This window comes from Chiloscyllium plagiosum, unplaced genomic scaffold, assembly GCF_037043375.1.
Source record: "Chiloscyllium plagiosum isolate Xiang-an unplaced genomic scaffold, Cpla_swu_hap1 HiC_scaffold_26, whole genome shotgun sequence".
Taxonomy (NCBI): Eukaryota; Metazoa; Chordata; class Chondrichthyes; order Orectolobiformes; family Hemiscylliidae; genus Chiloscyllium; species Chiloscyllium plagiosum.
In genome coordinates, this window is record NW_028270164.1 from 15,888,173 (window position 1) to 16,004,366 (window position 116,194).

A 116,194-nucleotide genomic window follows, 5' to 3' on the forward strand; every position below is an offset into this window, starting at 1 on the left:
TGGGTCCCACACCCCCCACCTTACTAGTTTAAATCCTCCCAAACATTTCTAGCAAATTTCCCTGTCATTATATTAGTCCCCTTCCAAATTAGGTGCAATCTGTTCTTCTTGTACAGGTCACTTCTACCACAAAAGAGATTCCAAAGATCCAAAAATGTGAACCCTTCTCCCATACACCAGCTCCTCAGCCATGCATTCATCTGCTCTAACCTCCTATTCCTGCCCTCACTAGCTCGTAGCACTGAGAGTAATCCAGATATTACTACCCATGAGGACCTCCTTTTTAAATTCCTGCCTAACTCTCTATAATCTCCCTTCAGAATCTCAACCTTTTCCCTTCCTATGTCGTTGGTTCCAATGTGTACAATGACCTCTTGCTGGCCCTTCTCCCCCGTGAGAACATTCTGCATCCTCTCTGAGACATCCTTGATCCTGGCACCAGGGAAACAACACACCATTCTGCTTTTTCTCTGCTGGCCACAGAAACATCTGTCTGTACCTCTGACTACAGAATCCCCTAACACAATTGATCTCTTGGAACCCGATGTACCCCTCGTTGCATCACAGCCAGTCTCAATACCAGAAACCTGGCGTTTCGTGCTACGTTCCCCTGCGAATCCATCACCCCCTACATTTTCCAAAACAGCATACCTGTTTGAAATGGGTATATCCACAAAAGACTCCTGCACATGCTGCCTACCTCTCTTACCCTTCCTGGAGTTAACCCATCTATGTGACTGCATCTGAGACTTCCCCCCTTCCCCCATCACACACTGTTGCTGTTGCAAATTCCTCATCGCTTCTATCTGTCTCTCCAACCGATCCACTCGATCTGATAAGATTCGCATCCAACAGCATTTATGGCAGGTTTATTCCGCAGTAACCCTTAAACTCTCTTTAAACTCCCACATCTGACAAGAAGTACATATCACTGCAAAGGCCATTTTTGCTCCTTCACAATTTACAGACCCAGAAAATAACACCGTCTTATTCCTCTACAAACACTGCCCCAGGTTAAATTTAAAAATCACACAACACCAGGTTATAGTCCAACAGGTTTAATTGGAAGCACACTAGCTTTCGGAGTGACGCTCCTTCATCAGGTGATTGTGAAGGAGCGTCGCTCCGAAAGCTAGTGTGCTTCCAATTAAACCTATTGAACTATAACCTGGTGTTGTGTGATCTTTAACTTTGTACACCCCAGTCCAACACCGGCATCTCCGATCCAGGTTAAATTAAGAGCTATGGCTTATATCTTAAGTTTAATCAAGAGACTTATCTCCAAAAACATATCATCAAGAAAGAATCCACTATACACGCTATTGCAGCCTTTCTCTTGGACAGATTTAAAACAACAATTAACTTATCTGATTCTGTGCTGTGAACTTCGCCCAACAGTTCCTCCAAGATTAGTTGTGAATTTCACTGTTTGTTAATTTTCCCAGATGCACTCCGATGTCCAGCGATACACAAATTCAAACAGTCTTAACTGAACACATCACATCGCATGATTGTATTTGAATTTAGTATAAGCTGGTTCCTCAAGCAAGCTGCCCAGAATGAATCCTATAATATCTTCAGAATTTCTTTGGGCTTAACCCTGAGTAAACAAGGTTTTTGAGCGTGATAACAGAAATAAACTGACAAATACCAGCCTTCAAATTAGGAAAAAAAATGTTTAACTGAAATCCACACACACACCAGAGTCATAACTGAGCACCGTGGCCCTCTCAATTTTCATGGATAGGCCATATGGAGCCACTCAGTGATTATATTAAGCAGACAGACCTTCTACTACAGGAAATTCCCTGTTTGTATACAATATTGATTTCTTCCACTAACCTGAGAAGTGATTGGACTTCCCCTTCTCTCCATTGCCCTAGATAGCACTGGAAGCAATCCAGATACTTTCACCTTTGCACTCTTCACTTTTAAACTTGCCTTTTAAACTTGCATATCATACCTTGCTTTCCTGCTTTGCTTCTGAACTATTGTTCAGGCTTGACTAGTTAGATTGATGGATAATATTTCTCTGGTCCCAATAGGACTGCAACAAATGTTCCAGAGGACATTTGATTCTCTATGTCGAAGCCTCTGCTTTTGACTTTTAATCCCATTCTTAACACCATGTTCATCCAGCTTATTTTCAAATGTTAATCAACATAGCTTTGCATTGTGCCACATATCTATTACTCTACAGGGAGAAAAGGCTTCTAATCTTGCTTGAGACTTGCCAATTTTTGTGCCAGTGTTTTCCCTCATTTTGATCATGGTATAAGCTGGATTGCGTGCTTATATCTGCATTATTGATGCATATCAAATAAAGTTTTGGATGGGTGGTGGTCACACTGCACTGTTTTGCCTTGTGTATAAAGCTTCTTCCTGGTTTAGATGAAGTTTGGACACAGTAGTACAAAGTATGCAGAAACACGTAATGCAAGCTATGGAAAGCCTTATCTGGAATATGACTTGAAAACAAGGAAAGAGATTATGGGGAAAGGTTTAAAAGGGCACAATATTTATTTTTCATTAAGCATCAGGTTGCCTCTGATTCATGGCAAAATTTAGCAATCCTTGAACTTAGCAGTAATAAACAGATCTTGATAGAGAGGATGGGTAGTTACAAAGTTATTTTTCAATATTAGTTTGTACTCCGATCACAACAGCACACCTTCACACCTCAACTTCTGTGTAATGAAAAACAGCAAGCACATTTTCAGAAGGCAAGGTGAACAGCGAGCACAATGTAAAGTGGAATTAATGAAGAAGGTCAAAAAGGTGGTGAAAGAGGTATGCTTTCAAGATTCATTTGAGGGCGGACAGTAGGTTTTGAGAAAGGAATTCAGAAGAATTGGCACCTAAAGTGTATACCATCAATAAAGGAGCAGGTTTGGGATAGAACAGATGGACTGGAGCTGCCTGGGCGGAGGATGCTGTTGAGACTTGTTTAGCAATAATATTGCAGGCTAAGGGAAGAGAAAGGTAATGGAATTTTGGAGACAAATATCGGTTATGATTCCAATGCATGGAGAAAGCAAATAGACACAAAACGGTCTCTGGGTAAATTGGAACTTGAGTAGAGCATGACTTGGTCAAAAGTTTGCCAGAGATTTTGAATTTCAGGCCAGAAAGCCAAGGATGGAGCATTTTGCTCAAAGCTATGTGTGAAATAGGGAAATTAGGGAGTGGTAAGCAGAGGGCAGAGGAGGGGTGATCGGTTCGTGTACAAGATGTGTGATTTGAAGTCCAATCCTGGGTTCATGAGACAATGTAGATTGGTCAATTCAACTGAGTGGGAGCCAGTATGAACAGTGCAACCAAGACCTGGAGCCTCCTGAGAAGTACTGATCCGACTAACACCACATGGCTGACATTGAGCTGGTTCTTTCCGAACGAGGGGCTGGATTTTAGTTTTCCAACCCGCGAGCAACACGGGAACTTGGCAGCACATACGGAAGCCAGGCATTTCAGAAAACATTTGTTTGATCGTGGCGTCTTAACACAGTCAGTGCATTAGCAACTGATATCGTGGGTTTCTGACCAATTAGCGCAAGTGGGTGTGGTGATGACCTGTATCTGTCTATTGCAGCTCAAATATTTAAAAGGGCTTGTTAAGATGAGATTTGAAACATTGTACAGCTGTTTAAACAGAGCCAGAGCCTGGAGCTATGGATTCACAACATTATAACAAGGTAATACCAAGATAATACCACTGATGCCTCCCTGGAGATGATGTTGGCTCCAAGGGCCCACAAGGAGATTCAGTTCCCTGCCGATGGGAAGAAGAAACTTAATACAGAGTACAAGAAAGTGTGGTTAGAAGTTGCCGAGAGAAGTGAGCAGAGAAAGTGCGGTTCTACGCTCCTGGATATAGTCCTACAAGAAGTTAATGACCTTATCAGAGAAGGTAAGTAATGTGGCACAGTGAAGAATTTCCAAATGTGTGTCTTAGCCCAGCAGCCCATCAATCTGCCTTCCAAAGCTTTCTCCAGCAAATCACACTCAGACCATACCTTAGAAAGACACCCATCCCTCTCTGTTGAGATACTTCCTCATATTACAATCTGGTCACACACTACCTTAATGCAGTGTTATGCCATCACTTTCTATGATTTCCTAAAGCTTGCCTTTATGCCCATTCAATCCACTCCTTTTCTTACACTTAAAGTCTCTACTTTCCTTGCTTTCAGGAGGAGAGAGTTCAGAACACCATAGAGAGGCAGCTAACTGGACAGATAGAGTCATAGAGAGGTCTAGCACAGAAACAAGCCCTTCAGTCCGACTTGCTTATGCTGCCCAGTTGTCACAATTTAACCTAGTCCCATGTGCCAGCACTTGACCCAAATCCCTCTAAACCATTCCTATTCATATACCCATGCTGACGCCTTTTAAATGTTGTAATCATACCAGCCTTCACCACTTCCCCTGGCAGCTCATTCCATACACACATCACCCTCTGTGTATATAGGCCCCTCAGGTCCTTTTTATATCTTGCCCCTGTCACCATAAACCTATGCCTTCTAGTTTTGAACTCCTCTACCCTGGGAAAAAGACTTTGTCTATTCATCCTGTCCATGTCCCTCATGATTTTATAAACCTCTATCAGGTCATCCCTCAGCCTCTGACACTCCATGGAAAACAGCCCCAGCCTATTCATCCTCTCCCTATAGTTCAAACCCTCCAATCCTGGCAACATCCTTGTAAATCTTTTCTGCTCCAACTCAAGTTTAAAAACGTCTGGTCTAAATTAAGGTGACCAAAGTTGAATGCAGTATTCTAAAAGTGGCCTAACCAATGTCCTGAACAGCTGCAACATGACATCCCAACTCAATGCACTGACCAATAAAGTCATGCATGCCAAATGCTTTCATCACTACCTGCGACTCCATCTTTGGGGAGCTATGAAACTGCACCCCAAGGTCTTTTTGTTCAGCCACATTCCCCAGGACCTTACCATTAGTGAATAACTCCTGACCTGATTTGCTGTCCAAAATGCAACTCCTCATATCTATCTAAGTTAAACTCCATCTGCCATTTCTCGGCCCAGTGGCCCATCAGCCCATTGGCCTAACTGTTGTACTCCGAGATAACCTTCTCTGCTGTCCACTACACCTCCAACTTTGGTGTCATCTGAAAACTTACTAACTATACCTCTTATATTCACACCCAAATCCTTTATATAAGTGACAAAATGCAGTGGAATCTAGCACTGATATTTGTGGCACACTGCTGGTCACAGGGCTCCAGTCCAATAGCAATCCTCAACTACCACCCTCTGTCTCCTACCTTCCAGTCAGGTTTGTATCCAAATGGCTAGCTCTTTCCTTGTATTCCATGTGATCTAACTTTGCTAACCAGTCTACCATGTGGAAGCTTGTCAAATGCTTTGCTGAAGTCCATATGGTCAAAGTCCTCTGCTCTGCCTTCATCAATTTTCTTCATCATTGCTTCAAAAAAAATAAACCAAGTTAGTGAGACACATTTCTCACATGCCAAGCCATGTTGACTATCCCTAATCAGTCCTTGCCTTTCCAAACACATGTAAGTCCTGCCCATCAGAAACCCCTCCAACAACTTACCCACCACTGATGTCAGGCTCACTGGTCTATTGTTCCCTTGCTTTTCCTTACCACCTTTCTTAAATAATGGAACCACATTAGCCACCCTCCAGTCTTCTGGCACCTCATCAGTGGCTATCAGTGATATAAGTATCTCAGCAAGGGGTCCAGCACTCACTTCCCTAGCTTCACACAAACTTCTCGGGTACACCTGATCAGGTCACGGGGATGTATCTACTTTTATGCATTTTAAAATGTCCAGCAGCTCCTCCTCTGTCATGTGGCCACATTTCAAGATATCATTATTTATTTCTCCAAGTTCTCTAGCTTCCAAGTCCTTCTCCACAGTAAGTACTGACGTGAAATACTCGTTTAGTATTTCATCCATTTCCTGCTGATCCACGCATCAATGAACTCGTTGATTTTTAAGGGGCCCTATTCTCTCCCTAGTTACTCTTTTAACCTTAATGCATTTGTAGACTCTCTTTAGATTCTCCTTAACCTGCTTTGCCAAAGTTATTTCATGTTCCCCTTTTGTCCTCCTAATTTCCATGTTGAATATACTCCTTCTGCTGTTATACTCCTCAAGGGATTCACTCGATCCCAGCTGTCTATACCTACCATATATCTCCTTTGTTTCCTTGACCAGTGCCTCAATTTCTCTAGTCATCCAACATTCCCTACCCCCACCAGCCTTGGCCTTCACACCAACAGGAACATACTGTCTCTGGACTCTGGTCACCTCATTGCTGACGGCCTTCCACTTTCCAACCATCCCATTACCTGCAAATAACCTTTCCCAATCAACTTTTGAAAGTTCTTGTCCACTACTGTCAAACTTGGCTGACGGAATTGGAGTGGGAAAGCAGGGTTTCCACATGCCAGATTGTCAGAATAGGGGAGATAGAATCTTCCAGCTACCTTTAGACAGAATTAATTACCAATGAACACAGCCCACAAAGCATTCAGTAGCTTCCTGATGTAAGCAGGACTCAAAAATGATAATACGGGTACAAACCAGACTGGAAAGTCACAAAATGTAACCCCACTATTTAAAACAAAAGGAGAGAGAAATTGTAGAATGATGGGCTTGTTGATTTGTCATTAGTAGAAGGCAATGTTAAGATTGTTTTTATTCATTCACAGGTTGCTGGCTGGCCCAACATTTATTACTCATCCCCAGTTGTCCTTGAGAAGGTGTTGGTGAGCTGCCTTCAATTATGAATGAATGATGATATATTCTCAAGTCAGGATGGTGAGTGGCTTGGAGGGGAACTTGCAGGTTGCAGTATTCCCATGTATCTTCTGCCCTTGACCTGGACATGATCTGGGTTTGGAAGGTGCTTTCTCAAGAGCTATGGTGAATTTCCACAACCCGTGTTATAGATGATACATACTGCTACATCTAAGCATTGGTAGTGGAGTGTGCGAATGTTTGTGGTTATGGTGCCAATCAAGGGGGCTTTATGCTGGATGACACAATCCAGGACAAAACAAACCAATTAATTGCCAAAACATCCACAAAACATTCAATCCCCCTACTACTAATACTCAGTAGCAACAGTGTGTATCACCTGCAACCACTTGAGTATCACCTGTAACCACTTGAGTATTGTTGGAGCTGCCCTCATCCAGGCAAGAGGGGGTATTTGGTCATGCTCCTGACTTGTTCCTTGTTGATGATAATCATGTTGTGGAGAGTCAGGAGCTGTGTCCCCCACTGAAGGATTATGAGGCTTGAGCTGTACTGTGGGTTGTATGTTAACTTTCAACCTCCATGTCTGTGGATAGGCTAACTTGCATGACATATGTGTGGTGAATTTCAGCTGGATATTCCCAACCGTCTGTTAGAAGGGTGTTTTTGGAGCACTGCAGTTGGGGTAATCACTGCTTCAAGCAGTGCCATGTAGATATTGCCACAAGTGGACAGATACATTAAGACATATGGAGAGAATGACTAAACATTGCAGTCTATAATGCATGGTAACTACAGGCAAAGTTATGATAGATGGTCCAATGAGAGAAGTCCATCCCCAGATGCTCAGACAGCTGCTGTAATGACTTGGAGTTCCAACTTTTCAGATCAGCAGGATTACCCAAAAAGTGGGGGCTTTACTGATCTTCACGTCGTCCATCACAGTAAGCATTGAGCATGGGGAGGAATTGAAGCTCAATCTGAAGTTTCAACCTGATGGAATATGTCACTCCAATGTCTTTTCTCAGAAAATACCAGAAATTGATCAACTTCTGCCTGTGAGGTAGTGGATAGGATAAAACAGGTATAAGAGAACATATTTACTTAGAGAAAGCACCAGAGAAAAAAATGACTGGCAATGACACACATCACGTATAGAATTATTTAAAAATCTGTTAGCACTGATGAGAAGACTGAAATACTTTAGTCAAGAGATTGGTGGATGTAGTCGAGTGCAATGTGCAATTTTTAATATTTGGAAGTTACTGTGGTCGTAGTTATTGATTTACAATCCCTGCAGCTTTCCCCCAGCTGCTGTTCATGATGCTCATGTACGTGCCACCATAATGATGCTCCTTTTGCAGGACTAAGATGCCAAGATCACCACAGGCCTTGACCTCTTAGCTGGAATGCACAGTAGGACAACATTAGCATCCAAAACTGCTGAGTCAACATTCCAATGATGTGGTTCATGACCACTCTTGTGGAAGTCAACACCTGGGTGGTTAGAAATGACTAAATCCTATTGTCGATGCTGTGCTTTGTTTAGTGTGTGTTTGTTGGGTGGAGAGAATGTGCACATCACAATACGTGCTGCAGCTCTGCTAATTTAGGTGTGGCTTTTTGTAAACTTCTCTTCTTGTTCTTTTCATCCATGCTATGGAACAACTGAAATATTCTTGGTACTTTATTCCCAGCCTCTTCATATTTATTCCATGCGCATATTTGTTTAAAAGGGTCATGTGCTTAGCTCTACCACCAGCATCAAGGTGTGATTGTCAAACCTGCAAAATGTTCATGTTATCAAAATCTTTAACCTTCTTCACTTCCTTCACCGATCAACTGGAATCTATTCATAAGATCTTCAATTTTTATTCATTAGCCCTTTGTACAATCAGCCCCTATGAGATAATATTGGAGTGGCCTGTCTGTATACTCTGCCTTGCCAATTTATTAAGAACAAAATAACTCATTATATGTATGAAAGTACTGCACAAACCTGTGATATGGTAGGGTAGTATAGAATGCTGATGTCAAACAGGAATATTGAGGGCAACTTTATTCTAACCTGCTAAGGGCAATGGGAGACAAGCAATAAATGCTGCCTCAGCCAACAACAGACAAATACCATGAGTGAATTAAAAAGAAAAGCTGATTGGTTGTATCACTTGATTTACATCCCACCTATTCTCAACTGAAGTTAATAAGAGGTATATTGGGTGTGGTGTAAAACCAGCTGATCTTGTGTTTTCTCTGTCTGCCAGGAGTTGGATTAAAATATCCTTGGTAATGTGCTGCATTACGCAAATGTCAGAGCTACCAGTAATCAAGAAAATATCAACGCCAAGATTTGTGCAATTGTCAAAAGCCACAATACATTACTCTAAACTGGTCTGACTCGGTCTTTCTCTGGTTTAAATAGAAACATGTGGGCCTATTTAATCGATCTGCCAATTTTTTAAAAATGTTGACATCCATAATTGTTTTTTATGTTCAAGCACAATTGTGCTTACCAATGTCTGATTTGTGTTTCCCATCATCTACATCATGAACTCACATCAATCCAATCCTCTCTATAGCAACAGATTAACTCTGGACACCAAATGAATCTTGAAGCTACTAAATGTGTGGGTTGCTCCACTCGTGAGTATCTGTTCTGATAAATGTTGGTACGATAAAGGGTGTGTTGACCGTAAATCTATTTCAAGCTCAGCATGTTTAAAGGTTGGGGTCATCTTATAATGAAATACAGCCACAAGTTTTATCAATTTAGATAGGTAATCTTAACCGTTTTGGCAATTCAAAAGATCCAACTTAATTGCTGGAGTATGAGCTTGAAAAGTTGTTAATTGTTAAGGCTGTTTTCCATTTGTTTGCTTTCATGTGTAAGGCTCTCTGTATTCATTTGAAAACGGAATGCTGGGCGGTGCTGTTCTCTTCAATTCCACCTGTGTTGCCATGTATCTGATTCATTGGGAGTGAATGCATGCGGAAGAAACTGGACTTGCTCATCCACTTTCATTCCTCGTTCCTTCAGGGGAACTGTTCTGTATCATTTCTGTTCTCTTGGGAACGACTGCAATGGGAGTCAGGAACTTCTTTCTAAAGTGTCTGTGAACCTTTTACTAATCTGTTTGTCTACAGGGCTTGAAAATTTTAATTGGAAAAAAAAGTAATCAAAGCAGTTCATGAACGCTGGGAAACAACTTATTAAAAATGATAAAAATTTGATGCTTGTTTCAAAGCTTAGGGTTTCCATTTTCTTGTCTGTGACAACCTACTCTGAATGTTTTTGCGGTCTGGCAAGAAAATACTATCCTGATGTGAATCAAACTGGCACCAAATGTTTGAGAGTTAAATTATAATAAAACTATTGATGAACAAACACAAAAATAATACAATACTCGTCACTTTGAAATGACATTGATTGTGATACACTGACACTTGACGCTTTGTCAACTGTGGGAAATGTTCTATAAATGACCTCATAACAACTCAGTCAAATATATTGCATGCTTGTGAAATAACCCCACAGAGGCCAGTATCCAGTCACCAAGTCACACGTGCACAGTACCTGACACTGATCCAGCTAGCTCAGAGCCAACTCTCAGAGCGAATAGAGCCTCTGACACTCCTGTTTATATCTGTCAGCCAGAGATCCCTGATTGAACCAGATTAACAGCCCTAATCAGGGAACTCATATCCTATGAGAACTACCTGGCTGACCTCATTATAACCACTAGATCATGGTTGCCCACTTGCCAGTTGTCACTGCCTGACTTTTCCTTATTGTTCTATTATTATTCCATTGTTGTCGAATTGCCTGGCACCATTCCGTATGTCAGAGAAGCAGATCGCTTCCTCTTTGGGTCCAGGTTCCCACAGTTGTGGATATATTGACCATATTACTTAAATCGTTGCTTCTTCATTTTTTTTCTTGAATCATTTCCTTTGTACCCAAGTTGCTCTTTCTCCTATTGACCAGCTATCAAATACGGTGTTCATCTTCCACAGAGGTACAATCCAATCCAACAGAGTTTCTGTTCAGTTCTGAAGAGTAAACATCCCTTGATGGAGCACTGCAAGAGAAATCCAATCAAATGGTTAACCAAAACTTACAGAAATGCAATAGAAACTTACCAAAATCAAATTCAAATAACATTAGAAGTTTTGAAAAGATTTGTAGCTCAGATTGTGGATGAGGTTGTAGATTTGTTTGCCAGGCTTCTACAAGATACCCTGCAAGGACTTAAAAAAACACTATATAGGACAAACAAGATAAAAACGGAATTTACGAATGAATGACCATTAGTTCACCACTGCCAGACATGACCAGTACTCTCTCCTTTCCACCCACACAGACAATGAAGTAGACAAATTCGACTGGGACAATGTAACCAGCCGAGCACAGGCAAAACAGAGACACGCTAGAGAATTCTTTGAAACCTGGCACCCCAACCAGAATTCAGTCAATAAACATATTGAACTGGACCTGCTATGCAAATGATTCAGATACAGAACTGGAAGTACCAGAAAACAGACACATAAAAACCAGGCAGGACAGACCACCAACACTTCATCGGAGGCACACTGTCAATCACACCTAGCGTGGTGATGAAATGTCTGGGAGCCAAACACATTGATGGTGCACCCTAGCCCCTGAGGTGCTCAACAGAGCTTCTGTACTGACCCTGTACTTGGACTGGAGCAACTTACTGCTGAATATTTTACCTTGTCACTTACTTTTCATGAGATGTCAGAGATATGTTTGTAGCATTTCCTGACTGCTCCACAGCTACATGCTATAGAGTTCAGAGTTGTTCATGTTTAAAAATGCAGTCAGTACCGTACTTGCACTGTCTTCCTGTAACTTTGATTTAAGCTCAAACTGTGTTCCTTCTAAGAACAATGGTACAGATAGTTGCACACTGTCTGGCTTTCTTCTCCAGGCTTGATTTAGAACATAGAACAGTATAGCACAGTACAGGCCCTTCAGTCCTCAATGTTGTGCTAACCTTTTATCCTACTCTAAGATCAGATTAACCTACATGCTCTTCATTGTCCTATCTTCCATGTGTCTCTCCAAGAGTCGCTTAAATGTCTCTAATTGTCTCCGATTCTACTACCACTGGTGGCAGTGCATTCCACCCACCCACCACTCTCTGTTTAAAGAACCTGCCTCTGACATCTCCCCTAAACCTTCCTTCAAACACCTTAAAATTATGCCCCCTCACGATAGCCATTTCCGCCCGAGGAAAAAGTCTCTGGCTATCCACGCTATGCCTCTTATCATCTTTTACACCTCTATCAAGTCATGTCTCATCCTTCTTTGCTCCAATGAGAAAAACCCTAGCTCCCTCAGCTTTTCGTCATTAGATTTGCACTCCAGTCCAGGCAGCATCTTGGTAAATCTCCTCTGCACCCTCTCTAAAGCTTCCACATCCTTCCTATAATGAGGTGACCAGAACTGAACACAACATTCCAAGTGTGGTCTAACCAGGGTTTTATAAAGCTGCAGCAAAACCACGTGGCTCTTAAACTCAATCCCCCTGCTAATGAAAGCCAACACACCATATGCCTTCTTAACAAACTTATCAACGTGGGTAGCAACTTTGAGGGATCTATGGACATGGACCCCGAGATTCCTCTGTTCTTCCACACTGCCAAGAATCCTGCCTTTAATCCTGTAATCTGCATTCAATATCGACCTTCCAACATGAATCACATCACACTTTTCCAAGTTGGACTCCATCTGCCCAGCCCAGCTCTGTATCCAGATGGCCTATTCTTGTTCCTATTTATTACCTTCTTGTGACTGAGTCCACTGGATAATGGTATAGAATTTAGACCACTTAGCTTTGTGTTCTATATGACAGCATTTTGGCTTCATCCTCAGGCTGGTCTGAGGTGAAATGTTACAATTTATTGTTAGTTGTTTCTTTTGGTCAAACAGTAACACAAGGTGAGCTCAATAAATTGATTCATGATCGGCTTCACGTGAAGGCTAGAAATCTACCAATTTTCCAGGAGTGAGAATCCTGTCCATGTAACATCCAAGCAGGAAGATGTGTGAGCAACCATCAACACTGTCCCCACTTGGGAAGCTTATGTAGTCAAGTAACTACCATTAAAAACCACTTGAGGGCCTATTGCTGCTTTGGCAGGAACTTACTCAGCTACAGGTGAGAAAGATGAAAGACTTTCTAACTGCCAGATAAATCTACTTGCAGGCTGCATGTTTGTTTGATGGAGACATGAGGGAGGTGGGAGATTGGTGAAATCCCTTGATCTTAAATAATTGATCATGCCTTGTCATGGACTACTGGCAACATTCCTACTGCTCTTGTTTCCAACTCCATCTCCCTGTGATCCCCTCTCTGTGGGACAGTCCCTCGACAACACCTGTCTTTGTTTCTAATTCCTCCAACCTGGAATCTTAGGGATGGGGTGGGGATCTGTGGAGCAGCAGTCACTATCTCCTCAGTGGTGTTGAGTACCTGTAATACCTGTACTGTTTGCACTTGGCCTCTCAGGAGATTGACCATGCGCCAGTCCCCAGATTCGAAGGACATGGATCCCCCAGACTCTGATAAGTTCAGATATCTGACTGATTGCATTCACACTCCTGGGCTGGACTGTGGTGATACACTTTGACTGACTGTAATCTCCCTTTATCCCACTGAGGATTGCTTTCCATTGAATTTTACTCATGGCTATTTTCTTGCAGCACGTGCAGTGTGTTTGCCACATAAGCTGATGGCACATGCTGCAGTTTTGATGTTGATGTAGTATGGACATAGAGCAACATGTCAACCCCTTTGATCGTTCAGTGCTCCCCACCATCATATGATGCCTGCCTCTCTCTCTGTGCTATGCAGCAGCTGCTAATCTGTAATTAAGCACTTAAGACCCTGTGCACGTAGGAAGCAATGTGACCCACACAGAGGCTGGCAGTCTGTAAGTCAGTGCTGAAGTCAGTGAGTGTGCACGAACAAAACAATGAGAAATATACAGAGGCTAGAATCCTCCAATTAAATACAAACTGAGTGAGCTCTAAGAAAGCCAGTGAGATGCATGTGTTCTTGGGGCTAAAGGGTTCAAAATAATGGGTAGAAAGCAGCAACTGGATACTGAGCTGGATGATCAGCCAGGAGTATAATAAATGATGGAACAAGCTCGAGGGGATGAATAACCTCTTCCAATTCCTATTTTCTATATTTCTATGTGGCCGCAAAGTAACCTGCCAGAAGCAAGCGAGTTATAGATGTCCCTCAGCTCCAAAAAGAAGTATTGAAGGGCTGAAGTGGCACCTGAGTTGGTCTGAGAGTAGGCATGGTGATACGGCTGATGGTTTGCCAATATTGGCATGCATGGATGAAGGGTCAAGGAGAATGGTGATGACAGAACATGCGGGAATAGCAGAGAGAAGGTGGCACTTACTCCAGCAAAACAGAGAAGGTCATTGACCTTTTTGTGCCAACGCTGAGCATTTCTCTGGATGGTGGAGACCGTACTGACTAGAGTGGCAACCTCAGACCCAACTGGCAGGGTCTGGTGTGATGGTCTCCTCTGATCCTGGGGGAAGAGGACATTGTTGCTCTGCAGCATCCTGTCTCCTAGGACCTCTAAGTCCCTGTCTACAAAATGGGGTGCCAATTTTCTCTTATCTGCCTTGTCAAAAGCAAATGTCATGAATGGTGCAGAGCTGTCAGAACTTGACTGGGTGAATAACGGCTTTTTAGTTATGGCACTGGTGCCAGGAATCCCGATATGTTCCAGTAGTGATGAATACTTCGGCCTACAGCCAGTGGGAAAATCAGGCCAGCACCAAACAACCAGGATGTCATATTAATGAGGTAAGTTTGGAATGATAGAATGAGAAAACTCCCAATGCCTCATAGAGGGAAACCCTCCATTAAACATGATAAAAATGACACTGAGCTGATCCCTGGTTACAATCAACCCGTTGTCCATGAACTGTCAATGAGACACATTGAAAAAAATGATGAATAACTTGTGAATGTCCTAGCTGCTTGGATGAACGGGTCTATAAATTTACTTGAAGTGTCCTGTGTAGGAAAATGTTGGTCTGGTTTTACACCTCCTTCCCCTCATGTATGTTGCTCCTGTTCCTTACTCTGTGTTAGCATTCTGAACAGCAATTTCATCGAGAACAGAAGAAATTGCAAAACTAGGGAAAATAGGTTTGAGCCCACAAATAAGAGCTTCATTAGAGCAAATTGCAGAAGATCTCTTCATGTTATTTTGGACATAATGATAAGAGAGAAAACAATGGATCATGGTGGTCCATACAGTGCTAAGGGGTTGGTTAGTACAGTTGGCTAGATGACTACAGTGTGGTGCAAAATAAAGCCTACAGAGTGGACTGCCATTTCACCTGATCCCACATCTGTGGAATGGTTACTCTCAAGCTGTACATAACCAATTTTCTCTCTCCAATGAATCACAGAATTGTTATAGTGTAGAAAGAGGCAATTTGTCCCATCATCTGTTCAAATAAGCATCATTACCTTATGACAGTCTCTTGCCTTTTCCCCATACCCTTGCAAACTATTTCTAAACAAATATCACCCAATACCCTCTTGATACCTGACTCTGGATGGACTGCTCTTCAGAGGGCCAGAGTGGACTTGAAGTGCCTGAGGGACTTCCACTCTGTAGGCAGCCTATGATTCTAAATTGATGCTCAGTTGAAGTTCTGTCAGGGCCATACCAAACATCATCCCAGTCTTGACCCAAATATGGGTTACAATCCCAACTATGTTATTACTAATCAAGTTAGATCCCAGACTGTTTCGTTTTCACTTTAACAAAGTGTCATTTACTGAAACATAAATACATGACACTGTGTATTCAAGATAGCACTAACAATAAATGAAAGTTTATTAGACAAGATAAATAAAGTTAAATAGAAAAAACCCAAGCTATTTATGTATAAAACAAATTTTAAAGATTTTGAAATATGGCAAAATACAACTACATTAATGCCAACAATATACTTTTATAGTACTCACATTGGAGAAAATGTCCTTCTTTTTCACATCTACAGGGCTTAATTTAACTATGGTATCAATGCCTTGGCTTGAGACGTGGTTAGTATGTTACTGGAGCATTCATACAGTTGAGCTTAGCTTTTTCAGCTTCAGATAACCCCCTCAGAATTTTAACCAAACACTTTTGGTCTGGAACATTTAAATTAAACACTAACACCAAAAGTATTAAACAAAAATAAACCAAAGAACTATGCATGCTGAAAATCAGAAACAAAAACAGGAAATTCTGGAAAAAGACTCAGCAGGTTTAGCAGCATCTCTGGAGAGACAGCAGAGTTAACATTTTGTCTCCAGTGACCCTTCTTGAGTTCTGAATATCTGCTGCAAGCACAGGTCAGAGGCTGAGAATTCTGTGTAAGTAACTCACTTCCTGATTTCTCAATGTGTGTCCACTATCTACAAGGCATAAGTTTGTGAGTGTGATGGAATATTCTCCATTTGCCTGATTAGATTAGATTCCCTACAGTGTGGAAACGGGCCCTACAGTCCAACCAGTCCATACCGACCCTCCGAAGAGTAACCCACCCAGACCCATTTCCCTCTGCCTAATGCACCTAACACTACAGGCAATTGAGCATAGCCAATTCACCTGACCTGCACATCTTTGGTCTGTGGGAGGTAACCAGAGCACCCAAAGGAAACCCACGCAGACATGGGGAGAATGTGCAGCTGGTCAACCGAGGCTGCAATCGAATCTGGGACCCTGATGCTTTGAGGCAGCAATGCTAACCACTGAGCCACTGTGCCACTCTAATCATACACAAGAAGTTGAACACCTTCTGAGCAAAATAGCCTGCTGGACAGGCACCCTGTACTCCACCTTCAGACATTCACTCTCGTTCACTATCTACTTCAAACCTTCAACATTCACTCCTATTCCCTATCTACCACTAGAAGGACAAGGGCAGCAAACACATGGGTCACAATCACCTCAATGATTCCCTCTGAGCCACACACCATCTCAACATGGAACAACATTGCTGTCCCTTCACTTGCTTGGACAGAACGCTGGAAATCCATTTCCAATACCCTGGTGTTTACCTACACCGTGCAGGTGAGAAGGGAGAAAAGAGCTCAATTCCTCCTACTCAATTATTGATGGACATTAAAGACTGGGTTTGACACTGTTGTAAAGGTTTTTTAAAAATGCACTTACTGGGGAGTAGAAAATAAACTTGATGGACTTTAGTTTCTTTTGGTCCACAAATTCCAATATTTCTATGAGTTCATCCACTACTTTTGATAATTCGATTTTATTTACGAGATATCTCCACTTTAATTCAATTATATTTGCTACACATCTCCACCTTAAGCTAATTTCTGAGTAAGTTGCCTGGCCTCCATTACTGCCTTCTCCCATTCTGCAAGAGGAAGATGACGCATGGCAAAGATATAACAAAAAAAACCCATTAAAATCCCACTTTTAGAATCACCAGTTCTTATGTAAATAAAAATCTGTCAGAGGTTCATGTTTATAAGCTGGAACAATGGTTAGCATTGAGAATGTTTGAAATTGTCATAAATTTATTACTTAGAAGATCCCAAAGTCTCTCAGCTATTGAAAAGACATAAATGATTTTGACCTAAAGCTGGATAAAGGAAAATGTATTAAGACCACAGAGATATCAGTACTGTATGGTTAGCAATCAATATTTGTTGGTTATCTTGTATATTTTTTGTTGATTGAGATTAGTCCCAGACTTTGGGGATAATACTAATGTGACTAAATTAGAATGAATGAGGTGGTGATGACTTCAAAACCAGGTTGGCAGATATCCTGCGCCATTATTAGCATTTACAAAACCTCCACCACTTTCAGGCTGTTACTGTATAACCCATGCATCCGAAGACTATTATTTTAGGAGAAATGTGAACAAAGCCGTGATTTTCTGGTTTTTACCAAGAGGCTGGCCAAGGTTAAACAGTGAAAGCAATTTGCCATTTTTTCTTTTATTTCTGAAGAAGTATCATGTCAGACTTGAAACACTTATTTAATTTCTCTCTCCGCAGATGCTGCCAGATCTGCTGAATTTCGTCAATATGCTTTGTGTTTGCTTCAGAGTTCCAGCTTCCGCGATATTTTGCATTTATTGATTGGAACATCACTTTTCAGGTGCTCAACTTTTCAGTCACAATTCAGGTCACCAATGTATGTGGTCATGAGGGAGCCACAAAGAAGTGACCTAACATTGGGCCCTTGTATTTTCATCCTTACTCTGCAAGGGTTTATACCTTACAAATACAATGTTAGCAGCTTGAATCTGATCTGCTCCATTGGAATACCCTGCTTGGGGCAGGAATTTTGTTTATCTTCTTTAAATGGCATCCCACACTCACAACAGATGCAGCCTATCTATATTTTGGCAGAGGTGAGCATCTACCAGTATTCTACCAGTCAGCTGCTGGAAGATTAGAACACAGCTTCTCATCCCTGTAGTATATTTTGTGTCTCAATAGTGACAGCTGGCTCAATTTTTGCAGGTTTCCAATTTAGTCTTCACCTACATTCCAAAAATCACCCCAATGACCCTCTCTGACGTAACCATTTGTGCTTAGTCAGACCACTTACGTGACTGTGATCACATTTGTATTTTGTTGATCTGTGTGAATAGTTTTTTAAACACATAATGACTCATCTAGTAAAACAAAAACATTTTCCTAAGGTTGAATTGAAGTTGGGTTCTGTTCCATGAACAAGTGTGTGTTCCTGTTCGGGCAATTATTGTAGTGAGAGCTTCAAATCAGATTGTACTTTCGAAACAATGTTGGTAATGGAGCTCAAATCAGAACTGTAAATGTCTGCCAGATAAGGTGATGGAGAAGTACCGACTGAGATCCGGAACATCGTGCTTTCTGAAGGAAAATTAAGGAAAGGCTGGCTGTTGAGATCTTCAATTTCCTCTCAAGTTTTGATAATGACATCGGAGACCTACAAGCCTAAGGGCTTGGTCTGAGTTTCTTGAGGAAGTGCATAAAATTTAATGATCTTTATTATTTTACATGATTCCAGCTAAATATGGCCAAATTCTCTCAATAGGCATGAAATACCATGATCATGTCAGCCCAAACTTAACTTCTTTCAGATGTGAGTCATGCAACTTGCAAATATTTATTTCTATGCCGCCAACATTCTAACGTCAAATATTGTACCCTTGCTGTACAACAACAAAAGAAAAATCTCAGCAAGCGTCATGCGGTGGAAAGATTTTGAGCACTGATTTGGAGATACCTGTGATTATAAAAATGCTCCATGCCTTAGTCCTTTTGTGTTACTTCACCCATTCCCGTAAAACCTATGGGACACAGAACAGTTGAATGGAAAGTTGCCAAGGACATGGTTTCAAAGGATTATTAGTCAAGAGCAAAGGTTGGAATTTTAACCCTTCACCTTTTTGCTGACAAAACACTTCTAATTGCAGTAAACAACGGGATATCTGTCTACAAAACAGCAGATGAAAAGAAGTGACAAACATAAAGGAGGAAATGAATACTTAGGACTGTGCGGGCTTTTGCATAATTGGAATTTCTGCATAATTAGGAATGAAAGATTGGCAGAAATCTACGTGCTTCTTGCACTTGTTTCAATTTTCATCTTAATCTTCTCCCAAAGTGGAAAATAATAGGAAGATGATTTGAGATGGATCTTCCTGTATGTGAGATAAATCCAGCTATTGGTGGAATGCTAGGGGCAAAAATATTCATTGACAAGCTAGGTGATTGCTGAAATCAGTCAATAATACATTGCTATAGCCTGATATTTTATTTAAACTATGCAAAAAAGTGATATCAACAGGAGTATAATGGGACATATTGCAAGCAAATTTCACTATTTGGAGTTTCTACTTGTCCAGATTGTAATCAAACTGATCTGTGCAATTAAGAAAGGATCCTGAATTTCAGCTTTGGGAGTTTTGGGAAGGCATGACTTTCACCCAGCCCTTTATATCTATTACAGATCTGGCCTATTTTCCTGATGTTTACTACTGATATGTTGGGCTCTTCCATGATTGGCAATCATATAATCCCTACAATGTGGAAACAGGCCATTAGGCTCAGTAAGTCCACACTGACCCACTGAAGAGTAACCCTCCCAAACCCATTCCCCTACCCTATTCCTCTACATTTATCCCTAACTAACGAACCTAACCTACGCATCTCTGAACACTATGGGCAATTTAGCACGGCCAATTCACCTCACCTAACATTCTTTGGACTGTGGGGGGAATCCAGAGCACTCGGAGGAAATCCACACAGACATAGGGAGAACGTGCAAACTCCACACAGACAATTGCCCGAGGCTAGAATCAAACTTGGATCCCTGCCGCTGTGAGGTAGCAGTGCTAACCACTGAGCCTCTATGCCACCCAAATGAGTAATATGTGTAGCTTCCTCCTCCAGTGAGTTGTTTAATTGTCCACCGCCATTTTTGACTGGAAGTGGCAGGACTGAAGAGCAAGTCCAATGAATTTTTTTTAACTAATTGTGGCCATCACTAGCTTGTCTTGCATTTATTGCCCAGAGGACAGTCAAGGGTCACATCTGGGTCTGGAGTCACACATAGATGTAAGAACAACAGATTTCACTCCTCGAGGATATTAGTGAACCAAGTAGGTTTTTACAACAGCCAATGGTGGTTACATGGCCACCAGCTTTTTTTTACTGAATTCAAACTCATGAACCCAGAAACTTAGTCTGGAGGTCTGGAATGCTCATTCAGTGACATTATCAATATGCTCCCGTGTCCCCAAATTGTATTACAGAATACTGCCCCTGCCATTGTATACTACAGTGTATCCTTCATTTAAAGGTGTGCAGGGGAACTGGCAGTTCACAATGTATCTGTCAAAGTACTTCATTCTTTGGTGCTCCCTTCTCCACCAACACATCCTCCCTTTCATGCCCACAATCTCCACTTGTTAATACTCCACCCTTGGAGTTCATTTTACTAAGTTACCTCCCGTCCTGCTTGTTTGATTCTGTGTTGCAGAGCCTTTCACTTGTGCTGCTCAATTAACTAAAACACTTGAGGTTAAAAAAAAATGATGAATGGGCAGTAAATTAATCTTTGATGCTTTAAATTGCATCATGCCTTGAGATAGTTTTTATGTGCATAACAACAATAACATTTAAGTTCCCATTATTGCGATGCCTTTGCTCTTGTGATATCAGTAACAGAATAGATACTGTAAATATTTAATAAGAGATAGAGTGTTACAAAAGGTTAAACATAGCAATTCCTGTATCTGAGCACTCAACGATAATAAAGCCAAATCCTAAACGTTCACCGCTTGCCAATTGTGATTACTGTTTGCTATACTTTAGGAAATTGGATGGTGCCAGGGGTAAGATTGTTGGCCTTTTCTCTCTGTGAACAGCTTTAGCACAGACTCCTCTGCAAGAATCTTACAGGACTGGGGAGTCTCAGTCTTATTCCTAGAAGGCACTGGCTGGCAGTGCTAAATGATCCTTAATTTAGTGCAAATCAGACAAATTTGCTTTGAAAGGCTTCAGCATGACCATGAGTGAGAAAATGTCACACTGCTGCAGTAGCAGCACACATTAGATTAGATTCCCTACAGTGTGGAAACAGACCCTTCGGTCCAACAAGTCCATACCGGCCCTCTGAAGAGTAATTCAGCCAACCCGATTTTAATCTGACTAATGCACCTAACACAATGGACAATTTAGAATGGCCAATTCACCTGAGCTGCACATGTTTGGACTGTGGGAGGATATCAGAGCAAACCCACACAGACACAGGGAGCAAACTCCACGCAGACAGTCACCCAAGGCTGGAATTGAGCCTGAGTCCCTGGCACTGTGAGGCAGCGGAGCTAACCACTGAGCCACTGTGCCGCACACTTCTGAGTTTAGGACTGAAAAACATGATTAAGGAGCATAAAGAAAAGTAAAGGAGAACTTGCGTTTGTATAGCACCTTTCACAACCTCAGCATGTCTCAAAATGTATTACAGTCAATGAAGTACTCTTGAAATGTTGCCAGTTTTGCATTATAGGAAAGACAGCAGTCAATACTGTGTACTGCAAACTCTCACAAAATGGTAACATGATAATGACCAGTAAAGATGCTTTAGTAACATTGACTGAAGGATAAATATCAGGATAACTACCTTATTCCTCTTAAAAACAGAAGACCAGAAATCTTTTGCATCTATATTAGGATGCTGATGAGGCTTCAATTTAATGTCATATTTGAAAGTGTGATGATACCATGCTTTAAGATATGTATTTTGCCCTGTTTTCGTTTGAGGACAGTTTTAAGAAAGATGTACCAAGCGGTCTATCTGAATGCAATGAACAGCTTGTGATGCCTTGGGATTTCTTTAAAAGTTGGATTTTTCAAGCTCCCACAGAACCAGGATTTTTAAACAAAATTTCATTTTTCAGGAGCAGTTGCTGGTTTCGAAGCTGTCGTACATTGTGACAAACTTTCTCAGAGTTGTCTTTCTTTCTTCTGCTAGGGCCTTTCTTTCCTTTCCTGGAGACAGCACTTCAGCCAGTGCAGCACCCTCTCAGTCATGCAGCAGAGGAAAGATAATTTGCACTCCAACTGGGAGTGAGTTTCCCGAAGCTGACATTTCTCACTACAGTCACCTGGGTAAAAGCTGCGACAGGTAGATGCGTTGCCACCACCTTCCTTTTAGGGCAGTAAAGGACCTGACAACATCAGCGTGTTTTGAGAAAATTTGTAGCTCAGGTTGAGGTTCTGGATGTAGGTTTGCTCGCTGAACTGGAAAGTTCATTTTCAGTCACTTCATCACCGTATTAGGTAACATCATCAGTGAGCCTCTGGATGAAGTCATTTGGTGATTCTCCTCGGCTTTGCATAGTTCCTCTGTGCTGCCTTGTGTGGTGGCTCATTGAAATAATATTTTAATGCTGTTTTGGGTGTTGGGATGATTGCTTCTGTAGTTCAGTATTTGATCATTATGTGGTATTTTCCTGTCGACGCTGGTTTGAAGTTCCCCATGACTTCATCCGCAGGCTCACTGAGAATGTAACCCAGTGTGGTGACAAAACGTTGGAAAATGAACCTTCAAGCTCAGCGAGTAAACCTACATCTAGGATCTGACCACATGTGGGAGGGGAACACCACTCTGTAGTCTAACTGGAAGAGGCTGTTGTCTTAAATAAGGTGATGTTTATTTCCCAATCACAATCAAGTCCCTGTTACAACGGTAAGATAAATATTGTCACTACTGAGTAAGACTATGAGGGAGATCTTGAGGGTAGGTTTGGCTCCTTCATGATCCAGTGCTGTTCCCCATCAAACTCTACATGACGTCTTCATATTGGGTGGAGCGTTATCCACTCCTCAGTAACAAGCCTTTCAGAAACGAACACCTTATACAAACATTATACAGAAAGGGGCAGTGTTTCAATCACCAATTTATCACAGCTTGCAAAATATCAACCAAGAAAAAATGTATTAAAGCCTTAATATTTATGTCCTATAGATAAACGTGTTCAAAATTGTAATGAGTCTGGGCTAAAGTAGAAGAGAAAAAACTGCTTCTACTGACCAAAGGATCAAAAACCAAATGACATCGATTTAGGCAATTTCCAAAATAAACAATAACAATGAAGAAAAGCTTCTTTTTCACAATGTGTGGCTAAGATCTGATATGTGCTCATGTGTATGTTGGAAGCAGATTCAATCATGGTTTTCAAAAGAGAATTGAGCAATTATCTAAAAAGAAAAGATTTTCAAGGCCTGGAAACAAATCTGGGGTGTAGATGAGATGAATTTTTCTTGTAGGCAGCTTGCAGGAAAAGATGGAATAAACAGTTTCCCGCTGCAAAATCTCCTTTACTTCTCCTCTATTCTTTTGTGATTCTATTTTACAAAAGCACTGTAAAAGCTCTGTCACGTGATTCGCTTTGCAGAAGTTGTCAATGACAAACTTTGAAATCAAGATAAGTTGGTGCTGTCCCTTAAATTCAACTAAATGGCAGAGATGTCCAGGGTTCTTTCTGCACGTGGAGTTTCACTTGGTTTGAAGGGGGGCTTTCACCTCAGTCAGAGGCAAGTACTTGAGACTTATTTTAAAATATGCAATTAATTATTCTGCAATTATTGATTTAAAGAGGATTGGAAAGAATAGAAGCTTACATCTTCAAATACAATAACTAAGGATGCAGACAATTGTTTATTCTGCTGTGGTCTTTATTCTGGATCTGATCAACTAGACTTTCCTCAAAACTCCTTCCTCACATTGAAAATTGTAGAGTTCGATTCAATGCAGATGACAATTTTTAGGAAATGCATTCAACTCACAGCACATAATAGTTGGAAGTTTACTGTAATTGAGAAAGGAACAGTTCTTGCCTTGTAAATTTTCATGAATTTTAGCCTTGTGAGTTGCTCTAACAGAGGGGATTTGAAGTATTCTTGAATAGGATAAGTAACTGAGTGTCTCCTTAAACAATCAAAGTGGTGGAGTATGAAACGAACATTACAGCATTCCTGCTCCTCGGATGCTGCCTGACCTGCTGTGCTTTTCCATCACCACACTCACGACTCTAATCTCCAGCATCTGCAGTACTCACTTTCACCTAGTTGATTACAGCATCTGAGCCAGGAAGTGGAAGTTAGAATAAATAATTCAATATCAAGAATGTACCATAATATAAACAGAGGGGACAAAAAGATAAATTTCAAGTAGAAAATTAAAAAGACAAAAAGAAAACACTTTGAAATAATCTTTTTACAAAAGTATCCAACAATAATTAAGCTGAAGGAATGAACCGCCACAATATTATGTTGAGTTATTTTTTGACCTGATCAAGCAAGTGAGGAATTAAGTTATTGTCTGTTTTATTGGGGTTATTAGTAAAACACTTCACTGTAAAGAAGAATAGCCAAAGGACTCAAGTTAAAAGTAAAGGCATAGATTTATGGCTCTTTATGATGGCCCAAGGATAACAAATGTAAAATCTTTGAAGTAAAAATAACTTCTGCATTTTGGGACACGGCAATGTTTTAAAATGTTTTGTCTTATAACAGGTCTGGATGTGTACATTATTGGAATAAGTTCAGTAAAGAGGTTTGTACACTTATTTTGACCTAAGTGCAAAGGCACTTAGTAATCTCAGTTTTAACAGACTCCAGTAAGGGGATAAGATTTGGTTCTTGTTAATGTAGCTCTCATTTCTTATGCAGAACAAAATAAGCCAGTATGATCTTTTGAAAGTGACTTTAGTTTACTTGTTTCAGTCATCAACTGTTATTGTGGACGCACACGTGGCTCTTTAAACTGAAAGTCATTAATAACTATGGAATTTTCCATAATACTTAGATACATCAGTCATAACACTGGAAATGGTATTAATCACCAGAATGTACCCAACATAAAAACATATGAATTATGGTCATTTGGCTCCTTGATTCCACACTGCAATTCAGTAAGATCACAGCTGATTAGATTTCTTCATATTCCTGCCTATCCTGTTAAGCTTTAACCCTCTTGTTTGTCAAGAATCTAGGTCATAGAGTCATAGAGTCGGACAGCATGGAAACACACCTTTCGGTCCAACCAGTCCATGTCGACCAGAATCCCAAACTAAACTATTCCCAGCTGCCTGCACTTGGCCCATAACCCTCTAATCGTTTCTTATTCATGCACTTATCAAAATGTCTTTTAAATGTTGTAACTGTACTCACATTCACCACTTCCTCTGGAAATTCATTGTGCACACAAACCACTCTCCATGTTAAAAAAGTTGTCCTTCCATGTCTTTTTTAAATCTCTCTCCTCTCACATTAAAGATACTCCTCCTAGTCTTGAAATCCCCCACCCCAGGGAAAAGACACATGCCTACCACCTTATCTATATCCCTCATGATTTAAAAACCTCTATAAGGCCACCCCTCAACCTCCGAGGCTCCAGTGTCCCAGCGTATCCAACCTCTCCTTATAACTCAACTATTCCATTCCCCAGCAACATCGTGATAAATCATTTCTGAACCCTTCCTGCTTGATAATATCCTTCCTATGACAGGGCAACCAGTTACCTCTACTTTAAAAACATTCAAAACCTCTGCATCCACCACTTTTTGAGAGACACAGTTCCAAAGTTTCACAACTCCATGTGAGAGAAAACAGCTCCTCTCAATCAGGCATAAATTGCTCTCTTGATGTCCTATAATCTTAATAGAGATCTATAAAGGTAGTAAGCTAAGACAGACAGCTTCCAATGAAAGGGATGATCCCAAAAATAACTGACATCCCAGGAATGAAATGGAACAAAGAACTGAAGATGCTGAAGATCTGAAACAAAAAGGAAATTGCTGGAGAAACTCAGCAGCTTCTGTGGGAAGAAAGCAGAGTTAACGTTTCAAGTCCAGTGACTCTCAGGAAAAGAGTCAGGAGATAATAGGAAGTAATATCAGTAAGGTGACCATCACTTTTAGAGGAACCAATTAGAAATTTGATACATGCTACCTGGACAGTCTAAGATGAAAAAAATCCGAAAGAACTGCAGATGCTGGAAATCAGAAACAACAACAGAAATTGATGGAAAAGCTTAGTAGGTCTGGCAACATCTGTGGAGAGAAATCAGAGTTAACATCTTGAGTCACTGGACCTCAAATGTTAAATCTAAAATTAATCATGTATTCTTCATACAGTGCTTAGCCAACAACATTTCAGGATGCCTCTGGTTATGTCCAGGTGGCAGTGGTAGCAAAAGCTAATAAGCTGTAACTTTTAGCAGTCTGTCAAACAATGGGAAGGTTGAGGACAGAAGAGAAGATGTCAGTTAATGAAAGAGAACAAGACACTAGTGTCCAGCCAGCCAGAAACCACAAGCTGAAGTCCTGAAGGAGATTGACTGAAAATTATCACCTTTACAGATTTGTTACGAAAACTTAATAACTTCAATATATTCTGTAATGCATATGAAAACATACTTTCATCAGGAATGGTTATTTCATTAATCAAGACTAATAGACATTCTAGATAGGTTCTCACAAATTCAGTCTATAATTGTAAGTGAGCTAAGTCTTACAATTAAAGTGAACACCAAATCTGATACACTTGTAAAAAAACATGTTTTACAGCCATAGAGTTTGATCAGGGTAAGTTAAGACTTAGGACAAGGCCTACCATGTGTACCTACCATGCAAACACAGAAGCTTCCCATGTGTTTGAGTGGTGAGTCAATTGGGGATAACAACATCCAGATCTTTTGTGTTTCAATACACATCTGCCCTCACTTGAATCTATTGTAAAATTTATGCTTTGATAACTACCAACCATTTATTATTTTAGCAGGATAATCTGGGATATCAGTTTTGCTGAATACATGGTTTCATTCATTTAAAACTCCTCACGACTGTGAATCCATTTAACATATGCTAACGAGAAACATTGCTTTTGTTAAAATCTCAGACAAAACAATTTGATGTGAATGTGTTAACCTATTCATTACTAATCCGACCTCATCACCTCTGGTGTGAGATCAAGAACTTGTGTCTGTACAATGCCTTTAATTTAAATAAGTTCATAGAGAAATAAAGTAAAAGTCAGTTATAAAAGTAGGGAGGTTTAATTTGGTACACACTCATTGTCTAAACTTGAGCTGACTAGTTTGCTGAAATATGTTAAGAGAGTAATAATGTTAAATTAAGATGCAGAATAAATTTTATGTAAATGAATTAACCCGTGATAAAAACTGTAAGTGCAAGAAACAATCTTTAGGTTATGCAGCAAAAGTGAAGAGTGAAAAGCAGTTAACCTTCCTTTCCAGTTAGGTCCAATAGCAACAATCACAACATCTTCTCAGGAAGCTGTAGGTTCAAGTCCTACCCCAGAGATTTGAGTATGTCAATCTGTTCTGACAACATACTGCAGTACCTGGGGGAGTGCATGCAATTGAAGATACCATTTTAAATCAAAGCATGGTCTATTCTTTCCGGTGGGTATTAAAGGTCCTATGGCAGTACTTTGAAATGAGGCAAGAGAGTTATTTCATGGTACACAGCCCAATATTTATCCCTCAGTCAATGTCACAAAAGAAACAAGACTATCTGGTCATTATCACATTGCTGATTCTGGGTGTTTGCTGTGCACAAATTAGTTGATACATTTCATACATGTAGCTTGGACTACATTTTGAAAATACTTGATTGACTGCACAACTTTTAGGGATGACTAGGATTTGTGAACGTGCGCTACACAAATGCAAGTCTGTCTTTCTCATTAGATGCTGAAAGCTACCAACACTTCTTTAAATTTAAGATTTGCAGCATTTTGCTCTTGTGGCCAGAGCATAATCACAAGAAATGAAATATTTAAAGTCAAAGTAAAAAAGATCACCGAGAAAGGAAGTAATTTCTATACATTTTATTTGACAATAAAATAAACCTTAAGGCAATAACAATGTTGTATATTAAATTTGACATGTTTTGGAATTTTTTGTACATTCTTGCCTTGGCATAATTTAAATCAAGTGAATATTCAGTCAATGATTTATCGATATAGACAGCGATTTCCTTGTGTAACGAACATCATCCATTTTTGTACCAGACTAACCTGCCTGCACAGTCAACACAAAGATTGCCTATGTGGAGCATACCATACATGCATTCATTTTCTGGAGATCCGATATTTGGCTGAAATGACAGCCTTAGAAACAGTTACCAATATATGGTATTGTTTAGGCAGCAATCTAACTTGTTTGAGTCAACTTAGCTGATGCACCAGTCTCTTAAACTGTACTATTATCCAATTATTTGTGAAAAAATATTTATAGTCAATAAATACAAATGAATGTCACAGTCTCTCACTCACCTGTCTATACACTGCGATTGTGCAATACAGTTTTGACTAGCTTCCTGAACTGTACTAACAACCAGTTTCCTGGTTCTAATAACCCTGCTAACCTTGCAGATCATCCAGGTAAAAAAAAGGTTGGTATGATGCAACAAGCATAGACCATAGAAAAATACAGCGCAGTACAGGCCCTTTGGCCCTCGATGTTGCGCCGATCCAAGCCCACCTAACCTACACTAGCCCACTATCCTCCATATTCTGGATTAGTGGTGCTGGAAGAGCACAGCAATTCAGGCAGCATCCGAGGACAGGCAAAATCGACGTTTCGGGCAAAAGCCCTTCATCAGGAATAAAGGCAGAGAGCCTGAAGCATGGAGAGATAAGCTAGAGGAGGGTGGGGGTGGGGAGAGAGTAGCATAGAGTACAATAGGTCAGTGGGGAAGGAGATGAAGGTGATAGGTCAGGGAAGAGAGGGTGGAGTGGATAGGTGGAAAAGGAGCTGGGCAGGTCGGACAAGTCCGGACAAGTCGAGTTGCTGGAGGTTAGAAACTAGGATGAGGTGGGGGAAGGGGAAATGAGGAAACTGTTGAAATCCACATTGATGCCCTGGGGTTGAAGTGTTCCGAGGCGGAAGATAAGGCGTTCTTCCTCCAGGCGTCTGGTGGTGAGGGAGCGGCGGTGGAGAAGGCCCAGCACCTCCATATCCTCGGCAGAGTGGGAGGGGGAGTTGAAATGTTGAGCCACGGGGCGATTTGGTTGATTGATGCGGCTGTCTCTGAGATGTTCCCTAAAGTGCTCTGCTAGGAGGCGCCCAGTCTCCCCAATGTAGAGGAGACCGCATCGGGAGCAACGGATACAATAGATGATATTAGTGGATGTGCAGGTAAAACTTTGATGGATGTGGAAGGCTCCTTTAGGGCCTTGGATGGAGGTGAGGGTCACACTATAAGATGTATCTTTTTCATGGGTTTTAACAGTGAGACTGACAGTATAATACTGGAATTTCTCATCTATTCAGCCTTTTATAATCGATTGCTGGGGGCACCTCAACTGTGCAACTTCTGAAATATAGAATGACTGGCAGCTCCGTCTGGATTCCTGCTGTCAGCTGTGTATGTGCTGATTCAGTGTAATCGCTCCATATGCCTATCCAATGCCCGTTTAAATGCCCATAAAGAGGGAGAGTCCACCACTGCTACTGGCAGGGCATTCCATGAACTCACGACTCACTGAGTAAAGAATCTACCCCTAACATCTGTCCTATACCTACCACCCCTTAATTTAAAGCTATGCCCCCTCGTAATAGCTGACTCCATATGTGGAAAAAGGTTCTCATGGTCAACCCTATCGAAACCCCTAATCATCTTGTATACCTCTATCAAGTCACCCCTAAACCTTCTTTTCACCAATGAAAACAGCCCCAAGTGCCTCAGCCTTTCCTCATACGATCTTCCTACCATACCAGGAAACATCCTGGTAAACCTCCTCTGCACCCGTTCCAGTGCCTCCACATCCTTCCTATAGTATGGCGACCAAAACTGCACACAATACTCCAGATGCGTCCGCACCAGAGTCTTATACAACTGCAATATGACCTCAGGGCTCCGGAACTCAATTCCTCTACCAATAAAAACCAGTACGCCATATGCCTTCATTACCACACTATATACCTGGGTGGCAACTTTCAGAGATCTGTGTACATGGACACCAAGATCCCTCTGCTCATCCACACTATCAAGTATCCGACCATTAGCCCAGTACCCCACCTTTTTGTTACTCTTAAAGCAGAAGGAGCATTTACAGGTAATCAATTAATTTGAATTAAAATGTTAAAAGAATCAGTGGAAGAGATTTTTAGACAACAATCTGCCCACATAGAGAATAATACATCTCCTTTTACTTACTGAATTTCCTTTCCTCAAGTAATGGAGATGAAACCAATCTGCATGGTGGCTATTCAGGGCCAAGAGTGTGATGCTGGAAAAGCACAGCCAGTCTGGCAGCATCTGAGGAGCAGGAAAATCGTTTCAGGCAAAAGCCCTTCATCAGGAATGAGGCTGGGAGCCTCAGGGGTGGAGAGATAAATGGAAGAGGGGTGGGGCTTGGGGGGTAGGTAGTTTAGAGTGCAATAGGTGAATGGAGGTGGGAGTAATGGTGATAGGTCGGAGGGGAGGGTGGAGTGGATAGGTGGGAAGGACACAGCCTTAGAATTAGAGGGGGTAAATTCAGAACAGAAATGTGGAGACATTTCTTCAGCCAGAGAGTGGTGGGCCTGTGGAATTCATTGCTACAGAGTGCAGTGGAGGCTGGGACGCTAAATGTCTTCAAGGCAGAAATTGATAAATTCTTGATGTCACAAGGCTATGGGGAGAATGCGGGTAAGTGGAGTTGAAATGCCCATCAGCCATGATTGAATGGCGGAGTGGACTCAATGGGCCGAATGGCCTTACTTCCGCTCCTATGTCTTATGGTCTTATGGTCTAAGATGGACAGATGGGTCAGGTCATGAGGATGGTGCAGAGCTGGGAGGTTGGAATTGGGGTAAGGTGGGGGGGAGGGGAAATGAGAAAACTGGTGAAGTCCACATTGATGCTATGGGGTTGGAGGTCCCAAGGCGGAAGATGAGGCATCCTTCCTCCAAGCGCCTGGTGATAGAGGAAGCCCAGGACCTGAATGTCTTGGCGGAATGGGAGGGGGAGTTAAAGTGTTTGGTCATGGGGCGGTGAGATTGATTGGTGCCGGTGTCCCGGAGATGTTCTCTGAAGCGCTCTGCGAGTAGGCATCCTGTCTCTCCAATGTAGAGGAGACCACATTGGGAAGAACGAATACAATAAATGACATGTGTGGAAGTGTAGGTGAAACTTTGAGGGGTGTGGAAGGCTCCTTTGGGGCCTTGGATGGATGTGAGGTGGGAGGTGTGGGTGCAGGTTTTGCAATTCTTGTGGTGGCAGGGGAAGGTGTTGGGAGGGGTGGGTGGGTTGTCAGGGGGTGTGGACCTCACCAAGCAGTCAGAGACGGAACAGTCTTTACGGAAAGTGGATGGGGGTGGGGAAGGAAATATATCCCTGGTGGTGGGATCCATTTGTAGGTAGCGGAAATGGCGGAGGATGATGCGATGTATACAGAGATTGGTGGGGTGGAAGGTGAGGACCAGGGGGGGTTCTGTCCTAGTTATGGTTGGAGGGGTGGGGTTTGAGGGCGGAGGTGCGGGATGTGGATGAGATACGTTGGAGGGCATCATCAACCGTGTGGGAGGGGAAATTGCTGTCTTTAAAGAAAGGGGCCATCTGGTGTGTTCTGTGGTGGAACTAGCCCTCCTGAGAATGGATGCGGCAGAGGCGGAGGAATTGGGAATAAGGGATAATATTTTTACAGGAGGTAGGGTGGGAGGAGGTGTAATCCAGGTAGCTGTGAGAGTCGGTGGGTTTGTAGAAAATGTCAGTGTTGAGTTGGTCATTGTTGACGGAAATGGAGAGGTCCATATAGGGTAGAGAGGTGTCAGAGGTGGCCCAGGTGAATCTAAGGTCAGGGTGGAATGTGTTGGTGAAGTTGATGAAGTGCTCAACCTCCTTGTCGGAGCACGCAGGGGTGCCGATGCAGTCATCGATGTAGCGGAGGAAAAGGTGGGGAGTGGTGCCACGTAGCCAACAAAGAGACAGACATAACTGAGGCCCATGCAGGTGCCCATGGCTACCCCTCTCGTCTGGAGGAAGTGCTAACCACTAAGCTAACGTGCCTTAGAGTCATAGAGATGTACAGCACAGAAACAGACCCTTCAATCCAACTCGTCCATGCCAATCAGATATCCTAAACCTAATCTAGCCCCATTTGCCATACTTGGCCCATATCCCTCTAAACCCTTCTTATTCATATACCCAGCCAGATGCCTTTTAAATGCTGTAACTGTACCAGCCTCCACCACTTCTTCTGGCAGCTCATTCGACACATATACCACCCTCTGCGCGTAAAAGTTGCCCCTTAGGTCCCTTTTATATCTTTCTCCTCTCAACCTAAACCTGTGTCCTCTAGTTCTGGACACCCCATCCCAGGAAAAAGACCCTGTCTATTTATCTTATCCATGCCCCTCATGATTTTGTAAACCTCTATAAGATCACTCCTTAGCCTCTGATGCTCCAGGCAAAACAGCCCCAGCCTACTCCAACAATTATTCAAACTTTCATTTATAAATTTCATTTACATTTTCTCCTGGATCTGCTGGTAACTTTTATCTTCGATCAGTGACTATGCTACATTTATAGTGCTGTATTAAATAATAATTTCATGTTGTCCTGTTAGCTGTTTAGAGCTATGTGGATTGAAGGAGGGAGACACATCATCTACTTACCTCCCTATTGGGAAATTGAGAAGATTGGATCTGATGGTTGCTTGACACACTACTTGAATTTACTTTCCAATGACTTCAATCCTTTTGAAATTTGATTATATTTCTGGTAAAATTTAAATAAATTTAATTTGTTCACTTAAAATTGAGTTTATGCAGTTCAGTAATACCACATTTGCATCAGATGCTGGTAGTGCAAATATTTTCTTGAGTCATGGAATAGTTATTTATTACAGCTAAATGCATGAATGAACACATTGCACTTAAACATTTTTCATCTCATTGAGTTATATTGAAAACGAATTCAAAATGAATTGATCCGTATTTGTAAATGTATGCAGCCAAACACATACCTTTAACTCCTTTATTTGTCCCAGTACTAGCAGCATCCATTAACGTAGTGCAGGTAACTGCAATGGACAGTGTTGTATCAGCCTTTGTGCATTTCTTGTAAGGCTTTTAAATTGAAGACAAACTGAGACTGTAGTTCCCTTCACCAACAATTTTTTAAAATGCAAAAAAATTCTACAAGCCAAACTCCAGCCATGATTATTAGATTAGATTTCCAATAGCATGGAAACAGGCCCTTCGGCCAAACAAGTCCACACCAACCCTCCAAAGAGCAACCCACCCAGACCTATTCCCCCACATTTACCCCTGACTAACGTACCTAATACTACGGCAATTTAGCATGGCCAATTCATCTAACCTGCACATTTTTGGATTGTGGGAGGAAACCGGAGCACCTGGAGGAAACCCACGCAGACACGGGGAGAATGTGCAAACTCCATATAGACAGTCATCCGAGATGTGAATTGAACCCGGGTCCCTGGTGCTGTGAGGCAACAGTGCTAACTACTGTGCCACCATGTTCTTCAGAATCAATGTTTTAATTGTGTTTTGACTTCTGAATGGCATCCATAAATCCTAAAATTAGTGCATGTTTGAGTGCCATTATTTATTGTGCTTTTTCATAGTTGGCAATTGTGATTTATGGATAAAAGCGTAACTAAAGTTGTTCTTCTGGAATTCAAAGCAGCTGTTGTACAAACAGGGCAGAAATTCTGTGGTATAGCTGTGAGATTACTTTTGAGATATAAAGTCTGGTTCCTTAATGCAGGCTCTGTTGTGAAGATTCCAAATACTAACAACCCATATCTTTATTAAAAAGTTATATATGCATATTTAACTTTCACTTATGGCAACTCCTTTTCTCTGCAATCTGTGTTCCCTCAATAATAACCTATTCACCTATGATAGCACAGTGCGAAGTAGCGTAAAGTTCAGAAAACTGCATTACCAAGAACCTGAAAGGGATTTTACACTCCTGTTGTCCAGACAGGAAGATCTCGCGTTGGCACCATTTCAATTACAAGTTCCTGTCAATGGCCTGAGTGAGTTGAGAATTAAGTGTTGTCCAGTTTAAATGTACCCTGGCATGGGTCCAGTTTTAAGAGCTTGAATCTCAAGGTGCTGAATGGCTTCTGTATCTGCCAAGTTATCTCATGTGCTGTAAGGAAATGAATGCAAATCAACTTCTGAATTATGGAAAAGCCATTGAGCTATTATACTAGTTACGAAATTGAGTTGCAGACTTCACAGACTCTTAGAAAAATAAATCTTTGTGTGAAGCCACAGTTGAAGGCATAACCAACACAACAGGACATTACAAAAAATATAGTCCCCACACAAGGAATTTCCACTTTGATCCAGTCCCAGTGCTCAGCAGCACTTTTTGTTCGTCGATGTTCTGTTGCCTCCTAAGGAGATGGAGTTCGTCAAATAACAATCTTTCCATTCAGAATCCTTAGGAGGAGAAAAGGGAAAACAAGAAGGCATGATTTATAGATTCAATTGTAAAAGGCTTGCCAAAAAGCTCCATGTTAGTGGATCATGAAGGGTTACCACCAGCTGAATATATTACAACAAAAGGGGAAAAAAGAAATCAGATGAATTAATAAGAAAAGACTCCCTCAGCCAATCAAACCCAACTCTATTTCTTTTTCTCTCTAGACTAAGGGGATTCCAAATCTCCTGGTAATTCTTTTTTTCCTCTTTACCTCCACACTACCACCTAACTGCAGAAGTGCTTATATTTTCCCTAGCACCCATGTTGTGTGTGTGCAGGACACAGTGAAGAACAAGAGGTGTTTAAGTCTTTATTCATTTTCCACCACCAGGAAGAAAGGAAGCACCCGAGGGGCCAATGACAAGTAATGCCCTTTACATCAAAGGGCAATGCTGTGTGATCAAAAAGGTGAAGGGGAGGGAAGGGATTAAATCAAAATAGAGTTGGAGGGGAAAATAAAGCAGTCCACTCCCTGCTGTGCCCACCTCTCCCTGAACAGCTCAAGTGAGTTGGTAAACATCGCATGCTTTTTCTCCAGGGACACCCGGGCTCAGATGTAGCTGTGGAAGAGGGGCAGACATTCGGATCGAACCCAGTTCTATCCCAAAGGTTTAGGAATAACCTGCTGAATCACTGATTGCACTTAATAATGCTAACCTCTAGTCTTTTAAAGCGTGTCAGTTTAATAGGTTTGTTACAACATGTAGGAAGACATAGCTTTTCTGAGAAGTCTCAGGAAATTGGGAGAACAGCTGAAACCATGGGCTAGTTACAATATGTGCTATTATCTTGTGGTGGGAGGTTTGAATGGAAGTGTCTTTTCATGGACTCGCACTTTCCCTTTACGGGGAATTTCTGAAATTGTGTAATGATGGAACACTTTTGAATGAAAATATCACAATCCAGGAAAAGAAGGTTAAGTTAATAAATCTGCTATAGTTACAGTTTCTAAACATAAGTACTCCCACATTGTGCATCACTCCCTAACCGCTGATTAATTCTGTAGCTCAGAAAACATTTCAGTCAAATGCTCTGTCTCACTGATAATCACTGTTAACTTAATAGCTAATGGGCTGAGACCATTCCAAAGAGTGCAAGGAATTTTGCTTCCTCTTGGTGCTACATCGTTTGCTTCCCTTTCTAAAGGTTCTTGGTGCTCCCTGCCCTGCTCCAAATAGATAACTTGTTTGCTTCAGCAGCAGCTTACGGCTTGGTATTCCAGAGGCTCGGTGCGGCCATCTCACAGCAGTACTGCCTTTCCCAAACCCAGGAGCCATGAATTTAATGAAGATGGGCTTTGTCGTGATTTTTAAAATCTATGCCTTTTGTTATTAAAATAGGTGCTAAGGTATGGTGACTTAACCGCTTTTCACTGCATTGTCTCTGTAAAAAATAAAAGTGATGATAAATTACTACGTGAAAGTGAGGACTACAGATGCTGGAGATCAGAGTCGAGAGTGTGGTGCTGGAAAAGCACAGCAGGTCAGGCAGCTTCCAAGGAGCAGGGGAATCGGTGTTTCAGGCATAAGCCCTTCATCAGGAATATGAAATCCTTCTCAGCCTCTCATCTCTGATGAACGGCTTATGTCCAAAGCATCGATTCTCCTGCTCCTTGGATGCTGCCTGACCTGCTGTGCTTTTCCAGCACCACACTCTCAACAATAAATGACTACTCTATTCTAAAGACAACAAAGCTGTTTTACCAAGTGGTGTATGTTCTGTATCCAGTGGTATTTGTATCTGACATAGCAATGCTTCCGTTATCTCCTACAAATGAAAATCTAGACACAGACAACATGGCATTGAAGAATCCAACAGAATATGGAACTCAAAAATTAATATGGAAATTTAAAGCACGAAAACAGACCCTTCGGGTCAACCCGTCCATGCCGACCAGATAGCCTAATCTAATCTAGTCCCATTTTCCAGCACTTGGCCCATATCCCTCTAAACCTTTCCTCCTCATATATCCATTGAGTTGCTTTTTAAATTTTGTTATTGTACCAGCCTCCACCACTTCCCCTGGCAGTTTATCCCATACATACACCACCCTCTGCATGAAAAGGATGTCCCTTAGATCCCTTTTGAATCCCTTTCACCTGTCAGCTTAAACCGATGCCCTCTAGTTTTGGACTCCACCATCCTGGGGAGAAGCTACTCACCCTATCCATGCCCCTCATGATTGTATAAACTTCTATAAGGTCAACCCTAAGCCTCCAGGACTCCAAAGAAAATAGCCCCAGCCTATTCAGCCTCTCCATATAATTCAAATCCTCCAACACTGGCAACATATTTGTACATCTTCTCTACCCTCTTTCAGGTTTCACAACATCCTTCCTAATTTCACTCCTGAATGGAGTGCTCTAGCTTTCAGATCATGGCCTTGGCCCTAGACTCACACAGAAATATGAATTAGCACCAGGAGTAGGCTATTCATTGCTTTGAGCCAGCTCTACCACTAAAAAGACCATGGCTGATCTGGTTTTGGCCTCAATGCAACATGTTGCTGTCTGTCTACTCCTCCACTTCCAAACCCCCCCTTCCCCCACCCCACCCCCCACCATCCCCCAAGAACCTTTGATCCTCTTGTTCATCAAGAAACTAACTACCTAAATAACTTCCTAAATATTTCCTAGATTAGGGAATAAATTGAACAAATTGTTGTTCCTTCAGCTGCCTTCAGAGGCAAGCAGATGTAAACTGTAACTGCTTTCTTCCAAGCAGCAAGATGGCAAGTTTGATCCATAGTTTACGTTGAGTTTGTGTTCAATGGATGCTACAGTTGTTCTCAACAGCTTTGGCTCAAGGGAGTGAAAACATTTGGATTCCGGTTTCACCTGATGATTTCATTACATGCAATTGCATCCTACTCCCACCCCCCCCCAACATATATATATATATATATATATATATAATATATACACACACACACACAAATGTGCATTAACCTCTCAATTCTGAGACCTTTGACAGGTTTAATTGTTAAGAAACTGATGTAATTTTTACCTGCAACAGAGCTTTTCTGGCAATGTTCTCAAAGGCATGGACCACATTAATATCCTCTTTTGCACTCACTTCAAAGTAAGGAATGTTGTGAGATGCACACCAAGTTTCTGCCTCATCACTTGTAACCTGCAAAAGTGAAAGGAGAGGATGACCATAATGCGAACACAACTGGAGAATCATAGTCGGTAAGGTTAGTCATTAGTCTGCTCAAAAGAATCTTTCACTTGGAAACTCAGAAGCTGGATTTAGTGCTTTACCTCGCCTGATTCTGGAGTTGTTCTTACACGTCCCAATCTGCCAATCGTGAGTGAACATTAGATTTCTATGTCATGTCACTAAAATCAAACTTCCATGAATTTTTGAGCTGCAGATCCACAGTCTCACAAAATTGGCCAGGCAATATATTGCATTCATGTTGCTCTTGTTCAGGATATGTAAGGGGGCACAAATGTCTCTGACAGCTGTTCCATAAAATGTTCCATCAACCTATCATTGTGTTTATGTGTCAGAAATTGTGTGATTGTGACAAGGGTGCCACATTATTCATCTAACTGGTTAGTTTACCAACAAAGAAGGAATTTAAAATATGAATTTCTGAACAGCCTTTCTCAAATTCGGCCCATGTTAGTGTTTTCATTACTTCTGAAGTGTAGGCACAAGTGGCGAGATTATAACAACCGGTTTGTTAATAGTTTGATAATTATATTAAGAAACACCAGTGAAGAGTATCATTTAATTAAGTATTTGGAGTACTTCCTATCAAGCTGTTGTGGTGCAGTAGTAGCGTCCCTACCTCTAAGCCAGGAGGCTGGAGTTCAAGTTCCACCTGCTCCAGAGGTGTGTCATAACACATCAAAGAACGGGTGGATTAGAAAATATATTTTGAAGCCTTTCTATAAAGAGAATGCTGGGTGGTCATATATGATGTTGCATTCTGTAGGTAAACCATCTACAGTAAAACTGAGGTATGCCAATATTGCAAGTGATCTGCCCACAAATTTGAGTTAATTAGAGCTGTGAAATAGCCAAAGAAAAAGCCAATTGTAACTACATAACTCAATTGCCTCCAAATATAATCTATATCATAAAAAAATCTAAATAGAGTAAAGTGGGAAATAAATACTTTCAAATTTTCACACCTTACAATAGCCTGACCTTATCAAGTAAAAAGCATTGAAAAATGTTGGGAATTAGCTTTGAGAAAAGGCAGGAATCATAGCATGCTGTTCGTAGCTGAGTGTGATAGTATCCGCCAAATCTTCAAAGCAATCAAAAGTGGTCTCAATGACGTTGCGCCACAGTGTGAAATCCCAAAGCCTCTCTATGGTCTTCGTGGCTTCAGATAGGAATGTAGGCAGACAGCAGCTGAGGATTCATCAATTCAACCTCCTCAGATGAAGATTGGACCATATCTGTGATTGCCTCATCTGTCTGTTCTATTATAGCTTTGATCTCATCCAAAACCTCCTCATTCTTGACATCCTCGTTGTTTGTACATTTTTTCACAGGCAGATTTTATAAATTATGCTTACGTTCTAAAGGCTGCCAAGGTACAACAGGGAGAAGCCACAATGGATTGAGCAAGGTCATGAGTTTTCCATGGCTGCCTATTGTGAGCTGAAGTCCAACAGAAGCTTTTCTCAATTACTTGGGTCATTTAATCAGTGACTAACTGAGTCATGAAGAGCCTAACATTGCAGGTTCCATCTGTGATATATGCTGAATTAGCTGACCTCTCAGAACACTGTAACTGGCCTCCACAGAAAATCAACAAGGACAGCCATTCCTGACTCTATCCTGCGCTCGTGGGTAGTGGGAATGTATTAGGCTAATTGATCTTGGATTACAACCAAAGAAACTGACAAAACGCAATGCCAAGCTCATACATCACTAACAGTCACAGGGCTGAGATATTAGAGTCCACAGAATGCAAGTAATATAATCGCTACAGTGAGGAAAAAGGTCTTTCAGCCCATTGAGTCTGCATGACCATCCGAAGAGCAGCCTGCTCAGATGCAGCCCCCACACTACCCTAAAACCCCGTATTTACTACAGCTAACCCACCTAGGCTGCACATCCCTGGACACTATGGATCAAATTGCCATGGCCAATCTACTTAACCTGCACATCTGTGAACAGAGGGAGGAAACCAAAGCAGCCGGTAAAATTCAAGCCAACACGAGGATAACGAGGCAAAGTCCACACAGTCATCCAAGTCTAGAGTCAAACCCAAGTCCTTGACACTGGTAGGACTTGAATCCGGGCCTCCAAACCTAGGGGTAGGGACACTATTTCTGTGCCACAAGAGGGCCCTAACAAGTGTTTTAATTTTTGTTTCAGTTAACCTATTTTTCTAATCAACCTATTCAGAGAAATTGTTACATACTGCTAGGACACAGGGTTAACCCTCCTGCTTAATTTAAACCAGCAACACAGAAAAAATTTATCCCGTGTAGTAATCTGTGAAAAGCCAAAAGGCCAAGAACTATTTAAAGCAAAAATTAACAACTTTATTTCTTGAAGTATAACAGAGAATAATGAACTAATAACAATTTACAAGTCCTTCCTCTAACCTACCTTTTACTTTCCCTTCTATAATAGAGTTATAGAGTCATAGATATGTACAGCAAGGAAACAGACCCTTCGGTCCAACCCGTTCATGCCGACCAGATATCCCAACCCAATCCAGTCCCACCTGCCAACACCCAGCCCATATCCCTCCAAACCCTTCCTATTCATATACCCATCCAAATGCCTCTTAAATGTTGCAATTGTACCAGCCTCCACCACTTCCTCTGGCAGCTCATTCCATACACGTACCACCCTCTGTGTGAAAAAGCTTGATATTCCAGGTACACCATTTAATCAAATCATTAGCCATAATCTTCTGCAATTACATTTAAATTCCAGAGAGGAGGAACCCGAACCACAAATTGCTGAGCCTTAGTGTCGCATGGTCCACCAAATATAAAAACTACATAAACTAAAACCACTACATTTAACAAACATACAAAATTAAAAATAAAAAACAATAAAAACCAGAAAACAAACCAACATATCAAGCACCAATAGCGCTGAGTAGGGGAACTCACCCTCTGCCCGGAGGGGGCAACTACCCGTCCCGAACTGCCCATAAATAGGCATCTAACCATCTCAACCACTTCACCTATTGATGTATATTTTGTTCCACAAATCTAGACGACACAATTTTCTGCACAATGATAGATGCTTTATTATTGGACAGCTGACGAGAGATTCAAAATGTCCCCAGAGTAGCCGTGTGTCTACTTGTGGTGACATTTCTCCATGAATCTCTGCCCTACATATACAGAGACAGTATATTTTAGAGGAATTAAACAAAAGGTTGATCAGTCACATGGGCGATTGTCATAACATAATTTAAAATCGGCAATTATGAATTTACAAACCCCAATGAATGTCAATGTCCTATGATAACGTGTGAATGGATTACAGGAACTGATTATCGTATTGTCCATGATGATGTGTTGATGGGAAGAGATTAAGGCAGAAGGGTTTTGCCTGTTCTCAATGGGGGATTCACACACCTATGCTACTATGGAAGGGAAGTAAGACAAATGGGAGTGGGAGGCAGTATAACAGGGTTGTGGACAAAGCTATCAGTCTTGCCTGGAAGGGGCAAATAACCTCTGACTGGGGCTACAGGGGGAATACACATGTGTGGCTCCATTAAGACCATAAGACCATAAGACATAGGAGTGGAAGTGAGGCCATTCGGCCCATCGAGTCCACTCCGCCATTCAATCATGGCTGATGCGCATTTCAGCTCCACTTACCAGCATTCTCCCCGTAGCCCTTAATTCCTCTAGACAACAAGAATCTATCAATCTCGGCCTTGAAGACATTTAGCGTCCCGGCTTCCACTGCACTCCGTGGCAATGAATTCCACAGGCCCACCACTCTCTGGCTGAAGAAATGTCTCCGCATTTCTGTTCTGAAATGACCCCCTCTAATTCTAAGGCTGTGTCCACGGGTCCTAGTCTCCTCGTTTAACTGAAACAATTTCCTAGCATCCACCTTTTCCAAGCCATGTATTATTTTGTACGTCTCTATTAAGTCTCCCCTTAATCTTCTAAACTCCAACGAATACAATCCCAGTATCCTCAGCCGTTCCTCATATGTTAGACCTGTCATTCCAGGGATCATCCGTGTGAATCTCCGCTGGACACGTTCCAGTGCCAGTATGTCCTTCCTGAGGTGTGGGGACCAAAACTGGACACAGTACTCCAAATGGGGCCTAACCAGAGCTTTATAAAGTCTTAGTAGTACATCTCTGCTTTTATATTCCAACCCTCTTGAGATAAGAGACAACATTGCATTCGCTTTCTTAATCACGGACTCAACCTGCATGTTTACCTTTAGAGAATCCTCGACTAGCACTCCCAGATCCCTTTTTGCTTTGACTTTATTAATTTTCTCACCATTTAGAAAGTAGTCTATGCTTTTATTCTTTTTGCCAAAGTGCAAGACCTCGCACTTGCTCACGTTAAATTCCATCAGCCATTTCCTGGACCACTCTCCCAACCTGTCGAGATCCTTCTGTAGCCTCCCCACTTCCTCAGTACTACCTGCCTGTCCACCTAACTTCGTATCATCGGCAAACTTCGCTAGAATGCCCCCGGTTCCCTCATCCAAATCATTAATATATAATGCGAACAGCTGTGGCCCCAGCACCGAACCCTGCGGGACACCGCTCATCACCGGCTGCCATTCTGAAAAAGAACCTTTTATCCCAACTCTCTGCCTTCTGTTAGACAGCCAATCCTCAATCCATCCCAGCAGCTCACCTCGAACACCATGGGCCCTCACCTTGCTCAGCAGCCTCCCGTGTGGCACCTTATCAAAGGCCTTTTGAAAGTCTAGATAGACCACATCCACTGGGTTTCTCTGGTCTAACCTACTTGTTACCTCTTCAAAAAATTCCAACAGGTTTGTCAGGCATGACCTCCCTTTACTAAATCCATGTTGACTTGTTCTAATCAGACTCTGCTCTTCCAAGAATTTAGAAACCTCATCCTTAATGATGGATTCTAGAATTTTACCAACAACCGAGGTTAAGCTGATTGGCCTATAATTTTCCATCTTTTGCCTTGATCCTTTCTTGAACAAGGGGTTTACAACAGCCATCTTCCAATCATCCGGGACCTTTCCTGACTCCAGTGACTCTTGAAAGATCTCAACCAATGCCTCTGCTATTTCCTCAGCCACCTCTCTCAGAACTCTAGGGTGTATCCCATCGGGGCCAGGAGATTTATCAATTTTAAGACTTTTTAACTTTTCTAGCACTATCTCTTTCGTAATGGCAACCATAATCAACTCAGCCCCGTGACACCCTTTAATTTTTGGGATATTACTCATGTCTTCCACTGTGAAGACTGACGCAAAGTACTTGTTAAGTTCTCCTGCTATTTCCTTATCTCCCATCACTAGGCTTCCTGCATCAGTTTGAAGTGGCCCAATGTCTACTTTTGCCTGTCGTTTGTTTCTTACGTACTGAAAGAAACTTTTACTATTATTTCTAATATTACTGGCTAGCCTACCTTCATATTTGATCCTCTCCTTTCTTATTACACTCTTTGTTATCCTCTGTTTGCTTTTGTATCCTTCCCAATCTTCTGATTTCCCACTGTTCTTAGCCACTTTATAGGATCTCTCTTTTTCTTTAATACATTTCCTGACTTCCTTTGTCAGCCAAGGTTGTCTAATCCCTCCCCGGTTAATCTTTCTTTTCTTGGGAATGAACCTCTGTACAGTGTCCTCAATTATACCTACAAACTCCTGCCATTTTTGCTCTACTGTCTTCCCGGTTAGCCTCTGCTTCCAGTCTATTTTAGTCAGTTCCTCTCTCATGCCCTCATAATTACCTTTATTCAACTGTAACACCATTACATCCGATTTTGCCTTCTCCCTTTCAAACTCCAGACTGAACTCTATCATATTATGGTCGCTACTTCCTAAGGGTTTCCTTACTTTAAGATCTTTTATAGAGTTTGGTTCATTGCAAAGCACTAGGTTCAGAATAGCCTGGGATAAGTACTTTGCGTCAGTCTTCACAGTGGAAGACATGAGTAATATCCCATTAGGGTCCATTTCTGAGATACAGTCAGCTTCCCCGCTACAGAGATGTAAGAGTTGATACTGCAGCAAGTCCTTCGGTAGTGCAATGTTTAATCCTTGAGTCCCCAGTGTGTCCTGAAAGAGAAGCAAAGCATGGAACTGACCCCTCTATGGCATTTTAACTTCTTCAAGACCCTATTCGTATTCAGTCCAGCTTCAATTACCTCTGCTTCCTTCGGGCCTGACTATATTTCAGTCCCAGCTGTGACCATGGCTCAGATCTGGGATTACAGACCACTTGCTAACAGCCCTTTTGTGTTGGGACCTCTTTCCCACATAGAGGCAGCAGTCTTGCCACCAGCCAATTAACGTTGTGCCCAGTGTAAAATGGACACCCGGACCAACCAACCCAACCACCCCGTAGCCCAACACTTTAACTCCCCCTCCCACTCCACCAAGGACATGCAGGTCCTTGGACTCCTCCATAGCCAGACCATGGCAACACGACGGTTGGAGGAAGAGCGCCTCATCTTCTGCCTGGGAACCCTCCAACCACAAGGGATGAATTCAGATTTCTCCAGTTTCCTCATTTCCCCTCCCCCCCACCTTGTCTCAGTCAAATCCCTTGAACTCAGCACCGCCTTCCTAACCTGCAATCTTTTTCCTGACCTCTCCGCCCCCACCCCCACTCCGGCCTATCACCCTCACCTTGACCTCCTTCCACCTATCGCATTTCCAACGCCCCTCCCCCAAGTCCCTCCTCCCTAACTTTTATCTTAGCCTGCTGGACACACTTTCCTCATTCCTGAAGGAGGGCTTATGCCCAAAACGTCGATTCTCCTGCTCCTTGGATGCTGCCTGACCTGCTGCGCTTTTCCAGCAACACATTTTCAGCTCTGATCTCCAGCATCAGCAGTCCTCACTTTCTCCTCAAATGTTAGCAAATGCCAATTCACTCTGCCTGTCATTTGGAACATCACAGAGAATGTTCCATTAAAAGTATATTCATTAAAAGTATAAATGTTGCAAAAAAACACAAAAACAAAACTTAAATTACTGGCCACAATTATAGGTCAGTCACTAATATATCCAGTTAAATATTCAGTAGGAAGTTGTTTAATATAAATCCACAGAATGTTAAGAATGTAGAACACATTCCCACAAGGGAATAAATACTGGCCTAGCAAGTGATGCCCACGAACTGTGAACAGTTTTTAGAAGAAAACTACAAGGTGAATAACAAAAATATATTCAAGAAGAAAGTGGATAGGTCTATGAGATAGTAAGGTGTAGAGGGATAACATATGGATAAAGTTAAAAATCACACAACACCAGGTTATAGTCCAACAGGTTTAATTGGAAGCACACTAACTTTCGGAGCAACGCTCCTTCATCAGGTGGACAATCACCTGATGAAGGAGCGTTGCTCCGAAAGCTAGTGTGCTTCCAATTAAACCTGTTGGACTATAACCTGGTGTTGTGTGATTTTTAACTTTGTACACCCCAGTCCAACACCGGCATCTCCGAATCATAACATATGGATAGGTTTAGATGATGAGGAATGTCAGGTGGCTGATGGGAGCTTAAACACCATCATTGACAGTTGAGCCAAATGGCCTGTTTCTACGCTGTAGACTTGCTGAAATTCTATGAAAGTCAAAGATAGCTGAAAGACTGATTAATTCAGTAGTTTCTCACAATGGTAGTACATTTCTACCCTTGTTGTTTCATGATGAAAGGGAATGCGAGAGTTGGTGCGGGTTAAATCTCTGCTTGGATTCTCTGCTCAAAAAGCTCCTAGTAGTGTCTTCAAAGTTTTCTGCTGGCCTTAGAGCACCCTCTATTGGAGGAGAGAATGCGAGCATCAGAAGGTGGATCAAAGTCAGACCCTTCTCCACCACCACCTGCTGGCTGGCTGAAGAACAGCAGAGTTTTTACATTAGATTAAGTTCCCTACAGTATGGAAACAGTCTCTTCGGCCCAACAAGTCCACACTGGCTCTCCGAAGAGTAATCCATCCAGACCGTTTCCCCTACCCTATATTTACCCCTGACTAATGCACCTAACATTATGGGCAATTTAGCATGACCAATTCACCTAACCTGCACATTTTTGGATTGTGGGAGGAAACCCACACATACACGGGGAGAATGTGCAAACTCCACACAGACAGTGGCCCGAGGCTGGAATCGAAACTTGGTCCCTGGCACTGTGAGGCAGCAGTGCTAACCACTGAGTGATTGTGCCACCCTGATTTGAGTTTCTTCACTACAAAGCTGGTTGGTTTCAATGGAAATCCTGCACTTTGTTCCTTCGTTTGCTTCTTATACTGTCCCTTTCCTTCTCTTGCACGTGACTGCAATCAGTTACAGAGTATGGCCAAAGAAATTACTTTTGTTTTACACTCTGATGATTTCACCAACACCCACTGCAATGATCAAATAAACAGTGGACAGCAAAACGGCTATTTTTCTCTAAAGAGTGTGCATTGTAGTTATTAAATGTACTTTTTAAATAATTACAGGTGGCTCAATTGGTACTTGTCACATCTTTGAGTTAAAGGTTGTTGCTGTCTAGATTAGAGTGGTGCTGGAAAAGCACAGCAGGTCAGGCAGCATCCGAGGAACAGGAAAATCGACGTTTCGGACAAAAGACTTTTGCCCGAAACGTCGATTTTCCTGCTCCTTGGATGCTGCCTGACCTGATGTGCTTTTCCAGCACCACTCTAATCTAGACTCTGATCTCCAGCATCTGCAGTCCTCACTTTTGCCTTAAAGGTTGTTGCTTCATATCCTGTTCAAGGTCGTACGAGGAAAATTTTTAGGCTCATACCCAGTGCAGTACTGAGGGAGTGAGGAAGTGTTGTCATTTATGTGAGACATTGGACTGAGGAAGGCTCTCTGCCTGTATTCCTGATGAAGGGCTTTTGCCCAAAACATCGATTTTACTGCTCCTCGGATGCTGCTGGACTGCTGTGCTTTTCCAGCACCACTCTAATCTAGACTCTGGTTTCCAGCATCTGCAGTCCTTGTTTTTATCCTGAGGAAGGGTCCCATGGCAAACTTTTTAATAAAGGCAGGTGAGTTTATGCCGATATCTTGACCAATATTTATCCCTGAATTGACATTACAGAAAGAAATGGGCAGCCATTATCAAATTATTGTGCACAAATTCCCTGATGCATTTCTTTCATCACAACAGTGACAAGCCTTCAAATGTCCTTCATGGGCTGTGAGATACTTTTGACACAGGCTGACGTTGGGAAAGGTGCTTTATAAATACAAGTTTTTTTTGGATTTACTGTTCTATTGTTTTCACTACTGAATAACAATATATAATAACACGCAAACTGAGCATGAATGGTGGTAACTATAAGAGAGAGAGTTAAGGCTAATGCAAATAAACAAGGTTGTTTTGTTGGATTATAGTGTGATTTTCAGAATGAGAATCAAAAATTCCAAACTTCAATACGAAACTCACTGATAGCTTTTCTTTCTTTGCCAATTACCATGGCAGCAGCACTTACTGTTAATTAGGAACGCTGGCTTCTATGACATGTCAAAATTTATGAATTACTTCTATCCATCAGAATGTTAGCAGATTTCTCAGTTTGGTGCTAGGGACTTCAATTATGTGGCTAGATTACAGAATATGGGAGGTGTCCGGGAGAGTTGTTAGAAGTGTTCCAATGTTTGAGCGGCTTCAACAATGTAAGAACAGGAGGAGGCCATTTGGCCCCTTGACCCTGCTCAATCAGATCAAAGTTGTTTGCAGTCTCACTCCCTGGAGTTACTGTGGTGCCAGGGATACAAGGTAGGAGGCAACCCGTCCAGGGTACAAAAAAATAGGTTTGCAGCTATTCAATGGCCAATTTTCCATCCATTCACTGAAGACAGAATTTCCTCAGACACACGGAGCCTGCTGCTGACCAATTAGAGACGAGCAGTTCTCAATGTTCCAGTATGGCCCATTGGTGCAGTGGCCATTGTCGGGACTGCGATGAGGAGACCAGCAGCAATAAATCCAAACTCAGTCAGTGTTTGGAGTCAGTGAAATAGGCCTTTGAGTGGGGTGGGGCTGGTGTTTGAAAGTCCATAGGAGTGAGCGACTAGATCTTGGTGTGGTTGGACAGTGGGTGATGGGTTAAGGAGGGACATATCCAGCCTGTGCAAAGAGGCCTCCCAGGGATGGGCCTCCTTCGCCTGCCACCAGTTGATTCCTGGTGTTCCTGGGATGAGGTCCCAATATTGATTTTAGTTGCCCACTGAAGGATGTCACTTTGAATATTGGCAGGTGTCACCCTGCCCTCTAGCACTGGCAGTAACGCAGGAATAGGCAGTGGGCTAGTCAAATGCTGGATACAACCATATCTCTGTGGCAGTGTTTAATCCAGCCCAAATACCCACTGTTACCCCAGATCCCTCAATGCTTTTTGCAAACCATATATCTATCAATGTCATCATGGTTGATCTGTGGCTGTTTGTTGAAGAGAGAACCAAAGCTGACAAACTCAATGTGGACAAAGAAATAACAAAAGAAATACTTTCAACAGGCAGAAGGCACAGATAGAAAATAACTGACAAGAAGGTCAAGGGATAATGAGGTTTTTTTTAAATGCAGGGCATTGCTATGATCTGGAATTTTCTGCTTGAAAGGGCAGTTGGAATAACTTTCTAGAAATATGTACATGAAAATGGTAAAAATGTAGGGTTCTGAATATGTGTGGTACTCATTGGAAGCTCTGCCAAAGGACTGTGACAGAGGTGGTGGCTCAATGGCCACTTTCTGTGCTCTGCCATTGTAAGGTTTTGTAGTGACTTACCTGCCTCTCCATTACATCAACTTTATTGCCCAGAGTAATGAAAGGGTAGTCTTTATATTCCAAAGGAATTTGCAGCAAAATCTCTTCCCTCCAGTCTTCCAGAGCATATAGAGAGTCTCGATCAGTCACATCAAATACAAGGACACAACCATCTGATCCTTTAGAGAAGGACGGCACCAGTGATTTAAAACGTTCCTGACCTCCAGTGTCCCAGATCTGAATTAAAGAACGAAACACAAATCAGTCAATAATGGACCAAACTGTTGCCTCATTAGTGATCCCTAGTTATTTCTATGGGATATCGGTGTTGCCCATTCATTACCATCCAATTTGTCCTGGACAGCAGTAAATCATTGAAGTCAGACCAGTTCAGGACAACCAATTTACTTCCCAAAAGAGCATTAGTGAAACCAATGATTTTTTTTATAAACATCAATGATATTTCATAGATCCCTTTACTAGAGTAATAGGGGGAGGTGGTGGTGTAGTGGTAATGTTATTGGAATAGTCATCCAAAACCCCAGGGTAATGTTCTGGGGATGTGAGTATGAATCTCTCCATGGCAGATTGTGAAATTTAGAAAACTTCCAAGAGTTAAAAATGTTACCGTAAATACTTGCGTATTAGTCAAATTCTTTTTTACTACTTTTTAAGGCTGAATTTATGGGGTTGACTATTACACATGGATATTAGTTTTGTGGGGCTGAAGTTCATGCCTGTCAAAATTCATACTGTATCATTAGCAGAAGCCCAACTAATCTCTAAATGAATAAAGAAAATAAAATGAATTATGGTAATTCTGAAGACCTGGAGGGGATTCCAACAGCTAAAAGACTGGAAGATCGGGAGCGGAGCGGAACAACGGCAGACTAGAAAGCTGGGGGGGGATGTGACAGCCGGCACACCAACTCACGAACATTGATCTGTTATCTGTGAAGAACTAGGGTCAACTTTTACATGTGATAGATGGAAAATTCCAGGTTGTTTGGCCAAAAATAGGGGGTCAACGTTTACATGTGATCGACGATGACTCGAGTATACATGGCAGTCTGATAGTGACACTCTAAATACTGCTGTTTGTTGGTAAAAACCATTTGATTGCTTTATGGTAGGGAATCTATAGTCCTTACCTGGTCTGACCACACACTCACAGCAACACAGAATCTCTACAGTACCGAAAGAGATCATTTGGCCCATCGAATTTGCACCGACCTCCAAAGAGCATCCCATCCAGGCCCCTACCTTATTCCCTTATTTCCCATAGACAATCTATCCAGCCTGCATATCCCTGGACACTACGGACAATTTAGCATGGCCAATCCACTTAACCTGCACACCTTTGGACCGTGGGAGGAAACCGGAGAACCCAGAGGAAATCCCTGCAGACACTGGGAGAACTCCGTACAGACAGTCACCCAAGGTTGGAATTGAACCTGGGTCCCTGGCTCTGTGAGGCAGCAGTACTACTACAGAGCCACGGTGCTGCCCAACATGGTTAACTGTTAACTGCTTTTCTGGGCAATTAGGGATGGGCCATAAATTTTGGCTTTGGCCAGTGATGCCCACATCTCATGAATGATTACATCGAAAATTACCGGAATCATACACTGGTACATCTGCTGAACTAGAACAGTTAGGTCTTCAGTTTGGCTCAGATGGACAGAGGCCTGTGATGAAGCAAAACAAATATTCCTCACCTGTAGCTTCACTAATGTATTGTCCACTTTGATCTCTTTTGGAAGGATGCTTGCTCCCAGTGTGGTATGGTACTCCTGAATGAATCTGTTGTTGACATACCGGTTCAGAAGAGAGGTTTTACCAACCCTACAGCAAAGGATTCAGGAAAATACAGTCATAACTCAATCTCTGTTATAAGATGGCACTCCAACCCGCCCCAAATAAATTGATGCAAAATACAGATTTTTCAGGGAAGGAGTCACGTGACATATGCAAAGCAATTCTTTGAATTTGCTGCCCAGATCTACTCGAGACAGAGAGATTGGTAGGTGCCACTTGATGTCCCTGTGCTGTGATGTTGTTGATCAGTCAGTAATTTTAATACAGAGAATCACACAGGAGCAAAACAAAATAAGTTTCATTTTATTTTATATTATGTGTTAGTGTTTATGCTCCTCAAAATCATCTCACCCTGTCAGCATATAACGCTGTGCAATTCTCCCTCAGGCATTTAGCTGGCATCGCCTTAGTGCCATTCACCTCAGCTATGTCTTGTAGTAGTGCGCTTCTCATTCCCAACAATCTCCGGGTAAAGAACTCTCCCCTGAATTCTTTGCATCAGATTTGTTAGTGACCGCCATATATTTATAACCCTTTGTTTTGGAGTTCCCCACAGAAAGAGGTGCCACCTCTCCCTCTGCCCTGTCCAACACCTCCTTAATTTTAAAAATAACCTTTACTTGGTCAAGCCCACAATCTTCTGCTTTCCAGAGGAAAGACCATAGGCTGATAGTTATAATTTGTAATAATGTGTATCACTCCTGCAAGCAGGTTTTCACTTTCCTTCCACATTGTTTATTAAATACAGAGACCCAGAATAGTGCACACTGCTTCATTTGGTGAAGTACCAGGTGTGCGATATAAATTTAATAGAATTTCCTTGCTTTATGATTTTATTGACTCAATGTGACTCAAAGGTGGTGTACTTGCTGACTAGCTCCAAGTTACTGTGTGCTGAAGTATGTTGTTGTCTTCATGATATTGGGATGTAATGGTTCATTCACGGAATCCAAGTTCCTGTGGCAATGTATACTTTGTCCTACACACTTCAGTCGAGCCATATATTGTGATGGTAGAGACTCCAATGTTCTTTGCAATGTATGGCTGACCAGGAATCTGGTCTATTCCTGATGAAGGGCTTTTGCCCAAAACGTCGATTTTCCTGCTCCTCGGATGCTGCCTGACTTGCTGTGCTTTTCCAGCTCCACTCTAATCTAGATTCTGGATTCCAGCATCTGCAGTCCTTGTTTTTACCCTGTTTTGACCAGGAATCTTTCCCACTCTCAACTGTTGATGCGTGCAGATTGAGAATCAACTTCTGTGATGGTTTGTGAATGCACCTTCCTTGATTATCAAGTACTGATTGGGACTCAAGCCCAGAGCCTCTGACTCAGAGGTGGGAATGCTGCCCTTACTGTATTGACGTGAGGGCAGAAAAGTTCTCTGTTTACCTTGAGCCACCCAACAGGAAAGCTTTGCATTTGTGGAATCTCCTTTTCTAGTACAACATGTCCATGGTGACTTGAGGGGAACTTCACTCAAGTGAAGGGAGTCCACAGTGAGGACTATGTTCACTGGAATTTAAAATATAGGGGGAATCTCATTGGAACCAATAAAATTCTAAAAGGACTACATGTAAGAAGGATGTTCCCATTGAATAGGGAGTCCAGAACCAAGGGGCCACAATCTATGAGCACGGGGTAGGCTATTTAGAACTGAGATAAGGAAAACCTCCTTCACCTGGAGAGTGGGGACCCTGTGGAATTCTTTGCCATAGAAAGCAGTTGAGGCTAAACTGTTGAATGTTTACAAGAAGCAGTTAGATATAATTCTTAGGGCTAAAGAAATCAAACGGTTCAGAGAGATGCAGGAACTGGGTACTGAGTTGGATTGACATTCTGAATGATGGAGCAGGCTTGAAGGGTGAAATATTTCCTATGTTTCTATGTATTTTGAGTGGAGAATTTAGACTGGTGGACCCACACTGCAACAAGGGATAACCCTCTCCATTAGTTATTTTAAAATTCCACACTTTATTTGAGTCATTGTAGAGGAAGTTCTCATGGTGGCCTGTCAAACATTTATCTGATGCGTAAGGTTCGATAAAAATGGAAGTTTTCTCTATGTGTACTTGCAGGCATTGAGCCATCAGTGTAGATGTTTCAAAATGAATGTCAGGATGCACTTGCTTGATTTCTGACTATGTTTGTGAAAAGTGCAAGGATATGAAAATATTAAGAAGTAGTATCTGGACAATAGATTCATAGAGTCATAGAGATGTACAGTATGGAAACAGACCCTTTGGTCCAACCCGTATCAATCTAGTCCCACCTGCCAGTACCTGGCCCATATCCCTCCAAACCCTTCCTATTCATATACCCATCCAAATGCTTCTTAAATGTTGCAATTGTACCAGCCTCCACCACTTCCTCTGGCAGCCCATTCCATACATGTAACACCCTCTGTGTGAAAAAGTTGCCCCTTAGGTCTCTTTTATGTCTTTCCCCTCTCATCCAGGATTGAATCTAATATTTCTTTCAAATGATTTCTCCAGTTCTGTGCCTTTGCCAGTTTACACTGAGCCAATTTGCCTTTGAATATTTGACTGAAGGTGTTCCTCAGACTGCCCAAAGTTTGACAGAATTCCATATTTTATCCTTCATAGTCTAGTGGCTTTTGAGAGGCTGGAGAGACAGCTACCCATCAGTGAAGCATCGACATGCAAGGACGTTTGATTCTAATGTAGCATTCTAAGTCGGTAGCTCTTCTCTGGAGAGGATACATTGAGGGTGGACACACAGTAGTGAGAGGAAAGTTACTGGTGTAGAACTTGAACCCATGTCCCCAGATCACTAGCCTTGGATTCTGGTCTAGTGACATAGCCGCTTTAGTACCATTACCAAGGAAAGAAATGTTCCTGATTGATGTGCTCTCTGACCCCAATAGAAGCACAGCAATACATACTACCAAGTTATGAACAAACACACCTCACAGCAGTTTTAAAGAGACCAGACAGAGTAACAAACTGGCTATCCAGCAAAGACAGACCACAGAGCACATTGTTACCAAGATACAGAAATATTATCAGTCAACTACTTACTGTGCATTGATTTTACTTGATGATGCCTTAAAATAATTTTGTTTCATTCCTCTCTCCTCCCAAATTCTCCTGAATGAAATAAATGCTTGCAATACATATTTTTAAAAGCTCTACTTTTGGTAATACTTACCCAATGGAACCAAGGATAACTATTTTCAAGTCCACTCTCTTTTTGATGCTCATCTATGGTGCCTGGAAATAAAAATGTAGGGAGATACTTTGTTATCACTTGACTGAAAGAAACATGTCCTTGCTGGTTACAGACTGATCGACTTGAATGGTTATGGTTCTAATATGACCTATCTGGACTTGATAAAAACAAATGGAGTATTTTTTATCAGGGTGGTTCTATTCCAAGCTTCTTTTTCATTTTCTTGTGGGATGTGGGCGCATTTATTGCCCATCCCTAGTTGCCCTTGAGAAGGTGGTGGTGAGTTGCCTTCTTGAACCGCTGCAGTCCATCTGCTGTGTTGACCCATAATGCCATTAGGGCGGGAATTCCAGGATTTTGATCCAGCGACAGCGAGGAATGGTAATATATTTCCAAGTTAGGATGGTGAGTGACTAGTATTCTCATATATTTCTGCCCTTGTCCTTCTAGATGGGAGTGGTCTTGGGTTTGAAAGTTGCTGTCGGAGGAACTTCAACCTCTCTGTACACAAATGAGTGTCTCATTTTCTCTGAGTAAAGGCATTTCTCTTGAGTTCTTTATAGGATTTATCAGCAATTAATTAAAGAGAAAAAGTTTTAGCATTTCACATCAATAACCTTTTACTGAAACTTGACACAACAATTTACATTAACTTAATTGCAAAAGCTGTTGTGCTGCTCAATGATGTGTTGCCAAGGTAAATGTTATTTCAACATGGAAATTATATCAGTCAGATTTTACAGGGTCTCCATGATAATAAAAACATGTTAGAGGAATTTGAGGAGTTGCATCAAAGATTTACACGGCTGATATCAGAGCTAAGACATTATGAATATGAGGGAAAACTTGATTGAGTGACAGCATTTTCTCTAGAAAGAAGAATGTTGAGGGGTAATCAAATAGAGGCCATTAAAATGATAATGGGCATTTGGAGAAAACATTTCCAACTGTGGGAGCCTGAAATGAGGTGTTCTGTATTATATGTCAAATGAATAATTCTGGAGAAATGTCTTTGCTCAGACTATGATAAAAAAAACTGCTCTTATATGGTGTAGTTGAGGTGATAAGCATTAATAACTTTAAGGGGTGTCTAGGTGGATCCATGAAGGAGAAAGAAGTAGTGCACATGTAGGTGAGGTTAGATAAGTAGGTGCAGGAAGGAAAAAGCTTATGTGAAGCATAAATATTGACACATCAAGTTTGTCTGCTCTAAATTCTATACAGTCTACAACTGTCAACTGTAAAGATTCTAACAATCACATACACACATAAATATAACATACTTGAAGTCCTATATCGACACATTAATTTGTCCAGAGTTTAGCTTTGTATTTTCACAGTTTTGTTAGATTTTTTAATTGTTGTACATTCTACTTCTACTTTCCTCTTGACAATGCTATCTGCCTATGTAAAGGTGTCACACTGCAATTGCACCCTCTTTTCAACAAGGGAGTTGTAACATCTTCATTTCCCACCTTCTAGCTCCTAATCATGTCCTGCAGAGAAACACTAGTACAGTGATCAACAATACTTCTCTGCTTCCCAAATTGTGGTAAGTTTAGGAAGTTATTAAAATAAAATCAAACCAAAGTACCACAATGACATACATGCACAATAACTTTGAAACAGGACTGACTGACATCTGTGTACCCTGGATCTGTAACCCTGCACCCTCTGCTTTCCAATAGAGGATTGCATTTGATCTCAGTACAGCAATTCATTTTGTAAGTTAATAAATTATCCCTGTTTCTAGACACAAGATATAGAATTTTCTAGGAATCTACTGCAGGTGATTTCCCAACCAAATTGGGGAATGTACTGTCATCCATTCTTCCCATTTGAATAGCACAATACAAAACAAATGTTACAATTCCACCATCATTGTCTGTCAGTGTGCACTCTTTAGCACCAACTTACGAGTCCAATACCAAGTAAAACCCTTCAGTAAAATGTCACCAATAACCTGTTACTAATGCAGTCATCACTAATGCTTGAGACCCTTCGGTGTTTGTGGAGTTGTAACTTGGTTTGGGACAGTGCTTCTTGAAGTGGGACAGGGTAATAATAAGTCTGCAGCTCAGGGCCATTGGCAGGTGGCAGAGAAATGCAATCTAACTTCTCTCATTTAAAATCACAAATGTTGTGAAATAATCTTGTGACTTTAATCTAATCTCAGAAGTCAAAGATCAGCTATAAACCTCTTGAGTTTTACTTTCACACTTTATAACTTAAACCCAACTCTGTAATCCAATTACAGCCTTCTGAGCACGTGTTGGTCCCATAAACCTGCAGCATTTATAGCCTTATGGCACTGGATCAGTACTCCTGTTGTGTTGTGTGGGTGCATAGCTCGGTAGCAATCCAGCAATGTACCAAATTGTGTAACAAACACTAATAAGCAACATTCCCTTCTCAGATGTGTGTGATGATGCTGCACTTAAAGGGGCCACACACAGCAAGGAACAGTTCAAGGGAAAGTCTCTCCCTCCTCGCCCTGATTGCAAAGCTGCCTCTGTTCCCCTCTCCAGTCTTTCCTCCTTCTGACTACCCCTTCACAAAGGCCCATATCAAAGGACAGTGCAGTGTGTTGACTGAGCCCTGTAGAATCTGCTCAAACTATTTTCAGCTTCCTCTTGCGTTTCCATCAACAACTTCCCTCAAACTGTGAATTGCAAATGATTTCATTTACTGAACTCACATTGCATTGCACCAGATGGCACTTTAACTTACAAGCTAACTATTTAAATGTACAATGCATGTTATAATGTTGGTCATATTTACTTGGGCATGTTTCCCTCATTGGAATTTGTTTAAGGAAATTTATCAATTCCAATTTACTCAATTTTAAAATTCTCATCCTTGTTCTCAAACCCCTTCCTGGCCTCCTAATTCTATATTCTACGACCCTACAGGCTTCAAGATTCCTGGGCTTTTCCAAATTTTGGCCTTCTGTGGGTCCCCAATTCAAATTGTTTCATAATTGGCCACTATGCTTGGTCCCCAACTTCTGGAATGCCTTCCTGATATCTGTCTGTCCCTTGATTCACTAACTTCTTTGAGATACTCCCTATCTCTTTAAACATTTGTTCATCTGCCCTAATATTTCCTAGTATCATCTGCAAGCAGACTTTGTTGGCAATGCTCCTGTGAGGTAGCTTTGAATGTTTAACAAAATGAAAGGTGCTAGTTAAATACAAGATTTTATTGAATTTTCCAGGGTATGACAGGGTATGGGTGGCACGGTGGCACAGTGATTAGCACTGTTGCCTCACAGCACCAGAGACCCGGATTCAATTCCCACCTCAGGCGACTGACTGTGTGGAGTTTGCACATTCTCCCCGTGTCTGTGTGGGTTTCCTCAAGGTGTTCTGGTTTCCTCCCACAGTCCAAAAATGTGCAGGTTAGGTGAATTGGCTATGCTAAATTGCCCGTAGCGGTAGGTGAAGGGGTGAAATGTAGGGGAATGGGTCTGGGTGGGTTGCGGGTCAGTGTGGACTTGTTGAGCCGAAGGGCCTGTTTCCATACTGTAAGTAATCTAATCTACATAGATGCACAAGTGCTGAATTGATCAGTGTTATCAGCGTTTTATCTCTCTCTCTTCCCCTCTCTTATCGCTCTCTTGGACACCATCTTGAATGCTTACATTTGCCTCATGTGGTATTGGGCCATCCACTGATTGGCCTGTACACCCCCATCAGAAGGTCAGCTGAGGAGATGGTCCACAGGAAGGCCTGAATCTCAACCAAAGACGAGGTAGTGTGAAGAAGCACACTTGGATAAGTTCAAAGTGCAATTAGAAGAATAAACCAGCTCTGTTGGATATTTAGACCATTCTCGTTTACTGTCAGATGGCAAGGAGGACAGGTCGTCATGTACAGTGCGATCAAATTGTTCACACTGTCCATTGTGCACTAGGTGACAGGGGCTAGTATGACCCTTAGCAATGCCATACACCCTGCAGAGCTCCTGTAGGAGCTTGTTTTGAAGTTGTGCCCCAATCACTGAGAATCTGACATAAAACACTGAAACGGACAGACCAATCACACACACTAACACTCTGACTGTGGATGAAACCTTTAGGTCATGGATGGGAGTGGCCTGTGTGAACTCGGTGAAGACATTGTAAGTACAAGAACACACTCAGTCCCTTTACTACTGGGATAAAAGATCGCAACATCCGTTACAAGGACATCTAGACATCACTTGGTGACCAGGAATCTCATGTTGGGCTCAAGTCATTTCTCGGCTTCGGTCAAAGTAGACCCTTCACAATTCTGGCAGTAATCATCAATAGCAGCAGCCAATCTTAGGCCAGTAATACCAGCCTGTGACCAAAGCAAACATCTTTACTGTCGCTTGGTGTCTTGCTTGATGATCAATGGCTTGCTGAACACCTGAGGCTCTCAGGAAAGATGAGTTGCTCTCTCTCTCTCTCTCTCTCTCTCCCTCCCTCCCTCCCTCCCATTGTCATGAATCAGTTGATGGAGCACTCCAGCTTCCTCCCTGATCCTCTACTAGCACCTCAATAGTTTCCGTGCCAATTGGAGTTCCTCATCGAGAGTTGGTGGATGTTGAGCCACCCAGTAATGGTGCGTCCACCGATATCTGTGTGTCACACGGCTGAAGGTCTCTGAGGTGCTCTATCGAGCTAGGTAGCAAAGGTGAAGGCTTCCCCAACTGACCTTTCTCTGTCCTGGTTTGGATCTCAGTTATAAGTGCATTGGTGGCACTAGCTGAATCATAGCGGAATGCTGCCTTTGACCTGGGATTTGGCTCTGGCCATGGCATCAGCCATAAAGCCCTCCAGCTGGACAGGGTTAGGATCCATTCTGTGTATGGTTTGATTTGATGTGATTTACCACTGTCATGTGTACTAAGGTACAGTGAAAAATGTTGTCTTATGTGCTTTACAGGTATATCATGCCCCCAAGTGCATCAGGGTAACAGAACAGAGTGAGCGATACAATGTTAAAGCTGTCAAGAAGATGCACAGAGAGATCAACATTATCATTAAAGAGGTCCATTCAAAAGTCTGTTGATGGAGCGGAAGAATTTGTTCTTTAATCTGTTTGTACGTGTATACAAACTTTTACATCTTCTGCCCAATGGAAGAGAGTGGTCAGTCTTCCCACAGAGGCCATCAGAATTTGTCTTACAATTGCCTGAACTGTACTGGATTTGGAATCAAAACCTTGGCAGCTGTTTGAAAGTAACTAACAGGGTGGTTTTCAGTAAACACCTCAAACTCTATACTCATCAGAATGTTTCCGAATTTCAGCGACATAGTCTGGCTCAAAGCTAGCAATTCAACTTGCATTCTGGAGTAATTCTCCATATTCTTCTTGCTCAGCTTCAGATGCAGACAGGAATTAGGGATAATCACTTTTTTCCATTTTTGATCCTGTGACAGCTCCATGTGTAGGCGAAGGAAACAGTCAAACAGTTAACATTGCTGCCTCACAGCAACAGGACCCATGTTCAATTCCAGCTTTGGGCGACATGTCTGCGTGGATTTCCTCCAGGTGCTCAGATTTCCTCCCAAAGTCCAAAGGTGTTCACATTAGGTGGTTTGGTCATGCTAAACTGCCCCGCAGTGGCCAGAGTTGTTCGGGATAGGTGGATTAGCCATGGGAAATGCAGGGTTATGAGGATAGATAGGGGACTGGGTCTGGGTGGGATGCTCTTTGGAAGATCAATGCAGATTCGATGGGCCAAATGGCCTCTTGCTGCACTGTATGAATTTGCTGATTCATTTCTATGAAAATACAACAGATGCTGGAAATCTGAACTAAACATGGAACATACTGGAGAAACTCAGCAGATCTGGCAGCATCTGAGAAGCGTTACTATTTTGAGTCCATATAACTGCTTCTTTGAACACAGAATGTTAACTCTGTTTCTCTTTCCATAGATGCTACCAGACCTGCTGCGTTTTCTCAGCATTATCCATCCTTATTCCAAGGAAACCAATGGTGGTTTCCAGTATAAAAGGAAGTTGAAAATCTGGGTAGCCAAGGGCAGGTCATGGGACATGTTCCTGTTTGGGAGCATTTGCACTTTGGGTTCAAATCCCTGTGATACGATCTGACATTTCACGCTTGGACATCCCTTTCCCAACTGCCCCTGCAGCATTCTCCGATTTCCTTAGCAAATTATGGAAAGGGATGACCAACTGTGCACCACCTTGCACAGACATCCTTCAGTAACCAGATAGAGCAAGGAACCCGCACAGTTTCCTCTACGACTTAGCTCAGGCTCACTTCTCTACTGCTTGGATTTTCTCATCATCAGGAGCAATGCCTTCCTTGATAACAAAGTGCCGCAGAAACTGCATTTTAGTCTAGACAAGTTGGCACTTTCTGGTTTGACTTTCAAAGTAAACTATGACAAGTGGGCTAAGACAGTGTCTTGTCTTGTGAGGGTCTCCTTGAATGTAGAGATGAGTGCATTATTCAGATACACCAAGATGGACTGACAATTAAAGTCGACAAAAACTTTATCCATCACATGCATGATGTTGGCAGTAGAATTACAGAACCCAAATGGTGTTCTCATGCATTTTTTGAAATCTCCTGGTGCCTGTTCAGAATGCAGTCTTTTCAATGTCCTGTTCAGAGATGCATAGCTGATTATAACCATGGGCAAAATTGATATTGTAGAAATACTTTGCACTTTTGAGAACTTGCGGTACTTCCCAATTCTAGGATGAGATTAAACCCTCCTATGAGTCTTTGCACTGAATGCCTGCTAATGGACACAGATCTTCAGTTTTCTATCCTTCTTCCTCACCAGCACTGTATGGAACGTAAACACCCTCAGGTGACACCTCACTTCAATGACTTCTCCAAGTCATCACATATTTCTCCTATTGATGGGGTGAGACCCTGTGGTAAGGGATCTTAACTGGATGGTCATCTCTAGTTATGATCCTGTGGCTTACCAGGTCACAACTGTCAATGTCATCATCACTATCTTCACTGAAAGTCACCCTGTATTGGGTGACAGTAAAAACAAGCTGCCGTGTCTGAGCCTTCTCCATCTTAAGGATGTTCATCTTTGTAATAAGGTTAGAGATATCTCCTCTGGTCAGTCACTGTTCTTGAAGGTGGCAGGTCTCAGGTTACCTGTGAGCATTCTTTTTTTTTGGATATTTATGGGATGTTGGTGCTGCTGGCTAGGCCGGCATTTATTGCCCACCCCTAATTGCCCAAAGGGCAGATCAGAGTCAATCACATTGCTGTGAGTCTAGAGTCACATATAGGCCAGACCAAATAAGGATGACGGTTTCCTTCCCTAAAGGACATAAGTAAACCAGATGGACTTTTTCTGACAATCATTAATGGTCATTAGACTCTTATTCTACATTTTTTTTTGTTGAATTCAAACTTCACCATCTGTCATGGTGGGATTAGAACCCCACTCCCAGAACTTTGCCTAGGTTTCTGGATTAAAAGTCGAACGATGATACCAGTCATCCATCACCTCCGTTCCTTTGCTGGAGGGAAACATATGTTGTCACCTATCTTCATGATAGCCTACCCTTTCCTCCCACAGTGATCAGTGCGTTTCCCAGAGTTACACCAACTCCGCTACATGTATTACTCTTACAAGACCTAGTGTTGACCAGTTAGAGTCAAGTTCGCATGAGTTTTCAAGAACAATGATGATATGGGTTGGTAAAAGAACAGCCTTATTCCCTACTCCTCAAACTGTTCCTGTAGAGGTTGATACACATTGAATGTATGGAGCAAGCTTGAAGCCACCTGTTCTCCATCTATGAACCTTGTGATGTGCTGCTCAGAGAAGTCATCATTTTCCAAGCTTTCCAAGACACCTGGATATGTTTGACCCCAATATCACCAATATTTTCAATGTCCTTCCTTTCACTGGAGTATCAATCAGACCATAAGCAACCAGAAACTGCAGGCAATGAACAATGTGATTGGGTATGTTTGGGGAGAGCTCAATGTGGCCATGATAGGCCACAGTGGCCACACTCTCAGCATCTCATTAAGAGTTAAACTAAAGTCAAATGCCTCCACCAATCACCTTGGACCTCGTCAAAAATTCCCATATGGATTCCCTTGATCCTTGATTTGCTGAATAGAACCAATAGTATTTTAGAATTAGAGGAGGCAAGGGATCGTAATATTCCTTAACTCAATCCATTATCTCTTGAAAGGTTTTAGTATCTGATGTCTCAGGAAACATAAGGCTCCCGATAACCGAGTAAACTGTGGCTCCACACGCTGTCAGGAGAATTACTTGTGGTTTTTCATCTGCCTCAATGTTCATTTTTCTGGAAGAAATAATATGCTTTTTCCACATACTGGACACAATCTTCAACTTCAGGATCAAATGATGCAAAACTTCCCAAATAATAGTATTAAAATTTTATCGGTTTCCATGAAATCCCAATTTATTCTTCAAAACCCCAGTGAATGTACTCCTAACCAATCCAATCTCTCTTACCATGTGAGTCCTGTCATTCTCTGAATCAGTCAGTGTGATATTTAAGTACAGGAATTAACAGGGTCCGATTGGTCGAGTGTGGAAAGAGGAACCCACGTACGGGTCCAAATTCTTGGAGATAATACGAGTTGCTTTATTACATGACACTGATCCAGCTCTCTTAGAGCCAGCTCTCATAGGGAACCGAGCCTCTGACACTCCAGTTTATATCTGTCAGCCAGGGCTCCCCGATCGGACCAGATTAAGTGCCCTAATCAGGGAACCCATATTCTATAAGGTCCATCTGACTGACCTTGCTACAATCACTACAGTTACATTGATATGGTAGACACTGATACAGAGACTTTGAGGAGCATCTGGATGATAGGCCTCACTCTTCTGAGATCCTAAACTGTTCTTACCACATCATCATAATGGACTGTGCTTCAGGCACTCTTCAATCATGAAGGCAAAGTCAATATAGACCTAATTGACCATCGGGCTACTCTATTATTAGATGGAGACAGCTGCTGGTGGTTTGACCTGGGGGTCACGAAACCTCTGGACAGGTGAGAAAGAGAATCCTTCATGGTAACCTCAGCCAGTGCAGAAATTGAACCCACATCACGTGATGTTACTCTACAATGCAAACCAGCCCTTCCGCCAACTGTGCCAACTGACCCTGACTCTTTAGTAGTAACCCCTTCTATAAAAGACAAGCTCAGGTCCTCGGTGCGGTCAGCCTAAGCCTATGGATTGCTAGTCCTGTACTTTACCACTACGTCACCATCTCCCCACACTGCCCAGTGGTATTAGCCCAGATTTCTGTGTCCAAGTGTCTGTGGAGGGCAGGGGTGGGGTTGGGGAGGCGGGGCTTGAATCTACAATCAAGTAACACGGAGGCAACAATGATAGTCACTGAGCCTGTATGCATCTAAGAACATGAACACAATTTGGAAAGACCTTCCAAAATCAGAATCCTCAGAACACAATTCTTGACCTAAGGCATGACTGATCCTGGAGGAAACAAATTTTCAGGGCACCTTAATTGATCCCAGGAAACACAAAGCTATGTTCTTTTCTGACTGAAGTTTACAACAGTCTGAGATTTAACATGGACAGATTCTACTTGAATTGCACTGATATTACAAACAGATCCTTGTTTTTAACCAAAGCTTTAACATGACAGACTACTACATGAAGGCACATTTTGGTATTGTCAGTTCGTGTCAATGCAAGTTTCTGTACAGAGATAATTCAGGGACACAGGCACTGACATGAAGTTTTAGAATGTAAAATCACAGTCAAGATGGTCAGGCATAAAGTGACAGATACATCAGTATCTGTCTACATGACTACATCAGTATTGAAAGGGAAATATAAATTAGAACAAATGAATCTTAATAAAGCACTGCTACCAACACGCATTTTCTGTAGTAGTGAAAGCTGCAGTTTCTTCAAGTTAAATCTCTGGTTTACTCACAGTTTGGCTCATTCACATGTAGCTCTGGGCAGGATATGAGGAGACTATGTGCTCAGTACAAATCTACAGCAGCAGTTTGAAGTCTGATACCTTCAGATCCATTTTACTTTCTGTTCATCTCATGAGGGTAGGGGTGTAGAAAGTCGACAGCTGATATCAACGCTCTGTCACACAGAGCAGCTGCTCAGATGGAGTGTAAAGCCGGTTTGTTCAGATTCAGATTGTTCTGCCTGACGTAGCAGCATGGGTGTTTCCCAGCAGAGAGCAGCTGGCACAGTGCAGCAGGGTGGAACAAAGCCGTCACTGGTCTCAGTCAGTGAATTAAAGAGAGAGCTTCCTTGAGGTTAAACTGTTACTCTGATTATGCAACCTCTGACAGAACCATACTTACTAAAAGAATTCAGCTGTTTGCGTATCCTCCACCATTCAGTAAGATCAGTAAGCTTAATTTGAATGTGGCTTCATTTCAACTTTCCTGTCTACCCCAATACCCTTTGACAACTGTGTCAATCACAAATCTATCTAATACAGCCGATAAAATATTTAATGACCCTGCATGGCTTTCTGGGGAAAAGAATTCCACATACTAATGACATGTTGAGAGAAAACCCTTCCTCACCATCTTAAATGGGAGACACCTTATTTTTAAACCATGTCTCCTCCTTCCCAGAAAAGGAAACAGCCTTTCTGTATCCATACTGTCAAATCCCCTTTATCTTTCAACAAGATCACCTTTCATTCCTCTAATCTCCGATGAGTCTTCATCTAACCTGTCCAATCATTCTTCAAAAGATAACTCCTTAATCGCTGGGTTCAGTTGAATGAACCTTCTCTGAACTGCTTGTAGTGCACAATAGAAATAATGGCTTAATATCTTCTTTGCAAATGGAATAGAAGATCGAGCACTTTACTAGGGGCATGTCTGATTTAATTGTTTACGGAGTAAAGCACGTATAAAGGAACATAACAGAAGAATAGGAGCAGAATTAGATAATTCAATCGTTGAGCCTGCTCTGTCATTTTTTACAGTCATGACTGATATGATCTCAGCCTCTTCTACACTTTCCTTCTCCCTCCTCGTCACTCTTTCACCTGTTACTAATTAAAAGTTGGTCTATCTCTGCCTTAGATTTATTCAATGTCCCAGTGTACATTACAGTCTGGGGTAATGAGTTCCAGAGCTTCCTGACCTTTTGAGAGAAGCGATTCCTCCTCAGCTCTGTTTTGAATCTGCCATCCCTCATCCAAAAACTATGATCACATATTCTAGATTGTCCCACAGGGGAAGCATCTGTTTTGACTCTACCTTGCCAATCCCCTTTAATATAATCTAGACATTCATTCAATCACCTCTCAATCTTCTAAACTCCAGAGAGTATAGGCTGAAACTGCTCAATCTCTCATAGAACACAGAACAATAAGCACAGAACAGGCCCTTCGCCGACCTGTGAACTAATCTAAGCCCATCCCCCTACTCTATCCCATCATCATCCATATGCCTATCCAAGGACTGTGTAAATACCCCTAATGTGGCTGAGTTAACTGCATTGGCAGGCAGGGCATTCCACACTCTTATCACTTTCTGAGTAAAGAACCTGTCTCTGCCATCTGTCTTAAATCTATCACCCCTCAATTTGCAGCTATGCCCCCTCGTACAAGCCGACATCATCATCATAGAAAAGAAGAGTCTCACTGTCCACCTTATCTAATCCTCTGATCATCTTGCATGTCTCTATCAAATCCTCACTTAGCCTTTTTCTCTCCAATGAAAACAGACCCAAGTCCCTCAGTCTTTCCTCATAAGATCTTTCCCCCAGACCAGGCAACATCCTGGTAAATCTCCTCTGCACCTTTTCCAATGCTTCCACATCCTTCCTGTAATGAGGCAACCAGAACTGTACACAATATTCCAAGTGAGGCCACACTAGCATTTTGGGTAGTTGCAGCATGACATCACAGTTCTGGAACTCAATCCCTCTACCAATGAAGCGTAACACACCGTATGCCTTCTTAACAGCTCTATCAACCTGGACGGCAACTTTCAGGGATCTTTGTACATGGACACCAAGATCCCTCTGCACATCCACACTGCCAAGAATCTTTCCATTGACCCAGTACTCTGCCTTCCTGTTATTTTTCCCTAAGTAAATCACCTCACATTTATCTGCATTGAACTCCATTTGCCAACTCTCAGCCCAATTCTGCAGTTTATCCAAGTCCCCCTGCAACCTGCAACATTCTTCCACACTGTCCACTACTCCATCGACTTTAGTGTCATCTGCAAATTTACTAATCCATCCACCTATGCCTGCTTACAGGTCATTTATAAAAATGACTAACAGCAGTGGTACCAAAACAGATGCTTGTGGGGGGCATACTTACAAATTGAGGGGTGATAGATTTAAGTCAGATGTCAGAGGCAGGTTCTTTACTCAGAGAGTAGTAAGGGCGTGGAATGCCCTGCCTGCCAATGTAGTCAACTCAGCCACATTAGGGCCATTTATACAGTCCTCGGATAAGCACATGGATGATGATGAGATAGTGTTGGGGAATGGGCTTAGATTAGTTCACAGATTGGCGCAACATTGAGGGCCAAAGGGCCTGTTCTACATTGTATTGTTCTATGTTCTTCTAGTATTTCCTGATTTATACTGTGCCCTACTGTGGAACTATAGTTTGGGGACGTATCGATTATTCCCACCAAAGATTCTTGCACTTGTTATTTTTTATTTTAACCTGAACTGATTGTACATCTTGAATTGTAGTGCCTGTAACATTTTAGATTAGATACTTACAGTGTGGAAACAGGCCCTTCGGCCCAACAAGTCCACACCGACCCGCCGAAGCGCGACCCACCCATACATTTACCCCTTCACCTAACACTACGGCCATTTCACCTGATCTGCACATCTTTGGACTGTATGAGGAAACCAGAGCAAACCCACGCAGACACAGGGAGAATGTGCAAACTCTACACAGTCAGTCGCCTGAGGCAGGAATTGAACCCGGGTCTCTGGCGCTGTGAGGCAACAGTGCTAGCCACCATGCCGCCCCACAGCACTGATCTCTTCCTTTGCTAACAGAGCTACAGTACCTTTTTCTCCTTCTAGCCTATCCTTCTGGAACACTGAGTACCTTTGGCTATTCAATTCCAAAATCTGGAATTTCCACACCTCAGTAATCATTGCCCAATTATATCCATTTGTCTCTATTTGCACTGTTAACTCATTAATTTTATTCTGAATGCATTCAGGTACAAAGCCTTTAAATTTTTTTAATTATTAAATTTATTTACTCTTTTATGATTCTTTGGTGCAATATGATATTCTTTTTATTTTCACTAACAATCAACCTCAACATTAATCTGAACTCCTACCTTGTCCGTTAAATTTGATTTTTCAATTTACTGCGCAACTGAATCTGCTCCTTCCAACCAATTAGTTCAAAGTCCTACCTCCAGCCCTAGTGTATATTTTGCCAGAGCCCTGGTCCCAGCATGATTCAAGTGGAGCCCGTCACATGAAAAACTCCAATTTTTTTCATTTCTGATGTAAATGCCCCATGAATCTGAAATTTGGGATGTTCAATTGATGACCACTTTTCGAAACCAACCGGGTAGCTGAAAAATGCTTTGGGATTTCCTGAGGATGTGAAACAAGCTGCATAAATGCAAGTAATTTTATATTTTTTTTAGAAATTAACTTCTGCAAATCTCACTGGTTTGAAATATACTGTAACTCTGATTCTTTTGTCTTCCTAGGGAGTGCATTGGGCAGTGAAATGAGACCACATTTATCCAACTGCAAACAAGTGTTCACAGCTCAACAGATACAAACAATAATATTTGTACAATATCTCTGATTGCGACCAAATGCGAAGATTTCTGTAGATCAGTTTGTACCTCTTGAGGACTCTCCATTTTGTACAACATATTTAGTCCTCACTGTGCCAGACAGGCATGCATTGGTCAGCTGATGTTTCCTTTCACATTCTAAAATAATTATCAATCCCAATCAGTGTATGCATAAATGTAGCAAAATGTAAGCAAACTCTCATCCTCATATTCCTTCAATTGTCACTGAGCAGTATGTTTTACACCATCAATTCTGACAGTACATATTCCTGGAAGTTTAATTACAAGGTCTCCCACAGCCTGCCATTGGTCACCTGTTCATTTATCCACCCAGTAACCAGTTTCCTGTACCAATTGCATGTCCCAATTATGCATTCTTGGCCAAGAGCCAAGTATCGGCAAAAAGTATTTACTCAACAGGAAACTTGTTTTGACAAGTGAAGTGAATTGCTAATTCATTTGCTTCGCTGACGTCTTTAAAGTGATTAAAATAAATTATAAGTTCTGTGATTTCTTTTGTTCATGTCTTTTTAGACAAAATTAGAAGGTGACAAGTTTCCAAAGTCTTTGTCACTGAAAATTTAACCGTCTGGCTGATTGACACCGTTATAGGGTTGTAGAAGCAGTTTTTGGAAAAATGTAATTTTTCACAGTTTGCAGTTTCTCATCTCCTTTTACCCCACACATCATCCAAGGACATCTGATTCCACGTTTGATTTTCTCACATTTCTCTAACCCAGAGAGCTGTGATTGCTTTGTTATTGAAGACTAAGCTTTTAAGGAAATACGAGAATTGGGATATAAGGATCGGGGCAGGACAGTGGAGCTGAGGTAGAAGCTCCTTGAACGCAGAGAATTCTAACCTTGGACCTACACTAACTCCGAATTCTTACTTACTCCTTCTTCGGATTTGTCCTTTTTTTATTCATAATTACACAATGCTTATGTTCATCCAATTAAATTACATAAATTTTCCTGAGTGCACATCAACTAGTTATCTCAGATTCATGAAGCACAGAAAGTCATTACACCTCTGCTGGCTCTTTAATACAATTGTCTAATTAATTGGATTTTTAATAAATTTGTTCACGGGAAGTGGGAATGGTTGGTTAGGCCAACATTTATTGTCCATCCTAATTGGCTATTAGGGAGGGTGGTGTTGCCATGTTTCTGCAGCCCTTGTCCTTCCAGATGGCAGAGGCTGTGGCTTTAGAAGGTGCTGTCAGAGGAGACTCAGTGAGCTACTGCAGTGCATCCCGCACACGGGTCCCACTGTATGTTGATGGTAAGGGGAGTGAATTTTGAAGTCTGTGCATGTATGCCAATCAAGCATCATTTGCCAATCAAGCATTATCTGCTCTTGATCTTTGCCCATAAACTCATAAATTGTACTTTTTCAACATTAAATCTCCTGGTTGTTAGTTCTTAATGAATCTGCTTACTCCATTCTTTCAGTCTAGAATAACTTGCTTTGTGAAAAATATTGTTCTCATTTCTCTATAGCTTTTGTCAATTCATTTAAAACAAAGAATTGTCAGGCAGGACAGATGGCACACGCATCAAAGCCATGACTTTGACCTTACCATTAGTAGCAGTGTGCATGAAATATAAATTCAGCCAGATTTTAGACTGTCCACATATGCTGTACCACTCATATTTTCCATCATTTAGGAAGTTTGGCATTGTCATCATTGCACAAAGCTCCTTTGTACGCAACTTTCCTTTCCAATATTTCCATGAAATGATTATAGTTCATCTCTCTCTCCAATCCTACACTTAAGCTGCCAGCTGTTGTATCCTTGTATTCATCATGTGACAGTCCAGTACCTTAGGTTTCTGAGCTAATTTTTTCCCATTTTTAAAGCAGTCCAATATTAAACTTACGTCAATTAACCCACTATCTTGAGGAATTAACTTTGTCCTTGAGGCACTTTTGAATGTTCTGATCTGAGAGAAAGCATTACACAAATGCAAGCTATTCCTTTCCTTTTGTAAGTCAGATCCAGGAGTTTAAAATTAAACAGGATGTGTTGCCCTAATATGGAATTGTACAAGTAGCTGTTTGGTTTGCTCCCAAGTTGATTCAATTCTTCTTATTTTGTGGTATTTTGGTGAAATGTTCCAAGAAAAGTGCGAATGTTACATGAATTCCAAACTCCCTGGGCAAGGAAACTGAATGTGCCCACCTTATCTACTTAGTATGAGGGAAGGGGGCATATTACTCTCTGTGTCTGAACTCAGCTCTGACCAGCCTTCAGTATTGGACCTCAGTCCTCATTAACATCAGGTCATGGATAGATGGGAACGTGAGACTGAGGGACTGTTATGAATGGGTCTAGTTATAAATTACAAATAGACCATGAGATAGGCCTGGTGAAACCTGAAGCAGGAATAGTTCTTTTATGTGTTTACAGCTACACAGTCAGACATAGACTGAATCAAAACTCACTCCCTCTGGGTCACCTGCCTGTTCTCTTAAAGAGGCAGTGCACACTCCCACACATACATAACAACCCTCTCCCTCTATTTCAAAAACTTCCATTAATGAACATATATACAACAATTATAAACATGATGCATGCATCATAGCCAACATACATACATAGGCATAAATATTTACAAAAGAATCATAGAACCCCTGTAGTGTGGAAACAGGCTCTTTGGTGCAACAAGTCCATACTGACCCTCCAAAGAGTAACTCACCCAGATCCATTCCCCTACCCTATATTTATCCCTAACTAATGCATCTGACTTATACATCCCTAAACACTATGGGCACTTTAGCACAGCTAATCAACCTAACCTGCACATCTTTGGACTGTAGGTGGAAACCGGAGCACCCGGAAGAAACCCACGCAGACACAGGGAGAATGTGCAAACTCCACACAGACAGTCGCCTGAGGCTGGAATTGAACCTGAGTCCCTGGCTCTGTGAGCCACCGTGCCACCCTGAAATAATGGAAAACGTGGGAGAATGACACAAGCCCACTTTGGAAAGTGTCCCATCTGTAATCCACATCAACATGTTTATCTCTTGAAGTGGTGGGGTAACGGTTTCTAGAAGACAATCTCCTCATCCCAGGAACCTTTTCTGATGGAGTCTCCTGGGCTTCCTGCCATTCCACTGATACGCATGACCCTGATTGGCTGCCATTGCCCTGTGACACAGCTGCTGTCGCCTCTCTGGGTATGACCAATCCTGGCTCGGAGACACATGACTCAGTCGACACCACAGGTTCCATCAGGCCTGGCTCTGAATTTTGAGGGACCTCTCCCCATTGGTGAGGCATGGCAACCATCGGGTCCAGTGTTCCCTCCAGACCAGCTCATCCCTGGTCTGTATTATCTACAACAATGGTCCCGATTGAGGCACCACTGTTGCTGGAATCCATTTGTTCCCAAAAGTGTAATTTCTGGCCAAGACAGTCTCTCCTTTTTGGACTATCCTCCACTTTGAAGTTCCCACCCTTCTGGCTCATTGTTCTTCTTAATGCCACCTCTCTGGTCTCTTCTAGCTGCAGTAGATCAAACATGGTTCTCAGTTGTCGGTTGAACATTAAGAACTTCAGTGAGCATTGGGTCTTCATGTATTGTGCGTTCATGTGCATGCTGAGGAACATGTTGATTCTTGCCATCCTAGCAATCCCTAGGACAGGGAGCTTGCTTCAGGGTTTATACAAATCTCTCCAACTGGCCTTTTGTCACCTGATAATACGGAGCTTGATCTCACAAGTCTGACTCAGTGGCATTCCAGGTACTCCCCGAAATCTTCCACAACAAACTGTCGACTATTGTCACTCGCGACTTGTTCCGGCTTCCCCAGTCTGGCAAATATTTCATCCAGCCGGTCTATCCTTGTTCCCACTGATACCAACTTCATGGCTGCCAACTTGGGCCTTTTGGAGTGGGCATCAACTTAATCAACATGAAATTGCTGCCTCAATGACACTCTCCACTATGATTTTCAGTAAACTTTCGGGTGAGTACTCCCCTTTTCAGCTGTTGGTTGCAGCCCGAGGCCCTTCATGAATTCTGTTCTCGGACTGTTCCCTGCTGAGTAATCACCTGCCTCAGCATCAACTACAGCTCAAGTCCCCTTACAGTTATTACCTTTGACATTTCAATCTGTCTCCCAACAAGTCGACCACTCCACCTCTTCCTCAATCCCACGCCATTTCCAAAGTCGTGGTTGGTCTCCTCCCTTCCTTCTGAACACGGCAGTAAAACACAGTTAATGGGCCTTAACTCAGCCTTGTCACCAGTTATTATATTTGGGTCAATTCATAAATTATAAAAGACCATAATGTTCAAGTGAACCTTGAACCAGGAACAATTTCTTTTACATCTTTTACAGCTACACGGACTGACTCAAAGCTCATCCACCCTCCCCCCACCCTCCTGGTCATTTTAAAAGGACAGTAGACACCCCCAACAACATACATAGCAGTGACAGAGTGGAACGCCACTGCAAATGGGAGAGATGGTGTTCTGTGTGAGATAGATATTGAGGCTCAGAGAGATTGGGCTTTGCTGTGTGAAGATATTGGATTCCTGGATATGGATTGTGTCTTGGTGGTAGTTCTGATCAGCAGGGGTGGTGTGGCAGGTGGATGGCAATTTAAGTGTGAAGAGGACAAAATGAAACCTTGGGTTGGTATCTTAATGTTCATCATTCTTTTGTGTGTTTCCTTTTAAACTCTAATTTTTGCTCCCCTTCTCTATGTAATCTCCTTCAGCCCCTGAACGCTCAAAAACCTTTGTGCTGCTCACATTTTACATCCACTATTCCCTTCAGCAGCCTCGGCCATAAGCTCTAGAATTACAACAATCAGTTTCTATATCCCTTGACCTCTCTCTCCCCTTCTTTGAGGCGCTCTTCAAACTTACCACTTTGTGCAAGCTTTCTGTACAGCTTTTTATCTGTCGAATCTTGCCTGAATACTTTGCATTTTAAAGGTGATTAATTGAATTTCGGCGGCACGGTGGCTCAGTGGTTAGCACTGCTGCCTCACAGTGCCAGGGACCCAGATTCGATTCCAGGCTCAGGCGACTGTCTGTGTGGAGTTTACACATTCTCCCCGTGTCTGCATGGGTTTCCTCTGGGTGCTCTGGTTTCCTCCCACAGTCCAAAGATGTGCAGGTTAAGTGAATTGGCCATGCTAAATTGCCCGTAGAGGTAGGTGCATTAGTTAGGGGGAATGGGTCTGGGTAGGTTACTCTTCGGAGGGTCGGTGTGAATTATTTGGGCCGAAAGGCCTGTTTCCACACTGTAGGGAATCTAATCTAAATGAAAGTTATTGATGTTGCTGTGCTAAGCAGTAAGAATCAACACTTCCAAGTACAATGTCACATGAACAATTCTCATTATTGGTTCAATGATCAGAATGTCAGTGCCTGTGGTTTACCACTGTGACAGCGTCTTGAGGAATAAACCTAATTTTTCTTCCTCATTGTCTTGCACAGAGTTTTTTCCTTCAAAGTTTGCACCAAAACCACTGGCCAAAGTAATTTCCCACTCGATCACTCAGACTGTTGCTCTGTTGGGGAAACTGAGACAGTGATCCTCAATTATATATATTAAATGAGTCAGAATGGTACATGTGCCATTCACCAATTTTACTGATTTTTTCCTTCTGGGTTAGGACAGAGAATCACCTGCTTAATCCTATAATTGTATCTTTATTCTTTATAGTCAGTGAAACGTCTGGATCATTTATAAATCTGTCTATAGCTTACTGCCACTTCAACACAAATGAGAGTAATATTCAGTTCTCTTGACAGTATTGAACATGTGAGTTGATGCAGTTCCTTGTCCAACTAGGCCAAAGCAAACTCAATAGTTCCTTTCAAGATGATTAAAAAAATTTGGAATCTTGCTTGAAAATGTCTCCCTGTAGAGCAATCTAGAATGAGAAATCATAGTTTTAGGCTAAGGGTTGGAGAGTCCAGAATTAGAGGGCATAGGTTTAGGGTGAGAGGGGAAAAAATTTAAAAGGGACCTAAGGGGCTACTTTTTCACACAGAGGGTGGTGCATGTATGGAATGAGCTGCCAGAGTAAATGTCAAGGCTGGTACAACTACAACATTTAAAAGGCATTTGGATGGGTATATGAATAGGAAAGGTTTAGAGGGATGTGGGCCAAATGCTGGCAAATGGGACTAGATTAGTTTAGGATATCTGGTTGGCATGGATGGGTTGGTCTGAAGGGTCTGTTTCTGTGCTGTACATCCCTTTGACTCTATGACTCTATTTGAAAGAGATGAGGAAGATTTACTTCTCTGAAAGGGTCATGAATCCGTGGAATTCACAAGCCCAGGGTTCACTGGACTCTGAATAAATTTAAGAAAGGAGACATACAGTTTTTTAATGAGGAATGGATCAAAGGGTTATAGTGAGGGAGCAGGAATGTGGCATTGAGGCCAAAATGAGATCATCTGTGGTCATATGAAACGACAGAGCAGGCCCGAGGGGCTGAATTGCCTACTCCCACTCTTAATTTTTATGTTCTTGAAAAGGAAAACTTTTAGGCCAGGGGAAAGTTTAAGGCAGTAGGTCTAACAGAATAGCTCCTCATGAGTCAACACTGAAATGATGGATTAAATTCCAAATCTGATTCTGCCAGAGATTGTCTGGGTAATTTATGAAACTTTATTTTACGCCAGTTTCAGATTAGCTGGTCTGGAAGCTAAGTGACAAGACTCTTACTGCTGAAGAATCACTTCAATTCAGTCTGCTTCGCACCAGCGTTACACAATACAAATCACACTGATAAAAAGCTGCAGCTTTGAAATCCAACTCATTTATTTACAAACTTGCTATCACTACAAACTGCATTAGGATTGAAAGACAGAATATTAATAATGTGCTTCAGGGTCTAACTGAGCAGAATAACACACTGATTGCATTTCAAATGATATCATTTATAAATGGAAAAAAGACTTTTTGCACAGGAGATACTGAATCATTTTTCACATACACAAAGCACAGGTGCCAAATAAAAAGGCATGACAGTTAATAACACTGCACAAAGGCATACTGCTAAAAATGTGTGTAAAATCCTAGGGTCTTACAACATCTTTAAAGACCTTTATAAAACCATATTAACAATATATTTTCCTTTGTGGAGAAAAGCAAGATGTCAAAGCCATGGGCCATCTCCCTCAGGACAGTATGACTTGGAAAATATTCAGCAAAGTTCAGCAACTTGGTTATTATCACTGAGTATTACTTGAGCTTGAGGACTGGTGAGCTTGGATGGCTGGTGCGTTATATAGACTTATGCCAAAACAATGGGTTTAATTCCTTTACTGGCTGAGGTCAACATGAATATTCCAACTTCTTGACCTTACTCCTTGCGTGAGATGTGTTGACTTTCACTTTAAATTACCTCAAGTTGTCTCTCTCTAGTGAGGGAGCAGGTCTCTAGGACTATATCTAGTTTTAGTAAGGGAAGTGACTATGCATCTATAAGCTTGTACCAGAAAGGGAAGTCTGCCTGAATTCATAAGTTTATGTCATGAATGACTAAAGATCAGAAGTATGCTCATGTATTGTATGTGTCATAACTCAATCAACAGTTGGAAATAAATGGAACTTGGGTAACTCTGAACATGATAACTCAGGAATTTTATTCTCGTTGATGAGAAGTGAATATCAAATGGGAAAATAGTTAAAATATACAATAGATTCCATTTTGTACAGGGGAGGCAAGAACAGTGAGCCATCTAAACATGTCTGGAGGCATAGATTAGCACAACAACTATGGCAGTCATAGAGATGTTAAAATTTTGAATCCCTTGTCCATTTTTTCAGTGAAAGAGATTTAGATATAAGCTGTTGTAAAATTCTTTCCGCTTATATATTCTGAGGGAATTTACCAATTTTCTACACACTTTGGTCCTCTGTGACACACAATTGGTGGATGGGGTGAGAGGAGGGGATAAAAGCGCAGATAAATACTGGATGGATTTGGCAGTCAGTCCCACTGACCCCAGAAGTAAAGGTAAGGACCCCATAATCCCTCTCTTTCAGTCGAGAGAAACGACTGGTGGTGAGTTTCACCTGAGGAGAACCACACCTTAGGCAAGCAGCAAAGTTGTGAAGGTAGGATCTCCACGGTGACCTCAGCTGGTACAGGAATTAAACCTGGGTTGTTGGCACCCAGCCAACCAAGCTAATCAATCCACTTCAATAGATTGTAGCTAGTCACAGGGACAGGAAGGTTCTGAGGTAGATAGTTGAGGAGTCCCACATTCGTTCTCTACGATTTCAACTATGTTGCTTTGAAAGCAGGTAAACTCACAAGCCCAAATCCCTCAAACCATCCCCACTTGTCATGGTGCCTCATACCATCTATCCAAACACAATGTGAAGTTATATCCCTTCAATGCCATTCACTTATTATGTACATAACTGATTTCCTTATTATAAATTTAATAACAATAGCACATGTATAAACAAAAAAAACACCTATTCAGAAATGTTACATGTGGTCAATAAACCAAACTCAGGCTTTGTCTGCTGTGTGCCCACACTGGAAACATGGAACCTACATCTGCAAACATCAGGCTACACTTCCCGCTGCCTCTAGAAAGCAATCATATAATCAAGGACCCCTCCCACCCTGGTTATACTCTCTTCCACTCTCTTCCATCGAGCAAAAGATACAAAAGTTTGAAAACATGAACCAACAGATTTATCAATCTCTGGGGTCACAAATCAGACTGAGTGATGGGGAAAGCTGAAGAGATTGTGGGTTGGGAGAACATCACGGGATGGTGTTGATGAAATTCAAGGTTGAGCGGGAGACTGTTGGAGATGGAAGAAAATTATGCAGTGGGTGACTCACTTGTAGCAGTCAAATTTAGAAGCATTGTGCCACACAAGTCTTGAGTATTGATTGTTTTATTCATGAGCTCACGGGGAGAGACAAGTTCACCGAATGGCCACAAGTCACTCCAATGAGATAGGAGAGTTGTGTGATTATATAGGTTACAATCATTTAACAATTAGCAAACTGTTAATTGCAGGATAATGAGCAGCTTGCTCAGTCATTAGCTTCAGTCACATAATGTCTGGACAGTGTTGGTTAGTAGCTGATAAGCAGGTGTTAGTATACAATAGGTCTTTGCAAAGAGAAGAATAGCTCCATGCAAAGTGAAGAATTTGTTTCTCAAGTACCAGTGCAGCTGCAAGGCCAACCATCTTAAATGGGCCTGGGAAAACACAGGCTTTTAGCAAGCAGGCACTAAGATGAGATTCAAAATGGTTTCCAGGTTTTTAATATATGACAAAATGGCTGTCATGAATCTAACAATTCTCCCACAGAGACTAATGGAGTAGAAGTATGCAATGGTGTTAAAGAGATTGTGGGTCAGGAAAGGTAGTAACTATTGAGAAGAAAATCAGATGGAAGATTGATAGGATCAGGGATTGGGGTGATTGATTGAGGGGAGGGAGATGAGAAGAAGGATTGGCACTGAGGTCAGGAGCAACTAATGGGGAGGAGGGCGATCATGGAGAGAGGAATGAAGAAGTCATAATCGGGGGAAGATCAAGGGGATGCAGCTAGTGGAGGAGTTTGGGGCAAATTAAGACAATGAGGGACGTATTGAAGTGATCACGAGGAGAGTTTCTAGTTAACATGAAATGTTGTGGAAAGTAGTTTCAAAGAGATGAATGGACCCAACCTCTCTCTCTTTCCCTCAGCTGGCTGTTGGTTTCCTGACTCCTGTGAATACCTCACCTTTCATAACCACAGCAAGTCCCAAACCATTTTTCGGCTAATGAGGTAATTCATATTATTGGAATGTTTTGCGGACGAAACAGTTGAATTTGTTTAAACCAAAGTCCTATTTCACCAGCCCATTTCTGTCCTCTTGAAATCTGTTATTGTCTCCTTCACTATATGTTATAATTCCAAGTTTTGATGACATCTGTAAATTTCAAAATTTCTGCCTCTCCCATTTCCCTCAATATCCCCAGTCCCGACTTTCCAAATTCTCTCATTCTCAGTCAGAAATCTCTGCCATTCCTGAGCCAACACAGGCTTTTCCACTCCCATTCTCTGATCCTCCAATCATCAGACCACCTTTCCCAGTTTTTGGACCCTCAATTCCGAGGTGCATGGCCACCATTGGAAGTTCCAATGGAACTCTGCTCCGGAATACCGCTCCCTGTCCTGGACATTACAATCCAGAAGACAAGTTTCAGCAAGCTGGAGATCTCTCCTTTCAGATAGAACAACTTTGTTCTCATTATTAATAATATTTTTGTCTGATTTTATACAAATAAGCAAGACGCATCTTCCCAGTCAATGTATCAGTGCACTGTTCAACAGCATTATCTATTCTCAGTGAGGTATGCCCCCTTCCAGCCCGTGATATTCTAACACACAGCACATTCAGCAGTGACAAGATAACAGTGCTGTTAGTATATGGCAATAAAACAGATAACTCACTAATGTGCCTGGCAGAGATCCATGGAAAGCAGTAAAAGAAGATACTTTAATTGAAAGAAGACATGATAAACAAATAAAATGATCATAAACACACTCAGAAGCATTGTTTAATTTAATGCAACCCTTGCTCAATCAAGAGGAGATAATTCTGAGCTGCAGTTCATCTTGAAGATTACGGAGTGTGGTTTAAAACGTTATTGCAGATCCTGCATGGCGAACTAATGAATGTGGAAGATGTCTTATTATTGTGCAGTAGGAGTGCATTCATTTCTCTCACCTTTTGAGCAGAAACATTGGAAGAAATGTGTTTAATGGCCTTATGATATAACAGATAAAAAAAAGTTAAACAATGCCTTTATCAGTGCTTCAACTTCATATCATTCCAGTGGTGTGGGAGATATCATGAACCCAACAGCTTTGATAAGCTCAGTCAGTAACATGGCCTCAGAAATACAACATTCCTGGGTCTCAGAATGTAAACCCTGATCTGTCCTGGACTATCCACGTATCTGAGATGGTTAAGAAATTCAGCATCTCTATAATGTCCCTCACTAACTTTTACAGATGCACCCTGGAAAGTATTCTATCTGAATGCATTACAACTTTGTACGGCAACTGCACTGCTTAGAACCGTAAGAAACTACAGAAAGTTGTGAACACAGCCTAGACCATCACGGAAGCCAATCTTCCATCAAATGATTCCATTTTCACTTCTTGTTGTTGCAGAGAGGCAGCCTACATCATCACAGATCCCTCCCACCCCAGTTATAATCTCTTCCAATCTCTTCTGTCAGGCAGAAGATACAAAAGCTTAAACACACGTTCCAACAGATTCAAGAACTGCTTCCACCCTGCTGTTTTTAGACATCTAAATGGACCTTTCAAATTTCAAATCTAATGTTGATCTTGCACACCTTCTTTGCAGCCACAACTTTGTATTCGTCGCTCTGTTCAATCACCCTATGATCTTTGTATGTTATTATCTGCCTATACTGCATGCAAAACAAAACTTTTCACTGTATGTAGGGGGTACATTGACAATAATAAATCAAATCAAATTTCTCTCCACAGATGCTGCCAGATCTGCTGAGCTTTTCCAGCAATTTCTGTTTCTGATTTCTAGCATCTGCAGTTCTTTCAGTTTTTATTAACAGTACGAGTTTCAGTTGAAACATACATCATGAATTTCTTAATGATAGCTTGGCGGTTGGACTCTTTCATCTTAAGATAATGCAATTATAACACCACTTATTACATCAGTCAATATATGTGTAAGAATGCAATCAAACTATTGAGGCGCAGAAACTCCTGCAACTGTTTTTGAAATAATAGCCCAGAGAAATACAGGTTTACAAGGATGAGGAGTGTGTGTGTGTGTGTGTGCGCTGGTGGAGGTGGGATGCTCTCTGGAGGGTCGGTGTGGCTCGATAGGCCAAATGGCCTGCATCCACTCTGTAGGAACTCTATGATTCTAGTTCGCTAAAGTCATTTAGGGATGGAGATATGACATCCTTACCCAATCTGGCCTACATGTGCCTTAAACTACATTATGAACTGGCCCAGCAAACCATCAAAGAGATGATCAATAAATGTTGGTTTTGTCAGCAATGATAACATGAACGCTTGATTAAGAAAAAACAAAAAGTGCTGAAGTGTATTTACAGGGCAGTACAGAAGGTGGAATGCTTTGTTCCTGATACTGTAATTGATACATAACTAACAGTCTCTCAACAGCTACAAAGTCTTTATTATTAAGGAATAAGCAGCTTTAAGTTACACTGACACAAAATCAGGGATACACAACTTCAGTGCAAAGACCTAAGTTTGAATCATGAATACCAGAGATTTAATTATGGATTTATATATTAGATTAGATTAGATTACTTACAGTGTGGAAACAGGCCCTTCGGCCCAACAAGTCCACACCGACCCTCCGAAGAGCAACCCACCCAGACCCATTCCCCTACATTTACCCCTTCACCTAACACTACGGGCAATTTAGCATGGCCAATTCACCTAACCTGCACATTTTTGAATTGTGGGAGGAAACCGGAGTACCCGGTGACATTGATCTGAAATAGAAATCAGGACAATTTATTTTAAAAAATCAAAAAACTGAGGATGCAGGAAATCTGAAACAGAAACAGAAAATAGTTTGGTCACCCTGTTATAGGCAAGATCTTATTAAACTGGAAAGGGTTCAGAAAAGATTTGCCAGGAAGTTGCCAGTAATGGATGATGTGAGATATAAAATTGGACTGGAAAGGCTGGGATTTTTTTTCTCTGGAGCATAGGAAGTTGAGGGTGAACTTATTGTGGTTTATAAAATCATAAGAGACCTAGATAAGGTGAATGACATGAGGCTTTGCCCTAGGGTGGGGGAGTTCAAAACTAGGAGGCAAACTTTTAAGGTGAGAGAAGAAAAGTTTAAAAAGGACATGAGAGGCAACTTTATTTTTTACACAGAGGGTAGTTTGTATGCGAAATGAACTGCCAGAAAAAGTGGCAGATGCAGATACAGTTACAACATTTAAAAGGCATTTAGATAAGTTCATAAATAGGAAAGATTTGGAGGGATATGGGCCAGGTGCAGGCAGGTGGGGCTAGTTTAGTTTGGTATTACTGTCAGTGTGGACTGGTTAGACCAAAGGGTCTGGTTCCATGCTGTATAACTTTATGACTACAAAATCAATAAGTCTGGCAGCATTTGTAGAGAGAAAGCAGAGTAAATATTTCATGTCCAGTGACTCTTCTTCAGAGTCTGATGTATTGAGCACTTTATCTAATCCACTCAGAGGCCATCATCCTGGTTACTTCAAAATAAGACTGTTTAGTCCAGTGGTCAGTGATAGAGGTGAAGCTTCCAGGAGTAGTGTTTTAAACTGTTTGGAGTAATGACAGTCAAACAAGGAATAGTGCCAAAATTTCCTACCAAAGGAAAAGAAGTTCTTAAAGGGTTCAAAATAAATCATTGTACCATTATTTAGAGGAAATAGGTCCTTACTGTATAAATTAAGCCAACAAGGGAGAACTAGCCATTTGGATACAGAACTGGCTCGATGGTAGAAGACAGAGGGTGGTGGTGGAGGGTTGCTATTCAGACTGGAGGCCTGTGACCAGTGGTGTGCCACAAGGGTTGATGCTGGGTCCATTGCTTTTTGTCATTTATGTAAATGATCTGAATGAAAACATAGGAGGTACAATTAGTAAGTTTGCAGATGACACCAAAATTGGAGGTGTAGTGGACAGCGAAGAAGGTTGCCTCAGAGTACAATAGGATCTTGATCAGATGGGCAATGGGCTGAGAAGTGCAGTTGGAGTTTAATTTAGATAAATGCGAGGTACTACATTTTGGAAAAGCAAATCAGAATAGGACTTATACACTTAATGATATGGTCCTGGGGAGTGTTGATGAACAAAGAGACCTTGAAGTGCAGGTTCATGGCTCCTTGAAAGTAGAATCGCAGGTAGATAGGATAGTCAAGAAGGCATTTGGTATGCTTTCCTTTATTGGTCAGAGCATTGCATATAGGAGTTGCGAGGTCATTCTGCGGTCGTACAGCACATTGGTTAGGCCACTTTTGGAATATTACATGCAATTCTGGTCTCCTTCTTTCGGAAGGTGTTGTGAAACTCGAAAGGTTTCAGAAAATATTTGAGCTATAGGGAGAGGCTGAACAGGCTGGGGCTGTTTTCCCTGGAGCGTCGGAGGCTGAGAGGTGACCTTACAGAGATTTATAAAATCATGAGGAACATGCACAGGATAAATAGACAAAGTCTCTTCCCTGGTGTGGGGGAATTCCAGAACTAGAGGGCATAGATTTAGGGTGACAAGGGAAAGATATAAAATGGACCCAAGGGGCAACTTTTTCAAGCAGCGGGTATGTATGCATGTATGGAATGAGCTGCCAGAGGAGGTGGTGGAGGCTGGTACAATTACAGCACTTAAAAGGCATCTGGATGGGTATATGAATAGAAAGGATTGGAGGGATTTGAGCCAAGTACTGGCACATGGGACTAGATTAGATTGGGATATCTGGTCGGCGTGGACGAGTTGGACCGAAGGGTCTGGTTCCAAGCTGTACATCTCTATGACTCTGTAGTTGGTATTTATTAAGGTTTTCAAGACAAAACAGAAAGATGGCAAAAAGAAACAACAGAATTTCTTGGAATTGAGAAAGGGTTTGCAAAGAAATTGAAAATTAAAGACTCAGGTACATTGTAACATTGAAGGTGACACTTCATAACAAGTGAGAGGTGGCATAAAGGCTGGAATATTTGTTCTGTTGGAAACTCTAGTGATCACCTGCTCACACCACCTTTCCTTTACCAGGAGCAGAAAAGACTCAGTTGGAATGACCATTCGGGTTAAGCAAATAAAAAAACCAAAGGAATGAAGGCTTCCATTCAGAGTTACGATAACGCAAAGATTATAACAATTCTGATCTAAAGATCCGTCCCTGACCACGACACAGATTCACATGTGACCTTTGTTGCCCAAACCCACCTGTCCTTGGTGTTACATGGATGTCATGTCTTGACATAAAACTTTTTAAATTAGGACTTGTTTTCCCCCGACAATGACTTGAGATATACCAACTTTGACTCTGTGTAGCCAAAAGGGACCAATTTTCTCAGATACTTCTTTCATACTATCAGGACATCCTTGGATAATTATCTTTTACAATCTTTGTAGTTCATTAGCTTTGGCAGTTGCTTTTCTCAAATGTTCACACTGGCTCTGGCTAAAGTGCAATAAATTAACCTCAAGAACAGCATCATCTTCATAGTCTAGAGCATCAAAATGTCAAAATGTCTGCTTCTTATTCTTGGGAGCTTCACTTCTGTCATTGACCTCACCATGACTGAAAGCTTCCATCCTGGAGTGCAGCTTCGGTGGTAGGCATGGAAGTGAACATCATTTTCACTCAGCAAGTTGGCTTTTCTTGTAGGAGCAAATTACTGCAGATGCTGGAATCTGGACGAAAAATAACAAATACTGCAGATCACAATGGGTCAGAGAGCATCCATGGTGAGAGAGCAAGCTAAAACTTTGAGTCTAGATGACTCTTCATCTTTTCTCTCACAGTTACAAATTGTTAGCTTATCACTTGCAAGCATGAGGAACACGGTGAAATATATGGTGGAGCAGATAGTAGGTGATAACCTTTTTTGGTGGAAAGTCCTGGTGCCATAATTGAACAACATATTTGTTGCCTATAAATCAAACCATTCAAGCTTGCTGAGTGAATGTCTGCAACTAAACATTGTGGCTCATCCGATCTTTCCTGGTCAGCTTACCCTGCTGACAAACATGCTTCTACTAGTCCTTTTGACTCTTACCTATTACACTCCAGCATCCCGTCTCGGTCCTTCTCCATGCACCATAATTATAAGTTAATTATAAGTTTAGAGAACTCACATTTCTGATTAAGCATGAGCTCCACAATCCGAAAGGACTTCAATCTGACTACACTCAAATGTGCTCCTATCGCTTTCCCTGTTCCTTCTGTGAGTTGATCCAAAGCGTTGTATTCCTGTAAGTAATGAACCATGCCTCTTCAGTCCTTGAGCCTCTGAAGGCCTTACATCCTTTGGATTGAAGACTGTTTCTGCTCATTACGTACTTAGTCGGCAAGGTTAGGACCTCTTCGTGGCTTACCAAGTTCAGTGGTTTGCCCTATAACAAGGTTAACTTTAGAGTGTAATGTGTTAGGAATGGGGTTTAAACTTGTTTTCACCTGTTTCTATTACTTGAAGCTTGAAATCAAAGAAAGACAGAAATTGCTGACAAACTCAGTAGATCTGACAGCATCTGTGGAGAGAAAACAGAGTTAATGTTTTGAGGCCAGTTACCCTTCTTCAGAACCATTGGTCAAGAATAGCATTTTCATTTACTGCTGTTCACAAACTCAGTCATTGCTGTCCAGTGATTCTTGCCATTGGGCTTGTCAGCTCTCAGCTGGTGCTTGCCTTTGGGGTCTGTCTGCCCCACATGCTGCCAGCCTTGCTTCTCGCAGGGGTGTAATTGCCTGAGGTTTCATTCACTGCTGGGAGTCTCTCTACTCAGCAGTCGCTGTTATTTTTCCCTATGTTTTCTCAATCTTCACCTTGAATGGGCAGCATGGTAGCTCAGTGGTTAACACTGCTGCCTTACAGCACCAAGGATCCGGGTTTGATCCCAGATTCGGGTGACTCTCCGTGTGGAGTTTACACGTTGTCTGCATGGGTTTCCTCCCCCAATCAGCAAGATGTACAGGTTAGATGAATTGGTCATAATGTTCAGGGATGTGTAGTCTAGGTGCTTTAGTCAGGTGTAAATGTGGAGTAGTAGGGGGTAGGACACTCTTCGGAGGGTGGATGTGGATTTGTTGGTCCAGGTGGCCTATTTCCACACTGTAGGGATTCTAACTGTCTATTGTGACTTCTTTTGTTTACTTCTTTCCATCTCTGTACCTTTTTCTCCCATCCACTGCACTACTGCTTTACTCTTCTTTCCCTCTTTAGTATTGAAACACGGCTATTGAGACTCTTGCCCTCTGTTTTAAATTTTTGGGACAGTGCTGGGTGCTGATCAGTGTCTTTCTTGTTTCTCGGGGGAAGATTTTGTTGTTTAACCATTGCCACCATTTTGGAAGTGTGCTCAGAGATGGACCTACAACAGATAGAGTCATAGAGTCATAGAGACGTACAGCATGGAAACAGACCCTTCTGTCCAACTCATCCATGCCGACTAGATATCCCAACCCAATCCCAATAGTCCCACCTGCCAGCACCTGGCCCATATCCCTCCAAACCCTTCCTATTCATATACCCTTCCAAATGCCTCTTAAATGTTGCAATTGTACCAGCCTCCACCACTTCCTCTGGCAGCTCATTCCATACACGTACCACCCTCTGTGTGAAAAAGTTGCCCCGTAGGTCTCTTTTATATTTTTCCCCTTTCACCCTAAACTATGCCCTCTAGTTCTGGACTCCCTGACTCCAGGGAAAAGACTTTGCCTATTTATCCTATCCATGCCCCTCATAATTTTGTAAACCTCTATAAGGTCACCCCTCAGCCTCCGACGCTGCAGGGAAAACAGTCCCGGCCTGTTCATCATCTCCTATAGCTGAAATCCTCCAACCCTGGCAACATCCTTGTAAATCTTTTCTGAACACTTTCAAGTTTCACAACATCTTTCCAATACAAAGGAGGCCAGCATTGCATGCAATATTCCAAAAGTGGACTAACCAATGTCCTGTACAGCCGCAAGATGACCTCCCAACTCCTGTACTCAATACTCTGACCAATAAAAGAAAGCGTACCAAATGCCTTCTTCACTATCTTATCTACCTGCAACTCCCCTTCCAAGGAGCTATGAATCTGCACTCCCAGGTCTCTTTGTTCAGCAACACTCCCTAGTACCTTACCATTAAGTGTATAAGTCCTGCTAGGATTTGCTTTCCCAAAATGCAGCACCTCGCATTTATCTGAATTAAACTCCATCTGCCACTTCTCAGCCCACATCCAAATTTGGTGTCATCTGCAAACTTACTAACTTTCTTCTTATGCTCGCATCAATAAAGTTATATTTGTGATGTGCATTACAAAGAAACAGTGAGATATCCTTGTATGATCACCTTAAAGAAAAGCTTCTGCACACCGATGTCACATGTCCTGATGTCACTAATGGTGTCATGAGCTAATCTCTTGATAGCTAATGTCTTAAATGACAAATAGGAAGTGACTTCACAAACTAATGATCTATTTTTTTGAGGGACTCAGAAGTACAGACATGTATCATTTCCAGCTCTCAAATCTTTCATAGTAATCAGATTATCTAAATGAAAATTCATTAATAGGACAGAATTGTTTCATGGCATTTGGTATGTACTGTACTTAGCATTCCAGAAGGCAGTTGACATGGTATCACAAAGGTTACTGTAGAAAATAAAAGCTTATGATATAAATGGGTAACATGTTGCCATTGACAGAAGATTGACTAGTTACAGGAAACACAGTCATCATAAACAAGTACTTTTCTGCTAGCAAGTTTTAACAAGTGGTTTTCTACACACATCAGTGTTAAGGTCTTAATGTTTTACAACATATGTATAAATGACTAGCATGGTGGGACTAAAGGTATGGTTCCTAAATTTGCTGAGAGTATTAAGATAGGTAGTAAAGTAAGTTGTGAAGGCTATAGTGGCTATAGAGGGTTGTAGGTAAGTTAAGTGAGTGGGCAAAGATCTTGCAAATGGAGTATAATGTAGGTAAATGTGAAATTTGCATTTTGAAAGAATGAAAACAAAGCCTATTATCTAAATGTTGTGAAATTGCAGAACTCTGAGATGAAGGGAGATCAATGTGTCCTAGTGCATGAATCACAAAGGGTTATTATTCAGGTAAAGCAAGTAATTTGGAAAGCTAATAGAATATTATTGCTTACTGAAAGGGAAATCCAAAGTAAGGCAGTTATGCTCCAGTTATACAGGGCATTAGTGAGATTATGTCTGGACTACTTTGTATTATTTTGGTCTCCATATTTAAGTAAGGATGTAAGTGCATTGGGAGCAGTTTAGAGAATATTTACGAGACAGAGGTAGAGGGAAATCTTTTTTCACAAACGACTGCAAATCTTTAAAACTGTTCCTCAAAAGCCATGACTGCAGAGTCCTTGAATATCTTTAAGGCAGAGGTCACTAATATCTTGATAATCAAGGATTGAATGGTTATCAGAGGTATGAGGGAATGTTGAGGAATCACATCAGACATGACCTTCTGGAATGGTGGAGCAAACTTGAGGTCCAGTTGGCCTTTACCTGCTCCTAATTCAAATATTCATGTTCAAAAATGCCATTTGAATTTCAGAGTCTTTTCTGAATGAAGATGATAAATATGAAATATTGTGTTCAGATCTGGTTGCCTCATTACAGCAAGGATGTGGAAGCTTTAGAGAGGAGATTTCCAGGATGCTGCCTGGACCGAAGAAGTAAATTCTCCAAATTGCATGTTCCTATTTTACCAACAGTAATTATTTACCATTTTATCCTTACCGTCCCCACTAGTCTGGCACTAATCAGACATTGGAGACTGAGATTTAGTAACATGAGGAACCATTTCTTGAATGATTAATCATTAACTGAGAGGAAGTCAGTTTAATTATTTCAATTAGTTACAGTAACAATCAATGTTGATCCTGATTTGTGATTTTAGTTACAGTTCAATAAGCAAAAGAAGCAACACGATTAATATATATAGACTTCTTTTTTACAAAACATTTGAAGAATAGTTTTCTCTCTCAGGAAGCACTGCAATACAATGTTGCCGAACAAGATGAATAAAACCGATTGTGATGCAAGACCTTGATGCATATTAGTTCATTGCAACAAATGGAATCTCCACTTCCAGCTTTTCTCCTTTTCCAGGAACAATGTCACCAATTCACTATAAATGCAAAGTTAAAAATCATACAACACCAGTTACAGACCAACAGGTTTATTTGGAAGTACTAGCTTTCAGAGCGCTGCTCCTTCATCAGGTGGTTGTGGAGAATAAGATCGTAAGACACAGAACTTATAGCAAAAGTTTATAGTGTGATGCAACTGAAATTATATATTGAAAAAGACCTGGATTGTTTGTTAAGTCTCTCATCTTTTAGAATCAACCACTGAAGTGTGAAGTGTTCCTTGACTGGGAGGGAACACTCCTGTCTGCTGATTGTTGTGTGGTGTCCATTTATCTGTTGCTGTAGCCTCTGCTTGGTCTCTCCAATGTACCATGCCTCAGGGCATCTTTGCCTGCAGGCGTATGAGATAGAATACGTTGGCTGAGTCATATGAGTACTTGCCACGTACATGGTGGGAGGTCTCCTGACACATAATAGTGGTATCTGTGTCTCCTTTCCCAGGACATGGTTGGCTCTCAATTTTGCCCAGATTTGTGGATAGGAGTGCATTGCAATGAAAGTCAAACGTAACTATCTAACATTTTAGCTTCAAGTTCTCAGTATATTCAATAAAATCACCCTGAGGGCAAAGTAATTACTGGTCAGTAAACTTAATCTCTGAATGCAATGAGTATTTTCATAGCAATTGGTTTAAAGGGCAAATATCATTTAAACAGCACCGACAATGGGCTCTATGCCATATTTTCTAAATGTAATTGTGAGCAACAATGACACTGCCTGCCCTAAGATTTATTTTAAATCAAAATCCTGAAAAAAATCAAAACCCTAGTAAAGATTGTACTGTGAATTTGCAAGCTGCGAGTGGAGACTTTTAGCTACATGGCAAATTATTGACAGAAGATTTTAATGCGGTGATTTCTGAATGTTAAAATCCTTAATTTCAAAGTGATGCTATACACATTGGAGTTTTAGCAACATTCTAAGTAACTGCAATAAACGTTGCAACCCTGTCTGCCTGAATCAGTGTAATAGGACATTACGGGATGGATTTAGCCAGGCCCACCCTGTTGTTCCCTCTATCAAACACTGCATAATAAGAGCCAATGAAGACGTCACCCAGGATCCAGAATGGTCCAGCAGGTGGAGGTATGTCCATGCCTTGGAATCCACTGTTGCAATAAATTCGTCCCCATTCATCCTCCTCCTGCAAGTGGAACAGACTTGGTTAATCGCAATACTTACTGCATTTCAAATAAGGAGAGAACTCATAACAGAATGCTTCCAGAACCTGAGGAAGACTTTGCAATAATTAAGTTTTGTTCTATTGAAGTACTATAAAATTCGATAAAGCAATGCTACAAAATAAAAAAGTTAAAAATCACGCAACACCAGGTTATAGTCCAACGTGTATAAGCTTTCGGAGCACTGCTCTTTCATCAGGTACCTTGTGGAGCAGTATCATAGGACACAGAATTTATAGCAAGAGATCATAGTGTCACACACTGATGCGATACATGTTTGACACTGTGATCTTTTGCTATAAATTCTGTGTCCTACGACCCTGCTCCACTAGCTATATAATGAAGGAGCAGTGCTCCGAAAGCTTATACAAGTTGGACTATAACCTGGTGTTGTGTGATTTTTAACTTTGTCCACTACAGTCCATCACTGGCACCTCCACATTATAAAATAAAAAATACAGCAACTAATCTGCACACAGAAAGATCCTCCAAATCCTCATTTAGCTAATGACTGGATCATCTGTGTTCAGTGATGATAATAGATATTGGTCTGAATTCCACTAGAACTCGCTTGTTTTTCTTCAAAGTCACGATTGTATTATTTTACATGTTGCCAAGAATGCACACAGGGCCTTAGTTAAATGTCTCACTCAAATACAGCACCTCCCACAGTGCAGCACTAACGAGCACCCAGGTCTGTCAGTTTGTGTTGTATCTTAGACAATGTTACAAAATTGTTGAGTCACAATTTTTGACTCAACTGGACAAAGTTGACCTGCCGACATGCTCCAGTTCAAAACAGTTGTGATTTTTTAAAACGGTAAATAAAAGATGCTGAAATCACAGTAGGTCAGGCAGCTCTGTGGAGAGAGAGCAAGTCAATGTTTCACGTCTGGCATTTTTTGTTTTCAGTGCAGATTCCACCACCTGCAGTACTTTGCACCTATATTGTGTTATTGCCTTTCTTTTAAAGTCCTGCACCATACAGTTGATGGACGTTTAAAAATGAATCATGATGTGTGTTCAACACGTTTCATTCTCCCCCTTCCTGATCCTACCCATTACCACCACTGATTGGCTGCTTTTGATACTGGTCCCGCAAGATTCACAACAATGATTGTTAGAGCAGCTTGATAATCAGGGAATAATTTAAGTGCCAGATTTCCCCTTACTCTCTTTCTCACTAACCTCAAGTGTGGAGTGGGCTTTTCATTGGCATCAATGGAAACCAATGCACCCCCCAACCCCAGAGATGGATGCTGCAACTCCAAATCACCAGTTAAATAAAATAATTCAGTCCAGTTCCAGTACGCCTGCATTGTCCACCCTGAAACCTGACAGATAAAGCTTTTTATGGCTGCTCCCAACCCCTTCATGGCTGTTGTCCATGACTCTGTGTCAGCATAGAGAAGAGTAGCAGTGGAAATGGTATGGGAGCAATGGATAGGGGAGAGGGAATAGGAAGAGGGATAGGAAAGAGACATGTGGAAACAGATGGGAAAGAGAGGAACAGAGTGAAATACAGGGAATCGGGATGTGGGACAGAGATATAGGGAAATGGGGAATAGGCTCTCAGTGCACACATGCTAGCTAAACCATGACAATGTTTCATACGCAACCTGTATTGAATGCTCAAACAGAGATCACATTGGTAACATGTGCATTAATGTCTCATGATATCTGATATCATGTCTTTGCCAAAAGTCACATCATTCAATTATGAAAGTTATGAAGATTCAACTACAAGGAGAACTGAAACTTCTGACTCAGGAGTGAGACAACTACTGCTGAGTAACAGCTGAAGTCAATATAAATATCAATGCAAAACTACAAGTGAATGGCCTGGTTTAGAAACTATTGGTTAATCGTAATTTGCAGAGATGTATATATTTATTTATACATTAAATGTTACGCCTTTGCTGTTATTGTCTTTAGTTATTCCTTTCTGGAACTATGAGGTAAATAATCTGATTTTAAGGCAAAACTTTGTAAATAATCTGATTTAAGGCAGGACCAATATGCAACAATTGTGTGCAGACACCGCTCCACCCAATTTGCAGCCCATTGGACTTTTCACCCATTCTCAAGGTGGACATGTTGATCCCATGACTGAAATTTGTGGTATGCATTCCTCTCCTGAGAAGCTCTACACATTGGGAGTATTCAATTGTAAATCTACCCCATGTTCTGCCATCATTCTGGGGAAATAACAGTTTATCAAACAGTAGAATTGAATTTTCCTGTTAAGTCAAATAGTTCTTTCCTCTTGAAATAAGTGGCTACATACCTGAAGTGTGTAGGCCTGTGGTGGAAGAACATAGTCAACACCTCCTATTGTGAACGTCACATCAGGCATACTGGACATATAATCACAGTCTATGGAGTACTGTAATTAAAAGAGCCCAGTTATTAAAAGAGCAATTATCTACTTTAGCAGTAGGAGGTGATCATGAGGCATTTTAGAGGCAATTCCAGCTTGTAACAACTCACTGTGCAAAAAAAGTCTTCCTATGAAATAAATTTTTATTTTAGAATCATTTTGAAATCATAATAGTTGAATTTTAATTGAGAGACATATTTTACTACCTCTAACTTTTCAAATCTGTCATCATAAAAGGATAAGGAAATCCTGTTATCTTGTCCTACTTGATAGACCATAATGAACTGCTTCTATATTAAAGTCACATTTTCTTGTACATACCATTCCATTTCTGCTAGAAACCGCCCCAATCCTGTTCTGTAGTGCATTGATGCTCTTGGTAGGTCCAGTAAGGAGAGATGTGCCAGTGTCGACAATGGCTTTGCATCCATTTTCACAGAACAGAACAGTTCCACCGACCTTCACACTAAAAACACAAGGACATCAGAAATAGACCACGTGCAACCTTGAGTCTACTCTCCTAATTAACAAGATCGTCCACCTCACCTCCACTTTCCTGCTCTAACCCTAAATCCCTTAATTCCCTCACAACCCAAAAGCTCTATCAATCTCAGTCTTGAATAAGTTTAATAACTAGTCTTCTGAAGCACAGAATTCCAAAGATTCACAGCTTTCTGTTTTGAGATATATCTCCTTATCTCACCCTAAATAGCCAACTACTCAATATGAAATTCTAATCCTCTAGGTTTAAATTCTCCAACCAGGGAGAAACAGACTCCTAGCTTCACCCTGTCAAGCTCACTAAAATCTTTCTTATTCATCGAGATCAGTTCTCATTTTTCTGATCTCACCCAAGACAGAAAGCAGTTAGGCAACCATTGAATATTTAGGGCATTTCATTACAAAATGAATTTCCACAATGTAAGCCAATACTGGTGCGCATGTGCACAAACACACACAATCCAGTAAGCCAATGTATTAATTACTCTTCTATTGCTTTACTTACTTTGAATCATGTAATTGTTCTTTTCTTCATTGCACATTGAGATATGTAAACTGGTTTTCGTGGAGTCCTGTTAGAATCCCGACAGTGTGGAAACAGACCGTTAGGCCTAACAAGTCCACATCGACCCTCCGAAGAGCAATCCACCCAGACCCATTCCCCTAAGCTATTAGACTCCATTTACTACTGGCCAGTGCACCTAACGCATGCAACCCTGAACATTATGGGCAGTTTAGCGTGGCCAATTCACCTAACCTGCACATCTTTAGATTGTGGGAGGAAATGCACCCAATCTGAGGAGAATGTGCAAACTCCACACAGACAGTCACCCAAGGCTAGAATTGAACCCAGGTCCCTAGCATTGTGAGGCAACAGTGCTAACCACTGAGCCACCGAGCCACCATGCCACCCCTATATTCATCTCATTGTGCTAGAGAGAAACATCGTAGGAGAAATGGTACCCTGACTGAAGAACTGCATTGTGGGTGTGAGAACAGAAAGACAGGTTGGGAAGATAATAGTCAAGACTTGATTTTTGTTCATATCTGTTGGAGTTGTGAGGGAGCTGTGCTTCAGTTTCTGATTAGGGCATTAACACTCTAGACAAGCACATGTTTCTTCAAGCATAACCATGAAAAGAGGCTGGAGAAAATACATCTGATGGTGGGCTTTGAACATGATAATGATGTGATTGCAAATCAATTAAAAGAACTAATAGAGGCTATTACCTGATCTGGCACACAAACATAGCAAGGAAAAGTTATAAACAAAAACTTTGAGAATAACTCACTGCTGCAGCTGGCTAGAGAGTTTTGTCACCCGCTCTGAACTTGGGCCAGGAGATCCACTGATGGACTAAACAGCTGAGACAGACGTTACCTCAAGGGATTTAAGTCAAATGAAGTCAAATTTCTAATCATCCAGTCAACTAAAAAACAAACATCTCAAATAACATTGTGATACCATTGAAGAAAGAAAAATGATTGCAGCACCAACCAATCTGTTTGGTGATTTGGACTGGAGGTACAGAACCTATTCCTCTGAGTGTGTGTGGGGTAAAATTAAAGTTACATACATTAGGAATCCTGTCCTTTTACTAGATGTGTTTACATCATACAGTTGTAAATGAACAATTCATTTGGTCTACTTTTTGCCATTGGTTAAGAACAGTTTGATTACAATAAATAAAAGTTTTTCTATGAATGTAAAAATACTTAGTGTGCATTCTTTTAACCTGAATTAATCATGTGTGTAGAATTGGGCAATTGGTTTAATCCAATTTTCACAAGTTGTGATAACTCAGGAAATGGTTGGGTTTGATTTATAATATATTATTCCCAGTGAGTGATGCTGTTGTTCAGAAGAAATCCTTGAAGGAGCATTGCTTTTTTGTACAGTCATAACAAAACCACATGGCCTAATATAGACATCATTGAACTGCTCTCTAAGCTCTCAAGTATCCAGTTAAAAATACATAAACTCTGGCCTGTTGCTGGTATTGAGAAATTGGTCACAGTGATCTATTTGACCTGTCATTCAAACATTCCCACAACCTCCTGATCACAGCAATCAATTCCCCAGCACTGTGGCTCTGTGCCTAATGACACTTTCAACAGCTGTTAAATGGGCCATGAGACCTCTTCACTCAGACTTGCCCTCTCAAAGACAATGCTTCACAAATCAATCTTATTTTCCCCTGTTTGATGTCAATGCAAAATTGTTTAAAGTACTATTTAGCAGCAATTGTGGTTCAGCTAATCATTTAACTATAAAAGCTTGCAATAGCTCTTTTAACAACCTTGTCTATTCTCTAAGAAGCTTGATCTGTGTGACTAGAATAGGGTTGTTTTTGGCCAGGTTTCATCATCTGCATCTTTCAATTGTTATTTAAAAAGTTTGCTGTGTGGGTGTCTGCAGCTTTTATAAAATCAGAAAATGTAGATCTATGAAGGGTATATTTGTTCTTTGCTCTAGCCAGAACTTTTTAAAATGCTTTTAGATAAATTACCATAGGAGAAGGCTAATGTTTAATCTGTGTTAGAACTGTTCTACAAGTATGAGTTTGATAAGCTGAATGTTGTTTTATTCTTCTGGAAATAGCCCATAAGATATAGGAGCAGATTTAGACCAATCAGCCTCCATAACTCTCTGAGGCAATGGGTTCCACAGATTCACACTCTCTAGCTGAAGAAATTCCTCTTCGTCTCAGTTGTAAAGGCTGTGGCTGTGTCCTCTGGTCTTAGTCTCTCCTACTGGTGAAAGCATCTTCTCCACATCCACTTTATCCAGGCCTGAAGTATTCTGCAAGGTTCAATAAGATTCCCCTCTCATCCTTCTAAACTCCATCAATTACAGACCCAGAGTCCCCAGCTGCTCTTCATTCAACAAGCCCTACATCTCCTGGATCTTCCTTGTAAACTTCCTCTGGACCCCTTCAAAATGTCAGCACATCTTCCTTAAATATGGGTTCCCACACTACTGTCAGTATTCCAAATAAGACTGACCGGAACCTTATACAGCCTCAGCAGTACATCTCTGCTCTTATATTCTCGCCCTCTTAAAATGCATTGCATTTATCTTCCTAATTGCCAACTGAACCTACAATTCAACCTTAACAGAGTCTCCTGAACTAGGATTCCCAAGTCCTTTTGTGCTTCAGATTTCTAAAGCCTTTCCCCTTTCAGAAAATAATCTACACCACTGTCCTTCCTACCAAAAGAGTATAATCTCATACTTTCCCACATTGTATTGCATCTGCTACTTCTTTGACCACTCTCCTAGCCCGTCTGAAGTCCTTCTGCAGCTCCCCTACTTATTCAACACAACCTGTCCCTCCACCTATCTTTGTGTCATCTGCAAACTTAGCAACAATGCCCTCAGTTTCTTTGTCCAGATCTTTAAGGTATAACATGAATAGTTGCAGTCCCAACACTGATCCCTGCTGAATTCCATTAATCACCAGTTGCCATCCTGAAAAAGACATCTTTATTGCCAGTCTCTGCCTTCTGCCAGTCAGCCAATCCTCTATCCATGCCTTTAATACTATGGGCTCTTATCCTGTTTAGCAGCCTCCTCTGCAGCACTTTATCAAAGGTCTATGGAAATCCAAATAAATCATGCCCACTGACTCTCCTTTGTCTAACTTGCATGTTACCTTCTCAAAGAATTCTAACAGATTTGACCTCCCCCTAACAAAGTCATGCTGACTCCACCTTATTTTACCGTGCATTTCCAAGTATTCCAAAATCTCATCCTTAATAATGGATACTAAAATCTTACCAATACCTGAGGTCAGGCTATCTGGCCTATAGTTTCCTGACTTCTGCCTTGCTACCTACTTAAACATGAGTGTTACATTGGCCATTTTCCTGTCTTATGGGGGCCTTCCCTGACTCCAGTGATTGCTGAAAGATCACCACCAATGACTCTACAATTTCCCCAGCTATCTTCTTCACAACTCTGGTATGTAATCCATGTGGTCCAGGTAATTATCAACCTTCAGACCTTTCAGATTCGCTAGCACCTTCTCCTTCGTGATTGTTACCCCACCTCTGCCTCCTGATTCTCTTGAGTTTCTGGTATGTTGCTGTGCACACTGATGCAAAGTATCTACTCAGTTCCTCAGCCATTTCATTGTTTTGCATTATTCCTTCTCTAGCCTCATTTTCTGGCAGCCCAATGCCCATTCATGTCTCTCTCTTGTCTTTAAAATATCTAAGAAAATTATTGCAATCTTCATTTGTATTCCTAACTAGCTAACTCTCATATTTCAGATTCTCTCCCCCCCTTATTGCTTTTTTAGTTATCCTCTGCTGGCTTTTAAAGGCTTTCCAATCCACTAGATTCCCCCCAATCTTCACCACATTGAAGGTTTTCTCTTTTGCTTTTATGGTGTCCCTGACATCTTCTGTCAGTCTCATCCTTCCCTTAGTATGTTTCTTCTTCCTTGTGATGAATTTCCACTGTGCTATCCAAATTGCCCAAAGAAACCCCACCATTGCTGTTCCACTGTCTTCCCTGCTAGGCTTCCCTTCCAATCAACACCAGCCAGCTCCTTCCTCATGTTTTTGTAGCTACCTTTACTCAAATGTAATACCATTACATTTCATTCTAGCTCCTCCCTCTTAAACTACGGTGTGATTCTGTCATATCACAGTCACTGTCCCTTAGAGGTTCCTTCACCTTGAGCTCGCTAATCAAGTCTGCCTCATTACACGTCATCGTAACCAGAATTGCCTGTTCCCTAGTGGGCCTTACTACAAACTGCTCCAAAAACAAAACATCATGTAGACATTCCACAAATTCCATTTCTTGAGATTAGATTCCTTACATTATTGAAACGGGTCCTTCAGCCCAACAAGTCCACACCAACTTTCTGAAGAGTAACCCACCCAACCCTGTATTTACCCCTGACTAATGCAACTAAAATTATATGTAATTTAGCATGGTCACTTCACCTGACCTGTATGTCTTTGGATTGTGGGAGGAAACCAGAGCACCTAGACAAAGCCCACATAGACAGTTGCCTGAGGTGGGAATCAAAACTGGGTCCCTGGTGCTGTGAGGCAGCAGTGCTAACCACTGTGCTGCCCCATCTGATGCCAACCTGATTTTCGTAGTACACCTACATATTGAAGTCCCCATGATTATTGTAACAGTGACTTTTCTTACATGTCTTTTCTGTCTCCTGATTTATTTTCTTCCCCACATCCTACTACTGCTAAGAGACCTATGCACAACTCGCTTTGAGGTTCCTCAACTCTACCCACAGTTTCTACACCTTCATCGTTTCTTCTGTTAAGATTTAAGAGCCTTGTTTCTGATTGAACTGCATCACCTTCAAGCTTAAATGGAACAGTCTTCCACATTGAAGTCACTGTTCCTGAAGGTTCTTTTACAAAAATGTTATTAATACGTCCTTTGTCATTGCATGATACTAGATTTAGAGTCCATTTCCTAATTGGTTCCACAGGAAATGGCTTCAAAAAACCTACATTTCAAGGATTCATCCTCTGTAACACTTAATTAGGTTTCCCATTCTCTTTTAAAAACTTCCATGGTTACCATAGTACTGTAACTATACACACCTGCTTTCCCAATTTATACTGTATGTGGTTACCTCTGCTGTTTAGTGGCTGATAAACAGCTTCCACCAATGTCTTCTACCTCTTGATGTTTCCTAATTCCACTTTAAACTGATACTGTGTCTTTGACATTAGAACAAAGGTAATCTCTCGCTGCAATATGAATGCACACTGTAACTTACAGAGTTACCACCCAATCATTTCCCACCTTTATATTCTTCCTGAATGTCACATACCCGTAGATATCCAGGTCACAGATTTGGTTTTATTGATGGCCATTAGATAGATATGGCTACAGATTTTACACATGGTTTTCTATATGTGCCGGTAATTCATCTGTTTTAATATTAATGTTGTGGACATTCAGATGCAGAAAATTTCTTGACTTCATCAGACAGGGCGCTGAATCTTAAGATTAGAATTGTACAATTAATTTGTGGTTACTGTATTTTTAAGCCTATATTAAGTCAGAGATCCTGCAGAATTACGCAGAGGATGGTATGTAACAGAAAATCAGTTGGCACAAAAAGTCTATGCAGGTATTACACAGTAACCTCATTGCACCCTGTTAACATTTCCTTCAATTCCTTTCTCTCTCGTGTATTTATCTAACTTTCCCTTGAATAATGGATGCTATCCACCTCATGTTATAGCCAAGGATTTCTATTCTCCATTAGCCTTGACCAACCTTGAAACAATCTAAAACTGAATACCTCGAGAGTAACAGTGTAAGAAAATAAGCAGTTCCAACTCTTTATTATTTGCTAAGGAATCTCTTACTTGACCATATTATTACCCTCCCCATCCTCGTGATCAAATGCCCTACTCCTTTACTCAAATTTTCCTGCCACATCTCATCCTAAATGTACTATAAAACCTAATTCAGAATCAGAGATCACGTCAAGGTATAATTGAAGGGGTGCTCCATGGGAAGTAGGTTTTGACCACCATCTAGTGGTTCTGTGAAAAACTACATGCCCTGGAACACCACTTATTGTATGGAATGCAAATGCACTTTATCTCGTGCCTGCACTTACCCGTCTAACTGAATTTGCCAGTATCCTTTGTTGGTCACAGGAATCCAGTGAAGTTCACCAGTGAAGTGCGAAGTATCAAATCCACCAAAAACAATTTCACTCCCAGACTCATCATTTGGATTTCTGGGAAATAAAACAAAAAGAGAAAGCATTAAAATTTGGTCAAAAGTGATTTAAAAAAAAACACATCAAAAGTGGCAGCAGAATGTAATATCAATCAGTGTTAGTTTTAAAATCACAGATTGGGATTTCTTCTGTTCAGCGTTAGTGATAAATATAGACTTTGTACCCACAGTTGGGAATTGTTCCCTCCCTCTATACTCTTGTTGAGGAAATTAAGTGAGTTTGGGCAATTTGATGTGATTCTTAGCTTCCACTGAGCAAAGTCTCTAGGTTGCTTTGAGAAAAAGATTTCAGGAGCCTTGAGGGAAGCTATGGGACCTGAGATCCTCAACTAAAGATAGGAGTCTTCAAGTCTAGGAACATCGAGTTGGCCAGAGACCAGCAAAGACTGTGAAACCCATCCAAAAATTTGCCAACACTTTGGCAGTAACAGAACAAGGGGCTTGGTGATGGTTGGATAGGCCTGAGGAATGAAATCTTTAAAACCTGAAGGAAACAAGACGTGGTTTGTAAATGTTATAAATTGCTGAGACCTGGCAGTTTAATGAAGGAACCTTGCTGATTCCGGAATTCAATCTTACATTCTTTCTAAGTCTTCTAGAAAATGTATTCATGAACACTGCAGCTGTAGGGGAAACACTTGCAGCCAATGCAGTCATAGTGCTTGTGATGTACATGTGTCGCTGCTGAGCTGAGCTGAGCTGGGAGTGACAGGGAGCTGAACAGTTTGCAGTCTTTGCTGATCTTTGGCCAACTCGATGTTCTTAGACTGGAAAATTCCCATCTCAGTGCCTTTGGTTGAGATCCCAGGGTGCAGAGCAGATGAGTGGAGCCTGTAGTGCGAGTGTAGAGCAGGGAGTGGGAGAAGCAGACTTTAGAGCAGTGAACACAGTGAAGGAGGTGAGAGTTCCTTGGTTGCCAGTGGCATTGTTGAACATGTGCAAAGGCATAATGCCATGGTAGTGTGACATCACCAGTGTCATCCACTCATGGACACCCATGGACATCTTTGTCCACCGCCCTGACTTTGGCAACATAAATGCAAAGAAACTCTGGTAATGCACTCAGTTTGAAGGGAAATGTCCTTCTACGCTTCAATTCCAGTTGTACAATGGTTGAAACTGTGAAACTGTAGACTCTCAGATCGAGGTTGATTCCAGCCTCAGGTGACTGTTTGTTTGGAACTTGCACATTCTCTCTCTGTCTGCATGGATTTCCACCGGGTGCTCCGGTTTCCTCCCACAGTCCAAAGATGTGCAGGTTAGGTGGATGGGAGACGCTAAATTGCCCATCGTGTTCAGCATGTGCAGGTTAGGAGGATTAGCCATGGGGAATGCAGAGTTACAGGGATATTGTAAAGGGGTGGGGATGGATCTGGGAGGGATGCTCTTTGGTGAGTCGGTGTGGATTCAAAGAGCTGAATGGCCTGCTTCCACACCATAGGGATTCAATGATTCTATGATATAGATGCAAATAAAGCTGCAAAGTAAAAGATACCAGCTGAAGACCATGTTCTTGAAGTGGCAGATAGAAACTTTAACATAGCATCATAAGATAAATTAATAGATAAATTTAAAAACTTGAATGTGAATTTTTTAATTATGTTATTCAGAAAATTTGTTCAAATCATTATTATGGACAATTGGGCAGAGGTCCCCAAAACCTGGTTTACAGCTTGAAAATTGAGGACTCAGGATCTGAAATTGTAATGGCATCATTGCAGCGATGGGTCACTTTGATTGAACTTAAACTCTCCACACACTTTGTGGAAAGTTTCTAGTAATTTCCTACAAGATCTACTCAAATTCGATTCAGCATTAATTAGCACCCACAAATTGAGGAAATGAATGAATGATGTTATTCATCTTCAGAAAGATACAGCAATCGGGAAGAAAGCAAAGATATTTCTCTTACAGGTATCTGAACCTTATTATACAGCCTGAATTCCAATTGTCCACTCTCTGAGGGTACACCGTTTCAATTGCTGTGCTCTTGTGTACACAAGACAATGCAAGTCATCCATGACACAGTCCCATGACATGTACGTCAATGGGTGGTCCACCTTGGCTTCGTCCAGTGGTCCCCAGTGTTACATATACCAGTCTTCAGCCAATTTGATTCACTTCACATATTCTCAAGAAACAGTGGATACCGCAAATCTACGAGCCTTGACAACATTCTGGTCAAAGTTCAACTGAAGGCGTATGCTCCAGGACCTGCCATGCCCCGGTCAAGCTGTTCCAAAACACTTACAACAGCTAATGTAGATCATTGTTCAGGTACACTTTGTACACAAAAAGCAAGAAAACTCAACCCAGTTAATTACCGCCTCCTACTTGACCGCCAGTAAAGTGATGGAAAGTGTAATTAAAATTGCTATTAAGCTGTAACTGCTCATCAATACCTGCTCACTGACACTCAGGCAAACTACTCTTCTACTTGCTATGTTCTTAAAACCCTCTGGTATATTTCATATAGATCAGATTAATGCAAAGTTGATAGCTGCTCCTCAGTGTGAAACCAATACATTTACAGGGGTTTTAAAATATCTCTACAAGCAAAAATCTTTGCTTCCAGTTCAAATTGTAGTAGCTTCTGGTGTCTTTGTTTTACTCTGAGCCTCCACCCAGCCTTAATCAATCAAGCACAGTGAACATAGATCAGTTAACAGAAAGACATAATCAAACAGAAAGAATGTAAACATCACGTATTTAAGTCCTTTGTCCACTCACTCTCTAATCCTTACTGTTGCTGATAGCTTTACCCAAAAGTGACCAGGAGCAGATTTTCTAGTTGATTTTGTTTGTTCCCTAGACCAGATGCATTTGAAATCATGACTAAAGTTATTCACACAACTCAGTCCCAGAAATAAACCCAGAAGTTTCTTGACCCAGAGAGATGTATATTTGAACTGGATCTTCAGGGAGAAGTTTTGGGTGTTGAGGGGACACTGGTCATGAGGGCAATTTATACAGCATCCTTCATGGATACTTAAACTCCCAAAATGCATTTGACTCAATGTAGTAAATTATATTTATATTTTATTCCAGTCATCCCTTTCGCAAAATACTACAGTAATGTGACATATTTATTGCTTGAACAGAAGTGAATCTAGATGTCTAAAACAGAAATATATAATAATGCATTGAGTTTGGTTTAGGCAAAATTAGAATTTGCCTTGATTAAATACTTGAGTGTTCTGAATCATATTGACCAAACTCTATGCTGCAGAATCCAAATATTCTAATCTAATATATTGCACTGCATATATTATGTCAAAGGAAAGGGAGTATTTATCTTGAAAGATTTGATCTTCAAATATTTAATCTACTTCATGTAAGGACCTTTAAAAGAAAGACACACCTGCTAAGATACACAGAGAATATGGGCAAGTTTACCAAGCCTTGCGCCATCATGTTGTCAAATACTGGTGTGGCATCTGCTGTTGCAATAGATGGGTAAGCCAGTCCAAGAATCCCATCAAATGGGGAATACAGAAACGTTGTGCCAGGCTCTGTCACACTCTCACCAAACTTCTGGTTCACAATGGTGATGCCTTCAACCTAAGTACAGAAAGAAAGACCTGAGTTTAAGTGACATCATTCCTGGCCTCACAACATCTCAAAGCAATGAACTACTTCTGAACTGTAGCCCTGTTGTAATGTAGAAAACATATTAAGCAAATTTCGAACAGCAAGTCCCCAGAGAGATGAGGCATTGACCATGTTTTATTGATGCAAGTCGAGGAATAAACAATAGTTAGAACACTGAGCAAAACTTCCCTGCTCTTCAAAATTGTTCTGTGGGACATTTTACAAATGCCTGAGAAGAAGTCAATACTTTGGTTTCCAGTGTCCTCTAAAAGACAGCACTTCTGGTAGAGCAGCACTCCATCAGCATTGCACAGGAGAATGAGCCTACATTTTATATTGAAATCTCTGAAGAATGTGAAAACATAGCATGTAACCAGGGGAGGTTTTGGGCTAGTGGTATTGTCGCTGGGCTGTTAACTCAGAGACCCAGATAATGTCCTGGAAGCCTGGATTTGAATCCCACCATGCAGATGATGGTATATGAATTCAATAAAAATCTGGAATTAAGAATCTGATGATGACCATGAATCCGTTATTGGAAAAACCCATCTGGTTCACCAATGTTCTTTAGGTTCACTACACGTGACTCCAGACCCACAGCAAAGTAGTTGACTCTCAAGTGCACCAGAAATAAAACCAAGAATAGTGGAACTGCTTAGTATGTTAGATGTCGCCTGGCCAAGAGCAACTCATTGAACAATTCAGGTCAACAACCTTAAAGAACTACTTAAGTACCTGAAGCAATCCAGCCTTCCACCTACTAGGTGATACCAGCCTTGTTTGGATTAACATTCTCATTTACTGGAATATTCCACATCTACTGCCTTGACATTTCAGATTCCTCTTTAACTTACCGTTACAGTATCTATTCCAATTATTCCTGTCAGACTGCCTGTACCATAATGGATAGAGAAAGGACGGCCATCCCTTGTATAAGTCGATGATTTATCTGGGATGAACTTGTCATGGTCTTCTGTAAAAGAAAAAAAACCCTCTCCCTGAGACAGAATCCTTGTTAAAAAAAGCCAACCTGGTCTAACATTTCAATGTATAGACTTTGCAAAGTGACATTCTGTTGGACCCTTTATCTTGTCCTCATTAGGACAGAATTGCAGTGAGTAAATTTCAAAGACAGTAACAATATTCTGTAGAAATTGCTGTTCCCTTTGAGATTTGGCATTCCAAAGATGTTGTTTTCATGAGTACAAGATCAAAAGCATAAACAGCACATTTCTTTTCCAGAAGTATCCCCCGTATAAGTAAGTTCATTCTCCATCTACAAAGAGGAGATGACATCCTAGTTGGTTAGGATATGCCAAGTTTAATTCACATTACTAAAATAAACTTATTCCTTTTCAAATGAATGAGTATGCAAACGTTTTGAATGGAAGAGGCTGAACATAAAGGGCAATATGGATCTTAGAATGGTAGATTAGATGTGGTCAATTTACTGGTTATTTGGGGGTCGTTGCTAGATTAGGAGAATGGGGATCTAGCAGAGAGTGTTACCTTTTTGATTCGCACAATATCCAAATTCACATTATGCCTTCCCACTGGATGACAATAAATGTTGCACACGTGCAAACTTGAAGGATAGATAGTGTAGAGGGAGGTAACTAGGGAGTAGACAGATTGGAACCTGCCTTTCAGTGGAGGTCAGTGATGTGATGTTGTTTCTGATCTTTATCCATGATTTGTGCAGTGATTGTAACGAGGTCAGCCAAGTGGACCTCATAAAATATGAGTTCTCTGATTGTGGCTGTTAATCTGGTCAATAGGGGAGCCTGGCTGAAAGATAAGAACAGGAGTGTTAGAGGTACTGTTCACTATGAGAGCTGTCTCTGAGGGAGCTGGATTAGTGTCATATCTCTCCACATGTCAATAAAGGGTGAGTTGGTGATGGGGTACTGGCTGCTGTCAAGCTATTTCAATTTGGACAATGTAATATTGTCTCATATGACTAAGTTAGGTAATGACATAAAACTGGATATAGTTGCCAGTGATGAATGCCTGACAGCTCTCAGACACATGACAACCAGAGAGGTATGCAGTCAATGATGGGGCAGGAGTGGGACAGAATGTAGTTGGAGCTGCCCTCTTGCTGTGTGTTACTAGAGATTTTGTTTTCTTTATTCTTTCATGAGGTATCAGCATCTCTGCCAAGGCCAGCATTAGTTGCCTTTCCCCAATTGCCCATGAACTGTAGACAGTTAAGAGTCAATCACATTGGCTGTGGGTCTGGAGTCACATGTAGGCAAGACCAGGTGAGGTTTGCAGATTTCCTTCCCTAACTGACGTTAGTGAATAAGATGGCATTTTGCAACAATCAGTGAGAGTTGGCATGGTCACTATTACTGAGACTAGATTTATATTCCAAACTTAGGTGGGACTTTGTGTTCCAGATGGAGGTGAAACTGACAGATTGGCACCAACTTTATCCACTAGTCCCTCATTCCAGCTATCCTCTGCTGCCTGAAAGATTCAGGTATATTGTAATTTCAGTGGAGAAAGAAACATGTTCTTCAGGCACATTCCCTGGCTTTGAATCCTGACAATTACCTGACATGGCCATTATGAAGTTGTCTTTGTAGAAATGAGCTGATTGACACTTGACACAAAGTTGGACCTCCTGCCTCTGCTCCCAGGGAGATGAACACATTGCATTTTCCCACCACCACCACATCCATCACCCACAAATCCCGAGTTGTGCCAATGCTTGATCCTCACCTGCACTATAGGAATTGCCAGACCCCATAAAAACCAGACAGAATCAGACATTGATCCTTCAGACACAACTAAAAAGATCCATGCAATCACCGTGTTAAAGGTTTATGGGATGTCTATGTCCAATCCTTAAAACAATGTCGCACCAAAATTGACAACCCCTGTTATATTCTCTCACACATGTATGGAAACAGAAGACAATGCATGTTGTGATGATAACCTGGATTCGAGGAGGAGTACCAATCTGAGCAAGGGATTTTGGCGATTAATCTGGTGACAATGGAATCTCTCACTGGTCTTACTTACTGCAAGCTCTGCTGTAGCAATAAACCGAAGGTACCCATAAATTGGATGAACCAGTATCAAATACAACAGTGAAATTCTGAGGTGGTGTGCCAATGGAAATCTCCCCGCCATACTGAGTCTGTAACGAGACATGAATAATTATATTAATGCACTTTGCAGTAGATTGACCTGAAAGCAAACTCCATACTTGGGCAATGAAACACTGGTTGTTCCATAATATCAAGTATGAGCAACATAAGGGTAAGCCTTCTCCTGATAAATTCCATCCGTCCGAGTTACCACGATACAAAAAAAGTTTTCTGTGTGCTCTTGAAATCTGGAACATGAGCTGAATCTTCGGTAAACTGTAAGGCTTTAGTTACAACTGATTTTCAGAACATTCATAGGAATGGATTGGTTTCAACTTGAGGGAGGGTTGGCGTGAAACTGGAGCTGTGAGGGCAAATCATGGAATATGAGGCATTTAAACGTCCAAAAACTTGCATGAATCACATGCGTAGAGGGGACGCAACATTGGTCACGTGATTGGTCAGGTGACTGGTCAGGTGGTGGGAGTGCCAAAACAGCTTTCTCAGTAACTGACCAAAAATGGTCTCTGGCAAGTTAATTATTGAATCGGGACAGTGAACAAGCCAGCACTCTGGAGTTGGAGGGTAGCTGGTGGATAAGATGTAAGACCACTGTATTCATGGAATAGAGAAAAACTCCTGGTACCATTTAACAGAAGGGACTTTCATTTGAAATCCTGCTGTGTCAGGTTTTGAAAAGTGCCTATCCAGTATGTGCCACAATCAGTTAAAGTGGCACTTCAGCCCCAGAGACATAGCCATTGAAATCAAAATAGCAGGTTTTAATGTGCCTGTGTAAAATCGAAGTGTGGGTGGAAATATGGTGCAAATGCTCCCGTGCTGTGTTCATTCTCAGCTATTAACCTGATTTCCACTGAACGAAGAGGAGTTGACATTCGGCCTTGAAGGTAGGATTTTTGGGCACCACCAATGTTGGAAACAAGGGCCTGAAAATAACAGCAGTGCCAAACAATACGCCTTTCAGCTGCCAGCCACCTTGATCAAGCCAAGTGTGGGCTGCGCAACATCTCACAGTAGGAAGCCATTTACCTTGCTACAGTCAGCTAAAGGAGGTTCCTCAGTTTGTTTCTAGTTTACAAACACAATGGCAGCATTGGGAGTGAGGCTGTTGTGAGAGTAGTTCAAACATGTGCATGTGCAGCCAAAAGATGTCCTCTTGAGGGGCACCCCAGCTACCCTCGACATCTCCCACTGCCATCTCTTTGGGCGGCCTGGCTCTTTCTTCCTCTTTTTAAATGGTGTAATGGCTCCTTCATGTTGAAGCACCCTCTGTTGTTCCCCTTTACTGCAGTTAGCTGCCCCTGTGAAACTGGATGCCCTCTAATTGGCTTTCCAAAACACAATTGCCACCCTTCTTTTTACAAGGAACCTGACTCTGCCAATTGTGGAGGGGTACCCTGATCAAAAGCTCAGTGGGTGGCCAGGTCCGCCAGAGTTGGTGGTGGTGGTGGGGGGGGGGGGGCGGAAGAGGGGTGATCTTTGGGAAAAAAGAAATAATCCTGGCATCTTAGTCCCAATACAATGTTTCTGCCCTGAGTTTCTTCCCATTTCATTCTTTTGTTTTTCCTCTTTAAGTTGCTGTCAGGGTAGCTACAATTTCAAAGCACAAGATGGTTATGAAATGGTCTGAAGCATTTCTATTGTTTCAAAATTAAGTGAAGATATTGTCATGGGTAGACCATCTGCCCCCCTCAAAACATGTCAAAGAAATAGTCTCGACCCTAAGCTTTTCTTATTGTAAAGGCAAGTGTCAGGCATTGCATTCCAGATGCAATTCAATTGGTCAAACTACCAGGCTTGAAGTGGATCACACTTCATTCATACTCCATAGTTAAAATACATTAAAAAAAAGAGAAATTGGAATAACTTAACTGCAATGGAAAACTTAACAGAAGAATAGATTATTTAACCACTAAACAGTAACTGTTCCAATATAGTAGCATCTCACAAACATGTTGGGACTGAAAGACTACGGTCTTTGCTTATGAGGATGATGGCACATAGAGCATTGAGACTTATGGGAACATGTCCATTAGTAATATGAACATTAAAAAAGCAACAAAACAAAACAGCTTTTCCATAAGTACTTGTTAAGTAGCCTGTTCCAGGTTCTTTGAAAGGCCACCAACATAATTATGAAGTTGGGTCTCAGTATGAAGTTGAAAGGTCAGTTCTCCATGCCTAACTCAGTTTGGGTAACTATAGCATCTGCAATTTATTTCTAAACTTTCCTCTGATGATTGGCATCTACCCAATTTAGTCATATAGCTACATTAAAGGCATTCCGTCAGCAATGATATAAATCTCATTTATTTAATTTCTAATCCTAATATTTATAACTCCGTTTTACAAGTAAGCTTAAGCTGTCGGAACAGACTTACATCCATGTAATTGAGAAGGGGCTCAGATGTCATTTGTATGGCAGAACACTCCTGAGCTTGACCCATTTGTACCATATCCATCTTATGGTGCTCCCAGAAATACGAGAGTATCCCTTTCTCTCTCATTGTTTGCTTGACTGATTTGTGCTTCTTCAGTGGAATTCTGTCAAATTATAAGAGGGAAAATTGATGAAGCAACAACCAATGATCGAGCATGATTTCCTTGCCAAAGAGTAGCTTCCAAATGATATAATTTTCATACTTCTGCAAAGCAGCTATCTCAAATTCTTTAACTTGTGAAGCAGCTTTCAAATGGGCAAGAGCGAAGAAGGGAAGGATGGTTAAAGATTAAGTATTTTGCATCCTAGCACAGAGGAACATCTTTCACAATAACTACCCACCCCCTTCCATAAACTCAGCTGACCCACAGAAGTAACAAATAAATGAAATGCCATCAGACTAGAATCCAGTTCTTCCCTTCAGTGCCTGATTTTCTGAATTGTAGCAACACCCAACAAAACCCTACAATACACCTCAATTCCTACTGCAGAAAAGCACTGCATTTTACTGGTGAAGAATTCTTCCATTATCTACAATGACATACTTCCTAGCTTCTCAAAGTATCTTTAATTGTTAAGTTAGGGGGTAAGTTAAAAATGACACACACCAGATTATAGTCCAATAGGCTTATTTGGAAGTATAAGCTTTTGGAGTGCTTTTCCTTTGTTGGGTAGCTCATGGGGCAAGATTATAGGACAAAGAATTTACAGCAAAATATCAACGTGTCATACAATTGATGCGATGTATTGAACAAACCTAGATTGCTGTTAAGTCTTTAATCACTTATAATGGGTTGCAGGTTTCAGTTCATCAATATATAAATCCCAGAATTTCTTGCAAGTCACATTCCCGAGATGACTTAAGGTTTTATTAAAAAAAAGGTGACATCTCAGCTCAGACAATGCATTAAAGACATGAGGTTAGAGTCTGTCTACATTCCAACCTTGAGTCAGTCTAGTTCTATTCCAAAGTATGAATTCATACAATGTCATGTGGACTGACTGCCAATGTTGTCCACCTCATTCGCTGAAGACAAGGATACCCCGAGATATGGTAATTTGGAGAGACCAAGCAGATGTTACGACAACGGATGATTGGATACCACGCAACAATCATCAGGCAGAGATGTAACCCCCCCCCAGTCACGGAACACTTCAGTGGTCAAGGGCATTTGGCCTTATATCTTTGGGTGACTGTCCTCCAAGCAGACTTTGGGATAGACACCGACGCAGAGTGGCCAAGCAGAGGCTGATAGCCAGGTTCAGTACACATGAGGATGGCCTTAGTGGGACCTTGGATTTATATCACACTACAAGTGATCTCACTACACTATGTGCACACATACACAGACTCACACACAAGCACACATACACACTCTTACATGCTCACACACTCTCACAGACCCTCTCTCATACACATGCTCTCTCTCAGATACACGCACAGACACACACATTCATGTGCACACCCTATCACAGACATAAACTCCATCACACTCACGCACACACTCGCTCATGCACAAACACACAAACACACACAGACATACACTCACACACTGTCTCCATATCTCCCACACACAAACACACACACACTCCTTCTCTCTCTCTCTCACACGCACACATACACACAATTCTCTCTTCCTTTTTCTCTCTCTCTTTCTCTTTCTCTTTCTCTTTCTCTCTCTCTCTCTCTCCCCCTCTCCCTCTCTTCCCTTCTTTCCCTCACATGCACGCATACAAATATAGGTCAATGGGGTGAATTTGCATTTGCCGACTTATGTTTGCAGATACATTCTATTCTGTTCCAAGCGCACACAATCTGTAGGCAATCAGTCCATGTGATATTTTATAAATTCCTACTTTGCAAATAGAACCAGTCTGACTCAAGTTTGGAAAACAGACAGATTCTAACCTCATACCTTTAACACATTGTCTGAGCTGAGTTGCCACTTTTTTTTATAAAAACTTAAGTCACCTCAGGAATGTGACTTGAAAGAAGTTCTGAGATTTACATATTAATGAATTGAAACCTGCAATGCATTCTAAGTGATTAAAGACTTAACAGCAATTGTTCAATACATCGCATAAGTTGTCTGACACTTTGATCTTTTATTACAAGTTCTCTGTCCTATGATCCTGCCCACTAATTACCTGATGAAGAAGCAGCGCTCCGAAACTAGTGCTTCCAAATAAACCTGTGGAACTATAGCCTGGTGTCATGTGATTTTTAGCTTTGTCCACCCCAGTCCAACACCAGCACCTCCACATTAAGTTAGGGGTAATATTGAGTTATGAGGCCTCAGATTAGGAAAAAAGCAAATTACTGCAGAATTTTCCAACTGCTATTCTCGCCGCATCCTAAAAGCCACACTCAGGGCCATGTGCCGCCACATGAAAGCACTCGACACCTCTCTCTAGCAGCACTAACTTACTCTCTCTCAAAGCTGTCCAGGTCCACAGTTTCCTTTCATTCGTATTATTTGATGCCTTAACTCCAAACTTTTCCTGTTTCTTGCAGATGTTAAGGAATGCAAGCTTCAACTTCTCATCCACACCCCTGCCCACCCTCCACCTTCCAACAGTCCCAATCCCTCGAACCCCATCTCTTCCAGCCCCAGCCCTTGCCGTGTGTTCACCATACCCTCTGACCTTCCCCTCTCTGAGGCTGAGAGTGCTGTTCTCAGCAAATTACTCAGCTTTGTATCCTTACGTCTCAGTTTTGACAAAGGGTCAGTTAGACTCGAGGTGTCAGCTCTTTTCTCTCCTTATAGATGCTGCCAGAGCTGCTGAGATTTTCCAGCATTTTCTCTTTTGGTCTCAGATTAGGAAACGTTGGCAAAGAGCAAGTTGATTGTTACACAGTTGGACGGTTGATTTTCCTCCTCTTTTTTCCAGACAGAGTGGTTTATTGAGATTAGTGAAAGAGCATTAAAAAAAAAGCAGGAGTGCTTCAGAACTGCCCTGTCTTCAATTAGCTCACAGCTGATCTTCACCTCAACTTCACTTTCCCACCTCAACTTCACTTTCCCATATCCCGGGATAACTTTTACGTCTAAGCATTTCTGGTTTGATTATACTTGATCATTGATATTCCAGAGCCCTCTGGGGCAGAGAATCTCAAAATAACACAGTGCTCTGAGGGAAGAAATTTCTCCTCATCTGAGCTTGAAATGATTGGTCTTTCTCCTGAGAATATGGCCCCCATTCCTTGACTATCCAGAGGGGCAGTCATTTGAGATGAAAATAAACACACCACCAGGGTCAGGCTAGTTAGGAAGCTCAAAACAAAGCTAAAATTGTGAGGTTGTAAACAATCTTACTGACTTTTAGATACTCTAGTCTTCCTCTGTACAAATTTAAATCAACAGCACCATCCTTAGGAATTTTTTTTCTGTTTTGTTACCTTTTAAGGCATTCTGACAAATGGAAACAGCAAAGGGCAAAAATTATCCACTTCATTCTCTCTTTCCAATCAGGGCCAATAAGTTGCTTGAAGTCAGGTTCACGTTCTTGTAAATGTTTAAATCTTTGCTTTAAACTCTGGATTACTGTACTGTGGGAAGCAATACTCCAAGTGCAATGGGAACAGGAAGTCAAGTAAGTTTTATAGTGAATTATCAGAACAAATTTTATGATGACCTTTTTCTTTACTAAGTCAGAACCAATTAGAAACATACACTGGTCCAATATTAATCATTGTGAGACTCAACTTCTCAGATTAAAAAATATGCATTTGTTGGTTACACCCAATAAACAATCAGAGGCTTGGAACCTGGAAGCAAACAGAAAGGAGATTTGACCAAAGTAGTTGAATTGCCAGATCAAAAAATCATTGTTAGCATTTGGATACATACTGTAGAATGACTCAGCTTTTAATTGTTAATGTGAGCGTATAGACCTTTAAAAAAGAAATAAATTTTAGTTTACGCAAAAGTAGGCTCATTTTAAGATTTTCACGCAGCCAGTTAGTTAGCATGAAGACTACATCAACACATTCACTAATCTGCCAACTTTGTGCATCCAAACATTGGACTATCCCATTTAAAACCAGAAGGTAGCAAATCCTAACCCAGTCCCAATCCCAGTCCCTAACCCAATTTTAGTTGCATCGCATTAAACATTTGCTATAAATTCTGTGTCTTATGATCTTATACTCCACAACCAACTGATGAAGGAGCAACTCTCCAAAAGCTAATGCTTCCTAAATAGACCTGTTGGACTATAACCTGGTGTTGTTTGATTTGTAACTTTGTACACCCCAGTCCAACATCAGCACCTCCAAATCACAACCCAATCCCAGTAAGTTTCTACTTAAATCCAAAACTCAACTGAAATTTAAGACTCATATTTTCTGATCAAGATTCATCAAGGATATTGATTAGGGCATTAACTACAACAATTTCCTCAAACAAGAATATGAAAAATGTACATGATTTTATGCACCTATATTTATTCGCACAAAAGCAGAGGGATGTTGGAAATCTGAAATAAAACCTGAAAAAACTCAAAAAATGTTAGAAAATATGCAATAGATCATGATTGCCAAAGATCTGTGGAGAAAGAAACAGAGTTAACATTTCAGGTAAATAATATTTTGGAAGGTAGATTGTTGATGATGATTTTGCTAATTGCAATTACATTTCTCTAGACTCCTGTTTTGTTCCTTTATTTGTCCCACTAATTTCTCTTTTTGCCTGATTTACATTACCCTTTTTTTTTCATTTAACCTCCCAGAAGGAACAAAACAAGTAAAACTTGTGAATGATACATACTATCTAATCTAGGAGCAATCTACTGCAGCTGTAATGAAAACAACAAATGCTGGAGATCACAACGGGTCAGACAATACAGAATTGTAGAATCTCTACAGTGTGAAAACAGGCCCTTTGGCCTAACAAGTCCACACCAACCCTCTGAAGAGTAATCCACCCCTACCCTATATTTAAACTACACATCTCTGGACACTATACGCAATTTAGCATGGTCAATGCACCTGAGCTGCACATCTTTGGATTGTGGGAGGGAACCAATGCAGAAGGTCCAAACTCCAAACAGACAGTTGCCTAAGGCTGGAATCAAACCCAGGTCCTTGGCACTGTGAAGCAGCAGTGCTAACCACTGAGTCACCATGCCACCATCCATGGAGAGACAGCAAGCTAACATTTTGAGTCTAGATATCAATTCATCTCTAGCATTTGTTGTTTTCCATACTATCTAATTCACCTGGTGTGCTTCAAAATCAGCCTGACCAGTGCATTCATTCTTAGGAGCATTTTTATTGGTTTACAATTCTTTCAATTTTCAGGCTTGCCTTTTTTTGCTCAGAGCTTTGAGTATAGGAATTGGGACATTATACAGGATGTTAGTGAGGCCTCTGCTAGAGTACTGTGACCAGTTCTGGTCAGCCTGTTATAAGAAAGATATTATTAAGCTGGAACAGGTTCAGAAGAGATTTACCAGGTATGGAGGGGTTGATTTATAAGGAAAGGCTGGATAGGCTGGAACCTTTTCACTGGAGCATGGAGGGATGACCTTATAGAGGTTTACAAAACCATAAGGAGTATAGATTAGGTGAATGGCATTTGTCTTTTCCCAAAGGTGGGGAATTTCAAGACTAGGGGGCATATTTTTAAGGTATGAGGAGAAAGATTTAAGAAAAGAGATGAGGGACTTTTTTTCCACAGAGGGTGGTTCATGCATGGAATGAACTTCCAGAGGAAGTAGTCGATTAGGGAACAGTTACTGGGCATTTAGATGAGTACACGAATGAGAAATGTTTGGGGGGATATGGGCCAAGCAGAGGCATGTGGGACCAATTTAGTTTGGGATTATGGTTGGCATGGACTGGTTAGATCAAAGTGTCCTTTTCCATGCTGTGTGACTCTATGACTCTATGATTCCTTCCTTTCACCGAGCATCGACCTTTTCTTTGTAGTTTCCTCCTATTTCCTTTTCTCTTTTTCCTGTATTGTATTTGCTTAAACAGGTTTCATCTGTAAATCTTTCCAGTGATAGGTAATTGATTTGAAATGTTAGCTATTTCTTTCTCTGGAGGTGCTGCTTAATATTTTTCCAGCATCAACTATTTTAACTTCATCTTCAATTTTCCTGTTCATCATTTACTTGTTCAAGAGCATCATCTACTGGTTTGTGAGGTGAACAACAGCAGGAGTGAGAGCTTATACAAGACCTAGCATTTTTAAAATTCATTTTTAGAATGTAAGAGTTGCTGTCAAGGACAGTATTAATTGCTTATCTCTAATGCCCCTTTAGAAGTTGCTAGTGAGCTGTTTTCTTGCACTCGCTTACTCTGTTCTGTTTGGGCTGGAGTTCCAGGATTTTAACCCAGCAAAATAATTCCAAGTCAAGTAGGTGTGACCAAGGGGGAGACTTGCAGGTGGGGAAGTTCTATTGTTCTACTGCGCTACTTCTAAATGTAAAGGTCATGGGTTTAGACAGTGTTACCTATGGGCACTTGGTGAGTTGCTGCCTTGTATGTTATAGATGCTAACAATGATGATTTAATGGTGGACAGAGTGAATACTTAATGCGGCAGATGTTACATCAAACAAATATTTGCCTTGGATGGAATGGAGCAGCTTGAGTGTTGCCGGATCTGAATCAGCCAAGTGCAGAGGATTCCTACACACCCCGACTTGTGCATCGTCAGATGGGGAAAAGTTTTGGACAGTCAGGAGAGGAGTTAATTGGAGTATTTTTTTAATCACCTAACTCTTCAAAAAGAGTTAATTTTAGCAAATCCCAATTTCATAAGTATTCCTGTCACTGCAATTACAAGGTGTGGAGGTGCTGGTGTTGGACTGGGGTGGACAAAGTCAGAAATCACCCGACACTCGGTGACTTCACCTGATGAAGGAGCAGCACTCTGAAAGTTTGTGATTTCAGCTAAACCTGTTGGACTATAACCTGGCATAGTGTGACTTCTGATTCTGCATTTACAAGGAAATGGCTTCACTATTTTGTAAGAAAGAAAATGTTTGTACTTGAAGGAACATGGGTAAAGATTTTCTCTTATTGTTTGAATTAATAATGAGGATTTTTTTTATCCAAGCAGCATTGAAAATATCAATCATTCAGACTGGATTTTTATTAAGTCCAGTGTTTTGTGTTGAATGATACTGCTTCAGCAGAGAAACTGGTAGACAACACAATAATTGGAAAAACCCTGGGATCCCAGCTTACTTGGCTCATGCCTATGTCTCTGGAAGTATTCTACAGTCCAACTGCTCACTCGAACTGAAGCAGATTTGGTGTCATATTCACACTGGAGCTGAGGTACAAATATGCAACTTATCTTTAATGCTACAGCATACCCTGTTATCTCAGCGACATTACTTATTTTCAACATTGCCTGAGATCTCTGGCATTGAGAACCTTGGTTGAGACTTATCTTCTTAAAGCCTGGCTATTAATATCCTGGTCTCCTCACTGTACAAGCATCAACTTGCTAAACATATGTCTTATACATGTATTACCTGTGTTCCTGTTCACCTCCACTGACTTCCAATACATGAAATTGGAAATATTTATTCCAATCAATAATTTTTTCCAAACCAAATGCCCCTTCGAGTGTCGGTTTTCACTTGTTGAACTCCAACCTTGTGTCAAATTCCCTGCAAATCAACCTTTTCCTTCAATACCAATATTTAAACTTGGTGTTAGAGACGTCAATCATCTTTCCCAACCACAGAATTCCCATTCCAAGCTGCTTTGCCTTGCAACCTCTCCCGTGCATTTAAAATATTTCTTCTGACCCCTTTTTTTAGCCAATTCATCTTAAATCATTTGCCATTCTATCCATGTCTCTCCTGTGTGAATGACCTCTAGGTCACCTTATCACTTTAAAGTTGCTAAAGAAATGCATACTTTTTTTTACTGCCAGACTTTTTTATATGGTCTTGTCAGTGTCAGTATTGTAGCTGAATTGGAAGAGCTTGGCTAGGGGCATGGCAAGTTCTGGAGCACATGTTTCAGGCTATTGCCAGAGTGTTGTCAGAACCAAAAGCCTTTGCAGTGGCCAGCGTGTTTAACCATCTTTTGGTTTCATCTGCAGTGAGGGAAGTTAGCTGAACTCTGGCATCTGGAATGTGTGGACCTCTGCGGAAGCCAAGGTGAATGATCCAGTCGGCACTTCTGGCTGAAGATTGCTACAAATGCTGCAGCTTTGTCTTTGCTGTGTTATATTGGGCCACCTCATCGCTGAGGATGAGGTGATTTACGTTGGCTCCTGCTCCTGTTTGTTGTCCACCACTGTTCATGACTGGATGTTGCAGAACTGCAGAGCTCAGGTTTGATCTATTGATCGTGGAATTGCTTGGTTCTATCACTTGCTGCTCACACTGTTCAGCTTGCGGTAGTTCTGCTTTGTAGCATCACCAGGTTGGCACTGCCTTTTTCGGTTTGCCTGGGGAGCTGCTCTTGATGTACCTTCCTGCAGTCTTCATTGAGCCGGGGTTGATCCCCTGGTTTGATGGTAATGGTGGAGTGCAGAATAGGCTGGGCCATGAGGTGCAGGTTGTGTTTGAGTACATTTCTGCCGCTACTGATGGCCCACTTTGTTATCACGCATACCCTGTTTGGTGTTGCTAAATCTGTTTGCAATCTATCCCAGTTAGCACAATGGGTGAGCCGCACAATAGGATGCAGGGTATCCTCAATGTGAAAATGGGACTTTATCTCCAGAAGGACTGTGTGGTGGTTACTCTTACTGTTACTTTCATGGACAGATATATCTGCAAGAGATGGAAACAGATTTGTTTTGGTTCTGAGAGAGAGAGATAGAGCTGATTATG

General features: G+C 41.4%; 2 protein-coding genes and 1 long non-coding RNA gene across 5 annotated transcripts; 1 reads left to right on the plus strand and 2 right to left on the minus strand.

Moving 5' to 3' along the window:
* Positions 1–2,674: 2,674 nt before the first annotated feature.
* Positions 2,675–21,120, plus strand: LOC148145091 (uncharacterized). The gene is made up of 5 exons (XR_015750901.1): positions 2,675–2,790; positions 3,590–3,907; positions 6,705–6,813; positions 9,333–9,396; positions 17,838–21,120. It is a non-coding gene; the product is annotated as an uncharacterized LOC148145091 (long non-coding RNA).
* A 7,061-nt stretch (positions 21,121–28,181) lies between these two features.
* LOC122562967 (ras-related protein Rab-7b-like) lies at positions 28,182–63,886 on the minus strand. 3 transcript variants are annotated; one of them, XM_043716272.2, is made up of 6 exons: positions 63,750–63,886; positions 53,705–53,766; positions 50,435–50,561; positions 48,738–48,953; positions 37,820–37,945; positions 28,182–34,770 (listed from the first exon to the last, which is right to left on the minus strand). In XM_043716272.2, exons 2-6 carry the CDS (start codon positions 53,755–53,757, stop codon positions 34,687–34,689), a joined length of 606 nt encoding a protein of 201 aa, XP_043572207.1. In that variant the 5' UTR covers positions 53,758–53,766; positions 63,750–63,886; the 3' UTR covers positions 28,182–34,686. The 3 variants fall into 3 exon arrangements, with proteins under 3 accessions (XP_043572207.1, XP_087829646.1, XP_043572206.1); XM_087973520.1 differs by having other exon boundaries at positions 28,182–34,474; positions 63,660–63,884; XM_043716271.2 differs by having other exon boundaries at positions 63,660–63,878.
* A 23,211-nt stretch (positions 63,887–87,097) lies between these two features.
* Positions 87,098–110,942, minus strand: LOC122563101 (cathepsin E-A-like). The gene is made up of 9 exons (XM_043716531.2): positions 110,785–110,942; positions 107,326–107,488; positions 104,856–104,973; positions 102,680–102,798; positions 101,596–101,795; positions 98,110–98,232; positions 91,307–91,451; positions 90,893–90,991; positions 87,098–88,568 (listed from the first exon to the last, which is right to left on the minus strand). Exons 1-9 carry the CDS (start codon positions 110,838–110,840, stop codon positions 88,401–88,403), a joined length of 1,191 nt encoding a protein of 396 aa, XP_043572466.1. The 5' UTR covers positions 110,841–110,942; the 3' UTR covers positions 87,098–88,400.
* Positions 110,943–116,194: the final 5,252 nt, after the last annotated feature.

Excerpts from the sequence above, each read along its gene's own strand:
- LOC122562967 (XM_043716272.2), bottom strand. The coding sequence starts at position 53,757 with ATGAGCATCAAAAAGAGAGTGGACTTGAAAATAGTTATCCTTGGTTCC. Across the intron at positions 48,954-50,434 it reads ATACATTAGTGAAGCTACAG|ATCTGGGACACTGGAGGTCA; the intron begins GTGAGGAATATT and ends TCTTTAATTCAG. Across the intron at positions 37,946-48,737 it reads TTGATGTAATGGAGAGGCAG|GTTACAAGTGATGAGGCAGA; the intron begins GTAAGTCACTAC and ends TCACTTTTGCAG.
- LOC122563101 (XM_043716531.2), bottom strand. The coding sequence starts at position 110,840 with ATGAAGTGGATAATTTTTGCCCTTTGCTGTTTCCATTTGTCAGAATGC. Across the intron at positions 102,799-104,855 it reads TTGCTACAGCAGAGCTTGCA|AAGACCATGACAAGTTCATC; the intron begins GTAAGTAAGACC and ends TTTCTTTTACAG. Across the intron at positions 98,233-101,595 it reads TTCTCTGTGTATCTTAGCAG|AAATCCAAATGATGAGTCTG; the intron begins GTGTGTCTTTCT and ends TTTATTTCCCAG.